Source organism: Hemitrygon akajei, chromosome 4, assembly GCF_048418815.1.
Source record: "Hemitrygon akajei chromosome 4, sHemAka1.3, whole genome shotgun sequence".
Classification (NCBI taxonomy): Eukaryota; Metazoa; Chordata; class Chondrichthyes; order Myliobatiformes; family Dasyatidae; genus Hemitrygon; species Hemitrygon akajei.
This window is the reverse complement of record NC_133127.1, coordinates 29,434,217-29,578,395: the sequence shown is the minus strand read 5'-3', so window position 1 is coordinate 29,578,395 and position 144,179 is coordinate 29,434,217. Positions and strand designations below refer to the sequence as shown.

The 144,179-nt window shown below is 43.1% G+C and overlaps 1 protein-coding gene across 3 annotated transcripts; it reads right to left on the bottom strand.

Annotated features, from left to right (window-relative positions):
- Positions 1 to 33,135: 33,135 nt before the first annotated feature.
- On the bottom strand, positions 33,136 to 135,652 carry LOC140726191 (lactosylceramide alpha-2,3-sialyltransferase-like). 3 transcript variants are annotated; one of them, XM_073042221.1, is made up of 8 exons: positions 135,381 to 135,652; positions 117,908 to 118,014; positions 115,259 to 115,397; positions 108,415 to 108,535; positions 96,891 to 97,234; positions 78,381 to 78,567; positions 64,932 to 65,090; positions 49,181 to 56,807 (listed from the first exon to the last, which is right to left on the bottom strand). In XM_073042221.1, the coding sequence occupies exons 3-8, from the start codon at positions 115,279 to 115,281 to the stop codon at positions 56,553 to 56,555; spliced, it is 1,089 nt and encodes a 362-aa protein (XP_072898322.1). In that variant the 5' UTR covers positions 115,282 to 115,397; positions 117,908 to 118,014; positions 135,381 to 135,652; the 3' UTR covers positions 49,181 to 56,552. The 3 variants fall into 3 exon arrangements, with proteins under 3 accessions (XP_072898323.1, XP_072898322.1, XP_072898321.1); XM_073042222.1 differs by lacking the exons at positions 49,181 to 56,807; positions 115,259 to 115,397 and adding an exon at positions 33,136 to 34,973; XM_073042220.1 differs by lacking the exon at positions 115,259 to 115,397.
- Between the last annotated feature and the right edge of the window lie 8,527 nt (positions 135,653 to 144,179).

The window sequence follows — 144,179 nt, the reverse complement described above, 5'->3', positions numbered from 1 at the left end:
GCTTAAAAAGTTCATGATTGGACATAGGATCAAAGGTTATGGGAAGTTGAGCAGAGGAGGAGAGAAAATGATCAGCTGTGATTGAATGGTGGAGCAGACTCGATGGGCCAAATGGCCTAATTTTGCTCCAAAGTCTTATGGTCCTATGGTCTTATAATGGGCACCATAGTGACATAGTCGTTGGTATGACATTATTACAACTCAGAGCAATCCAGAGTTTGGAGTTCTAGTCTGGCACTGTCTGTAAGGAGTTTGCACATTCTCCCTGTGACCCATGTGGGTTTCCTCTGCATGTTCTGGTGTCCGCCCACAGTCCAGAGACGTACCAGTTCGAAGGTTGATTGGTCATTGTGAATTGTCCCGTCATTAGTGCTATATAGGTTGGTTGCTGGGCAATGAGACTTGTTGGGCTGAAAGGGCCTGTTTCACACTGTATCTCTAAATAAATAAATACAGTGTAACTCTCGGTTTGGCTCGCAGCTTAATATAGGGGATGGTCGCCCCCGGCCCGGCCAAACTCAAGAAATCTCATTTGGGTGGATGCTGCACGGTGTCCCCCGTTATAAATCAGTACCACAAGATAACAAACAATACACAATATGTGATTAAATGATTGAGCTTTATTTGACTGTATGGTTAGTAAAGAAGCAGAATAAAGAAAAGGGCCTATTCTCATGAAACAGCCTAATGTACAAATGTTGGAGCCGTTCGTCCACTATCGACCTCCTCAGATCGTCACTGACCTTCAGACCCTCGCTTCAAGTCCACTCCATCCGGCGGTCTGCCAACTCTCTCCATTCGTGTCTTCTCTCCTCACCTCTCCCTGGCAAAAGACCGTGAATTCCCGCTCCCAGAGACACAAGAGAGAAACAACCTTCTGCTCATTGGCTAACATGCTCCGTTATCTCTAGTCAGAACCCAAACATTGCTGCTACAGAGAAACCATTACCTTAGCAGTGGAACATTACAGAGAAACCGTTACATTAATAGTGAAACCTTACAGCATGTTACAACTGTAAACAAATTAATTAAATAACTGTGACTGGATCAAACCAAACTCTATGTTTGATCAATCCTCCCCTCACCACCCCCCTTTTCTTGTCCTGACTTCCACAGAGTAAAGCCAGTTAACTGCTTTTAAGTAGATCCTCTGGAACCTGATCAATGCTGAGACGTTTTCCTTTACGCTCTCTTGCTTCTCGTTCTCCACTTTTCCATAAAGTGTTCTCCAAAGAACTTCCGCAGCTTCTCTCTGATAGATGACCTCCAGCTTGCTTTTTCCACTCAAAAGTTTAAAGTAGTAAACCTGCGGAACGCTCTGGCACAGACTGCGGTGGAGGCCAAGTCCGGGCATGTATTTAAGGTGGAAGTTGATCGTTTCCTGTTCAGCCAGGACATCAAGGGATATGGCGAGAAGGCAGGTGTATGGGGTTGAGTGGGATCCGGGATCAGCCACGATGGAATGGGGGGACAGAACGGCCTAGTTCTGTTATGTCTTATGGTCTTATGGTTCATTTTATTGTCAAAGCATGAATGTACAATAAAACTCCAATACTTGTCCCTATCTTAAGGTTAGGTTTATTTGTCACATGTAGATTGAAACATCAAAAAATACAGTGAAATGCATTGTGCAATGATGAACACAGTCCGGAGACGGGCTAGGGGCAGCCCACAAGTGTCACCATGCGCCTGGCACCAAAATACCATGCCACCAACTTACCACTGCTGACCTGTACATCTCTGGGATGTGGGAGGAAACTGAAGAATTTGGATGTATGTATACCTGTCTGGACTCACCCCTCTGCTGACAGCTCCTGTGGCTCCTCCCACAGACCCCTGTATAAAGACGGTTGGAGGCACTGCTCCTCCCTCAGTCTCCAAGATGTCGTGGTCCATTTTGCTGCTAATAAAAGCCTATCGTTCGCCTCCTGTCTCGGAGAGTTATTGATGGTGCATCAATTTTATTAGCAGCGATTTTAAAACATGGAGAGCATTTTATGACCCGACAGATTGGATCTCGACCCTCAATCCCAGGAAGCCGGCGACGCTTTCGAGCTCTGGCTAGCATGCTTCGAATCGTACCTGGAGGAGATTCATGTGACCGACCCTGCCACAAAGCGCAGGGTTCTCCTCTCCAGAGTCAGTGCAAAGGTCTACTCCATGATCAGAGACCAAATGGACTAACGGGGTGCGATGGATGCCCTCAAAAGACAATACCGGCGGCCGGTGAACACCGTCTACACAAGACATCACTTAGTGACACGGCGGTAGCGGGCCGGAGAGTCGAGCGCTGAGTTTGTCCGAGCCCTACAGACACTCGTGCGGGCCTGCGACTGCAAGGGACTGACGGCGGAACAGCATGCAGAGCTCCTGGTACGAGACACCTTCGTTACGGGAATCAGGTCAGTGTACGTGCGCCAGCAGCTACTTAAACACGCCGATCTTACTTTACATTCGGCAATCGAGCTGGCTGACACGCTGGATGCCACTCTGCACAACGCTGATGCTGTGCAGGAGCGTGATCTCCTGCCGGCCCCATGGATACTACAGATCCCGCAACCCACCGGCGAGTCGACCACGGCTGCTGCCAGTCACAAGTCTGCACAGTGTTACTTCTGCGGACTCGAAAAGCACCCTGAAAACGCTGCCCAGCCCGAGAAGCTACCTGCTCCAGCTGCGGCAAGAAGGGCCACTTCGCCAAGGCCTGTAAGTCTAAACCACGAGTGGGGTCGAGTCTTGGTCACCGTCATCTTGCCTGCCTGCTACGTGCGAGGCATGGGGGCGGCCATCTTTGTCAGCACCACCTCTCCCCACCTCCGACCCATGGGTGCTTACCGGGCACCAAGACGGTGATGCAACTCTGGCCTCTGTGACCCTTGACCAAAGCACTCCACACCAGCTTGCAAGGTCAATAATGGACATCCTAGTGGAGGGGCACAGGACTCGCTGCCTGTTTGACACGGGCAGCACTGAGAGTTTTATTCACCTGGACATGGTGCAATGCTGCGGACTCGCGACACGGCCGGTAAGCCAGAAGGTCACCATGGCTTCTGGATCGCATTCCACAGACATCCGGGGGGGTTGTGTAACGACATTGGTGATGCAGGGCACAGAATATCGGGACTTTGCATTACTGGTCATGCCTCAACTGTGTGCCCCTGTGCTATTGGGGCTGGACTTCCAGAGCCACCTGAAAAGTGTGACAATGGAGTATGATGGGCCCCTCCCACCACTCACTGTCAGGAATCCCCAGTTTTGTGGGACTTCGTCATATACCCTGCTACTGACCACACACACACACCGACCCGCACATCCCACCCAGCACCATGCCGACAGCTGTGCTACTGACACCACTTGCAGCCTCTCCACCCTCAAGATCCCTCCCCCACCGCTGTTCACCAACCTGACCCCCGACTGTAAACCTGTGGTAACTAAAAGCAGGAGGTACAGCGCGGGGGACAGGGCCTTCATTCAGTCAGAGGTGCAGCGGCTGCTCAGGGAGGGGATCATTGAGCCAAGCACAAGTCCTTGGAGGGCCCAGGTGATCGTTGTTCAGACAGGGCAGAAAAATAGGATGGTCGTGGACTATAGCCAGACCATCAATAGGTTCATGCAGCTTGACGCGTACCCCCTACCCCGCATCGCGGATATGGTCAAGCAGATAGCTCAGTACAAGGTGTACTTCACCATAGACCTGAAATCTGCTTACCACCAACTCCCCATCCACCCGGAGGACCGCCCCTACACCGCCTTCGAGGCAGGCGGCAGGCTCTATCACTTCCTGCGCATCCCCTTCATGTCACGAATGGTGCCTCTGTCTTCCAGAGGGAAATGAACCGGATGGTGGACCAGTGCCAACTGAAGGCCACGTTCCCATATTTGGATAACATCATCATCTGCGGTCACGACTGGCAGGATCACGACACCAACCTCCAACTATTTTCCCAAGCAGCCAAAGCTCTTAACCTTACCTATAACAGGGACAAGTGTGTGTTCAGAACCACCCAACTTGCTATCCTTGGGTATGTCGTGGAGAACGGGGTCATTGGCCCTGACCCTAACCGTATGCGCCCCCTGTTGGAACTCCCTCTTCCCACCACCCTCAGAGCCCTCAGACGGTGCCTGGGCTTCTTTTCCTATTACGCCCAATGGGTCCCCCACTACGCAGACAAGGCCCGCCCCCTGGTCAAGTCCACCACATTTCCCCTCTCAGCTGAGGCCCACACAGCCTTCAGCCGCATTAAAGGGGACATTGTCAAAGCAACGATGCATGCGGTGGACGAGACCATTCCCTTCCAAGTAGAGAGTGACGCCTCCGATTTCGCCCTTGCTGCTACCCTCAATCAGGCAGGCAGGCCAGTAGCATTCTTCTCTCGTACCCTTCAAGGCCCTGAAATTCGGCACTCCGCGGTGGAGAAAGAAGCCCAGGCCATAGTGGAAGCTATTAGGCACTGGAGGCACTATCTTGCTGGCAAAAGGTTCACCTTGCTGACCGACCAGTGCTCAGTTGCGTTCATGTTTAGCAACCAACAGTGGGGCAAAATCAAAAATGATAAAATTTTGAGGTAGAGAATAGAACTCTCCACCTACAACTATGACATCCTGTACCGGCCTGGAAGGCTCAATGAGCCCCCTGATGTCCTATCCCAGGAAGCGTGTGCCAGCGCACAGCTCGACCAGCTATACGCCCTCCATGCAGATCTCTGCCACCCGGGGGTCACCCGACTTTACCACTTCGTGAAAGCCCGGAACCTGCCGTACTCCCTTGAGGAAATCAGGACGATAACCAGGGACTGCCAAGTCTGCACTGAGTGCAAACCGCACTTCTACCGTCCTGAAAAGGCACAACTTATCAGGGCCACCCGCCCCTTTGAGCGACTGAGTGTCGACTTTAAGGGCCCTCTTCCCTCCACCAACCGCAATGTGTACTTTCTCAACATAATCGACGAGTACTTGTGGTTCCCCTTTGCCATCCCCTGCCCCGATACCACTGCCACGTCCGTCATAAAAGCCCTGCGCCAGCTCTTCACTCTGTTCGGATATCCCTGCTATATCCACAGTGATAGAGGGTCCTGGTTTATGAGTGACGAGCTGCGCCAGTACCTGCTGGCTAGGGGTATTGCTACTAGTAGGACCACGAGCTATAATCCCCGGGGAAATGGACGGGTGGAGAGGGAGAATGCCACGGTGTGGAAGGCCACACTCTTAGCCCTCAGGTCAAAGGGGTTGCCGGTCTCTCGCTGGCAGGAGGTCCTCCCCGAGGCACTCCACTCCATCTGCTCCCTGTTATACACGTCCACCAATGCCACCCCTCATGAGCGACTCTTTTCTTTTCCCAGGAAGTCTGCCACTGGGACCACCCTACCGGCTTGGCTGACATCCCCAGGGCCAGTGCTGCTCCGGAAATATGCGAGGAGCAATAAATACTCCCCGCTGGTCGAGAGGGTTCACCCTCTACCTGCGAACCCCCAGTATGCCTACGTGATCTTACCTGATGGGCGGGAGGACACGGTCTCCATCCGCAACCTGGCGCCCGCAGGAGCACCAGACCCCTACCCCGAACACTCCATGGTGATTATGAACCCCGTACCCACTGATGTATATACCCATGAGACACTGTGCACGTCAAGCCCTACACCGACTCCTCACAACACTCTCATACTGGATGCCACGCACACGCATGAGGGATTACTGACGCCTAACGGGCTGGCACCTCAAGTCAGACCGGAGCCAGCACAACCACCGTCACCGGTGCAATCACCACCGGTGCTACGTAGATCACAGCGACAGACTCGACCGCCTGATAGACTTGACCTGTAAATATACTTGTAAGAAACTTCGCCCCGTGGGGACTCTCTTTTAAAACAAAGGGGGGGGGGTGAATGTGGTAAACTATGTGTATACCTGTCTGAACACGCCCCCCCGCTGACTGCTCCTGTGGCTCCTCCCACAGACCCCTATATAAAGGCGATTGGAGGCACTGCTCCTCCCTCAGTCTCCGAGATGTCATGGTCCCTTTTGATGCTAATAAAAGCCTATCGTTCACCTCCCGTCTCCAAGAGTTATTGATGGTGCATCAGAAACCCATGTGGTCTTGGGAAGAATGTAAAACTCCTTACAGAGAGTGGCAGGAATCGAACCCTGGCTGGTGGCCGCTGGTACTGCAAAACGTTATACTAACCACCCCATCTCCGGTCTATGTTTGATCCAGACAGAAAGGCTAAGCTCAGAAACTGGCTGGATCAGATTGTGGTGACAAACGGTTGGTGGATCTGCATTTCCTACGTCAGTGAGCTGCGGAGGTCTGTGCTTTTACACCCTGCAGTGTGGAAATCCAGAGCATGCTGTAAATTCGTCTGACCGCTCAGTCAGAACACCACGGCACAGAAAACAGGCCATTTAGCCCACCTAGTCTGTGCCAAAACTTTATTCTGCTAGTTTCATTGACCTGCACCCAGTCCATAACCCTCCAGACGTCCCTCATCCATGTATCTACGTCAGATGGCAGCTCATTCCACACTCCCATCACTCTCTGAGTGAAGAAGTTCCCCCAATGTTCCCCCAAACCTTTCCCCTTTCACCCATTGAGCCAGGGTGTTCCTTAACTTCATATCCAACCCCTCAGCTTTATGCCAATGTAGCTGGCTGGCAGAACCCCATTCTTTTGAATGGGATAATAGACCTTCACTAATAAACCTGTAGGTACAACTATATTTACATTCATTATTTTCATTTCACTGAATTTTTACAGTTTAGTTAATTATCTGAAGATCAGCAAATTTTATGATATACTTCTCATTTCAGGTATTTAAATAATTATTATTCATTTAAACTATCTGTATTAATTTCAGCAAGTTTTAGATCCCCGGTATACTGCCCTCACTGTGTGTACGTACACAGCTTTGTAGTGAGCTAAACAAACAGCTTCTCGAAAACTCCTCGAGACATAAGCTTTCTTCCTGGGTTTTAATAAGATTGGTTTTCTGGGAAACTGCAGAGAATAAAGTATAGGACGTTTTAAAACCATAGGGTGCCTGAATATACAAATACAGTTTATTATTCCCACAATAGTATTAACCAAGATATTACACGTACACAACTTTTCATAACTATGCAGTGTAAACAACAGTAAACCCTCGGTATAAAGATAAATTTAAACATAATACTTCCCTCAAAATATATCTACTAAATGTTTACCAATATTACCAGAAACTTAAAGCTCACAGGTATTGATCTTTGAAGGGCATATAAAGAGTGGGTGGAGATGTATGTCTTTCCACTGTTTGCTACAAATGGAATTAAAAAATTAACCTGCCTAGGAAATGAGGTGGAAAAACAGCTTACATATAGGAAATGATGCTCATACAAAGAGAACTTTGCCTCTAGAGAGCAGATCACTCGCTGCTTGGCATACGTAGGAATTCACACTTAACTAGTGAAACTAAATGTCATTAAGTCTTTAGTATAAAGGAAGGATAGTCTCTGAGACTTGGTCTTGACAACAGTCTTACTATACTGTCTTTAACCGAAAATGCTGGCATTGATGACATGATAATGTCTAATGAACAGAGGGGTTACATGGTGCTTTTGCAGAATAATGATTAGGTGAATCACCCGTGAAGTGAGTAGTGCCTTCTTAATACATCCTCTAACTTGCAGTAGCCCCTCGGAGTCAAGAAAGTTTACTAAGGGAACTTTGTTTTGGGAGAGATTCCTGATTTGTGATGCACTGCACTTCCTCTGCATAACCCTGTCTTTGAACAACAGGAAGGATTTTAACCTTTGCCCGATTCAGTTGCTGTGCACGGAAAGGTTGCTTACAAATGAGCCGGCTATTGCAAAGGCTGTCCTTGGCGACTCCTGTAAAGGAATGAGCAATACAGGAGAACCAGGCAATTGCCCTGGTAATCAACTTCCAGCTTGAAAAACGCTCAGAGCATGTACTGCCAAGTTGGAGCGATGATAAGTATGTGATGTTGATTGACACTTGAGGACGTACTTCTGCATCTGCCTTGGGGTTGGCTAAGCCAAAAGCTTTCCGTTGTTCCTGCTGAGAATCAGAAAGAAACGCTAGGCCATGAGGAGAGGGTGAGTTGATTAGCTTGGAGCCCTCTTGTGGCATGATCAGCCACGTTGAGATCAAGAGGAACATAGTTCCATTGGCTCATGTGGGTCGATGGCCTGATATGTTGGATCCTATTATAAATTTAGGATCTCCTTGTTTCATTAAATATACAAACTATCACAACATCACTGTTAGTAAAGAACTTGATACCATCGAGTACTGTGTCCAGCTCTTTGATATCATCGCTGCCATCTCAACTACAAGAACAGTGGCGCTAAGTTTACAGCCTTGTTATGATGAGATCTGGTTTAGGAGCAAGTTTTGCCCTGCCTAGGATGACTCTTATATCTCTATTTCCAGCAGTGTCTGTGACCTTCAGGTAGTCAATGGCCACAGTAGCTTTAATTCACACATCACAGAAGATAGCCGGCTGGTGGCGCAGTGACATCAGCACCGGACTTCGGAAGCAAAGGCTCCCAAGTTCGAACCCAGTCAGCCCCCACCCCGGGCAAGCTTTCCATCCGTGCCAGGTTGAGCATCGAGCTAGCCACTCGTCCTCGTAAAAAACAAGGGTCGAGTCAGGAACGTTCATACCATGACCCAGTTAATCCAAAAGGAGACCAATCCTGACACCACGTGCCAGACAAGAATGGCTGACTGTCTGGTGTGACAAACTATGAAATGAAATCACAGAAGATGCAGACTGCTTTCTTTTGATCTGTAGATATGACCATAAGATATAGGAGCAGAAGCATGCCATTCGGCCCATCGAGTCTGCTCCGCCATTCAGTCATGGGCTGATCTAATTCTTCCAGTCATGTCCACCTCCCTGCCTTCTCCCCATACCCTTTGATGCCCTGGATAATCAAGAACCTATCTATCTCTGCCTTAAATGCACCCAGTGACTTGACCTCCACAGATGCTTGTGGCAACAAATTCCACAGATTTACCACCCTCTGACTAAAGTAATTTCTCTGCATCTCTGTTCTAAATGGACATCCTTCAATCCTGAAGTCGTGCTTCTTCTCCTAGTCTCCCCTACCATGGGAAATAACTTTGCCATATCTAATCTGTTCATGCCTTTTAACATTCAGAATGTTTCTATGAGTTCCAGCTCCCCCTCAATCTCCTGAACTCCAGGGAATACAGCCCAAGAGCTGCCAGACGTTCATCATACAGTAACCCTTTCATTCCTGGAATAATTCTCGTGAATCCTCTCTGAACCCTGTCCAATGTCAGTATATCCTTTCTAAAATAAGGAGCCCAAAACTGCACACAATACTCCAAGTGTGGTTTCACAAGTGCCTTATAGAGCCTCAACATCACATCCCTGCTCTTATATTCTATGCCTCTAGAAATGAATGCCAACATTCACCATCTTCATCACCAACACAACCTGGAAGTTAACCTTTAGGGTATCCTGCACAAGGATTCCCAAGTCCCTTTGCATCTCTGCATTTTGAATTCTCTCCCCATCTAAGTAATAGCTTGCCTGTTTATTTCTTCCACCAAAGTGCATGACCATACACTTTCCAACATTATATTTCATTTGCCACTTCTTTGCCTATTCCCCTAAACTATCCAAGTCTCTCTGCAGGCTCTCTGTTTCCTCAACACTACCTGCTCCTCCACCTATCTTTGTATCATCAGCAAATTTAGCCACAAATCCATTAATACTGTAGTCCAAATCATTGACATACATGGTAAAAAGCAACGGTCCCAACACCGACCCTGTGGAACTCCACTGGTAACCGGCAGCCAGCCAGAATAGGATCTCTTTAGTCCCACTCTCCGTTTTCTGCTGATCAGCCAATGCTCCATCCACGTTAGCAACTTCCCTGTAATTCCATGGGCTCTTATCTTGCTAAGCAGCCTCGTGTATGGCACCTTGTCAAAGGCCTTCTGAAAATCCAAGTACACCATTTCTACTGCATTTCCTTTGTCTACCCTGCTTGTAATTTCGTCAAAAAAATTGCAGTAGGTTAGTCAGGCAGGATTCTCCTTTCAGGAAACCATGCTGGCTGTAACCTATCTTGTCATGTGCCTTCAGGTACTCCATAATCTCATCCCTAACAATCAATTCCAACAACTTCCAACCACTGATGTCAGGCTAACAGATCTATAGTTTCTTCTCTGCTGTCTCCCACCCTTCTGAAATAGCAGAGGAACATTTGCAATTTTCTAGTCATCCTGTGCAACGCCAGAATCTATCTTGAAAAATCATTGTTAATGCCTCCGCAATCTCTCCAGCTACTTCCTTCAGATCCCAAGGATGCATTCCATCAGGTCCTGGGATGCATTCCATCAAGTCCAGGAGATTTATCCACCCTCAGATCATTAAGCTTCCCGAATACCTTCTCAGTTGTAATTTTCACTGCACATATTCCACTTCCCTGACACTCTTGAATGTCCGGTATACTGCAGACATCTTCCACTGTGAAGACTGATTCAAAATATGCATTCAGTTCCTCTGCCATCTCTGCATCTCATTACAATATCTCCAGAGTCATTTTCTATTGGTCCTATATCTATCCTCAACTTTCTTTTACTCTTTATATACTTTAAAAAGCTTTTAGTATCTTCTTTAATATTAGTCGCCAGCTCCCTTTCATAATTCATCTTTTCCTTCCTCATGACTTTTTCAGTTTCCTTCTGCAAGTTTTTAAAAGTTTCCCAATCCTCTATCTTCCCACTAGCTTTGGCTTCCTTGTATGCCCTCTCTTTTGCTTTTACTTTGGCTCTGACTTCACTTGTCAGCCATGGTAGTGTCCTTCTTCCCTTTGAAAATTTCTTCTTATTTGGAATATATCTGTCTTGCAGTTCCCTCATTTTTCACAGAAACTCCAGCCATTGCTGCTCTGCCGTCCTTCCTGCTAGTGTCCCTTTCCAGTCAACTTTGGTCAGTTCCCCTCTTATGCTATTGTAACTTCCTTTATTCCACTGAAATACCAACACAGTGGAATTTAGTTTCTCTTTCTCAAATTTCAAAGTGAACTCAATCATATTGTGATCACTGTTCCCTAAGGGTTCCTTATAAGCTCTCTTATCACCTCCAGATCATTGTACAACACCCAATCCAGCACAGCCGATCCCCTAGCAGGCTCAACAACAAACTCTTCTAAAAAGCCATCCCTTAGACATTCTACAAATTCTCTCTCTTGAGGTCCAGTACTGGCCTGGTTTTCCCAATCCACTTTTATGTTAAAATCCCCAGTGATTATCATAATGTTGCCCTTCTGGCATGCTTTTTCTATCTCCTGCTGTAATTTGTAATCCACATCCGGGCTGCTGCTTGGAGGCCTGTATACAACTGCCATTAGGGTCCTTTTACCCTTGCCATTTCTTAACTCAACCCATAGAGGCTCTACACCTTCCGATCCTATGTCACTCCTTTCTAATGATTTAATATTATTTCTTATACTCAGGGCCACACCACCCCCTCTGCCTACTAACCTATCTATCGGATACACCCTATATCCTTGGATGTTCAGCTCCCAATGGCAGCCATCCTTTAGCCAAGTTTCAGAAATGGCCACAACATCATACTTGCCAATCTGTAGCTGAATTTCAAGATCATCCAATATATTTCTTATTCAGCGTGTATTCAAATATAACACTTACAATTTTCCAGATGGTGGAATTGTTGTGGAGGTTCTTGGAATTTTCAAGCCTATGAGATCCTGAAGGGCAGAACACCGCCACTGGCACTGCTACATTTCTCTTCAGGGAGTGGGACATCCCGTCTATATGTATCCGAGGTAGCGCTCTTAACATGAAGCATACCTGGATACTGACTGGAGCACAAATCCAAGGGGATCATACAGGCTGTTGATAGTCTATAGCACATCATGACGTGTAAAGCGACATGGAAACTAAGGATGTTGTTAGCGACGTCCCATCAAAGGCCCATATTGCATTGCACAGGAAGGAGGTCAAGTTCAAGATTGAGAATCTATAGACCTTTGGCCAGACCATCTAGTGGAAAACATTGTGTAACCCAGGCTAATTAAACCCAAAGATGTAATGTTAGAAAGCTCCACCTGTGAAAACAAGGTTTATCGAATTTTAAAAAAGAGAACTTGGGGAAAAAATAGCTATGCGATAAAGGGTTGGGGCTGATGCAGGCATGGACAAGCGACAGAAACGCAGCAATCTATAGAAACTAACAAAAGATATAAACTGCTAAAAGTGGAATTAATAGTAAGTATCTCCACCCGACTTATTGGAAATCCTCAGGGTGAAACACGTAGAGGAGAGACGATGTCGAAAAAAGATTTATTGAAGTTACGGCTATAACGGTCACCAGCTATAGCAAGACAATATTGGTAGAGAAAGATCTCTACTGTGTAACTGGGAATTAGATCCGTTAAATTATACCAAGGGATTTGGTCAGGTTTTATCTTTTTTTGGGTATTGTGAATTGACTTTCCATGAATGATCCACCATTTCATCCAACGAACAAAGAAACAAGATGGTGAGCTACCCAAGTTCGAAGAACCAATGAGGGAACAGAATACTTCATGATGTAGGGGATTTAACATGGTTGGATGTATAATTTATTTTCTCATTCGAAGGATGTGAATTTGATTTTCTGGAAGAACTGATTATTTTTGCAAGAACTTTGATAAGTGACTGAGGTTTACTTTGTTTAAAAGTTTTAATGTTGGAGAATTTATCATGAAAGGAGTTAAGTTGCATATGTATATATTTTTTTGAGATTGGATTTGAATTTGTAGACATGTTGACCTGAAACTGAAACTGAGGTTAACCATAATACTTAAAAAATAGACGTTCTATTAGTTTCCTAACTAAAATTAAAAAGGAAAGGTTAGTCTGTAAACCTTTAAATAGGGAATAACACTAGATCTAAGTTGGAGAAATTGGAGGAATAAAGGTTATTCTAATGAATCGCACTGATTTTAACTAAAAAATATATAGTTTTCATTTGATATCTGACATTTGGAACCTAAACAAAATGTTGGAATTTTGAGTTGCTTTTACTCATGTAAATATTTTGTATATATTGCTTTTTTTAATAAACAAAGCTTGCCTCCAGAAGCCACAAACAAGAGAAAATTTGCAGATGCTGGATATCCAAGCAACACACACAAAATGCTGGAGGGAACTCAGCAGGTCAGGTAGCATCTATGGAAAAAAGTGCAGTCAATGTTTCAGGCCAAGATGTCAACTGTACATTCTTTCATAGATGCTGCCTGGCCTGCTGAGTTCCTCCAGCATTTTGTCTGTGTTGCCTCCAGCAGTGTGTATTTTCTAATCACTGCTTCCTTTCAATACCTAGAGCTCCTGATGGCCCAGTACCATAGAATATGTAATTAGATTGTATGTAATTATGTATGCACTATGTAATTAGATCATTCTCATAAAGAGTGCAGTAACCAGTCACATGAGATCAGACCAGCGCTACACAGGTGCTACATTTGCATGACCTTAGCGCTGCTGGATGCGATCTTAGATCTGAGATTAGACTGCATCAACTTTCTTGTGTTGCTTTCAGCATGCTGACTGTTTCTTCTGCACTAGAAAATGATTTAAAGTCATCATCAATGTTCTATGTACCTCTATGCTTCAGTCCTGAATTCCTTCTCTTTCTCAAAAGCTGTCCTTTTAAAGCCATAGATTGCCACCGCTGGCAAGGGACAGTTAATAGATGCATGAATACTCATGTGGTATTTGAGAATCTCGTTGTCTGGAGGCGGTCGCAAAGCCACAAGAATCTGAGGTAGGAAGCTGTGGAACATTCATTCTATGTCTGCCATCACTGCGACAGACTCATTTATGAAGTGCATGCAGACCCCAAGCAGAATGTTATTGAGGTCTGGACCCTGCAAGACTACTTTGCACAGTGATATGCTTTTGAACTGCACACTTGAATCAAAGACAAAGACAAATCAAAGGCAGGTTTCTGGGGGTGGTAAGCACCAATGATGGGGAAATACCAGTTTCCTTTGCTGGGATCTGGTGGAGAGGCTAGTTCAGTATGACTGTTGCTGAAGAGTATCTCCAAGAACTCCACGTAATTACCACCCATTTCTGGTTTCCTTCTCAATGTGTGACTGAGGGACATGAGTTGACTGAGGGTCTGCTGTCTGATAGGAGTTGTTATGGAGAGTGGAAAGGAAGAGGAGCTCCTCAACTGTTTGACTCATCTACAGTAGAAGGTTTCATCTTAGAATTGTTTTCCGAGTGACAGAAGACCAGTTTGCCTAAATCGGGTTGAGCAGAGGTAAGCATGTCAAGGTACTTGGTTTGCAATCTTTCCTTTCATATACGTAGATTCTACTCGCACAGGGTCTGAAATGGCATGGGCACCTGCTCTCCAGGACATTGTGCTGACAGTGGTCTGTTGAGAACCATCGAGGCAGAGTTCACCCACTATGACACAATCCAGGTCCACTTGTTGGGCGTAAGGTGCATTGTGTCGGCCACTGTGCTGTTCTCGTACCTTATGGGAATGGATGGTGTCTCTGCCAAACCACAGGAGAATCGTCAAGTGGGGGGGGGGGGGGGAGGAATCTTGTCAGGTATGGCCTGAAGATGTGAAGGACTGTGTGCAGCTTTCGAAGTTGGGATTTCATCCCTGTTGTTGGGAGTATGGTTACACTCAGTGAGGGTTGGCAAGGGTAAGCAGATCTCCTCTCATATTGACTCCACGACACATACACTGGCTCTCCTTCCAGCAACTTCTTATGTTCTAGACCATGTTTTAGAGTGTATGGGGAAACAAAACATTGAATACTGAATATGTCAAAGATTGTGTCCAGGCACTTGTGGTGAAGGGGCTTGGCGTGTCCAAACTGGGGCAGCTCACGCACCTCTGGTCCCCACCAGACACTGAGCTCTCACCTGTGGCTCCAAGTAGCTCTTTGCACGTGACAGCGGCCACGCCCCAGCACACCGCTTCGACAAGTGGGCTAAGCCAGAGGAGGGCAGCCGGCAGCTCTCATTCTGCAGTGAGATAGGGACATGCAAAAGCATTTCCGGTGGACTGGGCGATGTGATCCAATGGCCAGAAAGGTGGTTCTGCACGGAGAGCGAAGGACACGACAAGGTACAGAAGGAGTCGTGGTCATCCGCTGCAACAAAGGAAGACACAAGCTGTGACATCTACTTGTACAACTAGACCTGTACTTCCAAGGGCGAGAGAGTGGAACTGCCCCAGTGCAAAGGCTTTTCCACTTTAAAAAACTCTCCTGCACAGGTTTCCTTTCATCGGTGAATATAACCACCACAACATATCAAAGAATTTTGATTTTGCCACGTTGCTTTGATCATCCGTTATCACGTATGCCTTTATTTTTTTTTTGCTCAGGATGTCCTTTAGAGTAGATGCTGTCTAGACATAGTTTAGAGTAGGATTTGCCTTGGAGCCTTTTGTGCACACCTCTGTGCCTGAGGAAGTGTCTGCCTCAGAAGGTTGCTTAGCTGGCACCCCACTCTGCTCTGCTACAGGTGTGCTGGAACCAGTAATAGTTCCAGTCGCTAGCCCTGAATGAAGTGCTGGTCACCGTTGCACTCCGTGCACTGCACGCTAGCTTTACAGACCTTTGCTTGATGTGCTATTGAAGCACGACATTTGAAACCCTTTAGAAAAGATTTTCCAGTCTGAACATGGCTCTCTCTGAATCCTCTGTATTTCGTATGGACAGGACATTTTCTATCGGGTTAATGACAGAGTCTTCTACTTCAGTTTTGCTGGCTGTGATATGGGTTTTGGTTTTCCATGCTTTTGCCGGAGACCTCTCTTTAAATAAGGTGCTGTCAGAAGTTGAGAACATAAAGCTAGGGTCATTTTGCATTTCTGCGTGGCACCGGACAAATTCCACAAAGAATGAAAATACCAGAGAGGGCATGATGTTTCGCTTTTTACCTGAACCCTACAGTTACCCACTGTTCTTGGATATTATTCAATACTTTCTCTGCCATAGGATTTAATCATCTTGCTGTATCCAAGTAACTCAATCCAAGTAGATAATCCTCATATTTTGTGGCTTGCAATTCTGCAGCAGATCTGCAAGCTACTAAACATCTATGATTCTTTGAGTGAGAGCCTAAGTCTACTGAAGAGAGATTCTTCAATTGCCTCTGGAGAGCTGAAGCACTTGTCCAGCCTCTGCCACAGTATTTGTAAACCTGTAGCTTGATTACTAATGTGAATTGCCCTAACCCTTCTTGCATGTTGCAGTGACTCCCCACCAAGCCACTCACACCGGGGGTCTAGCTCTTTGCTAGGTTTGGGAATTAATCCTTCCACAGCATTACAAAAGCTTGACTTCATTACAAGGATCTTCCCCTTAGTAATAATGATCAGGGAGGCACAGAGAGAAATGTAAATGTACCAACAAGTACCTTTATGGTCTCAACAGAAGAACATGTGAATTTAGACAGCCGAACACCCGTATGCACACCTTCTAAGTCTTCCTGGCCCACCATGAACAGTCAAAGAATAGAAAAGGTAATTTTAGTAAAACGGAGACTCTGCTGAAGTTGTGTTCTTCAAAGTACTGTTTCAAATCTCCACATTCACAATGGTGGGTCTCTGGAGTGTCATCCACTGCAAGCACACTCGAATCGTCTGCTTTTATATTCATTCCTTATCAATTCAAATGTCGCATTTCAGTGTTATTGGCTATGGGCCATGTGACTGACCTTTAACATCTTCTTCTTGGCTCTGCTCCAAGCCAGCATCCATTTATTGCCCTCTTCCCTCAACTGACAACTAGTGATTTATGGCTCATTGTTCTCAATCAATAACCTGCTCAAATCACACAAGGCAGATACAGACCCCAACATTCACAAACCTGTATGTTAGAATATATCAAAGAACACCTCACAAAGAACTTCTTATTTGAAAATGATCTTTAGTCCAGCATCGTTGCGTCCACCGTAAATCACTCAAACTCACTAAGTCAGCTGCTGCTCGATACACCTTCGGCTCTGCTGAGGCAAGCTCAGCTTCACACTCCTCCGTGAGTGCACTTAATGTACATGCCTTCTCCATTTGCATCTTAACTTCACATTTAGCATAAGCTGCTCTCTTTCCCGAAACTTCAGGTTTTGCATGGGTTTGTGCTGCAGATCTGCTGTTAGTGGTTTTTGCTTGAGTGTCACGATGATGTGTTTGACACACCACAATCTGACCTGACTCCAGGTCTTGGCAATAGACCTTGTTCTGGTCAGAAGTTTACATTCCTGTCTACGGCATTCAACAAGACTCCAGACTGCGGGCAATGTCTTTGAAGGCAAGCTGAGTCTTCACTCTACTGCCCTCATTGCGTGCATGTACACAGCTATGCAGTGAGCTAAATAACTTCTCGAAAATCACCCGAGACAAAAGCTTTCTTCAGAGTTTTTAAATGAGATTTCTTCTCTGTGAAACTGCAGAGAATAAAGTACATATTAAATTCAATGTAGAATTGTCACATGCATAAATATACTAATACAGTTGATTATTCTCACAACTGGTGTTAACCAAGGTAGTACACATATGCAATATTCCTTAACTACGCAGGGTAAACAACAGTAAACTCATGGCACAAAGATAAGCTTAAACTTCCTTCAAAATATTTCTACTAAATGGTTACCAATATTATCAAAGGACTCACAGATATTGCTCTTTCAAGGGCAAATAAAGAGTGGATGGAGATGTAGCTCATTCCATCATTTGCTTCAAATAGATTAAGAACTAAAGCACCCAGGAAATGATATACACAACAGCTTATGTTCATACAAAATGAACTGTGTTTCTATAGGTCGGAACACCCAGGTCATTAACTCTAAGGTCATCGAGCATTGTGCTCACTCACTCATACTTTAATCACAGAATGGAGGCCTCAAGGTTCCTGACAGATGTATGGCTGAAAATGGTTTGCACCCCTACATGACTAGTGGTGTGGGGAGGGGGTAAGGGCAAGTGCAGGCAGCTCAATAGTAATAGTAATAACTTGATCTCTCAAGTCGAGTATGATGTTCTTCTAAGGCAGAGGTTCCCAATCTGGGGTGTGAGGATCCCTTGGTTAATGGCATTGGTCCATGGCATCAAAAAGGTTGGGAACCCTGTCCTAAGGGGCTCTCTAATGGTGTTCTATACAAGCTGATCCAAGATCTAACAGGTTAATCAAGTTGAACATAGAGCACATCAAGTTAAACCTGTTGGACCATAAGATGTGGGAGCAGAATTAGGCCATTTGGCCAATTGAGTATGTTCCACTATTCTACCATAGCTGATCCACTCTCCCTCTCAGCCCCAATTGCCCGCCTGCTCTCCATATCCCTACATACACTGAATAATCAATAATCTATCAATTTCTGCTTTAAATATACACAATGACTTGGCCTCCACAGCCACCTGTGGCAACAAATTCAGCAAATTCACCACTCTCTGGCTAAAGGAATTCCTCCTCATCCCCATTCTAAAATAACTCCCCCCTATTCTGAAGCTGTGTCCTCAGGTTTTAGACTCTCTTACCACAGGAAACATCCTCTCCACATCCACTCTATCGAAGCCTTTCAACATCTGTTAAGTTTCAATAAGATCACCCCTCATTCTACCTTAATTATGGATTAACAAAAAAGAGAACCAGTCTTCAAGAAAGAAAACCTATACCCAATTTAATTTTCAAATGATAGCTGTGGCTAGTGAAACCAATCATTCTGATTCTGACCTATTTAAACTACATGGGGAAAGACAATAGGTGAACATGCCTGCTGTTACCGTATTGCTAAAGGTGTGGCTCTGCCACTAAATGCACATTTCAGGACAGCTCTGTTTACAAGTTCAAATCTACTGTCATCTGACTGTACCTATGTACAACCAAATGAAACAACACTCTTCCAGACCACAGTGCAACCACAATACATGTACTACACAAAGCAAGTAAAGTAAAATGTTACAACAAATAAGTTAATAAAATATAATTCAAAATTGTATTTGTTTTTGTGCATTGTATTTGTGGAGCACCACAGTAGCATAGCTATTACAGCTCAGAGTGTGGAGTTTGGAGTTCAATTCCCACGTCCTCTGTACACAAGTTCCTGCATTCTTTCCCGTGCGGATGTGGGTTTCCTCCAGGTGCTCCGGTTTCCTCTCAGCTAGTAGGTCATTGTAAATTGTTCTGCGATTCAACACAATATCTCTAAATAAAAGTAAATAAAACTAAAATGCATGTAGTGCATCACACAGGTAAACAGTACAGTGAACAGTAAACAGCTCGCTGTCACAGTGACGAGATCTCAGGGTATTCATTAGTCTCACAGCCTGGGGGAGGAAGTTGTTACCCAGTCTGGCAGTCCTGGTCCTGATACTCCTGTACCACCTTCCTGACAGTTGTAGGTTAAAGAGATTGTGGGATGGGTGGTAGGGACCCTCAACAATGCTTTGGGCCCTTTGTCTGCAACGCTCCCAGTAAATGTCACAAACAGGAAAGGGAACCCCCCCCCCCCCACCCGGTTATCCACTCTGTAGGATCTTACTAAGATCTGACAGTGCCTTGCATCTTCCATAACACTCAATGATGCAGCTATTCAGGACACTATCTATGGTACTACTGTAGTAAGCACCATTTCAAAGCTCCAAGTACAAAGTAATATTTATTATCAGAGTACATACATGTCACCACATACAACCCTGAGATTCTTTTTCTGCAGGCATACTTAGCAAATCGATAGAATGATAACTGTAAATAGGATTTATAAACTGTAAACAGTGAACAAACTATGCACATGCAGATAATAAATAACAAGCATGAAATAACAATATAACAGTGGGATGAGTGTCGCTATCCCCTTCTGTTTAAGAGCCTGAAGGTTGAGGGGTAGTAATTGATCTTGAACCTGGTGGTGCAAGTCCTGAGGCTCCTGTATCTTCTACCTAATGGCAGCAGTGCGAAACGAGCACAGCCTGGGTGGTGAGGATCTTTGATAATGGATGCTGCTTTCCTACGGCAACGTTTCATATTGATGTGCCCAATGGTTGGGAGGGTTTTACCCAAGATGTACTGGGCCGAATCCCCTACCTTTTGTAGGATTTGCCATTGGTGTTCCCAAACCAGGCTGTAATGCAGTCAGTCAGCACACTTTCCACCTCACATCCATAGAAGTTGGCCAAGGGTTTTGATGACATCAAATATTAAGGACCCCCATCATCTAGGGCATGTCCTCTTCTCAGTGTTACCATCAGGAAGGAGGTACAGAAGCCTGAAGGTGCACACTCAGTGATTCAGGAAAAGAACACTACCTCACTTTTTAAAACTGTTTTTGCATCATTTTTAATCTAATCAATATACATATATACTTACCATAATTAATTTACGTATTCATTTATTTTCTTTTTCTCTTATCATGCATTGTGTTGAACTGCTGCTGCTAAGATAACAAATTTCACGACACATAAACCTGACTCTGATTCTGTTCTTCACGTTCTCCTGAGTAAGTAGAGGAGCTGTCGTGCTTACTTTGCAATTATATTTATATGATGTTTATTAATTAACCTTCTGGTTGGTTGTATATCCAAGGAGCCATCCTTAAGCACTGGAACAAAAGTCATCTATTTTGGCACATGGAGTTTGTACTCAAAGAGGACTTTGAATTTTATTTATTTATTATTCAAAGGAGTTCTGTAGTTGGGATGTACCACCACTGTAAAAGCAGAACCCTGTAAATTTACCTGAGAATAGTCCAAATGTTAAAGCTAAGTAAGTGATCATAGTAATCAAATTGAGGTTAATCATTTATTGTTAAATTATAAAACGCTGTGTCAGGAGAGTGAAATCTTTTGGATTCTCCTGGACCTTTTCTCTCCTGGAAGTTTGTTGTGTAAATAAACACTTCTGTATTTCTTATTTACAGCTCCTGTGTGGCTCAGTTGTAGTTCTCACAACAAACCTACGTTACAACTCTGTTTATAAAGCATTTTTAATGCAGCAAAAATATCTCAAGAACTTAACAGCTGCATTGTCAAACAAAAATAAAGATATGGAAAGTCAAGTAAGTGAAGATAAGGGCGTGTATTGGTTTGGGCAAAGACGCGGGTTTTAAGAAATGTCTTAAAGATGGAAAAGATAGATGTGGGACTAAATGATTTAGGCAAGGGCTTCACAGCTTAGGGACTTGGCAGATGAAGTCATGGTTGCAAGTAATGAAGGGATTGAAAAGGGGGATGATCAAGTGGTCAGAATGAGTGGAGTGCAGAGATATTAAAGAATATAACCTTTGAAAAAAGTAAATAGCAAGGCAAGACCCTAAAGGGATTTGAAAATGAGTGTTAGAATTTTAAAACCAAGACATTACTTCACTGAAAGTCAATGTTGATCACTGAGTACAAAGTTGACTATTGTACCAAGACATTGCTCATAGTCAAAACATATCAATAATCTTTATGTTATTCTTACTCTCTGACAGAAATGGATAGGATTTCATCTGTGTGAAAAACTAGGATGAATGAAATTAGGTTGGTTATTAATTTTTGAGGTTTAGCAGTGGCTTTATCCACTGAATAACTAAGCCCAGGAAATCACAAGGTCAACCCACAGCTTTTGCTGAGGTAACCAATCTGAACCAGAACAATAGTTGAGAGAGTTAGAGCAAGAATTTGTCTTGGAATGTCATTAGACCATGAAAGGACCAGATGAGCGTGGAACCTGATACTTTGGGGTTATGGTTACTCTTATGTTGGTCATCCTGTTGCCTGTCACTAGAGAGAATCTGATCTTGCAGTCCCAGTGCAATTATGGAACTACAGTGAGAAGAGGCAAAAATTGGAGGGATAAATCAGCAAAGAATTGATCACGGTTAAAGCCAAACATCTGGTAAAGTGCTACTGTCTGTGTTAGAAAATTGCAACTTTAGCAAATTCACTCATGCCTCGACCAATCAAAACATAATTATCGTTCTTTTAAACAAAGCTGTGGTGAAACTGTCCCCTGATGGGACGTGTATTTTCTTCTGACTGAAAATCCATATTGATGCTGTTTTTAATTGGATTTCACTATTTCATGCACAGTTTTCTGTTTTGAAGATTTTTAATCCAGTTTCTGTACAAAGGCCACACACTCCATCTATTCCCTTGCACCGTCCTCCATCCAAGTAATTGAGCAACCACAACTTTCTACATGAGAGAATTCCAGAACTTCACAATCCTCTAAGTAAAGGTATACATTTTTTAAAATCTCAGAATTAACTGCTGACTGCTTATCCTCTGAACACGGCCCAAAGTTTCTACATCCTCCAATCAGAAACATCCAGCTTTGTCGCAAAGTTTGCAGATGATACAAAGATAGGTGAAGGGGCAGGTAGTTTTGAGGAAGTAGAGAGGACTCGGACAGATTAAGAGAATGGGCAAAGAAATTGGCAGATGCAAAACAGTGTCAGGAAATATATAGTCATGCACTTTGGTAGAAGAAATGAAAGGATTGACTATTTTCTAAATGGAGAGAAAATACAAAAAACTGAGGTGCAAAGGGTCTTGGGAGTCGTTGTGCAGGATTCTCTGAAGGGTAATTTGCAGGCTGAGTCAGTGGTGAGGAAGGCAGATGCAATGTTAGCATTTAAGTAAGGATGTAATGTTGAGACTTTATATAAACACTGGTGAGACCTCACTTGGAGTATTGTGAGGAGGTTTGGGGCCCTTTATCTTAGAAAGGATGTGCCGAAGAAGGTTCAAAGGAGTTTCATGAAAATGATTCCAGGATTGAATGGCTTGTTACCTGAAGGCTTTTAATGGTTCTGGGCCTGTATTCACTAGAATTCAGAAGAATGAGGTGTGACCTCATTGAAACCTATTAAGTGGTGAAAGTCCTTGACAGAGTGGATATGGAAAGGATATGGGAGAGTGTAAGACCAGAGGACACAGCTTCAGAATACAGGAGCATCCTTTTAGAACAGAGATGAAGAGGAATTTCTTTAGCCAGAGAGTGGTGAATCTATGAAATTCTTTGCCACAGACAGCTGTTGAGGCTGAGTCTTTATGTATATTTAATGCGGAGGTTGATAGATTCTTAATTGATCAGGGCATGAAGGGATACGAGGAGAAGGCAGGAGATTGTGGCTGAGAGGAAAATTGGATCGGCCATGATGAAATGGCAGAGCAGACTCAATGGGCCCAATGGCCTAATTCTGTCTCTATATTATAATCTACTCAATCAGACCTTCTCAGAATCCAAGTCATTGGGTATATTTAAAGCAGTGGTTAATATTTTCTTGATTAGTAAAGGAGTCAAAGGTTATGGGGTTGAAAGGGATAATAAATTAGGCATGATGAATGGTGCAGCAGACTAGATGGGCCAAATGGCCTAATACTGCTCTTCTGTCTTCTGGTCCTACACTGATTGCATTGCTCTACAAGTTGAGAATGGTTTTCAAGCCAGAATGGAGATGACAGGTCAATTCCAGCAGCATTGGTGCACATGTTACTATATGTGACCAGGGCTGATCTCAAATATACTTTGAACCTAATTGTACTTCCCTTTAAAGATTATCTTTATTTGTCATATGTACATCGAAACATACAGTGAAATGCGTCTTTTCCGTCAACGACCAACACAGTCTGAGAATGTCCAGGGAGCAGCCCACTAGTGTCGATATGCTTCCTGCACCAACATAGTGTACCCACAAGTTACTAACACTAACCCGTGTGTCTTTGGAGTGCGGGAGGAAACCCACCCAGTCACAGAGAGAATATACAAACTCCCTTCCAGGAGAGGCAGGAACTGAACCACAAAGGGTGATTGCTGGTGCTGTAAAGTATTGTGATAACTATTATGTTACCGTGCCACCTAGTCCTTTAGCCAGCAGCTCAGTGGAGAACTGATGGATTTAGAGCTCTTAGCATTCAGCTCACCCCTTGCTTCCAGGCAAAGCGTGGAAGACAGAGATAAGCTGGAGTCAGGTGTCAGCTTAGTAACAGAACCCCATTCACTCTACTGGGATCACTGAGCCTGAGAAGAGAATAAGAGACAAGAGATAAACGAAGTCCACTTATTTTACTCTTTATTGTTATGCTTTAATTACCTCATAAGACCTTGAAGTGCTTTTCATTGCATGTGTTATTAATAATTTAAAATCTAGTTTTAAATAATGTAAGCTGAGTGGTAGAGTCATGAACAAGAGGACACAGCTACAAGTAATGGGCAATCACTTAGAATTTTAAAATACGTAGAAATGTCTTCTCTCAGAGGGGTTGAAACCAGTATTGGGCAACTATGATCATACTGGCTGGCTGGGCAGACCAGAGCGGCAAGCGACCCATTCCTGTTCTTGTTTTCTTATTTGAGCTGCTTTTAGACGTCTCTGATTATCATTAAAAATATTCAGAGCCTTATGAAAATGGCAGCTTCAGGGATGCAGCCTCAGGGTAGGCCGCCCAAGGCCAGAACTGACACAGCTCTGAGGGAGATACGGGGGGTGGGTAAGGCCAGGCATGACCTAATGTCCAGCAACACACACAAAATGCTGGTGGAACACGAGTCAGGCAGCATCTATGGAGAGAAATAAAGAGTCAACGTTTGGGGCCAGTTCATTAGAACGGCAAAGGAAGGGGGAAGAAGCCAGAATAAGAAGGAGGAGTCTCAGTACAAACTGACAGATGAAATAAAATAAAAATGAAATACAATATTGGAAAATGCACGGTCATGCACTTTGGTAGTAGAAATAAATGTGCAGACTGTTTTCTAAATGGAGAAAAAAATCCAAAAATCTGAAATGCAAAGGGACTTGGAATTCCTTGTTCAGAACACCTTAGGGTTAATTTGCAGATTAAGTCAGTGGTGAGGAAGGCAAATGCCATGTTAGCATTCATTTCAAGAGGTCTAGCGTACAAGAGCAGGGATGTGATGCTGCGGCTTTTTAATGCACTGGTGATGTCTTACCTGGAGTATTGTGAACAGTTTTGGGCTCCTCATCTAAGAAAAGATGTGCTGGCATTGGTGAGGGTTCAGAAGAGGTTCTCAGGAATGATTCCGGGAATGAAAGGGTTATCATACGAGCAATGTTTGATAATGCTGGGTCAGTACTCACTGGAATTTAGAAAGACGAGGGAGGAATCTCATTGAAACCTTTCAAATGTTGAAAGGCCTAGACAGAGTAGATGTGGAAAGGATGTTTCCCACGGTGGGGGAGTCTAGGACAAGAGGGCACAGCCTAAGGGTAGAGGGGCGTCCATTTAAAATAGATGCAGAGAAATTTCTTTAGTCAGAAGGTGGTGAATTTGTGGAATTTGTTACCACAGGTAGCTGTGGAGGCCAGCTCGTTGGATGTATTTAAGGCAGAGCTTGATAAGTTTGTGATTGGACATGGCATCAGAGGTTACAGAGAAAAGGCTGGGGAGTGGGACTGAGAAAGGGAAACAAGGGTCAGCCATGATTGAATGGCAGAGCAGACTTGATGGGCCAAATGCCCTAATTCTGCTCCTATGTTTTAGGTCTTATGACTCTGATTTCCAGATTCTGCATAATCTCCTGTGTTTACGGTCTAATGCCAGAGAGTTTGGGCAGTTGGCCAAATCAAGTTTGATCCATCAAATTTGTATCAGTCATCTATCCTGCACTCAAGGTTTTTTGATGGGGAGCGATAATGCTTCTGTTGGGAGAGATTGCATGAGTTATTCGTGTTGTAACGTATGAGCTCTTAAAATAAACTCTTGGACTAATTTCTGTAATGTGTTGCTTAAATAGATTGCTAAATATTTTCTCTGTTTACAGCATGGACTGTTCATTGTGGGTCCTTGTGTAAATCCTATTCTCTTGTCTACTCACCAGCTGACTGATCAACCTATTGGCCAAGGCAGTGAAATTTTGTGACATTTCATTGGATGATGTTGTTGCTGGAAAAGCCAACATTTCCTGTCCATCATTTATTCTCCAAGGTCAAAAGTCAGGAGACAGTGGGTTGGATTGCAAATCATAAACAGGCCATACAGATCAAGGATGACAATCTTCCTTTCCTGAAGGACATTAGCGAAACATGTGTTTTTACAACAACCCGATAGCTTCATGGTTAATATTTTAGAAACTACGACATTTTTCAAATTCCAGATTTGTTGACTTCCTTGGGTTTAAATTCCCAGGTGTTATGATGGAATTCAAACTCTTGTTCCTTGATTAGTGCTTCAGAACTCCAGATATTAATCGAATCATTTGACCACATCTAATCCTAACCTTCATTGATAGATGGTTCAACACATCTGGCACAATGTAATTCATTGGCTGAGACAGTGAAAACCACAGTGTGATTTAGTTGTCAGCTAACACAGTGCATCTCACTGGCTACCTTCCTCATCTCCAGGCACGTTTCCTCTTTTATCCCTGATCGGTCCTACCCCCACTCAAGTTATTCTCCTGTTCTTCATGCACATGTAAAAGACCCCGGGGTTTCCCTGAATCCTACTCACCAACACTCATCATGTGTTCCTCTAGCCCTTCTAAGTCCCTTCTTAAGATCCTTCCTGGCTACTCTCAAGAGTACTGTCTGACTTTTGCTTCCTAAACCATAAGCATGCTTCTTTCTTTCTCTTGACTACGTGTTCCACACCTCTTGTTATCCAAGGTTCCTTTCCCTGCCTCAGTGAGACAAACATATCCAGAACCTCATGCAAGTGCTCCCTAAGCAACTTCCATATTTCCATTGTACATTGCCCTAGTACATCTGATCCTAATTTATGTTTTCAAGTTTGCGGTTAGCACAACGCTATTACAGCATCAGAGTTTGGAGTTCAATTCCAGAGTCCTCTGTAAAAAAGCTCATTCAATCTTCCCGTGTGTGCAAGGGCTTCCTCTGTGCACTCTATCTTTCCCCCACAAGGCACACCAGTTAATAGGTTAATCCGTCATTGTAATTTGTCCTGTGGTTAGGCTAGGGTTAAATAGGTGGGTTGCTGGGGGCTTTGCAACTTGTTGGGCCGGGAGGGCCTGTATCTCTAAATAACTAAAGCTTCTGCCTAATAACATCATAATTTACTCTTCCCCTATTGAATACTTCCCCATATCCTGCTCCTATCCCTGACCAAGTCTATGCTAAAAACTAAAGAGATGCACCATAGTCGCTGTCTCTGAAATGCTCACTCACTGAGAGATCTGTCAGCTGCTCGGATCCATTGCCTAGGTACCAGATCCAGTATGGCCTCTTCACTAGTCACCTTGTCCACATATTGTGTCAGGAATCCTTCCTGGGCACACCTATCAAATTCTGCCCTATCTAAGCCTTTTGCAGTAAAGATATGCCAATTAATATTTGAGAAGTTGGAGACCCAATGATTACAACTCCTGTTATTTTTCCAAAATCTACTTACCAATCTGCTCCTCAGGGTCCCTGTTTCTATGGGGGTAGGGGGGATTTTTCACTTCCTGTTTCTGTTTCTGATATCCGCCACGCTGAATCAGTAGAGAATCCCTCCACAAAGCCCTTTCTTTTCGTGACTGCGATACTATTATTATCTAGCAGAGCCACTCCCCCAACTCTTTCGCCTCCCTCCCTATGTCCTTTGAAACATCTAAACCACAGAACATCCGGTGGCCCTTCCTGCCTTTGTGATGGCGTCGTAATTCCATGTGCTGATCCATGCACCAAGTTCATCATCACTCTTGTTCCTGATCCTTCTCGCATTGATATAGACACATTTCAACCCATCCAGCTGAACGTATCCACTGCCTATCCAATCTCACAGTCCCTTTATACATTTTATCTACTGTTAACTGTTCAATGTTCTGATCTATCACTCTGGTTCCCATCCCTCTGCTAACCTAGTTTAAACCCTTCCCAACAGCTCTTGCTCTAGGATACTGGACCCCTTGATTTTAGTCTAATCCACTTCTTTTGTATAGGTCATAACTTCCCCGGAAGAGATCCCAACGATCCATAAATCTGAAATTTTTCCCCAGCACCAATTCTTTAGCCACACATTCACCTGCAATATCATCCTATTCTTACCCTCACTGGTGCATCGCACAGGCAGCAACCCAGAGATTCCTACTCTTGAGCTCCTGCTTTATAGCTTTCTACCTAACTCCCTATATCTTCTCTTCAGGACCTCCTCCCTTTTCCTAGCTATGTCATTGGTATTAATATGTATCATGACCTCTGGCTGCTCATCCTCCCCCTTAAGAATGCTGTAGACTAGCTCTGAGACAAGAATGCTGGCAGGAACTGAGTACCTAGAGTTATAAGGAATGGTTGAATGAGTTTGAACTTTATCCCCTTTTGCATAAGAGAACGGTGGAAGACTTTTAATTGTGGAACAGGGTCTTCTAAATTGCCCAGCAACCCACCGATTTAATCCTAGCCTATCACAAGACAATTTGCTGCTGTCTACGAATGCGCAGTGCTCCCCTTCTCTTGCTGTAATGTGAATGCACCAGTTAAAGCATCTCCCACATATGTGCTTTTATTTCATCGGTATATAGTTGTGCACAGACACAATAAATTGGCGACGAGTACAAACCTGAATGCCAGAAAAAATCACAAACTGCACCAACAGTTACAGCACAATTATTGGACGAAACAGCAAGAATTGAACAGTACAGAGAAGGCCGTCATGGACACTAACACAGGCATAAGTACAATGCATAGTAACAGCGAAAGGTGTGCTGAATTTAAAGTGAACATAACATGGCCATTGCTTCTGTCGGGGAAGTTGATGAATTTGATAGTGTTGGGAGTCTTATATCGAGAGGGCTGAACTATATTGTAATGTGAACAACATGGAGAAGCAAAAGAAAGCCACTGAAGTTCTTAGCTTAATTGGTGCAAGGACGCACAGTCTCTTACACACACTAGTAAGCCCTGAAACGCCAGAAAACAAGATGTTGATGAAGTTGATGATTTAGATTTTACAAAAGGAACCAGTCAAAAGGTGAAAGCATTTCTGAATAAATTGCAGAACTGTGCAAACTTTCCCAGTGCTGTGACTTTAGAGATGGACTTTCCGATGCATTAAGGGACAGGCTTGTATGTCAAAGCACTCAACAGAGGCTACAGTCCAAAAGACCTAACCTTAGAACAGGCATTGACCATTTCAATATCATTAGAGACTGCAGCAAAGGATGCAGAACTACAGAAAAGGAGGTTAGAATGTGAAATGCACAAAATGTCCGTGAATGGTGCAAAAACCCAAAGATGTTATTGATCTGGCAAAACCTCCCAAGACACAAATGATTGTTGGTTCAAAGAAAGTCTGCAGAAGGATCACAGACAAGGTCACAAAGACAGAATGTGCAACGGAGACAGAAAGCACAACCGAGTGAAAAGTCTCAAACACAAAACTTAGCAAATGCATAAAGTTACTGAATGTAAAACAGACTCAAACAACATAGAGTCTGATAAAGGTGAACTGCATGTCCAGAACTGCATAGTATAACTGAAGCAGATTACAAAATCATCTGGATCGCAATTGATGGGTCTGGTGTAAAACTGAAAATGGAGCTGAATACAGGGTCAGCATTGTCTGTAATTCCAGAGGCTGACTACAACAGACTGTTTTCTAAGATACCATTAGAGAAGACCTCAGTGATGCTAAAGACTTACACAGGTGAATAAGTGTCTCCAAAAGGCAAAATGAAAGTAAATGTGATGTATGGACATCAAAGACGACAGTAAGAGCTTTAAGTATTTAAAAGTGGAAGGTCAGCACTTCTTGGACATGAATGGTTGAGAAAAATCCAACTAGATTAGCACTCAGTCAAAGCTTTCAGTGTGGCATCAACCAGCGATGGCAGCCCAAATGGTAGCACTAACCAGAGGCTGTCACAGCCGCTTAATGCTAATCAGAAGGTGTTTGAGAAGGGAGTGGATAAACAGATCACATACTTAGCCAAGAGCTGTTCAGGATGCCAGGAAGTTCAAATACACCCCCACATCCTGTGTGGGACTAGCTGTCTTCACCATGACAAAGAGTACATATTAACCTTGCTGGGTCATCCATGGATTCCACGTTCCCGATTCTGTGGATGCTCACTCAAAATGGCCGAATCTTATAACAACAAAATCAACCATCACAGCAAAGACTGTCCCTGCTCTGAGAACCATCTTTGCCAGAAATGGCTTATCAGAACAAATCACGAGTGATAACGGACCATAATACATGTCAGAAGAATTCTAACTGTTCATGAAGAAAAACGACATCAGACATTTCAAGTCAGCTCCTCACCATCTAACAATGAATGGGTTAGCTAAAAGGTTTATCCAAAACTTTAAGAAGTTCGTTAAAGCAATGGGTAAGGAGGACATTTCTCTACAGCAAAAGGTGGACAACTTCCTTTTTGTATATTGGAACTCTGTTCATGTGATGACAAATCAAACACCTGCAAGGCTGCAAAACGGGAATCTGAGATTTCGCATAGCGTTCCTGAAACCAGACTTCCAGAGGGAAGTACAGAATAAACAACTCAGACAGTTACCAAGTGCAGCAGCAAGGAGCTTCGAGATTGAACAGCAAGTCCTAGTGCGTGACCACCGAGAAGCAGGCACTCGGTAGGATGCCTACAAGAACTGGACCACTGACGTACGCAGTAGAGGTTGGAGATGGAGACATCATGTGGACCAGATACTGGATGCTCTACCAAAGAACACACCAACAAGACAGACACGTTACGGTCACTGGACTTACCTCCCAATGATGGTCTCACTGACAACAAAGTGACACCTAGAACGTTGTCCTAGACAAGACACCTGCCAAACCTGATCCAACTCCACAGGTCCAGAGGCACAATCCTGAAAGAAATAGTCTCATCCTAAAGACTGAATCTTTAGGACTGTGAAGTTAGCTATGGACTGGTATTGTGAAGACATGTTTATTTGGAATATGGTTTGTGAAAGAGAAATTGAATGTTTTATACATATACAGTTTTATGTTGCATTAATCTAAAGAGGGAGGAAGTGTAATGCATGGATCTATTCCTTTTAGAACAAGACCCCTCCTGAGCACTACACATTGATCTATTGTCTGCGCATACAGTTGTCTACGTGTTCTCTCCCTCTCTCACCGCAATGAGTACACCAGTTAAAGCCATCTCCCGCATACATGCTTTTATTTAATCGATACGTAGTTGTGCACAGACACATCAGTAACCTCCATACATGGGCTTTTCAACCAGCTCCTTCAACATCACTATTATTATTCCATCCTCCCTGTTCACCCTTATATTACCCAATCCCAGAAAATCTACGCTCAACCTTGACAATTCCTCAGCCTGCCATTTTATAGCAGATCATTAACCTTTGGCCCCTGATCTGTGCTGACTAATGGTTTAGACAATAACACATTTTTTTAAAAATTGGTAGAATCATAAAACTGTTCAATTTTCTGAAGGAAGTGCTGTATTAGCATCTTCTGCAAAGGAATGTGTGTTTTTTTTCCCCTGCTGGATCATAAGTTTGTCTTAAAGCCTTTCTGTAAAGTGAGATGCCTGTGCAAAGGACATACATGATGCACGCAAGGAATTCCTGAAGACAGTGCTTGAAAATGCAGTGACTCATCACAAAAGATTTCGGCTTGTGTATGAAACTTCAGCAATATGACCAAGATTGGGCGGAGGCAAGAAAAAAGCGTATAAGTGAAAAGCTAAGCCAGAACCAGAATAAAAGAGAGAAAAAAGATCATTCCTGTGTCTATTTAGCGATAAGTTAAGAGAACATTATACAGAGCATGGAAGAAATTTCAATTTCAGAAAGAAACGTTGGCTTTCTGGTGACCCAGTTCCACAAAAACACTGATATTCTAGCTCAAAAAGCGCCATCAGTCTCTACTCCTACAACCCTCATTTCCCCATATGAAATTTTGATACTATTTCTTCAGTTTGTCTTGGGTTAAAATGGGAAACCTCATTCTTTACATAATTTGAGAGCCAAAGGAAGTTATAAAAAATGATGAAAATCAATATAATTAATGGAAGTGGACCTAGAGGATAACAACACAGCAGAGCTGTTAACACCCGGGAGTACCAAAGCTTATGGAAGTAGAGATAGGAACATACACACAGTGGCCCCTGTACACGTGCTTGTTAATGCAAACACCTAATCAGCCAATCACGCGGCAGCAACTCAATGCATGAAAACACACAGACTTGGTCAAGAGGTTCAGTTGTTTTTCGGACCCAAACATCAGAATGGGGAGGAAATGTGATCTAAGTGACTTTAATTGTGGAATGATTGTTGGTGCTAGACTTGAATATCTCAGAAACTGCTGATCTCCTGGGATTTTCATGCACAACAATCACCAGCTTACAGAGAATGGTGTGTAAAACAAAAAAAAATCCAGTGCCCTGTTAATCAGAGAGATTAGAGGAAACTGGCCAAACTGGTTCAAGCTGACAGGAAAGCAAAATTAACTGAAATAACCACACATTACAAAAGTGGTGTGCAGAAGAGCATCACTGAACATTGAACATTGAAGTGGATGGGCAACAGCAACTGAAGACCACAGCCATACACTCAGTGGCCAATTTATTAGGTACAGGAGATACCTAATAAAATAATCACTGAGTGTATGTCTTGAAATTTGCTGTTTTGGGACAAGGCATTAAAAATTACTTTGAGCTACAATAAGAAATAAAATAAATAGTGCAGTGGAGGAATGGTCTACCAAAGTGATTTTAAAACTCTCTATTTCTAATTGTTTCCCACCATCCTTACACCATTAATGCCCAAAGTCCTCCAGGTTACCTGCACCTCTCCATCTCTGGCTCCTGACAGATCATTGACCAATGGCAACAATCCCTTTTGCTGTTTCATGTTTAAACTCTGGTGTATTCCTTCAAAAAGTCTCTGAAGCATTCATTAAAGGTTAAATATTTGATCAAGCTTTTTTTTTGGTTCAGTATCAAAATTTTGTTTGCTGATGCTTCTATGTTAAAGAAACAATATGTTGGAGTGAGAATATTACATAAATGTTTCACCACTTCTCTGGATAAAGATGGGCAAGGATGGTGAATGTGGAACAAAATATGAACAAAACAGAAGTACATTACCATTTGGTTGCAAATCGGTTTCCAAAAGTAAGCAGCATTTTCTTTACCTGTTTCACACTGTGAAGGAGGGGAGACTAAAAATTCCCTTCTTTGTCCCCCTCCAAAGGGTGAAAAACTCCAACACACTGTGCACTGTGGTAGTCTCCAAGGCAAATTAAATGGGCAGGACTCATCATTGTGGACACCACCCAGCCTTCAGAATCAGTCAAGTTTAATCTGAATCATCAGCATGTGTCATGAATTTTGTTGCCTTCGGTGGCAGCAGTACAGTGCAATACGTAATAACAGGAGAAAACTGAATTCAGTAGGTATATCTATTAAATAGTTAAACATAGAAATTATAAAGTAATGAGATAGTGTTCATGGGCTCAATCGTTTGGCAGAGGGGAAGAAGCTGTTCCTGAACCGTTGAGTATGTGTCTTCAGGCTTCTGTACCTCCTTCCTGAGGGTAACAATGAGAACAAGGCATGGCCTGGGTGATGGGGGTCCTTAATGACGAAGGCCGCCTTCTGGGAAGTGCTATAAGGCTATTATAACACCTGGTTTTGTCAACCAGGTAGTTAATTTGATCATCCATTGCTGTTTATGCCCCCCCCACCTCAGTTACTGCACTGCCACTGTAAACACCTTAAATCACTTTGTACAATACTGTTCACTTAGTAAATATACCCTGGTATTTATGTATTCATGCACAATTTATTTATATATACGTACTTTAACGTCTACCTTTATTTGTTTATATAATTCTGTATTCTCAGATTCAGTTTATTGTCATTTAAAAACCACAAATGCAATGCAGTTAAAAAATGAGACAACGGTCCTCCAGAATGATATCAACAAAGCACATGACAAAACGGACTACACCAGAAAATCCACATAACGTTTGGCAATCCCCAATCCAGAGTCCAGAGAGGCTGGTGCGTATTAATATCGCGCTACCATCTTAGCGCGTTCCCCGGAAAGGAGCTCCAAATCCACCAGACAAACAAGACCAAAAACTAAAGCTACAAGACCTGCACAAAACCACATAGTTACAACAGTGCAAACAATACCACAATTTGATTTTAAAAAAACAGACCATGGGCACGGTAGAAATAGTCCAAAGATGTTAAAAGACTATAAGTTCGAAAGAAACCACCACACAGTCTCCACAAGTCCTCAGGATACATGTATAAATGTATGTGGCAAATACCGTTGATACCTGATCTTTAATCATTGCATTACAAGGTTTAATTATAAAATAGTAAGGACAGCTACACAGCTATGGCTGTTGTGTAATGGTGGGCATGAGTTCATTCTTGGCTGTGTGTCCATAGTTAAAGTATGTCTAATATCCTTCCTGGTTCCTGAGTGATATTGATGGGAGCCGATACTATCCAGCTGTCAGCCGGTTGTCCCAATGTCTCAGCAAGCCGACGCCTCACTAATTGCTCATTGGCGGTGGTGGAGTGACTTGGGAATCCGCTGCTTCCTGAATAACTTCAGCAGCAGAGAGAAGGGGTGGGTGGGGGTGTTCTGAGAGAAAGGTGGTCTAACTACTCAGGAGCTCGCCTGGAAAAGACGGCTGGGTGGAAATGCCGCGGTGGTGCTCGGGAATTGAAAGTCACAGTGGGTTTTAATTGAAGTTAGCGCACCAGCAAAACCTTGGAGTGAGCGATAATTAAGAACTGTAGGAATGCTATGGCAGTTCGCAATTTAGAAAATTCGTATACATCATTGGTTATCGGGCATACATTTTTATTAGCAAACTTGCGTCTACTTCCCTGTACGTTTTAATTTTATTTCAATGTTAGCGTCACAGTGTCAAAACCCGTGCGACTGTTCTTCAAAGCAGCAAGTTCCCAACACCTCCTTTCCCTTGCCACTGGGTCTCGGAGCCCACCCGGGTTGGTTGCTCGAGAGGTGGTGGGCTGACGAGCTCTTCCCGTGCTGTCCAACTCTGCAGTTCAGAAACAATCATAGTGATGTTAATATCCTTGTACTTTTCAATACTTTCCATCCGTCCTTGCCGCTTTAGTATCCCGCAGCCCGAAATCCTTCGGGTTACCTGCATTCCCGCATCTCCAGCCTCATTCATCAACTTTAACCAACCTTACCAACGGCAACGGCGCCTTTAGCTGCAAATCATAACCACAATAAATTCTGCAGTGTTGAAAATTTAGAGCAACACACTCCAAATGCTGAGAAACTCAGCAGGTCAGGCAACATCTATGGAGGGGAATAAACAGTCGATGTTTCGGGCCGAGACCCTTCGTCGGGACTTAAGGTGCTTCGGATTTAAATTCTCGTGTGTTCTTAAACTTCCTAAAGTATTCATTAAACGTAAAATATTTGATCAAGCGTTTGTGCTTCAGTGGCTCATGTTGAGTCAGGAGTTCGCCTGCCTGACTTAAAGAGGCACCGAGATCCGAAAATCCACAGGCTCCCTCCTCTTAATGCGCTTTGCCTTTCTTTTCGTTTGTGCTCTACACTTCCCGCCTCCTCCAGGGGCCACCAGAGTTATGACGGTAGCAGCTGTCCCGAAGGCAGCAGGTCAAAACAAAACTCCAATGGATTCACGTGACCAGATTCTTCACCGATAGTATCAGGATCATGTGACCGCTGGTCCAAAAAGAAGCTGTGCGACCTCAGGCGATTCCCCCGGTGCAATACACCCCAACAAAGCCCGGTTCGACAGTATTGGTCGCAGGGGTGAAGGGAACACTGATCAAGTGAACGGTGCATTTGGAATCCCGCTGGGAGCGGGTCAAGAACCAGATGACTGTGAATATAACTGGCAAATGAATAATGTATATAAAAAAATAGCAAGTTCTCTTGCTTGTCACATGGTGCGAGCAGAATCATCTGCAGCTTAATGTGAAAAAGACTAAGGAGCTGGTGGTGGACCTGAGGAGGGCTAAGACACCAGTGATCCCTGTTTCCATCCAAGAGGGTCAGTGTGGACATGGTGGAGGATTACAAATACCTGGGGATACAAATTGACAATTAACTGGACTGGTCAAAGAACACTGAGGCTGTCTACAAGAAGGGTCAGAGCTGTCTCTATTTCCTGAGGAGACTGAGATCCTTTAACATCTGCTGGACAATGCTGAAGATGCTCTACGAGTCTGTGGTGACCAGTGGTATCATGTTTGCTGTTGTGTGCTGGGGCAGCAGGCTGAGGGTAGCAGACAGCAACAGAATCAACAAACTCATTCGTAAGGCCACTGATGTTGTGGGGGTGGAACTGGACTCTCTGACAATGGTGTCTGAAAAGAGGATGCTGTCCAAGTTGCATGCCATCTTGGACAATGTCTCCCATCCACTCCATAATGTACTGGTTAGGCACAGGAGTACATTCAGCCAGAGACTCATTCCACCGAGTTGTAACACTGAGCGTCATAGGAAGTCATTCCTGCCTGTGGTCATCAAACTTTACAACTCCTCCCTCGGAGTGTCAGACACCCTGAGCCAATAGGCTGGTCCTGGACTGATTTCCACTTGGCATGATTAACTTATTATTTAATTATTTATGGTTTTATATTGCTATATTTCTACACTATTCTTGGTTGGTGCGGCTGTAACGAAACTCAATTTCCCTCGGGATCAATAAAGTACGTCTGTCTGTCTGTCTCTTCTCCACAAGTAGTCAGTGTGAGGAGTGTATTGCCAGGCATATTAGTGGAGGGATGTTCAATTGGGAGTTACTCAAGTATCTGAAAGTGCATGCAGCCCTGTGGGAAGACATCATGTTTGTACACCAATTAACCTATTAAACCGATAAGTCTTTGGAGGAAACCAGGACACCTAGAGGAAGCCCCCTGCTCACAGGAAGGATGTACACCCCTCTTACAGACAGCGTGTTTGAAAGGACTAGATAGGGTGGAATGTAATGCTCCTGTTCTTCTTCACCTCACTGAAGTACTTTCAAAGAGGAATGTACTTCAACCCAACTGCCCCCTGGTCAGCTCCCATTAGTCTCCAGAAAATCAGAGGCAAATTTGTGAGGTAATTTTTTTTGACAATGTACTAGGTAGTACTTTTTACAGATTTTCAGCAAACCTTTCATAAAGAGTTATAGATTTTAGAGTACCAATTTTAGCCCATCTGTAAAAAGCCTACTGAGATAGGGATGGGGATCTGTGTCAATCCTGTATTACGAAGAATAAAGCTGAACAGGTGAAAGGTGTACCAGTGGGAGAGAATTTGTGTACTGATTATGATTCAGAAATCTATCGTTATTGAAAACGGTAAAATAGGAATAAAAGCTCTAAATTGGTTTGAGGCTAAGAATGGTTGACTGGGAAATGATTTAGCAATCGGGTCTGGATACAGATTTTCAATCACCCTTGACTATAGGAGGATGCCAGTGGAATTGGAGGACTCAAGTAATTTCAGACCATTCTATTTGATGTTGAAGCTGTGTACGTTTAGGAATCAATTCTTAGAGGACAGTGTAAGATCTTCACAATGGAAGTCACTAATTAATCAGGGTCCACCAGCTTACACGTGCTGGCCAGTGGTACAGTAGCATCTGCACCAAACTTCAAGATGAGCGGTCCTGGATTCACTTTCATCTGTGCTGGGTTGAGTGTCGAGCTAACAACTCAGCCTATATAAAAAAAACACAAAAAATATGCTAAAGAAATGACAAGGTTGCCGCCCAATACGACAAGAAGAAAAAACAACTGACTTTCATTCATTGTTTCTTGACAAATATTCCACCTGGCAAACTAATCAAAAAGTAGAAGCCAATGGGATCAAAGAAAGATCCAATATTGGGCCATTGGCCAGAAACAAAGAGGATTAGAATGATAAGTACATTGAAGGCAAGATGATTAACCAGCTCTTAGATGGCACAGTAATTGGCTGTGTTTGACAGAGGATGAAAACCTTAGACTGTAGAAAGATAATGAAAATCTGGTCAGTTGGTGAGAAAAAGTGGTTAATAGAATTTAATCTAAACAAATGCTGAAGAAAATGCATGTGGAGAAGAGTAACAAGTCAAGGGAATGTACAATAACTTGAAAGAGTAATTTGGAGAATAAACAGACCTTAGAAACACAGTATTTGTCTGCTCACCCATCCCATTGTGAATAATTTGGGGCCCAGCTCTGATCCCTGCATTTACATCCCCACTAATTCAACAAGCAATCCATTTATTCCTAGACTCTCTACAGATCACTGAAGGTATCAAGAATGTTTATTAAGGTCATAGAGCAATATAGCACATATATAGGCTCTCTCATCCAACAAGTCCTGGCTATTCACGTTGTCCACCGAGCTAGTCCTTTGTTCCAGAGTGTTTCCTTTAATCAGCATCACTAATTATTAGGTTCAATGATGAGCATGGATGGTGTGGACTGTTTCTGCACTAAATTCTCTATAAATTTTCCCCTTTATCTAGCTAACATCTTAAATAGCTAACTTAAAAATAAACTGCTTCATTGGCTGCAAAGTATTTTACAGCCAATAAAGTGTTTTTGAACTACTGGCAGGGCACTAGGGATAACATTCCTACTCTTTGAAATTACTTTTGGTGTCCTCTGAGAGCAGATGGGGCCTCTCAATACCTCTGTTATACATGTCTCATCTGTTCCTTGTGGTAGTATGATCTGCCAGCCTAAATTAACCTGAAATCACATGCAGGATGGATCAAGTAAAGATAGCAGATTTCCTTCCTTCAAGGAACAAAGTGATTTTTTTTTAAACAATAGCTTCACGCAATTATTATTGAACTTAGCATTTAATTGCAATTTCAAATTCCCAGCTCTCATGTAGCAAGCAAGTTTCAAATACTTGTCTCCAGATCCAGATTTCTGGATACTGATCTAGTAACCTACTGTATAATGCTATCTAACCTTGGATCTAATTTTTTTCTCATAATAGCTGCCAAATAGCTGGTCCTGAATTTTACAACAGTGAAATGCAGCAACTAAGTAGTCGAATAGCCCAAAATATGCAGATCTAAGAATCTTTTGCCTACATTCACCATCGTTACTGTGTAAAAGAGACAAATAATTCAGGAAATTACAATATGCAATTAGAATACAGAAATGCTGCCAGTGATTCCCATCTCCTCCACAATCAACAGAGCTGATGCAATCAATGGATATGAATTCCATCTTTTTACAGATTGTTAAATCCTGTTGAACCAGGTGAAGACTAGTGTTAAGACAGTTTATCTAGAGATACTAACCTATACTTCTTTGGAATGTGGGAGGAAACTGGAGCACCCGGAGGAAATCCATGTGCCACAGGGAGGATGTACAAACTCCTTACAGACTGTGGTAGATTTGGACACAGGTCACTAGTGCTGAGACGGCATTGTGCTAACTACTACACTACGTCAGCTTTCCAAGTCCCAAAAATCTGATTTTGCACAAGTGATGTCACTCTCTCCATTGCATGATAATTTCCATAGATAGTAAAAATGGGTCTGCTATAATTTTAACTACAATTATACTTCAGAATCTGATTTGATTCCTTGTACATGCCTGAAGTCTTATTTCACTTCCAATAGAAAATAAAATCAGAATCTAAGTTTTTTTTTAAGCTTTCAGAGTCTAATGGTCTGCATTCCTTGCCTGTTAGTTTCACGGTTACTGGGCATAAGCTCTTCTAGGTCAACAGTGTTACCCCTTTGTTACTGACCACAAACATTAAGGTGCAGAGACTGATTCAATTTCATATTTAGTAGTTTCACTATTTCTCAAAGCCTTGACATGCACAGAAAAAGAAGCTAATCAACCCTTAATTTACTTAACCTTTTACATTCCTCAGACTTCTAAAGGTAATAAAAAATATTACTAATATTAGAGGTATATCTTATAAAAAATCTCTAAGCTTTACAAGAAAACTTATTTTCAAACATTTATCACATTTTCTAAGACATTTTCCAAAAATAAGTTTCATCTTTGTCACATAATGGATTTTAAATTACACCTTCCATTCAAGTTCAAGATTAATTGTCATTCAACCATACATGAACACCCACGAATACAGCTAAACGAACAGCTTTACTCCAGGGCTAAGGTGCAAAACACAGTAGCAACAGTCACAAACAGCACGAGGTACATATAGCAGATATAAAGTAGCAGGCAAATATATCAGTAAAGTGGTCACACAAAAAAAAAGTCTCAGACCCAGAATTCATAAATGTTGCAGCAGAATGCGGAGGAACAAAATATGGCTTGTCTTCTGCCGAGCAAACACTGGGGAACAGCACCAACTCCAGCCTGGACACTGCACCATACTGTCTCTGGCACTCTGGTGTAGTGCACCAACTCCAACACCTCTCCCCTGGGCAGCTGCAATCAGGCAATGCCATGGCTTGAGGCCTTGTCTGTGCTACAGCCGAGGCTATGCAGCTTCCCTGCCGTCTGCCAATAAACCAGTGAATCAGACTTGCAGCATCGCACATTAACAATGTCCAACAGGGTCTTGTGATCACAAGAAGAGCAATGAAGATGATCACCTGTTGTTAGACTACACACCGTCCTCTCACCCCATCTCCTCTGATGCAGGCAACGGCACAATCTGCTCCAAATCCTGCTCCTTCAGTTTCTCCACCAACCAGTAACTCACTGATGGGGTAGACCTGCAGCACCTTACGCTCTTACTGTACTGCAGGACATTATCTGCATCCCATGCAAGAACCCAGTGGTGTCATTAAACACCCACTAGCACTCAATTATTACTTGACACTTTTCACTGCTTTTTTATATAATATATCCATTTTCAACATTATAACTCAATGTGCCTTGCACAGCAGTAGTGCCAATCTCAATGCTGACTAGCCTCAACATTGTGACCTACCTTTAGAGAGAGCATATTAAGTGTTTGTACAGAAACTTCAATGCAGGAAAGTCCTATAGGGGTAATGCAGTAATGTAGTGGTTAGTATTACAGCACCAGCAACACAGTTTCAATATTGCCGATGCCTGTAAGGAAGAAGATGATTAGCCCTGAACTCGGCAGTGGAGTTATCGGGGCACCATCATGACGGTGTTTCCGTAGCAAGCTATTCTTGTTTTTACGAGGCCGAGTTGCTAGCTCGACACTCAACCCGACTTGGATTCGAACTCAGGAACCTTCATTCCGGAGTCCAGCACTGATATTGCGCCACCAAACAGGACTGATGTCTGTAAGGAGTTTTTACATTTTCCCCCTTGACCCCATGAGTGTCCATCCCATGACCTTGTCACATTTCAAAGACATATTGGTAATTGGTCACATGGATGTAATTGGGCAGCACAGCCTCATTGGAATGGATGGGCCCAATACTGTGCTGGATCTCTAATTGTAAGCTGAAAGGTTGTTTTTTAAAAATATTCCTTAAGTATACTTGCCTCAGAGTGGAACATTTCATCAAATTTGATGTCAACTTCCATGTTACCCTCATCTTCATATGACGCCTCTGATTCTTCATTTCCTTGACATTTTACTCTTCATTTATGGAGATAAGCAAATAATATCGACTAATCACTTACAGTACTCCCAGTCACTGTCAAATATTCTTGGCAGCTGCCACCTGTAATGCCAATCTATCAGTTTAAAATTCCTACTGCATCCTTTTGATGATGCCTCTGAGCATATCAGCACAGAAAATTATGTTGTGGTTTGTCCTCAACCAAGAACAAAAATGTAAAAACTGAATGAGGTAACAGAAGATAAAACTGAGAACAAAAAAAGAATAATGACACAAGTGAAAGGCTTACGTAACATGTGAAAGAATGCCAAGCAAACAGTATGCATTGCAGTGACAACAAAAAGTGCTGGAAACGCTCTGCAAGTCAGGCAGCATTAATATTTCATTAATATTAATATTTCAGGTTTGGAACATTTCATCAGAACTGGGGAAAAAAAGAAAAAGTTGATTTCCAATAGCAGAGCTGGTGGAAGGATAAACAGAACTTCTCTGATAAGCAAAATCAAATGAAGTTGCTCAATACAAAGTACTGTATCTCTCCTCTCCAGTATATATTAGGCCCTCCATTTGGTTGGGTTGACCATGGATGTAGTGTTCTAGCCGTCTAAGTGATATGCAGGCCAATACACAAACCAGGGCAGTACAATATAGAGGGCAAGCTGTTGCCCCTGCAGGAGGCTCCCCCACTCCACCCAGCTGATGAATCCAAAGGAATGGCGGAGACCAATAGCTTGGCACCAGCAATGTTGCAGGAATTGTTAATCAATGTAGGGCTTGAGTTAGGGACTCCAGCTCTACATTTTTCCTCAGAGTTTACTCCCAAAGCCCTGCCCAAGGCAGCAGAAGTTTGAGATCAGTGACTTCCTTCTCCTAGGTGAGCTGCCAACCCCCATCTACCCAAAGCAGGGTTGTAAGGCACCAGTAACCTAACTTTGCCCCTTCTCCTGTCAGTAGAAACAGTTCCACTAGGCTTAGTAGCTAAGCTACACATGAAGGCCAGGAGATCCAGGTGATGGACACAGTCGTCAGAGGCTATTTGAGACACATACCACTGGGAGCATTTAATAGGTAGTGGGAGCTTATCCCTCTGACTATGGCAACCTTACATGCAGTATGTATTAAAGATAAGAAATTGACTTGGGTAGGCAGACAGAAAGAGCAATTTAAATCAGACACCCACAGTCACAAGGACCTCAGAAAAAGGCTTTAGGTTTGATCCCTGTAATGCCATACAAAGGGATCGAGGGCAAAAGGTAAAAGAGCCCTTGGGGGCATGTGATCATAATATGATTGAATTCACCCTGAAATCTGAGGAGAATCTAAATCAGATGTATCAGTATTACAATGGAGTAAAGGGAATTAAAGAGGAGTTGGCCAGAATTGATTGGAAAAGAATATTGGCAGGGATGACAGCAGAACAGCAATGGCTGGAATTTCAGCAAGCAATTTGGAAGGCACAGGATATATACATCCGTAAGAAGAAGTATTCTAAAGGAAAGATGACAACTGTGGCTAACAAGTTAAGTCAAAGCCAACATAATAGCCAAAGAATGGGTGTATAAATTCAGTAAAAGTTAGTGAGAAGAGGATTGGAAAGCTTTTTAAAACCAACAGAAGGCAAATTAGTAAGTCATTAAAAGGTAAAGAGGAAATGCAAAAGTAAGCTAATATTAAAAAGGATACAAAAAAGTTTCTTCAGATACACAAAGTGTAAAAGATACAAGAGTGGATATTGGATCACTGGAAAATGATCCTGAGAGGTAGTAATGGGAGACAATGAAATAGCAGATGAACTGAGTAAGTATTTTGCATCTATCTTCACTGTGGAAGACACTAGCAGTATGGTGGAAGTTCTTGGTGTCAGGGGCATGAAGTGTGTGAAGTTAGAGAAGGTTCTTGGGAAACTGAATTTTCTGAAGGTGGATAAGTCTGGATCAGATGGTATATACCCCAGATTTTTGAAAGAGGAGGCTGAGGAGTTTGTGGAGGCATTAGTAATGAGCTTTCAAAAATTGCTAGATTCTGGAATGGTTCTAGAAGACTGAAAAATTGTAAATGTCACGCCACTCTTCAAGAAGGTTGAGAGGCAGAAAAAACAATAGGCCAGCTAGTCTGACCTCAGCAGTTGGAAAGATGTTGGAGTCGATTATTAAGGATGAGGTCTCAGGGTATTTGGGGGCACTTGATAAAATAAGCTGTAGTTAGCTTGGTTTCCTCAAGGGAAAATCTTGACCAACAAATCTGTTGGAATTCTTTGAAGAAATAACAAGTAGGATAAACAAAGTTGATGTTGTGTACTTGGATTTTGAGAGTTTTGACAAGGTGCTACACATGAGGGTGCTTAACAAGCTACAAGCCCATGGTATTACAGGTAAAGTTCTAGCAAGGATAAAGCAGTGGCTGATTGACAGGTGTCAAAGATTGGGAATAAAGGGAACCTTTTCTGGTTGGCTGCTGATGACTAGTGGTGTTCCACAGGGGTCTATGTTGGGACCAATTATTTTTATGTCAATGATTTGGATGATGGAATTGATGGCTTTATTTCAAAGTTTGCAGATGATATGAAGATAGGTGGAGGGGCAGGTAGTTTTGAGGAGGTAGAGAAGCTACAAAAGGACTTGGGCAGATTAGGAAAATGGGCAAAGGAGTGGCAGATGGAATACAGTGTTGGGAAGTATATGGTCATGCACTTTGATAGAAGGAATGAAAGGGTTGACTATTTTCTAAATTAAGAGAAAATACAAAAAACTGAGGTACAAAGGGAACTTGGGAGTCCTTGTGCAGAATTCACTGAAAGTTAATTTGCAGGTTGAGTTTGTGGCAATGAAGGCAAATGCAATGTTAGCATTCATTTCAAGAGATCTAGAATATAAAAGCAAGGATGTAATGTTGATAGTTTATGAAGCATTAGAGAGGTCTTGTGAGCAGTTTTGGGCCCCTTATCTTAGAAATGATGTGCTGAAACTTGAGAAGGTTCGAAAGAGATTCACCAAAATTATTCCAGGATTGAATGGTTTGTTATATGAAGAATTGATAGCTCTGGGCCAGTGTTCAATAGAATTCAGAAAAATGAGGGGTAACCTCATTGAAACCTATCAAATATCCAGAAATGCAACTTGAAACTGTATTACACGAGGAGGCCATACATCAACTCTATGCAGAAACGCCGGCGAGTTCTCTGGGCCCGAGCTCATCTCAGATGGACTGAAAGACTGTGGAACAGTGTGCTGTGGTCAGATGAGTCCACATTTCAGCTAGTTTTCGGGAAAAAAGGGTGTCGAGTTCTCCGTGCCAAAGATGAAAACGACCATCCTGATTGTTATCAGCGAAAGGTGCAAAAGCCAGCATCTGTGATGGTATGGGGGTGCATCAGTGCCCATGGCATGGGTGAGTTGCATGTATGTGAAGGTACCATTGACTCTGAGGTGTATATTAGGATTTTAGAGAGACAGTTGTTGCCATCAAGGCGATGTCTCTTCCCGGGACGTCCATGCTTATTTCAGCAGGACAATGCCAGACCACATTCTGCATGGGCTACAACAGCATGGCTTTGTAGATACAGAGTGAGTGTGCTTGACTGGCCTGCTGCCAGTCCAGATCTATCTCCTATTGAAAATGTATGGCGCATCATGAAGAGGAGAATCAGACAACGGAGACCATGGACTGTTGAGCAGCTGAAGTCTTATATCAAGCAAGAATGGACAAAATTTCCAATTGCAAATCTACAACAGTTAGTATCCTCAGTTCCAAAACGATTAAAAAGTGTTATTAAAAGGTATTAACACAATGGTAACCATTCCTCTGTTCCAACTTTTGATGAGTGTGTTGCAGCCATCAAATTCTAAATTTGTGTATATTTACAAAATACAATTAAGTTGGTCAGTAAAACTATTGAAAATCTTTTCTTTCTACTTTTGTCAGTTAAATAAAGGTTCCCGTGAATTAACATATCAGATTTTTGTTTTGGAAAATATCCCAACTTTTCTGAAAATGGGGTTTGTAGTTGCAAGAGGGCAATTATTTAAACATGAGGCATTTCTCCTTTGAAAGAGTGACTCTTTAGAATTCTCTACCCAGAGGATTGTGGAGGTCAAAGCATTGGAGGTTGTGTAAAGAGCAGGTAGATAATTTTCTGAACTGGGAAACTGAAGGATATATGGTACTGGCAGGGGTGTTGACACTTGGGGCAAATTGAATGATCAAACTGAATGAGGAAATAGCTCCAAAGGGGCCCGAATCTCTCTGGCTACCCCTGCTTCTATCTGCTTGGTCTTTTGTACAGTTTTTAAAAGTTATCCATAAAAGAAAACTTTGGCCATGTTTGTGCGCAAATCTAAATAAATGCAATTAAAATAAAATATATGGAATTCTGTGCCTTATAGAGAGGTCTAGACCAAAGGCTAGAAAGTTAACTTAAATCAGTATAAAGCACTAAATTTTGTTTCATAAATCAGCATAAAGCATTAATTTTGTTTCAATTTACATTTTAAGCATCAGATTTCAGAAAAGGTAAGTTAGACCATAAGATATAGGAGCAAAATTAGGCCATTTAATCATGGCTGATTTACTCTCCCTCTCAACCCCACTCTCCTGTCTTCTTGCCATAACCTTTGACAACTTTAGTAATAAAAACCTATCAAACTCCACTTTGGATATACCCAAATGACTTGGCCTCAATAGCCGTCCGTAGCAATGAATTTAAAGGTTCACCACCCTCTGGCTAAAGTAGTTCTCTCTCATCTCTAAGATGTCTGGAGAAAGTACATAAAAGGTTTACTTCATTGATTTCAAGGATACTGGGTCTTAGCAGCATGTGTAATCAGTACAGTTTGGGTGATTCACAGAATTAAGAAACCCAGCAGGAAATTTAATGAAAGTCACAAAGTGTTTAGATAAAATATTGTTTAAAATCTTCCCTAACAGAAAAGGATGTTTTTCATGCTTTACCATCAGGCTACATATAACCCTTTAAACCAATTTGTATCTTTCAATGGTCTCTCCTTGTCTGGACCACCAGTTTGCTATTGTGTGGAAATTCTTTTTAATCATTTGGCAACTTGCATTTTAGGCCCTATGATTGTTTTCTGGATGAGCTTTCAAATGGATATATCCAAGTGAAACTTTTTCCCTACGTGCCTCCAGGTTTTGTAAAGATCTTTTCAGCTTCTAGTTTACTTTCAAATTTTTGTACTAATATAGTGGAAGTCAAAGTGTGTTTCATCTCTGCTTGCCTATGCATGTTCAGCATCTTGTCCCAAGAAAGTTCCTAGATGGAAAAGATCCAGGCTTTTGTTGAAGAATTTAGTGTTTAAATGTATTCGGAGATGAAATTGTTCTCAGAAATACTTGCAAAGGCCATGTTATCATACTTGAGTAACAATGCAGAGGGGAATTTTATTATTAATTTAATGAACAAAAGATCACAGATTATCGCAAGTACAGGCTAAGCATTCCTTATCCAAAATCCCTAAACCCCTAAAATTTTTTGAGCACTAATGTGACGTGACAAATGGAAAATTCTACGAGGGGCTGGAAAGGTTCCAAGGTGATGCATAGGTCTCTGTAACCCAGACAGTTCTGAGAAATGAACAAAAGTAATGAAAAATAGAACACTGCACAAAGTGAAACATGAAGCTCTCAGTCGCATATTGAAAGAATAGATTTGTCAGCAGAGTGTCACTTGACAGCATATTGATCCTGAAACAGGCAAAGGCCTATCAGGATAAACTGAAAATTGAGGGTAATCGTGAGTATTCAGTAGGCTGGTTTCAGAAATTTAAGAAAAGACACAGCCTGAAGAGAATTCTGGTCACGAAGCAGCAGAGAAATTCACCGATGAGTTTGCCGCTGATGAAAATCAAACATGCTGAACAGCTGCATCAGTACACGTGTGAGATGAACAAGTGTAAGAAAAAGACTGCTTACGTGCAGTACATAAATACATAGTCAGTTACGAGGGAAATGCCAAACAGCTACTGTCTGCCCACCTGGGTGGCCAAGGTAGTGATAGCTATTTTTTTTTAAATGTAATATGAAACTACGTCCTGTGTATATACAGTTATGCATATGTAATGTAAATGGACTTCATGTTTAGACTTGGATCTCATCAAGGTATCTCATTATATAGAATCAAATATTCCAAAATACAAACATCTGTAACACTTTTGGCCCCGAGCATTTCAGATAAGGGGTGCTGAGCTTGCATTATGCGGGTTTAAAAATATGGCTACAAGAAATTTCAACAGCCCGCTTTTTATTCTGTCTATGAAGTACCTTGTTGCAGATTTCAGTGCCAAGAAAGGAATCTGAAACTGTCCACAAATTAGCAATGCTTTCTTTGAATGAAAGCAGTTTACTGCTATAATCAAAATCCCTTTCTCTCAACACTGCTCCCATCATTACCAAAGCTCAAAAACACATCATAAAGCAGAGGAAAATGTAAGTATACTTGTATTCCTGCTTTGGAAATTATAAATTATGGATGAGATACAAACCCAAAACAAATAATTCTACAAATCACCTGAGGAGTTCAGCTATAGGCACTGACTTTATCAGTTACATTCTCACAATCAATGCACTGGCTTCCGCTGACAGCATGCCAAAGAAATGAAATGCACTCTGTGGTTACCCACTTCTGGTTAAGTTATAAATGTGCGTTATGGAACAACATTAAATAATTGTTTCATCAGTTAGTTCAAGTGAATTTGGCAGGGAACAACTATTTCTCAACAAAGTGGTTCAAACCACCAACGAGAAGTTGGAGGGAGGCTCGTGACCTGCAGCTTCTCCGCCACAGATATATATATTGCTATAGGAGACGGATTATATAGATAGAAGCTGTTGTGATAGGGCAGCACAAAAACATAGTGTTTAACACATTGCTTTACAATGCCTGCAAACACAAATCGGGGCTCATTTCTCATCACTGCCACAAAGGAGTATGCCCATTCTCCCTGTGACTGTTTGTGTTTCCTCTGGGTGCTCCGGTTTTCTCCCACATTCCAAAGATGTGTGATTAGGGCTAGGGAGTTGTGAGCATGCGGTTTTGCATATTCTCCTGGTGACTGTGTGGGTTTCCTCCCACGTGCCCAGCACAATCTTGGCTGATTTGATTTGATGTACATGATGCATTTCTTTGTACATGTGACAAATAAAGTGAATCTCTAATCTCTTCATTATGCACAAACAGGTTGACATATTTCTTTCAATTCGATAGTGAATAAGTTACTAGATGCAAGTTTCTTCATAGTGTATGAGGTTATTAGAAACAGATTTTGTTACTGTCTATTTTGTATATTACATAAATATTTATGTACAGGTCAGCATTATTAATACAAACAAGTCTAAAATACACTTTACACAGTTAAATTAAAAGATAGAGCTTTTTGATTCCATTACTTAAAATTCAGGGCTTGAAAATAATCCGTGTTCAATCTACAAAAAGCAAAATAAATGAAAAGTTACAAACAAAACTGGAAGAATTTGGTAGTATAATCTTATGTCAAAAAATCCTCAAAAAATTTAACTTTACTTCTGTTTGGACATATGCATCCAAGAGATTTCCTCCAGAGTTCAGAATTACTGTTATAATTTAAAAGTATTAAATAAATGCCTCAAACTCTATTGTGGGTTATAGTCCACGGGTAGTTGCTAAGCAGCATATTATTAAAAGGCACAATGTCAGTCTGTACAGTTATTCATAAGCCATTTGTGAACGTAGACAACATTTGTACATATTTTTATCTGCTTTCTTGTTTTTCTTTATTAAAAGTATTTATTTTAGGAACATGCAATGTAAAAACCACAAAGTAATGGACATTCTTATTAAATTATACAAAAGATTTGGACAATCTTAAATTTAATGAGAAATAATTTGTTCTCCATCCAGCTGCAACTTAAACATCAGTGCACTTTGGAATTCTGTGCATCAACAAGTAACAAACAAAGCCCTCAGAAATAAGCAGATAAATAAATACAAATCAGGGCTCAAAATTAATAGATTAAGAATGTAAAGTTCTGATCTAGTTTTGCCTCTTAATTCCCTAGTCTTTCCATTTAATGTCAATAGCAAGTATCCTGTTTCTTTTAAGAATACATTGAAGCTCCATTTTCTAATCCTTCCAATTATAACACATTAAGGAAATCAAATACTTGATCCACTAAGAATTGAAGTATGAACTCTGCTGCTTAATTGCAAAAATAATTCACCACATAACAATTCAATAAAGAGGCAAATACATTAGTTTTTATATTGTTCAGTAAATATAAAAACACAAATTTCCAGTTGATGTTTTAACATTTGAACATACACACTCACTATTCCAGTTTAGTTTGCTAAAACAAATTACTATTATGGCCCATAACTTAGTGAAAAGCAAGTTAAGAGGCAAAGTCATTGTTATACACAATCCTGCTGAGAACAATTGGTACCGTTCTTCAAGTTTTATCAGTTCCCAATTTTTCAAAATTATCTTAGCATTTACCAGAAACCCTTCACTCTGATAGAACCTGCCATTGCAATTAGCCGGGTTCCTGGAGTAATAAATTTAGAAAGCAACAAGTTAGTTGCTTAAGAGTCTCATGAACAACAGTCCAAGCTTCCACAGAGAGTTTACTGAAACAGTCCTTACAGAGGTTCCAAGGTTGCCAAGCCAAGGAGTGGTAGTGGGGATAAGCTCGCACTGTTTAAAAAGTGCTCCTCACGGCATGCGTCTCAAATAGCCTCTGGCAACCAAGTCCAACTCCTGGCCGTCTCGCGTGGTTTAGCCTGCAAGCCCGGCGGAACTGTTTCTACTGACAGGAGAAGGGGTGAAGGCGGGTCCTGGCACCTTAAAACCAGTGCTTCGGGTAGATGGAGCTCGTCAGCCTGGGAGGGCAGTCCATCTAAGAGAAGGAAAACTCTGATTTTAAACCTCCGCTGCCTTGCGGCCATACCCACTCATGGAAAAGGCTTCGGGAGTAAACCCTGAGGATAAATCCGGAGCCGGAGTCCCCAAGGCAGTCCGATGTTACGTTCAACCTTGTTCTGGCAACTCCTGCGACGACGTCGGTGTCAAGCTGTATTGGCCCCTGCCTTTCCCTTGGACAGCATCGGTGGCATGGAGAGGGGAGGCGTGCTGCATGGGCAACTGCCGATCTCTCATAAAACCTTGCCCAGGCCTGCGCCCTGCAGAGGACAATCCAGCGTCGCCTCACCGTGGCGGCAAAACATGGAAAGCAGCAGTCTACCGGTTATAAGCCTGCACTCGATTGGCGTTGAGCAAGGCACCAGGGGTTGCTTTCGACGGAGGGAGAGGCCATCGTGCCTCACTGGACAGCTACCGCCCGCCTCAAGCTGGGCAGCCCCCAACTAATAAGGTGCTGTCCCGCCACAGTCCGCCCGCTTCACTGGGTGCATGGGGCTTAGGGATACCAATATCCTGAATCGCGGTTTGTAAACATTGCACCAAGCAAAACAACAAGGAAACAAGGCAAGAAGCCAGCATTCAGACTCGGATGTTGGAACGTACGGACTATGACAACCGGTCTATCAGACGACCTTTGCGAGATCACTGACACCTGCAAAACAGCAGTGATTAACAACAAACTGCTTCGTCTTCAAGTGGACATCACAGCGCTCCAAGAGACACGGCTTCCAGAATCAGGGACCCTTCGTGAGAGACAGTACACCTTCTTCTGGCAGGGGAAAGGCAAGGACGAGACCAGAGAGCACGGCGTCGGCTTTGCTGTGAAAAACTCGCTGCTGAAGATGGTGGAACCCAGCAAGGATGGATCGGAGCGGATCGGATCTACTTACTGCGGCTGCACACCTCCGATGGGCCTGTCAACCTTATTAGCGCTTACGCCCCAACCCTACATTCCACACAAGACGCAAAAGATGAGTTCTATGCATCAACTTTTAAGGCAAATACAGGCGATCCCGAAACAGGAACAGTTGCTGCTACTTGGCGACTTCAACGCAAGAGTGGGTGCTGATCACGATTCCTGGCCAAGCTGTCTGGGACGGTATGGGATCGGTAATTTGAATGACGACAGACAGTGACTGCTCGAGCTTTGCGTGCTCCACGGCTATGTGTCACCAACACCTACTTCCAGGCCAATGCTCAACACAAAGTTTCCTGGCGACATCCCCGCTCCAAACACTGGCATCAGCTGGACCTGATCCGCACAAGACGCAACCACCTGAAAAATGTGCTCATGACTCGGTCCTCTCAAAGTGCTGACTGTGACATGGATCACTCCCTGGTTTGCTGCAAACTCAGACTCCACTGCGCCAAGCCTCCAGGCAAACAGCGTATCAATGCTATTCCGATCCAAAACTTAACCAAAGCGGATATTCATCAAGTCACTGGAGGACGCCCTCCTTGCAGACCCACCAGGAGGAGCTGTTCAGCAGAGATGGGATTCTCTCAGGGACACCATCCACAGCACTGCATTGAAGACCTTCGGGAGGAAGCGGAGCAAGACACAGGACTGGTTCGAGGCAAGCGCGAATGAGCTCAATGCGACCATCGAGGAGAAGCACGTTGCACTGTTGAAGCACAAACACCAACCCACTCAGGCAACATTGCAAGCGTCGAGGACAGCTAGGAACAACGCACAGAAGACAGCCAGACGCTGTGCAAATGGCTACTGGCTACAACTATGCGAAAGTATCCAGTTATCAGTCGACACAGGCAACATTCGCAGAATGTATGATGGGATCAAGAAAGCCATCGGTCCAACCCAGAGCAAGACAGCTCCACTGAAATCCAGGACAGGCAAGGTCATCAAAGACAAAAGAAAGCAGATGGAGAGATGGGTGGAGCACTACTCCGAACTCTACTCCAGGGAAAGTGATAACTCAGACAACGCGTTAGCCACCGTGGAGGAGCTGGACGTACTGCTGAAGAGCTGAGCAGAGCCATCGACAGATCACCCACTGGAAAGGCACCAGGGTTGGATGGCATCCCACCAGAGGCCATCAAGTGTGCAAAGGGAGTTCTGCTCAACCACCTGCTGGAACTACTCTATCAGTGCTGGGAGGAGGGAACGGTGCCGCAAGACATGAGAGACTGCAACATTGTCACCTTCTATAAAAACAAGGGGGACAGAAGCGATTGTAACAACTACAGAGGAATCTCGCTGCTGAACATCGTTGGGAAGGTCTTCGCCTGCGTGGTCCTGGGCAGACTACAGAAAATCGCCGAAAGGGTATACCCCGAATCTCAGTGCAGTTTCAGGTCGGAACGTTCCACAATCGACATGATCTTCTCTCTTCGACAGCTGCAAGAGAAATGCCGAGAGCAAAGACAACCACTCTACTTCGCTTTCATCGACCTCACAAAGGCATTCGACCTTGTTAGTAGAGACGGCCTGTTTAAAATCCTCGCCAGGATTGGTTGTCCTCCGAGGCTCCTCAAGATAGTCCAGTCGTTTCATGCGGATATGAAAGGCGTTGTTCAATTTGACGGCTCTTCATCAGAGGCTTTCAACATCTGCAGCGGTGTGAAGCAGGGCTGTGTGCTTGCTCCCACCCTATTCGGTATCTTCTTCGCAGTCATGCTGAAACATGCGTTTGGAACTTCAACCGATGGAGTTTACCTTCATACCAGATCGGACGGAAGGCTGTTCAGTCTGTCCCGGCTGAGGGCAAAATCCAAGGTCCGTGAAGTACTCATCAGAGACATGCTGTTTGCAGACGACGCAGCGTTGGCGACACACTCTGAAGAGCAACTGCAGCGACTTATGGACAACCTCTCAAGAGCCTGCCAGGAATTCAGCCTAACCATTAGTCTGAAGAAGACCAACATGATGGGCCAAGGCGTTGAACAACCCCCCGTCATCAACATCACCAATTACGAGCTGGAAGTAATCCACAAATTCACATACCTCGGCTCCACCATCACGGGTCGCCAGGCTGACCAAGAGAGTCTGGGAGAACAGAAAGCTAACTATGAACACCAAATTGCAGTCTACAGGGCATGCGTCCTCAGCACACTGCTCTACGGCAGCGAGACCTAAAGCCTCCACTCCAGGCAGGAGCGACGTCTCAACGCCTTCCACCTTCACAGCCTGAGACGCGTTCTGGGCATCAAATGGACCGACCGAGTCACCAACACCGAAGTCCTTACCCGCGCCCAGTTATCCAGCCTCTTCACCCTCCTCCAACAACACCGCCTCCGCTGGCTGGGACACGTACATCGCATGCCGGACGGGAGGATTCCAAAAGACCCACTGTACGGGGAACTGACTACCGGCAAGAGAGCACGGGGACGTCCTCATCTTCGTTTCAAAGACGTCTGCAAAAGGGACATGAAGTCAATGGACCTGGACGTCAAAAGATGGGAAGACGTCACGAACGATCGCTCACGCTGGAGACGAGAACTACACAGAGGGCTGGAGCGAGGAGAAGAGAAACTGAGGCTTGCCGCCGAGGAAAAGCGCGCTCGCTGAAAAGACAACAACACGGCAACACTGGAGGCTTCAAATGCAATCGCTGCAGCCGAGACTGTCACTCCCCTGTGGGCCTGTACAGCCACAACAGACGCTGCACTACCATCAGCAGCTGAATCAAAACTCTCCAGGCACAGATCCATGGTCTCTCGAGACCGACGGATGCCACACACCTTACAGATCAAAAGTAGTCAGCAATCGCTGAATTCAGAGGGAATAGTCAACATCTTCAATATTCAAATAAGCTTTAAAATCTGGGAACTTGCAATGATTTTCATGGTTTATTCAAAACTGTTATTTTGTATCTTGATTGCTAGATATTTGTAAAATCTATCTGAAGCCGCATTTCATCCTCAGCAACTGAAAGGCATATTCCAGACTAAATTACATAGCCAAATTGTCAGAACATTAAGAATACTGGTCGTCTAAAGTTAAGGAAGTGTATGCTATTATGGGGACCAGACAAAAGAAAAAGGGTTGCACTTTCAAGTGTTGGCTGGTAGCATACGTTTTCCAATGTACAAATATAATAATCTTCCCTATAATAGATTATTTACTTATTTGTTGATCAATGCCATGTTAAACAGTGTTGTAATATGCTGATGAGAAAATTCAAGCAAAATATTTTAGATTTTATTCATTAATGCAAGATTTAAACTGAGTAATCAAGAACTGAAGTGTATTGATTTTTCCATTTCAACCTAACTGTCGCAGAGATATGCAAACCAACATGATTCAGTTTACATTATATATTAGTTACTGGCAGACAATTTTCTCAAGACAGGAAGATGCATGGTATAGGGAGATATAAAGATGGATAACTGAAATAAAGCTTTTGAAACTAAAGTAGCGAAATTTACCAGATTTAAATTGTAAACAGTAGAATATCAGGTGAAACTGTGAATATCGCACTGCTTTTGATTGTATTGGTATCTAGTTGAGGAGATGTGACCTATAAAGCCTTTGCTTATATGACCAAAGCTTTTCTTGAAATATTCATGTCCCTCCAGTGGACAAACCCTACTTGTTTCTGCCCAAATTATGATGATCATTTACTGCATGACAAAATATCTTGGTGCAAAATTTATGGCCATCAGCAAGCAGCTTGTCCACATGCACTGACTACAGTTCCAGCAAGAACATTTCCACTAGGCAGAAATTTGAAGTTGCGATTAACACTGAATCATTATATACCAATTGAAGATTATTTCCTTCATTTGTGCGCAGAAGCAAAAAAGTGAACAATGTTCACCTTATTTGCAGGTTTCAGGATAGACAGGAATACTTAGTGAAAGAGTATTCAAAACTCAAGTATTAGGCACAATCTCAAAAATTGAGAAGAATTTCATTAATTTAACTGTAAACTATAATTGGAAAAAAAATGAAAGGAAGATCTTGTTAAAAAAAAAAATCAGTGCCAAGTCAGTATTGTACAAAATATGCTCTACAAGATGGGATATCACAAAAAACGCTCCATCTAGTCAAAATTGATTCATTATGCATTTAGCATTAATAACTGTTCATATGCATGTCTACACATGTAACCTATACAACACTGATTAGTTTATTTTACTATAGTAGCTACACAAAAATGTTTTAAAATTTATTTAATTAAAATTTAATTGCCCCAGTTTATTTCCTCATGATACAGAATGTATCAAAATGTAAACCCTGTATTTTCTAATCATGGAACACCCACCGACTCTCAAATCTTTGGCAGCTTTTAAACTTTTCATATTATGAAATTGACAGTAATAGTGGTATCAAACATTAAGTTTTACTCTCACTGTTCTTCACACAAACTTAAAACAAGATATAAAATAGACTGCTGATTGCCTATCAGTTTTTCTTATAATACCAGTGAAGACCAGACTCACTCCACAGGATTTATGTAATAAGTTATTTCAAGGGGCAAAATTAGTATTGCTACACATCAATTCAACATAAAAGGGGTATGAAATAAATTTAACTTTAGTTTGTCTAGATCACCACTGCTGTGATCTAAAACAGAAATTCCCATTGGACAACCACAGTTAAAAGATTAAAATAGCTAAGTGGAAATTTTGGATATGAAAGGAATCTGTTTACTTACTGAACAGCTGCGTGTTTCTTTACAAACTGATAAAATCTGATGTAACTGCCAGATTACACCATCAAAATAAAATGGGAATATGCTATTAAGTTTCACACCTACAACATGCAGTAAAACAGAATTTAAATTGTCCTGTACTCACCAAAGTACCGAGCTGCCTTTCTCAAGATCAGATATTAAGTTTAAGACTTAACGATCTTGCTTTGAGAGATATCAAACATCATTACTGCTATTTAAATAACAGGGAAATTACAACCATAATTTATATTAAATTGGACTTAAAGCCTATAAATAACCAGGGACACAATAATGCAATGAATATTATGGACACTCATTACCAACACCTACTGAGTTCAATTTGCAAGTTAGCATGTCAAAAATATTTTTCTCAAAGTTGCACTTCCAGAATCTGATTAATGATGAAACTAAGTATACTTTGAAACTACTTGCCAGGAGCGTCAAAATTGCAAACTCTCTTATTGGTAGCTAAAAGGCCCATGTTAACCAGCCTCAAATAATGTCTTCTCCTGGAAGGCTGTTTCTTCTTGTTAAGACATGTAAACTTTAAGGTTGCGGTTTTTTCAAATGCAAAATTTGCAGTAAATCCCTCCACTGAGATCTGTCACAACACCTTCTTTAATCAAGTTTTCTAGGAACTGCCTCTCTTTATCCACATTGTGCATAGTTTGAGCTTTCATAGCAGTCATCGGGACATTTTCATAATAGTGCAAAGGCATCTCTGGCTGGCTTATGTTGTATCCAAATCCTGCCAAGCTGACTTCGTCACATAAATGAGTCGCCAGAACAACAGCACTGACTCCCAAGGTAGGAATATTCTGAAAGTGCAAACACAGACAATATTAGGTTAATACATAGCACCATCCAGAGACAGAGAAGCAGTTTCACCGACAGGTTACTATCGATGCAATGCTCCTCAGACAGGATGAAGAGGTCAATACTCCCCAATGCCATTAGGCTTTACAATTCTACCGCCAGGACTTAAGGACTTTTTAAAAGCTATTATTAATGCTTTTTGAGATGGTGATTTAGATGCATATCATATTTTTTTTTACTGAGTTAAGTATTGTATGTAATTAGTTTTGCTACAACAAGTGTATGGGACATTGGAAAAAAAGTTGAATTTCCCCATGGGGATGAATAAAGTATCTATCTATCTATCTAATAATGAAACACTTCTGTAGCTCCATGGAAGATTGTATGACCTGACATAGACTGGCATTTGTTAGAAGTAAAAAGAAAAGGAAAAATTAAAACTGATTTGTTAAGTGCATTTAACTATCATGTGATGGAAAAGTATAGTGGTTGTACTCAGATTTATACGGATGGTGCTAAGGAACCTGAAACAGGAGTGACCGGGTTTGGGGTGGCTATACCAGCAAAAGAAATTGGAATCAGCAGAAGAATATCTAATAAGTTAGGGGTGTATACAGTGGAGATGTTGGCAGTGTTGGTTGCGTTACAATGGGTGGAGAAAGCTAGACTAGTCAAAGTGTTGATATGCTCAGATTCATCCTCAGTTCTAGCAAGTTTAAGGTCTTTTCACTCTGGCAAGATGTACTTTATGAAGTCCTTCAGTCAGTCACAAGAGTTGCAGATCAGGGAGGTCAGGTTAAATTTCTATGGGTTCCAGCTCATGTAGGGGTGAAGGGGAATGAGAGGGTGGATGAGTTGGCAAAGAGGGCATTAAAGAAAGGAAGTATAGAAATACACATTGGTATCAGCAAAGCAGATGCTAAGTGTGTAATCTGGGAAAGAATCATCCAAATGTAACAAGAAAGATGGGACAGAGAGGGGAAAGGGAGGTATACCTATCAAATACAAAAGAGTGTTACAGGTACTAGGGTAGGCAGTGGATAGAAAAGAGAGGAAACTGTGTGGACTAGGTTAAGGCTGGGGCACTGTGCACTAAACAAAACATTGAAAATGACAGGGAAACACCAGAAAAGATTTGAGGAATGTCAGGAAGAGGAGTCGGTAGAACATGTAATTCTGAGTTGTAGCAAGAATGGGATATAGGGAGAGGTGATGAGAATTAATCTAAGGGAATTGGGGGGTGCAGGAATTCACATTAAAAGGGTTACTGGGCATGGGTGAGAGAGCACATGTCAGGGCTCTTTTAGCTTTCTTAAGGGATACAGGATTTTTTTTAAAGATAGGATATGATAGATAAGCAGGAATAGGGTACTAGGATGGCCAAAGGAGGAAGGATAGTGTGTGTGTGCGAGAGAGTGCGAGAGAGTGCGAGAGAGTGCGAGAGAGTGCGAGAGAGTGCGAGAGAGAGAGAGAGAGAGAGAGAGAGAGAGAGAGAGAGAGAGAGAGAGAGAGAGAGAGAGAGAGGAGAGAGAGAAAAAACAGGATGAGGAAACTTTTTATTCAAACAAAAGTTAAGTGTGGCGTAACATTCAGACATGATAGAAATCTGAAATCACTGATCTCTGGAATACAGGTGGAAGGAACAAAAGAACTATAGGGAAAGATCAGCTGGTACACTGATAGCCAATTTGAATGGCAATTTTTCCAGATGAGCAAGTTTCTTCAAGAGGCAGAAAAAATCATGAAAAGGACTCATGGCCAATTTTTAAAAATCCTTTAAAAGTTACCAAACAGAAATATAGCACATTTAATCCTTTCACCTTCTGCTTATTGAGTTCATGTTGCTTGCCAGGAATCACACTACAGTGATTAAATAGATACTTCATTGATCCCAAAGGAAGTTGCAGTGTCATAGTAGCATTACAAGTGCACAGATATACAAATATTAGAAGAGAAGAAAGGAAGAAAAATAAGTTACCACAGCCTAACAGGAGGGGGTCATCACTTCCCCAGCTATAGGTTGACTCATTACAGATTCTAATGGCCGAGGGTAAGAATGACCTCATAGCGCTCTTTGGAGCAGTGCTGTTGTCTTAGTCTGTCTCTAGTGCTCCTCTGTTCAACCAAGGGGACTTGCAGAGGGTAAGAAACATTGTCCAGAATTGCCAGGATTTTGCGTAGGGTCCTTTGTTCTACCACAGCTCCGAGTGTGTCCAGTTGGACGGCTATAACAGTGCCAGCCTTTCTAATCAGTTTATTAACCCTGTTGGCATCACTCAGATTGATGCCATTGCCCCAGCACACCACCACATAAGGACTCTACTGGTGACAGCAGACTGCTCAAACACGTGAAGGAGAGGACTGCATACTCCAAAGGACCTCAATCTCCTCATGAAGTAGAGGTGACCCTGGCCCTCTTTGTACACAGCCTCTGTGTTGGTGCTCCACTCAGGTTTGTCATCCAGGTGCAGCCCCAGGTACTTGTAGGTCCTCACCACATCCACATCCTCACCATCAGTGGTAACATGGAGCAATGCTTGCTTAGCCTTCCTAAAGTCCATCACCATCTCCTTTGTCTTACTGATGTTGAGCTGCAGATGATTCAGCTTGCACCATTTGACAAACTCTTCCAGCAGGGCCATGTATTCATCCTCCCGACCTCATACACCCAACTATTGCTGAGTCATCAGAATTTCTGCAGATGACGTGACTCAGTGTTACATCTAAAGTCTGAGGTATACAGGGTGAACAGGAAGGGAGCCAATACAGTCCCCTGTGGGGCCCCAGTGATGGTTATAGCCATGTCTGACACACACAAACTGTGGTCTGCCAGTCAGGTCAAACATTATCCAGGATATAATGGAATTGCTAGTCTGCGTTGAATGGAGCTTTTCCCCCAGCAATGAGGGCTGTACAGTATTGAAGACACTTGAGAAATCAAAAAACATGACCCTCACAGTGCTGCCCTGCTTATCCAAATGGGAGTAGACTCTGTTCAGCAGGTAGATGACAGCATCATCGACTCCAATGTGCTCCTGGTAGACAAACTGCAGGGGATCGAGGGCTGATCTGACCTGGGGTCAGAAGTGAGCCAGGACCAGCCTCTCTAGGGTCTTCATGTGTGAAGTCAAGGCCACTAGACAGTAATCATTCAAGACTTTCGGTAGGCCCTTCCTGGGTACTGGGACCACACATGACATTTTCTACAAAGTCGGGACCCTTTCCAGGCTAAGTCTCAGATTGAAAATGCACTGGAGACTCCACACAACTGCTCAGCACACCCCTTCAGGGCCTTGGGGTTCACACTATTCGGACCCAATGCTTTGCTGCGTCTATATTTCTCCAGTGCCTTTCTCACCAGTGAAGGCGAGTCCATGATGACTGGGGAGTTGGTGGAAGGTGGGAGCTGGGGAGGTGAAGATTGGATTGGTAGCGATTGGAGGTGTGGGTGATGGGTGCAGGGCGAGGAGGGGATCTAGACAGTGGTAGCCCGTGCTGTTCATCCACGTGTTGAACTGGGGTGGGGAGGGGGAGAGGAGGAGGAGGAGGAAGGAGGGGAGGCGTAGCTGCTGAGGGAGCATCAAGTGCCTCGTCACCTGGATGCTGAAGGATGTGTGAACAGGAAAGCAATTCTCAAACCTATTGAAAAATTGGTTTAACTCATTTGCCTATTCACGTTTGCATTCCGAGGCTCTACAGCTAGGCTGATTGAAGCCAGCGATGCTCCTCATGCTTCTCCACACCTCCTGTGCGCTACTCTGACCCAAGCTTGTTCTTCGGCTTTCTCCTGTATTCCTCTTTAGCCACCTTGATCTTCTCCTTTAGCTCCCTCTGAACATGTTTCAATTCCTTCCTGTCTCCCTCTCTTTTTGTGGTTGAGAAGAGCCATTAGATCAGTGGTTTGTTGTTAGAGAAGCCACGAACAGCCCTTGATACTACTACAGTATCCACACAGAAGCTGATGTAGCTAGTGATTAAATCAGTGGACCAGTAATCTGGAGAGATGGCCTATCAATTCTAAGCATCATCAAACAAAGGAATTGAAATTCAGTTAATTAAATAATCTGGAATTGAAGGGGCAATTCTAATAACGGTGGCTGGGAGACTCCCAGACTGACGTAAAACTGTGCTCAACTTTGCATTAGGAAAATAAATTTCCCTTTATCTGGCTTGGCAAAGAAAAAAATGCTTAAGAGCAATTGGGTTTGAGGAATAAATGCCTATTCGCTAATTATTTTTTAAAAAAGGATCAAGACTCACTGGTCTCTACAAGAATAGTTTGTTAGAACCTTGATGAGGGTGGTGAGAATAAACTGGTTTAGAATAGGATTGGGGGGAGGCTGGGAAAGGCTTATTCTCTACATGGACTCAGTAGGCCAAAGGACCTGATTCCATATTGTACAACTGTATCACTACAGGTCATGGTTTGCACTCTCCACATTGAAACTTCCTTGACAAGCACAGAAACCTGAGCACTGAATGATGTCACTAAATGTGCAATATGACACTGGGAATCATGGATCAAAAGAGCCCATTCTAATCACTAAATGTCCCGGAGACTATCTTGGTGCAATCTAATGTGCACAATTTGGGCACAAATACAATTGGGTCCAATTTCTAAGTCTTAACTCCTGTGGAAAAGAACATGTCTAACAAACTGCAGAGTTACTTAAAAAGATAAACATATGAAGGACAGATTTGTACAACATCCTTCATACACAACTTACTTTATGACTGATATAGCACTAAGTGCAATCCATTTTGCATTTCAGACATTTGTTTATGATAGTATTAGTAGATAATAAAAGAGAATATTATCCAGTTCACAGAATAAGAAGCAATCGATCAAGTCTTAACACCATTTCCCCTCCCTTAAATTCTGTTCTTCCAGCTCCCTTTGAAACAATTGAACTTTCTTCCAAAAGGAGGCACATACCAAATGCCATCATAAAAATGATTTTCCTCATGCATCTTTTTGCTAAGTACCTTTATTCCATGTCCCTCAGTTTAACTATTCAATAAGAAACTAATTCTCTCCATTTACCCTATCTATGCCATAACCAGATTACCTCATGACTCCCATTCTCAGGAAAGCTACACCAGCTTATCCATGCATAACCAAAGTCCATCACCCATCAAAACATTTTAGCAAGTCTCTTAAAAATCTCTCCAGCTTTCAAAAAAAACATGAAAACACTAAATTAAAATCAATAAGGAAAATGGAAATATTCAGGAAATTGGGCAAGATGTGAAGAGAAAATTAGAATAAGGAAGTTTCAGGTCAACAGCCTCACATTAAAACTGGGAAAAATTAGAAAGCTGGCATGCTTTAAGCTATAGAGAAAGTGAAGAAGCAAAGGGTATGTCTGTGGCAAGGTGAAAACCCCCCAAAAATAGATGATACAGACTGGTCTATCTTCCAGGGCTAAACAACTTACAAAGTGTTGAAGTCTTCCAAATGGCAGTTAAAATGTCTACGGGTGTTAAGTATAGAGGAACCAAAAAAAAATGCTGAAACTGCAAATTACAGAACACCAGTTGATGCTGGAAATAAAAAAAAAAATCAAAACCCTGGAATCATTCACCCAGCCAGAACTCACAGAAGAGGAAACAGCTGGTGTTCCTGATCAGCAGCTCATTGAGTAGAGATGCCAACCTCGTCCCCTCTCTGTAGATAGTGCCCAATAATTCAAGCATCCCCAGCATTGTGTTCTGCAGCATCACAACTCCAGTTCTGGAGCAAGTTGGGAACGCCAGTTAAATGAATTGTTGGATTTAATGTTGAGCTCTAGTGGATGCAAAGTCTCCAATGAAAGGTGAGATTTTTTTTGAGTTTAGACTGGACATAGTGTAAGACACCCAAGAAAGAGGTCAGACTGGAAGTTAGACAAGGAATTAAAATGACAGGCACCAATAAACTTGGGTCAACTTGTGAATGGATGCTAGTGATCTGCAAAACAACTATCCAATGTGAAGAAATCCAGCAGCAAATGCATATTAGACTAGTATAAATACAAATTAAATAAATACTTCATCTGAAAGGATTGCGTAAAAGCATCAATAGTGGTAAGGATAAAGATATAATTTTAAGTTATAGTTCCTGAAATTGCTGTAAGAATAGAAGTGGTTGTTGGTGGAGATGGAACAAATCACAAAAGGGTCAGGTCTCTTTGGAATCCCAAAAAGATAAGGCAGGAGCAAATAAGTCTGATGATGGCTTCTGATTAATTCTGATGAAAATTCTGGAATATAATCCATCGAATATAGAGCAGGGGTTCCCAATCTTTTTGATTCCATGGATGCCTACTATTACCAAGGGGTCCAGGGTTGGGAATCCCTGATATAAAGGCTGGTGAGGTGCAAGGTGAAGGCAGTGATAAATTCTATCCTTGCCCTGAAAGGCAGGAGGAGACGCAAGAGAAGTAGTAGTGGTGGAAATGGAATAGAGAGTCAAGACACCTGTTAGTCATGGTTAGGGTGTCAAGAAAATGGGAAGATACCCTAGAGGCGTTGACCTCAAAGCACATAGTACAAAACAGGAGAAACTAGCATAATGGGAGAATCCTTACAGATGAGGAGGTTTAGCCAAAATAGGCGAGAGTCTGAAGCTTTTAATAGATATTAGTCACTAACCTATATCTTAGAAACTAAACCATAATCTGATTACTAAAATCAATTAAAAAGGTGATGTGAGGATTGACCCCAGAGAACTTCATTGTGCATTTCCTTCTACTCCAAAGTCAGACAATTTATCACAATGCAGTTCCACTCTTATTTCATGGACTTTAACCTAGAAAATAAGGCTGTTCTTTTTCAAACACCTTCTTGGGTAGCAGGCAATTCCATCTTTATTGTGGAGGGGTGGGAGGGTTCATACAACATGATCTGTTTCACAATTTTCCATGATACAAAGCTGTATAATTTATGCATGAATTAAGAAATCCATGGAAAACTGTAATCCAAACACTACCAGCAAAGCACACTGCTTCTACAGAAAACTAGTAAATGAAATACCCTACAGCATTTGCAGTAAAATCTTAACAGGGGCATTACATAATTCATGCATGCATTTCTTTTCCTACATAAATCCTGTAATAGTGAATTCTATACCTCAAACTTTAGGATAGTGATTGAGTTCCGTAGGGGTATATTTGCATTAAATTAACAGCTGTGATGTGGGGGAGGCATATCACCTGTATACATTAAAACCATTTCCGTTGGTGACAATGTTTTATTATACAGCATTGCTGGTTAGACAGTTTGCCTTTAACAAATCTACACAAGGCTTTCTCGTGATTTTCCACTAAACCAATTTACTTCCACGGTTCTTTCTTGATTGTTTTACCATCAAATTTAATCTAGCTGGTCTGTGTTACCAGGTTTAATTGCTATAATTTTCTTGAACAAGTGAGTAATATTTCCTGTCCTCGGGCACTATCACTGAATCTATAGATATTTAGAAATGCCTCTTCAATAACCTCTCCTATGTCCTACAGCACTTGCCATGAATTTCAACTCTACATTTGAGCTACATTAGTCTAGTTAAGGTTGGCCCCTTCCCCCTCATACAAACTAAATAGGTACCATTTTCTAGGCCAAGTCACCAAAATGATTTGGATGCCAGTGGGTATTTGATTGTAGATTTCAGAATTAAGGAAAAGTAAATACTGAAGAAAATATGTTCCAAAACATTCTATAGCTGAAAAAGTATTCATAAGGTAAACCGAAAGGGTAAGTAAAAACAGAATTTAAAAATGGCCACATTGGAAATTATGCAGTGAGAACATGGCACAACAGAGCAAAATAAAATCTATATTGTCAATTGTTAATTCTATTCATTTTGAATATTTATTAAAGAGCCCAGCTGAAACAAGATTCCCCAAAGAATTGTATGCTTTATTTAACATTCTGTCCATCATTAAGGAAAACAAAGAAAACTAGTGCATCCTACAGTAGGTGCATAAAAATATTTTCAGTGTATTTTGCATGAACAGCTGTTTGCATAAATCATATAAAGACTCATTGTTAGGATGATCCTTTGCTAAACAACCCACAACCAAAAACCCAGCTCAAGAATCACATTTCCCCCAAGTTTAACCATACCTACATTTCTAAGCAACTCATACCTGATCCCATCCAAACAGTTTTGGTCGAGGTTCAGGTAACTGCAGCAGATCAATTGCTGTCTCCTTTATGATCTCTGGGTTTAGTATTCGAAATTGTGTTGGTTTAATTGGTATTTCCTTTGCAACTTCTTTCCAGAACCAGAAATTTTCCCAAAATGACTAGAAGTAAAAGAAAACATTAATGTTGGAAATTACATACGACTTATTGCACAATATTTCAGGATTATTACGCTGAAATAGTTAGTTCACCAATCACTTGGAACAAATTCCATAAAAGCCATTTTTACTTTGTTTATTACTGTGTTATTGGTACTATGTTTGCTCTGGTGGCAATTAACATTCTTCATTAAAATACTCATTGTGAAAATGGCTCCATTTGCGACCACATCCAAAAACAGAATCTGTAGGATGAATACTAGCTTTGAGATAATGCAGGAGTAACATATTATCCTGTCTGAAATTCTGCAGGATTAAAAACTTGAATATGAATTCAAATTCATCCATTGACACTGATATTTCACGAAGTGTACAATATTTCAATATCTTATTGTTGACAGGGAATAATTTGATATTTAGAAATGTGGAAAAAATGCAATACTTGTTTTGCTGCTTTATAAAAGTAGAAATACACTGTGGCCACTTTATTGGGTACAGCGGTCTACCTGCTTGTTAGTGCAAATATCTAATCAGCCAATCAGGTAGCAGCAACTCAATACATAAAAGCACGCAGACATAGTCAAGAGGTTCAGTTGTTGTTCAGATCAAACATCAGAATGCGATCGAAGTGACTTTGACTGTGGAATTTGAGTTTGAGAATAGTTTGAGTATTTCAGAAATAGCTGATCTCCTGGAATTTATGCACAACAGTCTCAGGAGCTGGGGTTCATGGATCTCTCAGGTATGGGTCCATGGCATATAAAACAAAAGATTGGGAACCCCTGCCAGAGCTTACAGAGGATGGTGCAAGAAAGAAAACACTTCTTGTAAGAAGCAGTTCTTTGGGCAAAAACATCTTGTAAATAAGAGAGATCAGAGAATGGCCAGATTGTTCAAGCTTGAAAGGTGACAAACACTCAAATTATCATGCATTACAACAGTGGTGTGCAGAAGAGCACCTCTGAACGTACAACGTATCAAAACTTGAAATGGAATAGCTGCAGCAACAGAAGACCACAAACTTGCACTGAGTGTACATTTATAGTAATTATGTGGCGACCCACCTTCTGTGCAGGCAAACCGGCTCACAAATAGCCAGCACGCAGGGAGAGACTTTGGTAATGCACCTCTGACGTCATTTCCACCCGGAGAGGGTGGGCGCTAGGGATTAAATGCCAGCGCCGTGAAGTTTGAATAAACTAGTCTCAAAACAACTTACCGACTGCATGTCGTCTTTAGCTCTGTATGTAGTACATCGCTACATTGGTGACCCCGATGGTCCAAACGGGATTTGGACCAAAGACCGACTCTTCATCTGTTCATGCAGTTTCGCTAAAACTGCCGACTTTCTGGATGCTGCGACCACGTGTGTGGTTTAGCCAAACAGAAGCCCAGTTCCAGATTCGGCAGATATCCTCTGATTCCACGCGTTACTACCATGTGGTGAGCGCCCTTGACCAGGAGACGGCCGCCCAGGTTGCGGATTTCATACAGTCGCCCCCGGAAGAAGGCAAATATGAAGCATACAAAGCACTGCTCATTGGGACCTTTGGCCTCTCGCGGCGTGAGCGGGGTGCCCACCTGCTTCAGCTGGATGGTTTGGGAGACAGACTGCCGTCAGCATTGATGAACGAGATGCTGTCCCTGGCTGACGGACACAAGCCCTGCCTCATGTTCGAGCAAGTGTTCCTAGAGCAGCTGCCTGAGGACACACATCTGCTGCTGGCTGACGCAGATTTCAGCGACCCCCGGAAGGTGGCGGCCCAGGCAGACGTGCTGGGGAAAGCCAAGAGGGAGAGCGTGGCCTCCGTCGGTCAGATTACCAGGCCACACGCCCAACAGCAGACCAGACCAGGCCCGGCAGGGGGCGCACACAACACAGAGGCAGGAGTGAGGAGGACAGTGAACAGTGGTGTTTCTACCACCAGCGGTGGGGCACAGAAGTCCGCTGTTGTCGCCCGCCCTGCAAGGGCCACCAGGACAGCCTCTTGCACGTCTGGGACAAACAGTCAGGACGCCGCTTCCTGGTCGACACCGGAGCGGAAATCAGCGTCTTGCCCCTGATGGGGTACGACAGGAAGCCAGGACCCACCCTGAGGGCCGCAAATGGCAGCACGATACGGACCTACGGCACCCGCACAGTGCAGCTACAGTTCGGCGCCAGCCGGTTCACGTGGGACTTCACACTGGCCGCGGTGGCCCAACCACTCCTGGGGGTGGACTTCTTGCGAGCTCACAGCCTGCTGGTCGACTTGCAAGGGAAAAGACTAGTACATGCCGAGACTTTCCAGACGTGAAAGTTGCCAGCCCCACACCTGGACTCCATCACGCTGTCGGACAATGAATTCACCAGAATCCTGGCGGACTTTCCATCGATTCTGGCACCGCAGTTCATGGCAGCCATGCCCAGACACGGGGTACAGCACTACATCCCGACCCAGGGACCACCCCTCCACGCCCGCGCACGAAGGCTTCCCCCGGACAAGCTCTGCCTGGCGAAGTAGGAGTTCAAGAGGATGGAGGAATTGGGGATCGTACGGAGGTCCGACAGTCCATGGGCCTCCCCCCTGCATGTGGTGCCCAAAGCAGCCAGGGGTTGGAGACCATGTGGAGACTACCGCAGACTGAACGAGGCCACAACTCCAGACCGCTACCCCATGCCGCACATACAGGACTTTGCAGCAAACCTGCACGGGGCAAGAATATTTTCCAAAGTAGACCTCGTCCGGGGATACCGTCAAATCCTGGTGCACCCTGAAGACATCCCCAAAACAGCACTCATTACCCCGTTCGGCCTGTTCCGAGTTCCTCAGAATGCCACTCGGCCTGAAGAATGCCGCACAGACGTTCCAGCGGCTAATGGATGTGGTGGGACGTGACCTGGACTTTGCGTTCATCTATTTGAACGACATCCTTATAGCCAGCAGTTGTCGCCAGGAGCATCTGTCCCACCTCCGCCAGCTCTACTCCCACCTGAGTGATTTCGGCCTCACGATCAACCCGGCCAAATGCCAGTTCGGTCTCGATACCATTGACTTCCTGGGCCACAGGATTACCAAAGACGAGGCAACACCTCTGCCTGCCAAGGTAGACGCGATCCACCACTTTGCCCGGCCCAACACGGTCAAAGGCCTGCAGGAGTTCGTTGGTATGGTGAACTTCTACCACCGTTTCCTCCCCTCAGCAGCCCGTATCATGCGCCCTTTGTACACCCTGATGTCGGGTAAAGGCAAGGACATTACTTGGGACGAGGAGGCCGCGGCCGCTTTCGTTAAAGCCAAGGAAGCCTTGGCAGATGCTGCGATGCTGGTGCACCCCAGAACGGACGTTCCGACCGCACTCACGGTGGACGCATTCAACACAGCAGTTGGTGGGGTGCTGCAGCAGCTCATCGGGGGCGCTGGCAACCCCTGGCATTCTCCAGCAAGCACCTATGACCACCCGAACTCAAGTACAGTGCTTTCAACCGGGAGCTGTTGGCACTGTATCTGGCAATCCGGCATTTCAGGTATTTCTTGGAAGGCAGGCCATTCACTGCATTCACGGACCACATACCATTGACCTTCGCGTTCACAAAGGTGTCCGATCCCTGGTGGGCTCGCCAGCAGCAACATCTGTCCTACATCTCCGAGTACACGACGGACATCCAGCATGTCTCAGGAAAGGACAACGTCATGGCCGACGCACTTTCCAGATCAGCTGCCCAGGCCCTGTCCCTGGGGGTGGACTATGCAGCACTGGCGAAGGCGCAGCAGGCAGATGACGAGATGCCCAGCTACAGGACCACAGTCTCGGATTTGCAGCTGCAGGACTTTCTCGTAGGCCCAGGTGAGAGGACCCTCCTGTGCAACGTGGCTACCGGCCAACCTCTCCCCATCATCCCGGCAGCCTGGAGGCAGCGAGTTTTCGACTCCATTAACAGTTTCGCGCACCCATCTATCAGGACAACCGTCTGGCTGGTCTCCAGCAAGTTTGCATGGCACGGACTTCGCAAGCAGGTCAGTGAATGGGCCAGAACGTGCGCGCAGTGCCAAACAGCCAAGGTGCAGCAGCACACTAAAGCCCCACCGCAGCAGTTCGAACCCACCCACCGGAGGTTCAACCACATTCCTGTGGATATCGTGGGCCCCCTACCAGTGTCCCGAGGAGCGCGGTACCTCCTAACTATGGTAGACCGGTTCACGAGGTGGCCAGAGGCTGTCCCACTCACCGACACATCTGCCGATTCCTGCGCCCGAGCACTGATTGCAACCTGGGTAGCACACTTTGGGATACCGGCCCACATTACCTCTGACAGAGGTGCCCAGATCACCTCCAGCCTGTTGGGAACGCAGCTACACCACACTACTGCCTACCACCCACAGTCCAACGGACTAGTGGAACACTTCCACCGTCACTTAAAGTCGGCTCTCATGGCCTGCCTGAGAGTACCTAACTGGGTGGACAAGCTTCCCTGGGTCCTGCTTGGAATTTGCACAGCGCCCAAAGAGGATCTGCATGCCTCGTCGGCCGAGTTGGTGTACGGCGCACCCCTGGTCGTCCCCGGGGAGTTCATACCAGCCCCAAGGGGGCAAGAGGAAGAACCCGCAGCAGTCCTGGACAGACTACACGAAAGGCTAGGCAATCTGGCCCCCATGCTGACTTCACTGCACGGATGGACCCCGACCCATGTACCCAAAGACCTGCAGAACTGTAAGTTTGTGTTTGTACGAAGGGGCGGACACCGGGCACCGCTACAGCGGTTGTACGATAGGCCATTCAAGGTGATCAACAACAACGGGTCCACGTACGTTCTGGACATTGGGGGGAAAGAGGAGGTTTTCACGGTGGACCGACTCAAACCAGCCCATGTGGACTTGGCGCAGTCGGTCGAGGTTCAGGCACCGCGGCTCAGAGGCAGACCTCCCAAACAGAGGCTGATCCAGACTGTGGACATTGGGGGGTGTATCGCTGGTTCTTGGGGGGGGGGTTGGGTTATGTGGCGACCCACTTTCTTTGCAGGCGAACCGGCTCACAAATAGCCAGCGCGCGGGGGGAGACTTTGGTAATGCACCTCTGACATCATTTCCACCCAGAGAGAGCGGGCACTAGGGATTAAATGTCAGCACCGCGAAGTTTGAATAAACTAGTCTCGAAACGACTTACCGACTGCGTGTCGTCTCTAGCTCTGTATGTAGTACATCGCTACAATTATTCAAACTGCATTTACACCAGCCTCGGAATAGTTAGCGACAATCAGTTACTGAAATAACCACCTTCAGAATGGCCATAACAGCTGCAGGCATTAACACAGCAGAGAACTGCTTACGAAGTCGATAGAGAGCAGAAAGGTTGTTTACTCCTCCTAGTGGCCAATTTAGAAATGCAGCATTTTTATCGAGGGGAAAACTGAAGACATGACAAGTAAACTTTACAGAGAGGAGGGCTGCCGAAGTCAAAAATAGTAATGGATTGAAAGAATTAACCTCTGGAAAGCCATCTCATAGGTGATGTGGAAATTCTGACCAAACTTGAATCACAAAAGATTGTTCAACAGTTGCGGCAGTGCTTGAAAGCTATCACCTCTCAAGTGAAACCAAAGCTCAAGGTAAACTTATTGTCAAAGTACATACATGTCACTATATACAACTGAGGTTCATTTTCTTGCAGGCAATCACAGTAAATATAAAACAATAGAATGAGTAAAAGATGAGACCCAACAGACGGACAAGAACGAGTGTGTAAAAAAAAAACTGTGCAAATAATCAATAAGTATTGAGAACATGAGATGAAGAGTCCTTGAAAGTGAGTCCATAGGTCGTGGGAACAGTTCAGTGATGGGGAGAGTGAAGTTATCCCGTTTCAAGAGCTTGATAGCTGAGGGGCAATAACTTTTCCTGAACCTGGTGGCACGCGTACTGAGGTTCCTGTACCATACTTCCTGATGGCAGCAGCGAGAAGAGACCAAGGCCTGGATGGCAGAGGCTCTTGATGATGATGGATACTGCTTTCTTACAACACCGCTCCGTTTAGATGAGCTCAGTGGTGGCATAGTGACACAGGTGACTCCCAGATAACCTCAATGCATTTTGTTTATTTTGACTCTCAAAACACAGAGGCACCTTCTTGAATCCCCACAGGCCCCTGATAATAACCTTGTTATTTCACTCATGCTAACATGGGAGCATCCATCGGCAAGGTGAACTCACCAAAAGCATCTGGCTCAGATGGGATACCTGGCCGGGTACTGAAGACTGGCGTTATTCAACTGGCTGGGGTGTTCCCTGATGGCTTTTACGTCTCGCTTCAACAGTCTGAGGTACCCACAGGCTACAAATCCTACCGAGAACGGTAACCTGCCTCAATGACCATCATCCAGTAGCACTTACTGCCACTGTGATGAAGTGCTTTGAGAGGCTCTTACCCAAGGTGCGACTTGGATCACTCCAATCTGCCTCCTGTCACAAAAGGTTAACAGCAGTTATGATTTAATTGGCTTTTTAATTCAACTCTTGAACACCTAGACAGTAAAGATGCATACATCAGGATGCTCTTTGAGTACAGCTCGACATTCAATACTATCATCCTCTCAAAAATAATCAATAAGCTCCAAGACCTAGGCCTCAGTATGCCCTTGTGCAACTGGATCTTCACTTGCAGACCCCAGTCAATTCAGCATGGCAACGACATCTCCTTCACAGTCACCATCAGCACAAGGCTGTGCTTAGCCCCCAGTTCTACTTGCTTTATTCTCATGTCTGTGAGGCTAAGAACAGCTCCAGTGTTGTTGGCTGAATCAAAGGTGGTGATGAATCAGCATTTCGGAGGGAGACTGAAAATCCTGCCACAACAACCAATCACTCAATGTCAGGAAAATCAAGGAGCAGATTATTGACTACCAGAGCAGGAAAGCAGATGTCCATGTGTCAGTCTTCATTGGGGGTCAAGGTGGAGAGAGTCAGCAACTTTAAATCCCTCGCCATTACCTATGATACATTTATTTAGAGGAAAAAAACAGAACTTTAACATTAACTAACAAGGTAGCACTAGGTTACATATACATAAAAGGAAGAGAGTGACAAAAGAAAATGCTGACCCTTTAAAAGCTCATACTGAGAGTATTAATACAAAATAAGGAAATAGAAGAGACCTTAATATGGATCAGTCTTCACAAAGGGCTACAGAAAAGTGAGAAAGTTCAACTCTTACTCTCAGTAGAGAACAGCTAGCAGGCAAACTAGCGAGACCAAAGATGTCTGCTTGTGATGGTCTACATTCCATAAAGTGGCTGCAGAAACATTGCTGCAAGGTTCTGTGTTGTATTACAGCCAAAGTATAGGTCCTTTGGCTTGTGCTGTGTTGACCTTTTAATCTACTCCAAGATCAATCTAACCCTTCCTTCCCGCATAGCTCTCCATTTTTCTTCCATCCATGTGCATTAAGAGTCTCTTAAGTCTCCACAATGTATCTGCCTCTATTACTACCACTAGCTGAGTACATCATGCACTTACCACTCTAAAATAAAACCTTCCTCTGCCATCCCTCCAATCACCATAAATTATCACCACTCACATTACCCATTAATCAGAAAATGAACCTCAGGGTAGCATACAGTGCCTATGAAAAGTATTCACTCCCCCACCCCGCCCAGAAGTTTTCATGTTTTATTGCTTTACAATGTTGAATCACAATGGATTTAATTCGGCTTTTTTTGACACTGATCAACACATTCTTTTGTGTCAAAGTGAAAACAGATCTCTACAAAGAAATCCAGATTAATTATAAATATAAATCAAAATAATTAATTGTGTAAATATTAACCTCCTTTAATATGACACACCAAATCATCACCGGTGCAGCCAAATGGTTTTAGAAGTCACATAATTTGATAACTGGAGATCTGGTTTTGGAGACTGTGCAGTCAAGTTGTTTCAATTGATTGTAGCAAAATTACATCAGTATCTGGAAGGTCCAACTGTTGGTGAGTCAGTATCCTGGCAAAAATACATCATAAAGACAGAAGAACACTCCAAGCAACTCCAAAAAGGTTATTGAAAAGCACAAGTCAGGAGATGAATACAAGAAAACAAGTCACTGAATATCCCAGTTAAGTCAATCATCAAGAAATGGAAAGAATATGGTACAGCTGTGAATCTGCCTAGAGCAGCCTGTCCTCAAAAACTGAGTGACCGTGCAAGAAGAGGACTAGTGAGGGAGGCTGTAAAGAGACCTATGACAACTCTGGATGAGTTACAAGCTTCAGTGCCTGAGAAGGGAATGACTGCGCATACAGAGGCTGTTGCCCGGGTGCTTCACCAGTCACAGCTTTATAGGAGAGTGGCAAAGAGACAGCCACTGTTGAAAAAAAATCACATGAAATCTCAGTTAGAGTTTGCCAGAAAGCATGTGGGAGGACTCTGAAGTCAGCTAGAAGGTGGTTCTATAGTCTGATGAAATCAAAATTGAGCTTTTTGGCCATCAGACTAAACGCTATGCTTGGCATAAGGCAAACTCCGCACATCAAAAACACATTATCCCTACAGTGGAGCATGGTGGTGACTGCATCATGTTGTGAGAATGCTTCACTGCAGCAAGCCCTGGAAGGCTTGTGAAGGGGTAAAACAAATGCAGCAAAATATGGCGAAATCTTGAAGGAAAACCTGATGCACTCTGCAAGAGAACAGTGCCCAGAGAAGACTTGTTTGCCAACAAGACAATGACTCCAAGCATAAAGCCAAAAATACATAGGGATGGCTTAAAAACAACAGTTAATGGCCTGGAGTGGACAAGTCAAAGTCCAGTCCTCAACCCAATTGAGAATTTGTGGCTGGACTTGGAAGGAACTGTTCACTCACGATCCCCATGCATTCTGATGGAACTTGAGCAGTTTTGTAAAGAATAGGGAAACATTGCAGTGTCCAGATGTGCAAACCTGATAAGAGACCTATCCACACAGACACAATTGCTGCTAAAGGTGCACCTACTAAATACTAACTTGAAGGTGGTGAGTAATTATGCATTCAATTATTTTGTGTTTAATAATTGTAATAAACAGACCATTTGTAGAAACATTCTCACTTTGACAAGAAAGAGTGTTTTCTGTTGATCGGAATCAAAAAAGTCAAATTAAATCCACTGTGATTCAATCTTGTAAAACAATAAAACATGAAAGCTTCCAAGGGGGTGAATATTTTTTTCATTGGTACTTTAATCATAAATTTATTTTGAATATTTCCACTCTGAGAAATGGTCACTGCCTGTCCACTCATCAATGCTTCTTAGCATATTATACACCTCTATCAAGTCACCTCTTCATCCTCCTCCACTCTAAAGAGATGCCGTTGCTCGCTCTTCCTGCCCTCGTACAACACACTCATGAACTTCAAAATCTAAGGAATGTTCAGAAAGGTTTCAGCAGATTGGAAACCAGCAAATTCATCATTTTGCAAACTAGCAAGGAGAAAGATGGGAATTCTACACCTATTAGGTGAGCATTGGCTGTCAGGTATGTAAATGCTCAATTATTAAAGGTGAAACAACCAAGCATTTAGAAAACCATAGGTCAATTAGGGACAGCCGAACTAGGTTTCATGATAGTGAAAGAGCATTGTTATTTTATGATCTAATTATCAGAGTGGATGAAATAATGCCAATGGACATAACACATTTATATTTCTAAACAGCATTCAATAAAGCGTCATAACAAGGTAAAATCATGGACTTAAATGCAAGACATTAATAAGTCAATTGGTTAACAAGTAGTAAGGATAAACCAATCATTTACAACTTAGCAAGCTAAATAGATGATTTAATCTTCATAGTAAATTATTTCACATTTGTCCATCTATCATTTCTCTGCTCATGTTTCCAAGTGATTTATATCCTGCTGTATCTATTAACAACCTTTTTCAGTATCCACAGCTCCATCAATTTTTCAGTCTTACAGCTTATCCACTTTTTGTTCAAGTCCCCCTCATGTCACAAACAGAAGTCTCAGTACTGCTCCCTGTGGAATACCTCTAGTCACAGACTTCCAATAAGGATAACTGCCCTCCACCACTACCATCTGTCAAGCCAGTTTTGAATTCAATCTACAAACGAGGAAATCTGCAAATGCTGGAAATTCAAACAACACACACACAAAATGCTGGCGGAACACAGCAGGCCAGGCAGCATCTATAGGGAGAAGCACTGTCGACGTTTCGGGCCGAGACCCTTCGTTGAGACAGTGCTTCTCCCTATAGATGCTGCTTGGCCTGCTGTGTTCCACCAGCATTTTGTGTGTATTGTTTGAATTCAATCTCCCTGTATCACTTCTTTTTGAACAATAAATTTTTAATGGTATGTTAATGATATCTTGGCAGTAGCCATGTTCATATACCAAAATAGTCTTACCAACCAGTCAAGGTTATGTCAGGGCTCCAGCACAAACTTCTCAATCAACAGGAACGAATGAAACGAATTAAATCATTCTTGCAAATCATAAAACAGACACAGCAACCAGTCATGACGTGCCATCTGAAAACAAAATACCACCTAGGAAAGGAAATCCCCTCAGTAATTTTTCCACAGTGCTGAAGTCCCTTACTCACGGTAAAATATCCTGTAAACAAAATCAGGTAAACTTTTGCACCCTAAATCACAGTTCCTGACTGAATATTTTGTTGCATATGCTTTCAGCTGGAACAAAGGCTTCATTAGCTGTTACTTCATCATACAGAAGTTAACCCATTCTTTTTTGTGCAAGGAACAGGGGTTTGTGGAGGAGGGGGTTGATGGTTTTGTTAAGATTTTGTGCACATTTTTGTGCAGTGGGGGTTTGGGCGTTGATTACCGTGTTACCTTTCTTTTTTGTGTGGTGGGTGGGTTTGATGTTTCTCTCAGAATGACTTCCATGGCTTTCTTTGTTTCGAGGCTACCTAGAGAAGCAATTCTCAGAGTTGTATTCAGCATAAGGCTCCAAGGGTAGTCATAGCCAAAGTGTGGTAGCGGGGACGTGCTCCCACTGCTAAACAAATGCTCTTCATGGTGTGCGTCTCAAATACTCTCTGACAACCCACTCCAACTCCTGGCCTTCACATGTGGCATAGTTCTTAAGCCCGGCGGAGCTGTTCTCACTGACAGAAAGGGCAAAGTCAGACCACTGGCACCTTAAAACCAGTTGCTCCAGGCAGATGGGGCTCGTTAACCACCGATGGTAGCTCATCTAGGAGAGGGAAAATTCCGATTTCAGACCTCCACTGCCTTGCGGCTATACCCACTCACAGGAAAGGCTTTGGCAGTAAACCCCGAGGAAAAAAAAAGTAATAAATCGGGAGTTGGAGTTCCGAGGTGGCTGACTGCTGTACCCAGCACCGGCACACAACTTCTGTGATGCTGCTGGCACCAAACTGTATCGATTTTCGTCGTTCCTTTGGACCTGTCATCAACATGGAGAGGTGGTCCCACTGCATGGGCAACAGACAGATCTCCATATGATCTCTGCCTGGGCTTGCGCCCTGGAGAGGCCACTCCCAGTGACCACCAGAGGCACAATACCCATGGTCGACCACGACCGACGGAGGCCACACACATTCGGCATACATACTTTGATAATAAATGAACTTTTGAATTCTCTACTCTTATTACCCTTCAAAGATTTATGGCAGAATAAAAAGTTTGCCTGAGATATTTCAATGACTTGCATCACATTGAAGCTGCACACCACTTCATATTGGTGGAACAATTGCTCTTTCTATTCAAATACACGTTAGGATTCTGTTATCTAGTGCCTTTGGAAAGTCTTAAAATAGTAAATTCTTTTTCCATTCAGGTAAATGTTGCACCTATGCCAAACAAGATCTCTGCCATCTCCACATACAGCTGTCAACAGTACAACTGATTTTCTGAGATGACTGAGTGATATACAGACCCTCTAGTAGTCAGCTTCAGTGCTGCTGTAAACATCTACACGTGCTGATTTTCTTGCCATAGAACAGTATAGCACAGTGTTATACTGAACTAATTACATTAGTAACTAAATGTCCATCTAAACTTATCCCTTCAGCCTACCCAATGTTCACATCTTTCCATTTCCTGCACATTCTTGTGCCTAACAGCACTTCAATGCTTCTATATTTGCCTCAACCACCACAGGCAGAGAATTCCAGGCACCACCACTCTCCACACAAAAATAAACATACCCTATACATCTCCTTTGAACCTACACCCCTCACCTTAAATGCATGACTTCTGGTGTTAGACATTTTAACAATGGGAAAAGGATACTGGACGTCTAACTATCCTTCTCAATCTTATTAACCTTATCTCTCTTCAGCCTCCACCACCCCAGTGGAAAGAACTCTAGTTTGGCATTGGTTGCAACTTGGGGTCCACAGACCCCTTGCTTAATGGGATAAAAAAGCTTGGGAATCCATGGTCTAACCTCTCAAAGTTCATTTATTATCAACCTTGAGATTCGTCTTTTTGCAGGCAACAACAAAACAAAGAAACACGATAGAACCCAAACGAAGGTGGTCAAACAATTTGTGAAAAAAGTACAAATTGTGCAAACAGTAAATAAGTAAACAACACAGGAAACATTAAGCATCGAGCGGCTGAAAGTGAGTTCACAGCCACAGAGCCGGTTCAGCTAAGACTAGCCTTGATCAAATCATGCAAATAGCAAAACAAAAACACATGGAACATGAATTGCAGAGTGCCCAAAAGTGAGTCCACAGCTGCAGAGATAAGTGAAGCCTGTCTGGGAGCCCAGTGGCTGCAGAGCAACTGCTGCTCCCAAACCTGGCAGTGTGGGACCCAATACTCCTGCACCTCCCACCCGACTGCAGTAGTAAGAGAAGGAGGGCCTTGTAGCACATGACCTCAAACCCAAACAAGCATCATCTACGTCCCCTCCTAAGCCCTTGACATCGTTCTATAATGGAGTGACTAAAACTGAATACAATACTACAGATGCGGGTTAACGAGAGTTTTATAAAACTGCAATACAACTTCCTGACTTGTGAACCCAGTTCCTTTGAGGCACAGGTTGATAGTGATAAAGAAGGCAGAAGAAAATCTTGCCTTTTTTTTTTAGGCATTTAGGACTAATAAAGGCAGCAGAACATAGGCCTTCCTTATCACCTTGTCAACCTGTGCAGCCACTTTCAGGGAGCATTGAACCTAGAACTCCAAAGGTCTTGCCAGCACAGTTTCTTACAAAACACCGCCATGTCAGCCTTCAGCCAAAAATAAGTCCCAGCTACCACTACCCACGACATAAAAGAAAAAGCACGCAAGTTTGAAATATTGACATTTTATTGATTCACTTACCACTTGTTCTTTTTTGATCATAGCTTTCAGCCAGCTGAAATCTACTCCCTTATACATTACAGCAACAAACAGCATATACGGATCATACTCCAAAGGAGATTTTGGTGCTCCCTCTGGGTAGCTCATTCGGATAGTTGTCTTATTACCAACATCATGGGCAAATCCTTGGATTGGTGCATTGTTCAGCCTATAGGAAAGAATATTAACTTATTATTAAATAAGCCTATAAAAATAACTTGTATATCAAGTTAAATTCATCTTTGAGGCTCTAACTCTAGTTTCATGGTGAAAATCACATGAGGATAGCATTTTTTTCCCCAAACATTTCAGTTTTAATAGCTTTTTGGAGACAGATCTAATCTAAGAATTACACATGATCAAGAACTAATCAATTCCATCAGTTGTTAAAGTGTCCCAAATATAACTTGACATTTGAACATTCTTATTTGTATCACATACATTCAAGTCAAAAACATTTCAAACGCATGAACATCACTGAGATAAACATCTTGCCCAATAATGGAAGGAAATCCTAAAATCCCCATTAATGCTCGGATAACGACAGCTATCTTTGCTACTTTTTGAGTCCACCACCATCAGTATACCAAAAGGGCAGAGATGACTATTAATAAAAAAAAATCTCAACAGTGGTTGCAAGAACAGGTCAGAGATAAAGTTTCCCTGCAGAGGAAGACTCACTTCCTGACACCCTAAGACTTTCCACCATCTAGGAAACAAGCCAGGAATGTGATGAAGTATTCTCCATGTGCCTCAATGTAGAGCTCTCAAGAATGTCAACATCATCCAAAATAATGCAGCCCATGGGCTTGGCACCTCCTCCTCCTCCTACAACCTTCATTTCTACCGCCACTTATACACAGCTGCAGTAAACATGGTCTACAAAATGTGCCACAGTTGCTCACCTTGTCTACCGACGGCATCTTGCAAACTCAATCTCTATCATCAAGGACCAGGACAGCAGGCATGAATGCATTTTCACCTGCATGTGGTTTCCTCATACCACCTTTTCTTGAAAATATATAGCCAGTCCTTGACAAATCTAAATGCAAGAACTCCCTGCCCCACATCAGTTTAGGACTATCTTTATCAAGACTGCAAATGCAAGGCAACTCACCGTTTCAACTTCAACATTCTCCACTGAAAGGCACACTAATGTCAAAGGTAGTTAGAGTCTCTCCACTGTTAATAGCCATTTTGTATTAATTCACACTTCTCAGCCTACCTTTGTAGATTATCAAGATCTTGCTGCTGGTTAGCTTGGCCTGTCTTATTTCTTTTCAAGTTAGTAACATAGAAAATAGGTGCAGGAGTAGGCCATTCAGCCCTTCGAGCCTGCACCACCATTCAGTATGATCATGGCTGATCATCCAACTCAGAACCCTGTACCTGCTTTCTCTCCATACCCCCTGATCCCTTTAGCCACAAGAACCATATCTAACTCCCTCTTAAATATAGCCAATGAACCAGCCTCAACTGTTTCCTGTGGCAGAGAATTCCACCGATTCACCACTCTGTGTGAAGAAGTTTTTCCTCATCTCGGTCCTAAAAGGCTTCCACTTTATCCTTAAGCTGTGACCCCTCGTTCTGGACTTCCCCAACATCGGAAACAATCTTCCTGCATCTAGCCTGTCCAATCCCTTTAGAATTTTATACGTTTCAATAAGATTCCCCCCTCAATCTTCTAAATTCCAGTGAGTATAAGCCTAGTCGATCCAGTCTTTCTTCATATGAAAGTCCTGCCATCCCAGGAATCAATCTGGTGAACCTTCTTTGTACTCCCTCTATGGCAAGAATGTCTTTCCTCAGATTAGGGGACCAAAACTGCACACAATACTCTAGGTGCGGTCTTACCAAGGCCTTGTACAACTGCAGTAGAACCTCCCTGCTCTTGTACTCAAATCCTTTTGCTATGAATGCCAACATACCATTTGCCTTTTTCACCGCCTGCTGTACCTGCATGCCCACCTTCAATGACCGGTGTACAATGACACCCATGTCTCTTTGCACCTCCTCTTTTCCTAATTGGCCACCGTTCAGATAATAAGCTGTTTTCCTGTTCTTGCAACCAAAGTGGATAACCTCACATTTATCCACATTAAATTGCATCTGCCATGAATTTGCCCACTCACCTAACCTATCCAAGTCACCCTGCATCCTCTTAGCATCCTCCTCACAGCTAACACCGCCGCCCAGCTTCGTGTCATCTGCAAACTTGGAGATGCTGCATTTAATTCCCTCGTCTAAATCATTAACATATATTGTAAACTGGGGTCCCAGCACTGAGCCTTGCGATACCCCACTAGTCACTGCCTGCCATTCTGAAAAGGTCCCGTTTACTCCCACTCTTTGCTTCCTGTCTGCCTAACCAATTCTCTATCCACATCAATACCATACCCCCAATACCATGTGCTTTAAGTTTGCACACTAATCTCCTATGTGGGACCTTGTCAAAAGCCTTTTGAAAATCTAAATATACCACATCCACTGGCTCTCCCCTTAAGATTCGTCAGACATGATTTTCTTTTCACAAACCTATGCTGACTTTGTCCGATGATTTCACCTCTTTCCAAATGTGCTGTTATCACATCTTTGATAACCGACTCTAGCATTTTCCCCACCACTGATGTCAGACTAACTGGTCTATAATTCCCCGGTTTTTCTCTCCCTCCTTTTTTAAAAAGTGAGGTTACATTAGCTACCCTCCAATCCTCAGGAACTAATCCAGAATCTAAGGAGTTTTGAAAAATTATCACTAATGCATCCACTATTTCTTGGGCTACTTCCTTAAGCACTCTGGGATGCAGACCTTCTGGCCCTGGGGATTTATCTGCCTTTAATCCCTTCAATTTACCTAACACCACTTCCCTACTAACATGTATTTCCCTCAATTCCTCCATCTCACTAGACCCTCGGTCCCCTACTATTTCCAGAAGATTATTTATGTCCTCCTTAGTGAAGACAGAACCAAAGTAGTTATTCAATTGGTCTGCCATGTCCTTGTTCCCTATGATCAATTCAACTGTTTCTGACTGTAAGGGACTTACATTTGTCTTGACCAATCTTTTTCTTTTCACATATCTATAAAAGCTTTTACAGTCAGTTTTTATGTTCCCTGTCAGCTTTCTCTCATAATCTTTTTTCCCTTTCCTAATTAAGCCCTTTGCCCTCCTCTGCTGGTCTCTGAATTTCTCCCAGTCCTCAGGTGTGCCGCTTTTTCTTTTGCTAATTTGGATGTTTCTTCTTTGGACTTGATACTATCCCTAATATCCCTCGTCAGTCATGGGTGCACTACCTTCCCTGGTTTATTCTTTTGCCATACTGGGATGAACAATTGTTGTAGTTCATCCATGCGATCTTTAAATGCTTGCCATTGCATATCCACCGTCAACCCTTTAAGTATCATTTGCCAGTCTATCTTAGCTAATTCACATCTCATACCTTCAAAGTTACCCTTCTTTAAGTTCAGAACCTTTGTTTCTGAATTAACTATGTCACTATCCATCTTAATGAAGAATTCCATCATATTATGGTCACTCTTACCCAAGGGGCCTCACACGACAAGATTGCTAACTAACCCTTCCTCATTGCTCAATACCCAATCTAGAATGGCCTGCTCTCTAGTTGGTTCCTCGACATGTTGGTTCAGAAAACCATCCCGCATACTTTCCAAGAAATCCTCTTCCTCAGCACCCTTACCAATTTGGTTCACCCAATCTATCTGTAGATTGAAGTCACCTATTATAACTACTGTTCCTTTATTGCACGCATTTCTAATTTCTTGTTTCATGCCATCCCCAAACCTCACTACTACTGTTAGGTGGCCTGTACACAACTCCCACCAGCGTTTTCTGCCCCTTAGTGTTATGCAGCTCTACCCATATCAATTCCACATCCTCCAGGCTAATGTCCTTCCTTTCTATTGCGTTAATCTCCTCTCTAACCAGCAACGCTACCCCACCTCCTTTTCTTTCCTGTCTATCCCTCCTGAATATTGAATATCCCTGGATGTTGAGCTCCCATCCTTGGTCACCCTGGAGCCATGTCTCTGTGATCCCAACTATATCATATTCATTAATAACTATCTGCACATTCAATTCATCCACCTTGTTACGAATGCTCCTCGCATTGACATACAAAGCCTTCAGACTTGTTTTTACAACACTCTTAGCCCTTATACAATTATGTTGAAAAGTGGCCCTTTTTGCTTTTTGCCCTGGATTTGCCTGCCTGCCACTTTTACTTTTCACCTTACTACTTTTTGCTTCTACCCTCATTATACACCCCTGTCTCTCTGCACTTGTTCCCATCCCCCTGCCACATTAGTTTAAACCCTCCTGAACAGCAGTAGCAAACACTTCCCCTAGGACATTGGTTCCAGTCCAGCCCAGGTGCAGACCGTCCTGTTTATACCGGTCCCACCTCCCCCAGAACTGGTTCCAATGCCCCAGAAATTTGAATCCATCCCCCTTGCACCAAGCCACGTATTCATCTGAAATATCCTCCTATTTCTACTCTGACTAGCACGTGGCACTGGTAGTAATCCAGAGATTATTACCTTTGTGGTCCTACTTTTTAGTTTATCTCCTAACTCCCTAAATTCACCTTGTAGGACCTCATGCCGTTTTTTACCTATATCGTTGGTACCTATGTGCACCACGACCACTGGCTGTTCACCCTCCCATTCCAGAATGTCCTGCAGCCGATCAGAGACATCCTTGACCCTTGCACCAGGGAGGCAACATACCATCTTGGAGTCTCGTTTGTGGCAGCAGAAACGCCTATCTATTCCCCTTACAATCGAATCCCCTATCACTATAGCTCTCCCACTCCTTTTCCTTCCCTCCTGTGCCGCAGAGCCACCCATGGTTCAGTGAACTCGGCTGCTGCTGCCCTCCCCTGATGAGACATCTCCCCCAGCAGTATCCAAAACAGTGTATCTGTTTGGGAGGGAGATGATCTCAGGGGACTCCTGCACTACCTGCCTACTGCTACGCTGTCTAGTGGCCACCCCTTCCCCTTTCTGCCTGTGTAGCCTTTACCTGCGGTGTGGCCAACTCACTGAACGTGCTATTCACGACTTTCTCAGCATCACGGATACTCCAGTATGAATCCAAACGCAGCTCCAGACATGATAGGTGTGGAATTAAACTTCAATAGCAAGATCCCTGTTCTAACCTTACAATGGAAGGAAAGCTAAAAGTAACTGATGATTTGTCAACCTTGGTTTCTGTCCTCATAAGTTTACAACCGCATTTGGTGTACTTAATCTCTAATAATCATATTGTGCTGTTGTGTAAGGTGTAATTCCAAACACTGGATTGTTTTCCCTTGATGCCCTAGGGTCTTAAATGCTTCTACTCTGCCATATTTAGTCAAGTTGTGCTTTGACAGTATCTCCCTTTAGGAATTCAGAATCAGGTTTAATATCACCAGCATATGTTGCAAAATTTGTTAACTTAGCAGCAGCAGTAAAATGCAATACATGATAAATAAATAAAAGTACATACGCATATGTAATGCTCTGGTTAAGATTTTTATGCTATGCTCTAGGTATTTCATTTTAGCTGTTTGGTAAAAGCATGGTGCTCTGCTTTTAGGATGTTTTGATTCCGGCTGAAAGATAAGGGGCTATGATGTTCAATTTTAGCTGACACAACATTCCTATCAGGACGGCAGAGTTGGGAGGAGGTTTGAGAGGGCAGGGCAAAAAGAGACTTGTGACAGACTGTGTGGTTCACATGATTTTTTTGGGAAGGGAAGATGAGTCAGAATGCCATGGGAAGAAGCGGTCCTATCACATAAGTGCTTTGTGTAGATAAACGGCTCCAAAGAGGAAGGGCCAATACTCCCGAGAAAGAGCCCGATGATTGGAGATGGATTTTGATCCAAGTTTGAAATGTGTGCTTTCGCACAGCTCATGGATCCAGCATTTGAGTCAAAAGGACAACTTCAAAATGAGCTCCAACTTTTTGTGCACATTTGGACCAGGTCCTTTGATTTTTTTTTTCTTTTCTTTTCCTACTAACTAGTCCATAAAGCTGAAATTTGTAAATATACTTTCTTTAAAATTTTATGCAGTGTATGATGTGTTATTTCGTGCCGACCAGCAGTTGTGTAAGAGCAGCATTAGCTCAAATAGAGGTTCTTTACATTGGAAAGTCACGATGTTCCTGTTTGGCTGAAGCCTAATCATATTAACCCTTGACATATATTGTTTATAAAAGGTAGCCTTCTCACTATGGAGTCCCATAGCTGTTAGCAGAACCAGCTAATGGACTAGGTTTGTATAAGGGAACAGTGAGGGGGCTGAACATATTTAATTGTTAAATTAAAAATAGTGCAAAAAAATACAGGGAGACAGTGAGGTTATGTTCATGGGTTCAATGTCCACTTAGAAATCAGATGGCAAAGGGGAAAAAAGACATCCTGAATCACTGACTGTGAGCCTTTTGGCTTCTGTACCTCCTTCCTGATGGCAACAATGAGAAGAGGGCATTCCTGGGTGAAGAGAGAACTCATTAGTTGACATTTGGACTGTGCTTTGCTTTAAATTGATGTCCTTGGTAAAACCAACAGCACCAGTGAGCAAGAGCCTCTTGCTAGCAACATTGACAACATCTGCCAACACTTTGCTGAAGAATTTTGTTTAAAAACAGCAAATGCTGGAAATCTGAAAATACCAGAAGCACCCAGCAGTTTAAGCATTAATTATGGAAACAGGGTTATCATTTCAGATCAGTGTTCCCAGCACTGTTTTCAGAGCACACTTGATGTCTGGGCCCTTGTCAGTTGAATAGTAATTATCCTGTTAGATTTGTTCTGGTCTTTGTAGACAGGGCATGTCTAGGCAATCCACTACATTGCTGGTATTTGCCTCTGTGTGTATACTACATTGGAACATCTTCCCCCAAGTCACGACCAGCTTGGAAGGCAAAAAGTTCATTCTACAATCAGGATATTGTCAAGTCCTAGAGACTGCCAAATCCAGTACTCTCACTCATTTCTTGACAGCACTAAGAATCAAATCAACATTATTTTTCCACAATTTTTCCACTGTTATTGATTCTTTAAAGCCTTTCACTGTCACATTACCCGTGATTCTCAAATCATCAAACCATTGTTTATTTCATCTTCTACAATGAAGTCAGATGCATGATTTTTAAGGCAATGCGCAAAACGCTAGAGGAACTCAAGGCCAGACAGCACCTACGGAAATGAACAAACAGTTACCGGGTAATGTTTCAGGCCAAGACTATTCCCCTGGACTGATTCCTTAAATGCCTCAGAGTTTTTCAATTTCCCTCTCAACTACAGAACCCTGCTTTTATTTTCTTTTTTATAGAGTGACATCACATATTGCAATTTTTCTATTTTTTGCTAGCTTGATCTCAGATTTATAATTAGGAAGTATAAAATGAATTTGGCATCTTTGCTCTTTAAATTCTGAATGTTCAGAATTCCCATGTCTTCTCAAGTATAGATGACTTCTTTTTATGTTATTTTATCATTAACCTAATGTCATACTATTTGCTTGACAATCTTATCTTAATAGACTTTTATGCACTGGAAGAAATGCTTCAACTAATAACAACATTCAACTTTAAATATGCATCCATTGTTTTTCTACTGTCAAATGTTTAATTATTATTTTCTACCTTCCTTAACATCATCTCTTGTATTACCTGGTTTCTAAATGAGCTGTATTATGCCTGAACTCGACAAAAAAATTCAGCTTCTCCAGAGGATTCCTTTCCCTGACATTACCAATTCAACTGCCTCATTTTGCAGGCAATTTAAACAGCCCATTCTCCAGTTTCCTAGAAGCTTGTCCCAATTCATTCTCTTCAGCTTCCTTCAAACCAATGGTGGCAATTTTCTTAATGTTATGTTATTCAACTATTATTTCATTAAACTCAGTTTCTTCCTTCCATTCTCAGCTTGTATCTCAAACTGCTACTTTGCTCTAGAGCAGGGCTCCCAATCTTTTGGCCATGGATTCTTGCCATTAGCCAAGGGGTCCTTGGACCCCACTTTGGGAACCCCTGACATTATAGCAATAACCTTTTCCTATGTGGATAAGAACTATCAACACTTTTTTTTAAAATGAAAAAAAAAGGAACAATCTACAATCCTGGCTATCCACTTTGTTAGGGCATTGAGCTTTTGTGGAGTTTTTATTCTAGTGGAATAATTCCCATTTTCCACAGTTCTTCATGAACTTTCAATCCTTCTCCATATATTCAGATACCATAAGATGTAGATGTAGAATCAGGCCATTTTGGCCCATCAACGTCTGCTCCACCATTCCATCACGGCTGATTTACTATCTTTCTCAACCCCATTATTCTGCCTTTTCTCCGTAAACTTTAATGCCCTGACTAATCAAGAACCTAACAAACTCCACTTTAAATATCCTAAATGAATCTGTCTCCACAGCCATCCATGGCAAAGCATTCATCACCCTCACTAAAGAAATTCCTTTTCTGTCGAAATGGGTCTCTCTCTGTTCTGAGGATGTGCCCTGCAGTACACGACTCACCCACTCGAGGAAGCATACTCTCCACATCCACTCTATCAAAGCCTTTCAATATTTGACAGGTTTCAATGGGATTCCACCCCACTCCCCCTAAGTTCTTCTAAACTCCAGTGAGTACACACCCAAAGCCATCAGATGCTCCTTGTATGTTAACCCTTTCATTCCCAGAACCTCCTCTGAACCCTCTGCAATGCCAGTACGTCTTAGATAAGGAGCCCAAATCTGCTCACAATACTTCAAATGTGGTCTGATCAATGCCTTATACAGTCTCAGCATTACCTCCCTTGCTCTTATATTCTAGTCTTCTCAAAAGGAATGCCAACATTGCATTTGCCTTCCTTCCCACTGACTCAACCTGCAAGCTGACCTGGAGGGAATCCTGCACAAGGACTCCCAAGACCCTTTCCACTTCTGGATTTATTTTGAATTGCCTCCTCGTTTAGAAAATAGTCTATGACTTTATTTCTTCTACCAATGAGCATGACCATGCACTTCCTTGAACTATATTACATCTGCCACTCCCTTGCCCATTCTCCCAATGACTCCTTGCTTTCTCAACCCATCTGAAAACTTGGCCGCAATCGCATCAATTCCATCGTCCAAATCATTGACATACAATGTAAAAAAGCAGTCCCAATAACTACTCTAGGAACGCCACTAGTTACTGACAGCCAAACGGAAAAGGCCCCCTTTATTCCCACTCATTGCCTCCTGCCAGTCAACTAGTCTTCCAGCCATGCCAGTATCATCCCGTAATATCAGGACCTCTTATCATAAGCAGCCTCATGTGTAGCATCTTATCAAAAGCCTTCTGAAAATCCAGGTACACAACATCCACCAATTCTCCTTTGTCTATCCAACCTGTTATTTTCTCAAAGAATTCCAACAGATTTGTCAGCTCTGCATCTCAGCCTAAGAGATTCAAATATTCAATTGCGATCCATTGCAGTATCATTCATTTAGGAGCGTTTTCAAGAATAGCATCGAAGACAAGAGGAATAATTATGGTGACTGTCTCTATTTTCTTGAGCAGTTTGCTGGACGTTACCCTCAAGAGCTTGTCAGAAGTTACCAGCGGGCCAGCCCAGAGCAAAGATATCAAAGCCCAAGCTTTACTATTGGAATACTTTGGTGGTGATGAGCACAAAATTGCTATGACCTATATGGAAAAGGCTCTTTCTTGGCCACATATCAAATCAGAAGACTGGAAAACTCTTCACTCTTTTTCTTAGAGGCTGGTGCAATGCCATGGAAGACATGCAGGATGTGTGCGAGTTGGACATGTCTGCTAATATGACGATTGTCATGAGTAAATTGCCTGACAAATTTTGGGGAAAATGGAGATCAGTGTTCTATAAACTGCAAGAAAAAAAAAGGGGCACAGCTGTAAGGTTACCTACACTGACATCGTTGATCTTATTGAAAGGCAAGTAAAGATCGCCACACACTCAAGTGTTTGGGGGGAAAAAAATCAATGCCCCATCAATGACAGTAAGTAAAGGTGTGAACAAAATTGAATCACAAATTCATCCTCAAGCTGAAGGAAGCAGCATTGCCATTGCTGTGGAAAGTGAAGCTAAAACTGAGCCCGGAACTAATAAAAAGGCTGCAGATTTGAAACAAGCCATGACCAAAGCAAACACAGATGCAAATACTGCCCTGGTATCTAATGGTCTTATGGGACTCGTGATCATGATTGTAAGCTTCCCGTAATTCCAGTTCAGGTGAAGCTTAAGAAGAGCAACAAGACAGTGGTTAGTTATGCTTTACAGCACTGTTCTGCATTGTGAGCCACATGAACAAGCTCAACATGACAGGATAAGGAACATGCATTCCCTCATGCACGATGGGTCATGAGGAAGTTTCTTTTCCCAGATTGGAAGTGGCTGGCTTAGATAGCATGAACTACTGTGAACTGCCTAGCATCTATACACAGGAACATATGCCTGTCCACAAAGGGAACATTCCTTGTCAGAGAGATCTTCGGAAATGGTCTAATCTGAAGCGTATTCATTTGCCAGAAATTGAGCTGTTGATAGGGGTGAATATATCCAAGGCCTTGGAGCCATTGCAGGTGATTCACAGTGTTAATGATGGACAGTATGCAATGAGAACAGTGCTGGGCTGGACTGTCAATAGTCCATTGAATGGAGACAGTGGTGGTGGAGGAGACTAGGCTCAGCCAGAGCTAACAGTTAATGGGACTTCAGTTTTGCACTTGAATGAGCTTTTGGCAACAATTCAAAAACATTTTCATGAATGCAGTCAAAAAGGCATTTGTGTAAATATAGAAACATAGACAACTTGCAGCACAATACAGGCCCTTTGGCCCAAAATTGTACCAAAAATGTCCCTATCTTAGAAATTACTAGCCTTACCCAGAGCCTTCTATTTTTCTAAGCTCCATGTACGCCATCCAAGTCTCGATAATGGCCACCAAATCATAGCTCCAAGTACTGATCCACGCTCTAAACTCATACGCTTTGTTCACAATACTCCTTGCATTAAAACAGACGCATCTCAAATTGTCCATCTGAGAGCGTCCCTTATCCATCACCTACCTATCCTCCCTCACACACTGTCTCTAAGCTTTCTCTATTTGTGAGCCAACTGCCCCTTCCCCAAGTCTCTTCAGTTTGGTTCCCACCCCCAACAATTCTTGTTTAAACTCTCCCCAGTAGCCTTAGCAAATCTCCCCATCAGGATATTGATCCTCCTGGGATTCAAGTGCAACCCGTCCTTTTTGTACAGGTCACACCTGCCCCAAAAGAGGTCCCAATGATCCAGCGATCTGAATCCCTACCGCCTGCTCCAATCCCTCAGCCACGCATTTTTCCTCCACCTCATCCTATTCTCACTGTCGCCTGGCACAGGCAGTAATCCCGAGATTACTACTTTTACGGTCCTGCTTCTCAACTTCCTTCCTAACTCCCTGGAGTCATTTTTCAGGACCTCTTCCATTTTCTTACCTATGTCATTGGTACCAATATGTACCACGACCTCTGGCTGTTCTCCCTCCCACTGTAGGATATCTTGGACGCGACCTGAAACATCCCGGACCCTGGCACCTGGGAGGCAAACTACCATCTGAGTTTCTTTCCTGCGTCCACAGAATCACCTGTCTGACACCCTAACTATAGAGTCCCCTATCACTACTGCCTTCCTCTTCCTTTCCCTACCCTTCTGAGCCACAGGGCTGGACTCTGCCAGAGGCACGGCCACTGTTGCTTCCCCCAGGTAGGCCGTCTCCCCCAACAGTACTCAAACAGGAGTACTTATTGTCAAGGGGTACAGCCACAGGGGTACTCTCTAGTACCTGACTCTTCCCTTCCCTCTCCTGAATGTTACCCACTTGTCTGTCTCCCGTGGCCCTGGTGTGACCACCTGCCTATAACTCCTCTCTATCACCTCCTTGCTCTCCCTAACCAGACGAAGGTCATCGAGCTGCATCTCCAGTTCCCAAACGCAGTCCCTTAGAAGCTGCAGCTTGACACACCAGGTGCAGATATGGTCACACAGGACGCCGAGCACAGAACACCGGCCTCACACACATACTACTTCCTTTCCGCAATTAACACAGGTAGACCTACCTCGCCTCGTTACCGCTTAAGCCCATTGAACCAAAGCCCTCTCACTCTGCTACCTATCACTCCGCAACCTGCTGGATACGGTGGTCTTCTTTTTAAACTTTTCCCGCTCTACTGGCTGACGTCACGCGCCTGCGCAGTCTTGCCTCTCTTTTACCCCGAGTAGTAAAACTGCCTTCACTCCAGAAATCCTTAGCCATTCACCTGCAGCCTTCTTGCTCTGAATGTTGAGATGTTGAGATTTCATGTCTCCTGTGTCCTGGTAGCATGCAATTGTAATTATTCTAGTATATCAATTTGGGGCTGGAATGCAGGAGCCATGCATCTGTTCTCTATCTGCATTGTATTCTGTCTCAGGTGTTTATTATGGTAGCTGGTCACGAATGGAGACATGGTAAAAGCAAAGAGAATAAGTTTCATCGTCGTGCTTTGTTTAATGTAGTTTATAATAGCCAAGGACAAACAAATTTCGAATCCTTTGCTGATCGCTCGATAACGCTTAGCTTACACTTGAGTGCACTCGAGTTTCATCACTTCAAGATTGCATGCCTGCTAATTAAAGATTGAATACATATCCTCAGCTTTTGGAGCAACCACTGTTGTATTGAGGGTGAGTCATGTAAGTACAACAAATTCATGGGTCACTGGCAACACACAGGAGCAAGATATATCAGCTAGTTGTGTGGTGTCACAGCAACAATCTTGCACTCAGTGCAAAATATAAAAACATAGAAAACCTACAACACAATACAGGCCCTTTGGCCCAAAGTTGTGCCAAACATGTCCTTACCTTAGAAATTACTAGCCTTACCCATAGCCCTCTATTTTTCTAAGCTCCATGTAGCTATCCAAAAGTCTCTTAAAAGACCTTATCATATCCCCCTCCACCACTGTTGCCGGCAGCCCATTCCACGCAATCACCACTCTCTGCGTAAAAAACTTACCCCTGACATCTCCTCTGTACTGACTCCCCAGCACCTTAAACCTGTATCCTCTTGTGGTAACCATCTCAGCCCTGGGAAAAGCCTCTGACTATCCACAAGATCAATGCCTCTCATCATCTTATACACCTCTATCAGGTTACCTCTCATCCTCCATCGCACCAAGGAGAAAAGGCTGAGTTCACTCAACCTATTCTCTAAGGCATGCTCCCCAATCCAGGCAACATCCTTGTAAATCTCCTCTGCACCTTTTCTAAGGTTTCCACATCCTTCCTGTAGTGAGGCGACCAGAACTGAACACAGTACTCCAAGTGGGTTCTGACCAGGGTCCTATATAGCTGCAACAAAATCAAAGAAGTGATTGTGATTTCAAGTTCCCTGGCTCCCATCGCCTTATTTTCACCATGGATGTCCAATCCTAATACCTCCATCCCCCACCAGGAAGGTCTCAAACTCTGTTTCTTTTTGGGTTCCAGACCCAACCAGTTCCCCTCTACCACCACTCTCCTCCATCTAGTAGAATTGGTCCTTACTCTTAATAATTTCTCCTTCGGCTCCTCCCACTTCCTTCAAACTAAAGGTGTAGGCATGGGCACCTGTATGGGTCCCAGCTACACCTGCCTTTTTGTTGGCTATACGCAACAGTCCATGTTTCAAGCTTATACTGCTTACCGTGCCCCACTTTTCCTTCGCTACATGGACGACTACATTGGCGCTGCTTCCTGCACGCATGCTGAGCTCGTTGACTTCATTAACTTTGCCTCCAACTTCCACCCTGCCCTCAAATTTACCTGGTCCATTTCCGACACCTCCCTCCTCTTCCTTGATCTCTCTGTCTTTATCTCTGCAGACGGCTTATCTACTGATATCTACTATAAGCCCATGGATTCTCACAGATTCCAGGACTATCCCTCTTCCTACCCTGTTACTTGTAAAAAATGCCATCCCCCTCTCTCAATTCCTCTGTCTCCGCCACATCTAGGCTTTTCATGCCAGGACAAAGGAGATGTCTTCCTTTTTTAAAGAAAGGGGCTTCCCTTCCTCCACCATCAACGCTGCCCTCAAACGCATCTCTCCCATTCACACACAGCTGCTCTCACCCCATCCTCCCGCTACCCCACTAGGGATAGGCTTCCTCTTGTCCTCACCTACCACCCCACCAGTCTCCAGGTCCAACGTATAATTCTCCGTAACTTCCACTACCTCCAACGGGATCCCACTACCAAGCACATCTTTCCCTCCCCACTTCTTTCTGCTTTCCACAGGGATCGCTCCCTACGCGACTCCCTTGTCCAGTCGTCCCTCCCATCCCTTCCCACCGATCTCCCTCCTGGCACTTATCCTTGTAAGCGGAACAAGTGCTACACCTGCCCTTACACTTCCTCCCTCACCACCATTCAGGGCCCCAGACAGTCCTTCCAGGTGAGGCGACACTTCACCTGTGAGTCGGCTGGTGTGGTATACTGCATCTGGTGCTCCCAGTGTGGCCTTTTATATATTGGTGAGACCCGACGCAGACTGGGAGACCATTTCGCTGAACACCTACGCTCGGTCCGCCAAAGAAAGCAGGATCTCCCAGCGGCCACACATTTTAATTCCACGTCCCATTCCCATATGTCTATCCACAGCCTCCTCTACTGTCAAAATGAAGCCACACTCAGGTTGGAGGAACAACACCTTATATTCCGTCTGGGTAGCCTCCAACCTGATGACATGAACATTGACTTCTCTAACTTCTGTTAATTTTATTTATATATATATATATATTTAATTTATTTATTGTTTATTATTTTTTCATATAATTTATTTTTTCTCTCTTTCCCTCACAATCACTCCTTGCCTGTTCTCCATCTTCCTCTGGTGTTCCCTTCCCCCTTTCTTTCTTCCAAGGCTTTCTGCCCTATGATACTCCCCCTTCTCCAGCCTTGTATCCCTTTTGCCAATCAACTACAGCAGAGTGTAGGGCTTTGGCAGTAACGGGAAGAGGCAAGAGCGAGACACCAACTCTTTTGTCCCCCTTGGCGAATCGGCCCAGACAGATGGAGGAACAGCAGAGCTCACACAGCTAATGGTACGAGCTAATGGTTTAAAAAGTTTGTATGTTTGGCGAGGTAAGTGGGTGAGTAGACTTATTTTTCCTTGTTTCATTCCTGTAGAATTAGGTAGCATGTCTGCAGGGCTAGTGCTTTGTTTAGGGTGTCAGATGTGGGAATCCTGGGAGACCTCCAGCCTCCCTGACAGCCACATCTGCGCCAGGTGCACCGAGATGCAGCTCCTCAGAGACCGTGTTAGGGATCTGGAGCTGCAGCTTGATGACCTGCTGCTTATTAGGGAAAGTGAAGAGGTGATAGACAGGAGCTACAGGGAGGTAGTCATCCCTAGACTACAGGGGTCAGAAAACTGGGTGACTGTCAGGAGAGGGAAGGGAAATGCCCGGATAGTGGAGAGCACACCTGTGGCTGCCCCCCTCAGCAACAAGTACATGGTTTTGGATGCTACTGAGGGGGATGACCCGACAGGGGACGGCCATGGTGACCAGGTCTCTAGCACTGAACCTGGCACTGTTGTGCAGGAGGGAAGGAGGGAGAAGAGGAATGCGGTAATCATAGTGGATTCCATAGTCAGGGGAACAGACAGGAGATTCTGTGAGCCTGATAGAGATACCCGCATGGTGTGTTACCTCCCAGGTGCCAGGGTACGGGATGTCTCAGATCGGGTCCAGAATATTCTGAAGGGAAAGGGCGAGCAGCCAGCTGTCTTGGTACATGATGGCACCAATGACATAGAGAGGAAAAGGGAGGAGGTCCTGATGAGAGATTTCCAGGAGTTAGGAAGGAAGCTGAGAAGCAGCACCTCCAGGGTAGTAATCTCAGGATTGCTACCTGCGCCACGTGCTAGCGAGGGCAAGAATAGTAGGATCAGGCAGATGAATGTGTGGCTGAGAGACTGATGCAGGGGGCAGGGCTTCAGATTCTTGGATCATTGGAATCTCTTCTGGGGGAAGGTATGACCTGTTCAAAAAGGATGGGTTACACCTGAACACGAAGGGGACCAATATCCTGGCAGGAAGGTTTAATAGAGCTGTTAGGGAGTGTTTAAACTAATTTGGCAGGGGGATGAGAACCAGAATGATAGGAGGGGGAAAACAGAAATAAATCTAAGATAGTGAGCAGTAAAGATGTCAGGAAGGACAGGCAGGTGATGGGGCAAATTTGCAGCTATTGGGATGAGTTGCAGTGCAATCAAAGCAAAAAGTACCAAATACTGGACTTAAGGTGTTATACTTAAATGCACGCAGCATAAGGAATAAGGTGGATGATCTTGTCATACAACTACAGATTGGCAGGTATGATGTTGTGGCCATCAATGAGATGTGGCTAAAGGATGCATGTCTCTGGGAGCTGAACGTCCAAGGATACACGGTGTATCGGAAGGATAGGCAGGTAGGCAGAGGGGGTGGCGTGGCTTTATGGTAAGAAATTATATTAAATCATTAGAAAGAGGTGACATAGGATCAGAAGGTCAGTCAAAGTCAAAGTCCTGTCCCGAGCCTTTGTGGCTCATCAGACCGGTGCTTATGCCTGTTTCTGAGGCGTGAAGTGACTGAGAATACGAGACTCCCCCGGATAGGATGCCAGTCTATCGCGAGGTTGACCCCCAGCGTTTTTTGCCGGGACCTATTTTTCAGCTGGGTAGACTGGAGCATTGTGTGGTTAAGTGCCTTGCTCAAGGACACACACGCTGCCTTGGCTGGGCTCGAACTCTAGAGGAATAGAATATAGGAGCAGGAATATGATGTTGATGCTCTATAAGACCCCACTTGGAGTATTGTGTGCAGTTTTGGGCTCCTTATGTAAGAAAGGATGTGCTGACATTGGACAGGGTTCAGAGAAGATTCCCTAGAATGATTGCAGGAATGAGAGGGTTAACATATGAGGAACGTTTGACCGCTCTTGGACTGTACTCCTTGGAGTTTAGAAGAATGAGGGGGGACCTCATAGAAACATTTCAAATGTTGAAAGGCATGGACAGAGTGGATGTGGCAAAGTTGTTTCCCATGGTGGGGGAGTCTAGTACTAGAGGGCATGACTTTTTAGGATTGAAGGGCACCCATTCAGAACAGAAACGCGAAAAAAAAATTTTTTAGCCAGAGGGTGGTGAATCTGGAATTTGTTGCCATGGGCAGTAGTGGAGGCCAAGTCATTGAGTGTATTTAAGACAGAGATTGATAGGTATCTGAGTAGTTAGGGCATCAAAGGTTATGGTGAGAAGGTGGGGGAATGGGACTAAATGGGAGAATGGATCAGCTCATGATAAAGTGGCAGAGCAGACTCGATGGGCCGAATGGCTGACTTCTGCTCCTTTGTCTTATGGCCTAAAACCTTCTTTTCCTTTTATCCTGACTTTGACTTCCCTTGTCAGCTATGGTTGCTCTATCCTCCCTTTAGAATACTACTTCATTTTGGGGATGTAGATCTCCCCACCTTTCAACCTTTTGCCAATTTACACACGGCGAACTTTACAGCGCAGATACTATTAAATATTAACACTATTAGCTGTGTCTAAACTGCAAACAAAACTTGCATCAAACTTTTCCATGAAAAATCAATAAAATTTAAAAAAACAGAAAATGCTGGACAGAGATCTGGTTAAATTTGTGGTGAGAGAAACAAAGCTTCACACTGGAGACACAAAAGTGATGAGGTGCAAGTCTGGCAGACGAGTACGAAAGTCATCCAGTTTGTTGCTTTGGGTGAAATCCAATGGAGCAGCTGACACAGGTTCAAAATTAAAACTCAACAGTTCTGTCTGATTATCTAAGATTGGAGGATTTCGTGAGTAGAAACAGTGAAAGCCCTGGAGACCAAACAAGCATCACAGAAGTGAGAGACCCCACACTGGAACCAAGGGGATTACATCAGGTTCAAGAGGAATGCCTGACCATTGTTCCCTTTCTATGACTATTCAGGGAGCTTCAAACAAACCTAATAGGTAGACACAGATAATTTTGCACAGGTTGCGTGATTGCTTGTAACAGAAGTAATAAAAGTAATTGTCAGAATAAAAGTAATTCACAAATTATCTTTGTGCCTAACCAATTATTGAGAATAAATATCTGCATCATTGTCTCAGATGGAAAACTCAGTGCTTAATTTCACCCAAAAAGAATTCCCCAACATTATCCATTTCATGAAATGAAAATGTTTCTAGTTAGAATGAGCAGGCTGTGCAGGAATAGAGCAGAGCAGATTCCGTTATCTATCAAATTTCTCTGAATTACACTTCATTACACTAAGAGTTAGTAATTTTACATCTACAGAAGTGCATTGAATGGAAAGCAAAGACATTTTTAAACCTTTAAGTAAATGACTATTGCAGAGAGAAAGTCGAAGTGAGATGGGTACATGCAAGGTCCATTCCATACCTGATAACAACATCAAATTTATCCAAGTAGGGTCCAAGACGTAATCCTCGTAGTATTCCACCGCTTCCTAAAACAATACATCTCTTGCATGGATTTCGTTCCAGTTCTTCCGGTAGCGATACCATGGGCATTAGATCAATGAGGTGATTAAAGGTATTTTGGTGCTTCTTAAATCCAAAGGGAGTGTTGTACTTGAACACAGCATCACGGAGAATGGAACTTCTTTCCAGAAAGGGAAGCAAGTCACGGTCATATTTTTGTGGAAACAGTAGAGCCATCTGCTCCTGAACGAAAGACTGCCGACATTTTTGTTCCAATACCTTTTCAGCATATTTTTGGGCACTCTATTTAAATAAAAACAATTAATATCCATACAGTAACTTTTAATTGACAATAAGCCAGGTTCTCTTATCTGACATTTACTGCTTCAATTACCATTTTAAATATTTTTTAACTATGGTTTTAATTCCTTTCTCCATATTAACACTTCCAAATGAAGAATCTATTCTAACAGTCTTCCTTTTGATGCACTGAACCAGTTATTATCAAAGACATCAGTCATCATAATCAACATCAATGACATTTAATTTTCTCCTGCCTCTTTACACAAAAAAAGGGGGAGTTGAAGGAAGAGTAGGGAGAACAAACAAAAATGACTGCTTTAACTGACTGCTTGATGTCAGTGCAAACTCAGTGGGACAAAGGGACCATTTTCATTCTGTATAAATTTGCCTCAATGCACTTAGACTGCCCAGCTGACATTATAATTGTCACAATTTTAATCTTCTGGAAGCAACAGTTTGAGAATTTTTAGCTGTTTTTTTTAATGAGTCACAGCATGGAATAGCTGCACCACCCAACAATCCCTGACACCCCTCCTTAACCTTATCACAGGACAATTTATATTGACCAATTATCCTACCCAGCAATTGTTTATTTACTGTTAATGGCCTTTTCATCGTTATTCCCATCATTGTAGAGTTATGTTGCTGTTTGTATTCAGAGTAACAGCTAATGCATTATGAGCCTGTGGTGAGAGGGTTAAATTTGGATGCTGCAGATAAATACATGGAGGGTATACCAACGTAAAAACAAATAGGCACTTTATTGTAATAGAATCAATTAGGAAAGGAGATTGCTGGGGGAGGGTGGTGGAGAGCAAAGCATGATAGTAAATAGCCTTGAACCAGGCATTTCCTATATTATCCAAAATAGGAACACTGTTGACAGTGGGAGGAAACCTGTGAACCCAGAGAAAACCTACACATTCCACAGGAAGGACACAGACTGCTTACGGAGGTCACTGGGATTGCACTCCGGACTCCGATGCCCTGAGCTGTAATAGCGTCATGCTAACTGCAACACTACCATGGGGCCAATCACAGAATATCTTTGACTGGAAACTAACACTGTCAACAGTGTGCCTATTTTGGATAATGTAGGAAATGCCTGGTTCAAGGCTATTTACTATCATGCTTTGCTTTCCACCACCTTCCCCCAGCAATCTTTCCTAATTGATCCTATTATAATAAAACGCCTAAATAAAAACACAAAATGCTGGCAGAACTCAGCAGGCCAGACAGCATCAATGGGAGGAGTTTTGAGCCGAAACACTTCATCAGGAGTGAAGTAACATGGGGTGGCCGAGGGGGGATAAGAAGTGGGGGGAGGGATGAAGTAGAGAGCTGGGAAGTGATAGGCTGGAGGGAAATGGGCTAGGGGGAAGGTGGAGAATTAGACAATAGGTGCAGAAGTAGACCATTCTGCCCTTCGAGCCTGCACTGCCATTCTGAGATCATGGCTGATCATCTACTATCAATACCCAGTTCCTGCCTTGTCCCCATATCCCTTGATTCCCCTATCCATACGATACCTATCTAGCTCCTTCTTGAAAGCATCCAGAGAATTGGCCTCCACTGCCTTCCGAGGCAGTGCATTCCAGACCCCCACAACTCTCTGGGAGAAGAAGTTTTTCCTTAACTCTGTCCTAAATGACCTACCCCTTATTCTCAAACCATGCCCTCTGGTACTGGACTCTCCCAGCATCTGGAACATATTTCCTGCCTCTATCTTGTCCAATCCCTTAATAATCTTATATGTTTCAATCAGATCCCCTCTCAATCTCCTTAATTCCAGCGTGTACAAGCCCAGTCTCTCTAACCTCTCTGCGTAAGACAGTCCGGACATCCCAGGAATTAACCTCGTGAATCTACGCTGCACTTCCTCTACAGCCAGGATGTCCTTCCTTAACCCTGTAGACCAAAACTGTACACAATACTCCAGGTGTGGTCTCACCAGGGCTCTGTACAAATGCAAAAGGATTTCCTTGCTCTTGTACTCAATTCTCTTTGTAATAAAGGCCAACATCCCATTAGCCTTCTTCACTGCCTGCTGCACTTGCTCATTCACCTTCAGTGACTGATGAACAAGGACTCCAAGATCTCTTTGTATTTCTCCCTTACCTAACTCTACACCGTTCAGATAATAATCTGCCTTCCTGTTCTTACTCTCAAAGTGGATAACCTCACACTTATTCACATTGAACTTCATCTGCCAAGTATCTGCCCACTCACTCAGCCTATCCAAGTCACCCTGAATTCTCCTAACATCCTCATCACATGTCACACTGCCACCCAGATTAGTATCATCAGCAAACTTGCTGATGTTATTCTCAATGCCTTCATCTAAATCATTGATGTAAATCATAAACAGCTGTGGTCCCAATACAAGCCCTGTGGCACCCCACTAGTCACCACCTGCCATTCCGTGAAATACCCATTCACCGCTACCCTTTGCTTTCTATCTGCCAACCAGTTTTCTATCCATGTCAATATCTTCCCCCCAATGCCATGAGCTCTGATTTTACCCACCAATCTCCTTTGTGGGACCTTATCAAATGCCTTCTGAAAATCGAGGTACACTACCATCCACTGGATCTCCCTTGTCTAACTTCCTGGTTACATCCTCAAAAAACTCCAATAGTTTAGTCAAGCATGATTTGCCCTTGGTAAATCCATGCTGGCTCGGCCCAATCCTATCACTGCTATCGAGATATGCCACTATTTCATCTTTAATAATGGACTCTAGCATCTTCCCCACTACTGATGTTAGGCTGACAGGACAATAGTTCTCTGTTTTCTCCCTCCCTCCTTTCTTAAAAAGTGGGATAACATTAGCCATTCTCCAATCCTCAGGAACTGATCCTGAATCTAAGGAACATTGGAAAATGATTACCAATGCATCCACAATTTCCAGAGCCACCTCCTTTAGTACCCTAGGATGCAGACCATCTGGACCTGGGGATTTATTAGCCTTCAGTCCCATCAGTCTACTCATCACCGTTTCCTTCCTAATGTCAATCTGCTTCAATTCCTGTTACCCTATGTCCTTGGCCCATCCATACATCTGGGAGATTGCTTGTGTCTTCCCTAGTGAAGACAGATCTAAAGTACTTATTAAATTCTTCTGCCATTTCTCTGTTTCCCATAACAATTTCACCCAATTCATTCTTCAAGGGCCCAACATTGTTCTTAACTATCTTCTTTCTCTTCACATACCTAAAAAAGCTTTTGCTATCCCCTCCTTTATATTCCTGGCTAGCTTGCGTCCGTACCTCATTTTTTCTCCCCGTATTGCATTTTTAGTTAAGTTCTGTTGTTCCTTAAAAATTTCCCAATCATCTGTCCTCTCACTCACCTTAGCTCTGTCATATTTCCTTTTTTTTTTTAAAATGCTATGCAATCTCTGACTTCCTTTGTCAACCACTGTGGCCCCTTTCCCCCCTTTGAATCCTTCCTTCTCCGGGGGATGAACTGATTTTGCACCTTGTGCATTATTCCCAAGAATACCTGCCATTGCTGTTCCACTGTCTTTTCTGCTAGGATATCCGTCCATTTAACTTTGGCCAGCTCCTCCCTCATGGCTCCATAGCCTCCTTTGTTCAACTGCAACACTGACACCTCCGATCTGCCCTTATCCTTCTCAAATTGCAGATAAAAACTTATTATATTATGATCATTACCTCTTAATGGCTCCTTTACTTCAAGATTGCTTATCAAATCCTGTTCATTACACAACACTACATCCAGAATAGCCTTGTCCCTGGTCGGCTCTCGTACAAGCTGTTCCAAGAATGCATCCCATAGGCACTCTACAAACTCCCTATCATGGGGTCCAGCACCAACCTGATTCTCCCAGTTCACGTGCATGTTGAAATCCCCCATAACTACTGCGACATTACCTTTGCCACATGCCAATGTTAACTCCCTATTCAACTTGCACCCAATATCCATGCTACTGTTTTTATTGGAAATTATGGGATTATGGGAAATAAAAGAGAAAGAAAGGTAGGGCTGGGGGGAGATTATAGTGAGGGGGGAAAAGAGAGAGAAAGAGAACCAGACTAAAATTATAGATAGTTCAAAATGTTTTGTGAATAGAATTTCAATCTGTTTATGCTGGTACAAGCTAAATTATTGCTTCCTGGCAAAAATTAAATTTGCATGAGTGTCTGTCAGTATTCATTCATCTGCAGATTCACTCGTGTTGCCTGATAATAAAGTGCCTATTTGTTTTTAAACTTTGGAACACCCTCGATGTATTTTTCTGCAGCATGCAAATTTAACCCTCTCACCACAGGCTCATAATGCGTTAGCTATTACTGTGAATACAAACAGCAACATAACTCTACAATGATGGGAACAGCGATGAAAAGGCCATTAACAGTAAATAAACAATTCTAGGATGGATACGATGAGGGTAAACGCAAAAAAAAGTTTGAATTTTCTTCCAAGGGAAAATATGACAATTACTTGTATGAATACTGACAGACACTCATGCAAATTTAATTTTTGCCAGGAAGCAATAATTTAGCTTGTACCAGTATAAACAGATTGAAATTGTATTCACAAAACATTTTGAACTATTACAAAGAAAACAAAGGGACCATCACATAAAATGCCCAACTACATTACCATAATTAATAAAATAAAACAAAACTTTGTCTGAAACCAGGCTTACAAAGCCTTTTACTGTATCTCAGTACATGTGACAATAACAAAACTGTCACCAACTTTGGTGCCAGTACAGTGGCATAGCTAGAAGTGCTGCTGCCCCACAGCTCCAATAACCGAGGTTCAATCCTGCTCTCCAGTGCAGCCTGTGTGGAATTTCTACATTCTTACTGCATCCACTACTCCAGTTCCCACCCAAATACCAAAGACAGGTAGGTTAATTGAGCACTGCAAGTTTATCCTGATGTGTCGGTAGATTCATGGGGGAGTGAAAGGGAGGGCAGGGAGAAAAAGAAAGGGACTGATTTGAATGTCTATTTGATGGTCAGTGTAAACTCCGTGGGATAAAGGGCCTGTTTCCATTCCATATGATTCAAACTCAGTTTGCAGATGACACCAACTGAATAAAATTTCCCCACAATATAACGTGATGCAATGTGGCACTCATCACCAAATCTCATCTTGATTTCTCTTGAACCTCTCGTATACCTCCTCAACGTGCATACTCATCTTATTCTACCTTTAACATGTTGCTATAACTTCCACCATCCTTCAAACCAATCTCATCACCAAGATATACCAAACGTTTTCTTTTTGCTATCCCTGCAAATGCTTTTAATTAAAACCATCTGTCCTGGTGGTATGGTGCAGTTACAGCCTGCAGCATAAATAAGAAACGGTTATTTAAATAGAAAAGTGGGTCTTGTAGTGTGAAAGGGAGAAACAAGTGGAAAATCGCAACAAAACCCGAAGACAAGTGATAAAATACCGACTGACTGTGAGGACACTGACGACGGCGCTAGCAACCAAGCTGAACACGAGGATATGGAGGCTGTTCATGCCAACATCATGGCCGAAATACAGGCGCTTCATTTGGACATGAAAAAAGAACTGGGTGATACCTTGGGCTTACTAAAGGAGGAACTGGTGGATTTCAGAGAAGAAATTAACCAGAAGTTGAATGCTATTGTTGGTGACTTAAAAGAAATAAAGGGCAGAGTTAAGGATATGGAGCGAAGGGTGACAGAAGTGGAGGAAGGGAAGGCCGGGGAGGTTCTTTCCCACGCACTGGAACTTCAAGAGATCATTCAAGCTCGACTAACAAACCTGGAGGCTCGTTCACACAGGAATAACATGCATATCCATGGAATTTCCGAGGGGGTGGAAGGAGACAACATACAGGAATTTCTGGAAAGATTTATTAAAACAGAGTTGTCCCTTCCCAATGTCGCCCTCAGCATACAACGCTGCCATCGATCTTTTGGATCCAAACCACCACAAGGTTCCAACCCAAGGTCTGTGGTCATCTACTTTCAGGAGTATAAAATCAAAGAATTGGTGCTTCGCTCAGCTTGGGGAAAAAAAACGAGAGATCTACTACGACAGGAAAAGAGCATTTTTTGATCAAGACTACCCAACCAAAATAGTTATGAAAAGAAAGGCTTACTCCACCATCAGAAAAAAGCTTAAAGAAAAGGGACTCTGATTCCAGACTCTTTACCCAGCTAAACTTCGAGTGCTTTTTGGCACTGGACAAGTCATCTACAGTAACGCATCAGAGGCGACGGAAGACCTGAAGAACAGGGGATTTTTCCCAAACTGTCCTGGAATCGTGGCCCCCGTGGAAGGCACGGCCACAGTGAAACTGAGGCGGCTTTCCTGGGATACAGCTGGTACAAAATCCTGTCAGGAACAAGAAACTCATCTGAAACGCATCTAGGACAAGCTAAAGGAATTTTGCCACATCAAAGATGCTGCATGAGAGCTCTCAAAAGTATAGTGAGAAAATATCCTTCAGCTAGGTCAATAAGGTCACATATACCCTAACACCAAACTATAATTGACTTTGTATTAAGAACTTAAAAATAGAACATAAACGATTTTTCCTCTGAAAGCTCTTATTACTATAACTGACCGCAAACCTGGGAGCTGATGTTTGATTTTGGGGTTTTTTGTGCACTGTACTGATTTCAATTATTCAGAGGCATCAATCTGCACTAGGAGGGGCCCCTTCGGGTTTAAGGGCTTCCCCCGACTTAGAAGTTTAGTTTAAACTTCAAAGATGGAAGTCAAAGATGTTATGTGTTGTTTATATGTTAACTGTTAGCTTGTTGTACAGACAGAAGTTCATTTATTTAGGTCATTTAGGGATAGCTAACTATTTATATAAACCCTTTTTTACTGGTGTGGAATGCCATATCAAGAATACAGAGTAATCACCTTTAATGCGAATGGGTTACAGAACCCAATCAAAAGGAGTAAGGCTATAGCTAAAATGAAGAGAGAAAAGCAAGGTATGATTTTTTGGTAAGAAACTCACCTTCCAAAGATTGAACATGAGAAGTTATGCAAAATAGAACTTAAAAATTGTTATTACTCTTCTTTTGAGAGGGGAAATACAAGGGGAGTTGAAATATTAATCTCAAATAAAGTAAATTTCTGATTTTCCTCACACAAAGAAGGGCGTTGTTTACTGGTGAAGGGTTTTATTGATCATAAAGTTACTCTACTGAATGTTTACAGACCACCAGGAAATGATAAACAGCTGATTAAGGTGGCTTTTAATATGATAGCTATGGAAACATCTGGTGTGGTAAAATGTGGAGGGGACTGAAATATTTAATTACATCCTTCCCTGGACTCCTCCAATAGAACAAAAAAGATAAACCCGGAAACTTTACATGTCAAGAAACTGCTCAAAGAAATAGGCACGGTAGATATAGAGAGTGTTACATCCAATTGATAAACAGTTCACCTTTTTTTCTCACGCCCACTCTGTACTTGAGAATACATTTTTTTTAATGTTTAATTCCGAGAGAGACAGGATTAGAAAATGCAATATAGGGGTAAGAGGCACCTGACTACGCAGGGGTTTACTTAACATTACATTTAGATAACAAACCCAGATACCTTGTGGAGACTCAATACCAGTCTTTTGAATGATTCCCTAAGTTTAAAATACCTAAAGAAAGAGTTTGAAGATTATATGATATTTAATAATAATGGAATGGTGTCCCTAGCACTCTGTGGGATGCTGCAAAAGCTGTTATTTGGGGTAAACTCAAAGTGGTCAGCTCAGAAGGAAAAGGGAAAAGAGAAACAAATCAAGGATCTGATTGAAAAATTACAATTTTTGGAGAATAAGCATATGGAGTTATATAATGACAGTGATATCTTGAATCAAATTTTGGATACAAAACAAATTCTAAATAATATCTATGAAAGTGAAGTTGAGAAGAGAGTTAAGTTTGTTAAGCAAAATTTTTTTTTATATGAGAATGGTTCCAAATGTATTAAATTACTTGCATGGAGAACACGTAAACAACAGGCTGAGAGATCTATACATAGGGTGAAAGATGCCCAGACTAATAAGATGCTTCATGGATTGGAAGACATTCAAAAATCTTTCAAAACATACTACACAAAGTTATACGCTCAGCCCAAAGCTGCAGTTAGCAGATATATCTATTTTCTTAACGTCCTTCGTTTTACCATTGGTAGGAACTGAGCAAAATAAACTAATGACTCAGGAGATAACAGAAGAAGAAATAGGGGTCTCTCCACAATGTATGTTAAATCAAAATGCAAGAAAGCAGCCAACATAAAATTGACAGAAGATAATTGGTTAAACATATGCAGAACACATTCGACTACTTCAAGCTCAGGTCTGTGGAGGGAATTCACCTGGAAGAATACCTTAAGATTTTTCATAATGCCAAAAATAAAGTAGTTACAAAGTAACAGACCTGAACGAGGTCAATGCTGGAGAATATGTGATAATGTGTTGGCTGATCATTTTCAAATTTTCTGGGAGTGCCCAATGATTTTGCCTTATTGGTTTGATGTGGTAACAGATGAGGTCAATAATCAGCCCAGAGATTAATTTTGACTAATGTTATTTATTTGGGTAATGTACCAAATGGGCTCAAAAACATGAAAGGTATTTGTTACAATACTACTAGCAGCCAGTAAGAAAGTGATTACCAGGAAATAGCTAAGTAAAGAGTCTCTTACAGTCCTGGAATGGATAGAAATAGTTCAAGAAATTTATGTTATGGAACGATTGACTTTCTCTCTGAGACGTGCTACTAAAAATTTGAAAGATACTGTGAAAATTGGACACTTTGAGCTTGAAATGACTTCACTGTACATTCATTTGGTTTGAAGAACTTTGATTTATTTCTTCTTGAGGGAACCTGCAGAATGGTCTTTAAAGTTATGGATCTTAAGGTCCCCTGAAGGACAATTATGGACACGAGTTTGGTTAACTTTGATACAGCAAAGTAATCCATTTTGCTATTCACTTTTTCCTATTATAAGATACGGATTTTACTTCACCTATGATGACCCAGTCTGTCTGCTTTTTTATCCTATTTGTTCTGTCATTGGCAAAACAATAAAAGTTAAAAAAAAATCTATCCTGATTTCACTCCCTTCCTTACCTCTCAAATTCACTTCTATTTATATCATATTCACCGAGAAGTGAGGCATGATGGGTTTAAAAAAAAAACAGGCTGAGAAATTTAAAATGAAAACACTTCTTGAGCAGAAGCAAACTCAGCAAGTTTGAGGGGCAAATGGGACAAAGGGCCTGTACCCATTCTGTAAACAGGACAGTGGAATTTTAGATTACCTTAACTTTAGAGGTAGCGTAACAGAAGATGGCTGCAAGCGCAATTGAAGAGACCAGACCGAAGGTAGCAAGTGCTACCGTGGACAGTAAAAGCTTTACAACACCAGAAATTGGGTGTCAATTCCCACTGCCGTCTATATGTTCTCCCTGTAACCATGTGGGTTTCCTCCGGGTGCTCTTGTTTCCTCCCCCATTCCAAAGTAGTATGCGTCAGTAAGTTGTGGACACGCTGTGTTGGTGCCAGAAGGATGGGGACACTTGCTGCCTGCCTCAAGCACATCCTTGGACTATGCTGGCTGTTGACCTAAACAACACATTTCACTGTATGTTCTAATGTTTGTGTGACAAATAAAGCTAATCTTTAATTGCTGAATGAGGATTGATAGCACATAGCTGAAGGAGACACAGAATTTGGTAATGTTACAAAAGGCATTGATTATACTGTCTGAAACTCAGCCCAGGATCATATATAACAAAGGGGTGCAAACAATCTTATTTAATTTCACACAACTTCTATAGAAGGGAATAAAACATTATTTTTAAAATTTGCAGAAAAACTTACAACAGAACCAAGAGAATGCCATCCCACATTTTAGCTGCTTCGGTAACTTGCTGTCTACCATAATGTCAGAAGTGGGGACTTAATACTAACTGCACTATTCCATTTACAACTCCACAGGAATGGAAATAGCCCATAACTGCATACAGAATGACCAACAATATTTCAGACAATGATTGCTAATTAGCAAATACTATAAAAGGCATCTCCAACAAGACGGATTCTGATCTCCACTTTGGCATTCAATGTTTTCCCCATCACTATATCATCAGTATTCGCGCAGTCAGCACTGACCAGAAGTTTAAATGATCTGCCCACAAAACTGTAGCAACAAAAACAGGTCAAGCACTGAGTATCCTTTCTTGTGTCTCAATTTCTACCACCCCAAAAGATTTCCCCACCACCAACAAGGTTCAAAGCAAGACAGTGATGGAATACTCTTTTAAAGTAAATAAAGCATGTGCAATGCTCAGAAATTCAACAACATAGTCCACTTGACAGATATCCTGTCAAGCAGAACACTCCTTGTACGAAATGAACTGCAGTTACTCACCCAAGCTACTTGAAACCACATCCCAAACTCTAAACCATCAACTAAAAAAGCTATCTGCTATATGGAAACTGCACCACTAGCACTCTCTTTCAAGTCACACAGCTTTCTAAATCATACTTCCTTACATCAAAAGTGACCATTCAACCCACTGAGTTTGTGTCAGCTCATGTTCCTTCCCCCTGTAACATTTTCTCCTCACAGATTTATTGTTGGCTATGAATCTTGGAGCTCTTTACCCAATAATATTGTGGGAACATCTACACCAGAATTACTGTAGTGGTTCAAAATGGAGCTCACCACCATGTTCTCAAAGTTCATTAAGGCTGGGCAATAAATGCTGGCTTTGCACACTACATCCAAATCATTAAGTTTGTAATATTTAAGATCTTATTTTCCACTTTAGTAAGGGATAAGCAAAAATTTAAATGTAGAAAGACAGCAGCAGTGATGGAACTGAAGGACTCGAAGGGCCGGATGGCCTACTCCTGCACCTATTGTCTATTGTCCAATGGCAGTTTTGCATACGTTTTGCATATAACCATCACAGGGCTTAGACTCTTGCATTGTTCATCTCTATTGCAATAACATGTTTTAACAGCACACAGCCACCGGGCAAGATTTATTTAAAATGGCCCAAGGGTTCAACTGTTTTCTGGCAATTTGCTTTTTTTGGGGGGGATAATTTTAAACTGAATACTTTGAAAGATACACATGATCATCAAACATTTGTCAGTAAGTTCCTAAAAAATATATGAACAAAAGCTCACCTTATTTTTTCCACCTTTCACCATGTGCAGGTCCCATATGTCAGTTTTCTCATAATCTCGGTCGAGAAATTTAATCAGAGTCCGAAGGCCAATCAAACAAAACACAATTAACGCTGTCAACCTAAGATAAATCACAACCTATTAAATGTATATCCATGTTAGAAAATACATGCTATAGAAGGATTATTTAAAGAATTAAGTCACAATACATGGCAAAGGTTAAGGAGCAGCACGGTCGTTTAGTGGTTGTTTCAATCTCTCTACAGTGTCAGCGATCACTGATCGGTGTCCAATTCCTGTCACTGTCTGTCTACAAGTACATTCTTCTTGTGACCAGCCAGATGTGAGCTGTCCCAGTACAAAATGCATTGGTCATTGATGCAAAATGACGTATTTCACTGTATGTTTCAATTTAAGCTAATCTTTATCTAATGTTTCATCTATTTTATTAACTTCTATGCACTCCTATGAAAAAAGCCATTCAAATAATATAACTATATTGCCGACAAGAACTTCTCGTACATCGGCTATGAAGGTAAACCAATGAAAACATCCTCTCATACAAACAAATCTGGCCCATCAAAGTAGAAGCAGCCTTAGCTCAGTGGCAACACCAGAGTCTAAAGGGTTAAAGGTTATTTGAATCAGTGGTCTGCTGTATCAAGGGATTGCTGCATAGCAGAGAAACACAAAGCAAAGGTTGAGAATGGGTGCTGCCAGATTTATCCTCCAGCATTTGAGTATCCTACACAACAGGATAAGAGCATTGATCTCTGATTCGGAAATTGAGTTCCATGTATCTTTCCCCCTATCCAGCATCCATTATTGCCCCAGCATCCATTATTAAGGACCTCCAGCACCCAGGGCATGCCCTTTTCTCACTGTTACCATCAGGAAGGAGGTACAGAAGCCTGAAGGCATACACTCAGTGTTTCAGGAACAGCTTCTTCCCCTCTGCCATCTGATTCCTAAATGGACATTGAATCTTTGGGCACTAACTCACTTTTTAAATTAAAAATATTCAATATTTCTGTTTTTTCACGTTTTTTAAATCTATTCAAAATACGTAATTGATTTGTTTACTTATTATTTTTTTCTCTGCTAGATGACTTATTGCATTGAACTGTTGCTGCTAAGTTAGCAAATTTCACGTCACATGCCGGTGATAATAAACCTGATTCTGATTCTTTTGGATGAGATATTAAACTAAGATCCCACCTGAAAAAAAAATTACAATAACACCTAAATTATTGGTTATATTCAATCAACAAACAGATCTGATCAGATATTGTTACGTACCCCGTAACTGGGTGTCTGACCAGCACAGAAAGAAGAATCCGTTGGAGTCTGGTGGTACCAAACTAAAGGTGTTTATTAGTAAACTACACAATACAATATCAAAAATGCAAATATACATATAAAACAAGTTAGCAGTAATAAACCTAAAAGTGTAGGAATAATATTAATCAATAATAAACAAGCTCTATCGATGTCTAGGGGTAAATGAATTGTAATAGGAAAGTATAGAGTTCAGTTCATAAATGCTGAGGTGGTTATGGTTGTTGTATTGAAATCGTTGGAGAGACAGAGAGACAGAGACAGAGACAGAGACAGAGACAGAGACAGAGACAGAGACAGAGACAGAGACAGAGACAGAGACAGAGACAGAGACAGAGAGAGAGAGAGAGAGAGAGAGAGAGAGAGAGGGGTAATAGCTACAGCAGCCAAACCTTCCGTTGCTTTCTTAATCCGTCGTATCGTTGTGGTCATTCAGTTCTGACCCCTCTGTTCTTCAGCTAGACCGTTCTTCTGTGGTGGACTCGTCACTCTGGCATGAGTGGACACACACACAAGTCCCCATCGGCCCTGCTGTAACACTGAGCTTTACTGACCGATCTCCTGGTTCGGTCTCCGAAGCCCCCACCTTTCTGTGGGTTCCCAACACTCAATCAGTGTCCACTGGTGTGTCTGGAGGGTGTCTCTCCAGACCTGTCTTTTATCCCCACTCACGGGGTCTCAGCTATCCATCACTCCTGAATGACCGTGTCCATCAAATCAGGCCACTCCTGCTATCTCCTGAGGAATGTTAACGAGCAAAGTAAAGTCCTTGTAGTGGAAGGTAAATAATCCAGGAAGAGTCATAATACAGTAAATCAACAGTCTCTCTCCCCCTCTTATCTGTAGCAAATGTTCTTGCCTGGGCTTTATCTCTCTCTCTCTCATGAGCAGCATAACAGCAGCAATAGTTCGTAGTTCTCTGGGGTGGGGGGGGGGGGGGTTGGGAATGGTTAACTCTGCACCCCATTGACCATCAGGTCTGCTCATCACTCATAACAATATATATTTGCAGACTGAGGAAGGCTTGTCTGGACAAGTAAATACATACATCAATGTCACCTAATCAACTACAAAGTTCTAACATTTAGCTGGAAAGACTTCAAAATCATGAGATAGAGCCTCGTTAAGTTTTCTCTACCAGCAGTGCACGTCTTCTGTAGCTGTTGCACTTTATTCCGCGTTGTTATTGTTTTGCATTGTACGATCTCAATGTACTATATAATATTTTAATGTGTACGAACTTTTCACTGTACCTCAGTTCATGTGACTATAGTAAACCAAATCCAATTTGGAGATTTAGGTTCAAGTTAAAGAAAGTGAATAATGATTAGGCAAATGAAGCATTTAACATGAAAGATGAAATTGTCCATTTTGGGAGGAAAATCTGATTTTCAAATAAGTTCATCAAAATGGGGAGGCACTGCAGAACCAAGTTGAAGTTTAATTGTCATTCAACCATGCATGAATTCAAATGAAACAGCATTACTTCACGGCCAAGGTGTAAAACACAGTATCAACATTCACACACAACACATATGATATCAGTAAAATACAGCACACAGAAGTCCAGGACCGAGTCAATGAATGTTGCAGCACTGCTGTTAAACACAATACAGGTGTATACTGCTAAACGAACTCTGGGGGGAAGCACTGCCTCCAGTGCAGAGCACCGACTCCCATGCCTCTCTTCTGGGCAGCTGTAAACAGGCAACACCATGACTTGAGGCCTAGTCTTCACTATGACCACGCAGCTCCCCGCAGTCCGCCAATAAAATCAGCGAATTGGACTTGTAACATTCCACATTAATGTCCAACAGAGTCCTGCGATCAAAAGGAAAGTGACTGTGATGATCACTGGCTGTTAGACTGCATGCCACCTTTACATAGCGACTCTTCAGATGCCTCTCTGACGCGGGCAGCAGCATGATCTGCACCAAGTGCAGCTCCATCCGTTTCTCTGCCAACACTGATGAGGTAGACCTGCAGTACTTTTAAGTTCTAATGTCCAGCATGGTCTTGTGATCATAAAAATGTTTAAAAAGGAGAATAACATCTCTGGTTGATCCCTTAGAAATTGCTACGATCGAACGCACCATTATCTTATTAGAAGAGGGCAAGTAACCAGAACAGGATTCACAGAAGACAGTTGTACAGAAACGAGGAATTAAGAAACCTAAGCAGTGATTATTTATTGATTGGTGTGAAGAATAGCAAAGTAAAGCGGTTTTGTTTCAGTAATACAAGGCATTGCTGTGGCCACAACTCGAATATGATGCATATTATTGGTGTCCTTATTGAATGAAGCTTGTTAATGCAATGAAAACAGCAGCTTATTTATTAAAACATGACAAGACCATTTGGCCCCTCAGGCCTATGCTGTCTCCCCATGGAGCAATTCCACCAGTCCCTCTCTTGATCTGCGACTCTTGTACACCTACTCCTGGAACTCTAATATTTATCTGATGCATCTACACAGGGGGTAATTTGCAATAATCAATTAATTTGCAAACCGATGTGAAAGGAGTCAAAGGAAGATTCTGTAAACTCCACAAATGCAGCATACAAAGCCAAGATTGCACCTGTGTGCTTGTAACTATGTGGCAGCAGTACTAACCTCTGACCCAACATGCCGAAAAATTGAAAAGAATACAAGATCACATTAAAAGTTCCTAAAACCTGATGGGGCATGATGTGCAATGTTGTGGAAGAATAGTTGAGGGGCTCAGTCTCCAAATAAGACAAAGTCACTTAGGAATGGTACTGAGACACACCTTCACCCAGGTCATGGAGCCGTGTTCTCTACTCTAGTGGGCTGCAGAAGCACTCAAGAGTTCAAAGTACAGATCAATAGATTGCTGCATATTAAGGGAATCAAGGCATACAGGAAGAGTGCAGGAAAATGGCCATGAAAGTGTTCAGCCATAATACTGATAAATGGTGAAACTGCCTTGAAGGATCAAAACTAATCAATAAGCTTCAAGACTTTGGCCTCAATACCTCTGTGCAACTGGTCCTTGATTTCCTCACTTGCAGACCCCAGTCAGATCTGATTGGCAGCAATATCTCCTTCACAATCTTCAATATCACCACCACAGGCTGTGTGCTTAGCCATCCGCTCTACTCGTTTTCTGCAGCTTAACGTGAAAAAGACTAAGGAGCTGGTGGTGGACCTGAGGAGGGCTAAGGCACCAGTGACCCCTGTTTCCATCCAAGGGGTCAGTGTGGACATGGTGGAGGATTACAAATACCTGGGGATACGAATGGACAATAAACTGGATTGGTCAAAGAACACTGAGGCTGTCTACAAGAAGGGTCAGAGCCGTCTCTATTTCCTGAGAAGACTGAGGTCTTTTAACATCTGCCGGACGATGCTGAAGATGTTCTACGAGTCTGTGGTGGCCAGTGCTATCATCTTTGCTGTTGTGTGCTGGGGCAGCAGGCTGAGGGTAGCAGACACCAACAGAATCAACAAACTCATTCGTAAGGCCAGTGATGTTGTGGGGGTGGAACTGGACTCTCTGACGGTGGTGTCTGAAAAGAGGATGCTGTCCAAGTTGCATGCCATCTTGGACAACGACTCCTATCCACTCCCATAATGTACTGGTTAGACACAGGAGTACATTCAGCCAGAGACTCATTCCACCAAGATGTAACACTGAGCATCATAGGAAGTCATTCCTACCTGTGGCCATCAAACTTTACAACTCCTCCCTCAGAGTGTCAGGCACCCTGAGCCAATAGGCTGGTCCTAGACTTATTTTTCCACTTGGCATGATTAACTTATTATTATTTAATTATCTATGGTTTTATATTGCTATATTTCTTCACTATTCTTGGTGCTGCGGCTGTAACGAAACCCAATTTCCCTCGGGATCAATAAAGTATGTCTGTCTGTCTGTCTTTACCCTTATGACCGTGTGGCTAAGCACAGCTCCAATGCCATATTTAAGTTTCCTGAAGACCACACTGTCACTGGCCAAATCAAAGGTGGTGACGAAGCATTACAAAGGAGGGAGATTGAAGAATCTGGCTGAGTTGGTGCCACAACAACAACAACTGCTCACCCAATGACAGCAAAACTAAGGAACTGATTACTGATAAGAGGAGAAGGAAACTGGAGGGCCAAGAGCCAATCATCATTGTGGGATCAAGAGGTGTACAGGCTCAGCAACTTAAATTCCTCAGTGCTATCATTTCAGAGGACCTGTCCTGGGCCCTGCACACAACTGCAATTATGAAGAATACACTACAGCACCTCTACTTCCTTGGGAGTTTGCAAAGATTCAGTATGTCATCTAAAACTGACAAACTTCAATAGATGTGTGGTGGACAGCATCTTGACTGGTTGCATCACAGCCTGGCATGGAAACACTAATACCTTTGAATGTAAAATCCTACAAAAAGGAGTGGACACTGCCAAGTCCATCATGAGTAAAGCCCTCCCCACCATTGAACGCATCTACAGAGTGCTGTCACAGGACAGCAGCATCCATCATCAGGGACCCCCACCACCATTGTCACGCTCTTCTCAATGCTACCATCAGGAAGGTACAGGAGCATCACACCACCTGGCTCAGGAACAGTTATCGCCCCTCAACCATCAGGCTCTTGAACCGGTGGGAATAATTTCATTCAACTTCATTTCTACAACCTATGGACTCATGTTCGCGAACTCTTTATCTCATGTTTTGACATTCATTGCTTATTTATTGTTATTTCTTTTTTCTTTTGTATTTGCATAGTTTGTCATCTTTAGCACGTTGATCGTTTGTCCACCCTGTTGGGTGTGGTCTTTCATTGATTCTATTATGGTTTTTGCATTTACTGTATGCCCACAAGAACCCAAAACTCAGGGTTGTATCGGGTGACAAAGTTGTACTTTGATAATAAATTTACTTTGAACTTTTAAAGGGTCAAATAGTTTACTCCTGCTCTTTCTTCTTAAATATCTTCTCATGTTCAGAAAGTACCAGGCTAAATTGAGTCGCAAGATACTAGGATTCTATCCCCAAGAGTTTAGAAGATCAGAAGTGGGCTTGAAGAGTCATGATATGATGCTTTGAGGAGAATCCAGAACTAGGAACTACTGTTCTAAGATAAGGAGTCACACATTTACAACAGATTCAAAGGAGTGAGTGGGCATGTACATTGCAGATGAACTACAAAAACTGAAGTTATCCATTCTGGTTGACATAAAACTACAGTGTGTTAAATACTGAGATACTGGCAAGTGTTGATGCCCAAAAAGATTTAAATGTGTTTGTACACAAGTCACTGAAAGACACACCCAATTGCAGTAAATAATAGAGGACAAACAGTATGTTAGAGACACAAGACACTGCAGATGCTGGAGGAACTCAATGGGTCAGGCAGCTTTAATTTTATAGTATGTTCACCTTTAATATGAGAGGATTTGAATATAGGACAGAGGAACTCTTATTGTAATAGTATAGGTCATTGGTGATACCACACTTGGGAGTTTGGTAAAGAATTTTGGTTTCCTTACCCAAGAAAAAACGTTCTTGCCATTGAAGTATGTCAGATAAGATTCAGAAGACTGGCTCCACAGATGGCAGCTTTGCAGTGTGAGGAGACATCGAGTAGTCTGGGGCAGGATTCTTCAGCTTAGAACAGGGCCTACCAACCTAGAGTCAACAGACCCCTCAGTTAATGGTGGGAGTCAATGGCATAAAAGTAAACGATTAGGATCCCATGGTTTAGAAGAAAGGAGATCAAATTGAAACATACAAAATTCTTAAGGGGCTTATCAGGCAAGATACATAGAAGACGATCCCCCCAGCAAAAATCTAGGACGAGAGGACAATTTCAGAATTAAAAGTCAAGTCTGAGATAAGGAGAAATTTATGTTAAAGGGATCAAGGAATTTGGGGATAATAATAGAAAATAGCACTGTGTTGCCCTTAAGGCATTCATTTAGTTTATTATATTTTCGCTTTAGTAATTCGTTTGTAATCATTTTCTAGTTAAAGTTAAGGTTGTTGAAAGTAAATTCGTTGTCTGTGATATATCGTGGCATGCGATGACGTCACACCCGGTTTCGCTGCGTCCTGTGGGAAAATACCAGTTTGGAGAAACAGGAAGGAAGGGGCTTGTGTGTGCAGGATCAGCGCGAGAAAAGTTTTCTTTCTACACATTAGAAACATCATAGAAACAACGCCGTAAGTTAATAAGATAATCGATATGTTGAAGTAAAAATGTTAACGCTGATTCTGTTAAAAGTAATGACGGTTGATAAAGTTTATGTTCTTTGTTATTTAAAGAGTTGCGGATAGTTTGTGTTGAAGTGTATTTAAAGCAGTTGATGGCGTAGGTAGATTCTGACTGTATGTTGTACTTTAATGTAATATAATTTGTTGTAGTTTTATTTTTGCAAGTATTTATGATGGAAATGTGATGCCAAGGAGGAAACAAATACTGTATATATTTTGTATTGTTTTATCAACAGTTTTCACCATACGTTAATGTGGAAGAGTGAATAGTAAACGGTTAATCTTACTGGGATCGCGCCTCATTGACCAGTTTATACTCGGTGTTTAGTTCAGAGTTTTTACACCTGTGCTAGAACACTACAAACACTAAGGTACCAGACCAGTAATAATCTCAGTGAATGGTAGAGCAGACCCAATAGACCAGATGACCTATTCCAGCTCCCATTGCTCATGTTCTTTTTATTCAGAAGCTTAAGATCTTATCAGATAACAGGTTATATACACAAACTAGATGTTGATTCTCATATATGCATCGCCATGCTCAGTTATATGTTTTACCAATAACTCATTGCTCTAAGTACACAGCACATCCTGGAAATAATTTATCCGACTGTCCTAACTCATTTGAAGATTCCAACTCAGAACAATACAGCACAGTGTTTTGGTGCACGATGTTGTGACAGCATTGTAGGCTGAAGGGCCTGTTCTCTGTCCTATGTCTCTTACACCAGCACAATGTTCACCTGTCCTGTACAATCACTGATGTACCAGGAGACAGTGGGATGGGTCCAGATTCCATCCCATAACTGCTGACATTCTCTCTAGTTATCTTCACTTGTTTTTGAAGCAGGTATATTATTGAAAGGAAAACTCCACTCAGTAGAATCCTGGAATTTGGTCTGGTTATGATGACGTTGGTTATTTGCCCAGAGTAGATTTAGAATAAAGACCGTTCCAACATTCAAAGTTGAAAGTAAATGTATCATCAAATTACATATGTACAAAATTAAGGGAGGGAAGTTTAGGGGAGACATCAGGGGTAAGTTCTTTTTTTTTTCTCTACACAGAGGGTTTTGAGTGCCTGGAATGACTTGCCAATGATGGTGGTGGAGGCTAAAACATTAGGGGTATTTAAGAGCCTCTTGGACAGGCACATGGATGAAAGAAAAATGGAGGGTTATGGGGTAGTGTGGGTTTAGTACTTTTTTTTTTAAGGATTATATGGGTCGGCACAACATGGAGGGATGAAGGGCCTGTACTGTGTTGTAATGTTCTATGGTTCTAACCTTTTAACCTACTTCCTTCCCTGCATAGCCCTCCATTTTTCTTTCATATATATATATACACATATCTCAGAGTCTCTGAAATATAACCATATAACAATTACAGCATGGAAATGTCTCTAATGCATCTGCCTCTACCACCAAACCACATATCTACCACATTGTGTGTAAAAAAAACTGACCCAACTCCCTATACTTTCCTCCAATCACCTGACAACCATGCTCTCTCATTGTACAGAGTCTTGTCCATCCTGGGGAAAAAGGAATCAATTGTCCATTCTAATACACCTCTATCCAGTCACCCTTTCCTCCTCCTTCACTCCAAAGAAAAAAAGCCCCAACTCACTTAACCTTTCCTCACAAGGAGATGTTGCTCCTCTCCAGTCCAGGCAGCAACCACCTGGGTCTCCTCTTCACTCCCTCTAAAGTGTCCACATCCTTCCTTTAATGAGGTGACTAGAACTGAACGATATCTCCAAGTAAAATGATGCCATTCAAATTATTTCACAATCATGCACTGTGAAAACAAATTCATGAGCACCAATCCGTACTTAAACATAGGCAATAATTCATAAACATTCTTTTTTTTTTAAAACGCTGAACTCAAAATGACACATAGGATGCTAAATATACACATCTTACTTTAAAGGTCCTCTGAAGATGAATCTAGCTTTTCTCATTTTTCACGTCAGCACCAGTTATGTGCGCTGCGGTTACCAATACTCTGGCGAGATCTCAAGTGAGCACAGCTGCAAAGCAAACAAAAAAACCTTATGAGACATAGAAAAGTGTGTTGTTTTCTCCTTACTGTACCAAAGCTCAAAATCTGGAATGTTGGGAAAGGCAAATGGGGGTATGAAATTCACAGTGAATAATAGTGCCCCGAGGATTGTCGTAGAACAGAGGGAGCTAGGAGTGCAAACTACAAGTAACACATACAAAATGCTGGAAAATTTAACAGGTCGGGCAGCATCTATGGAAGGGAATAAACAGTCGACACTTCAGGGTGAGACCCTTCATCAGGACAAGGAGTGCAAACACAATGTTCCCTGAAAACAGCATGGCAGAAAAAGAGGATCGTGAACTTAGATGCAATAGTACTGCAAAGGCCGGTAGTCTAGAACAATACACACAATCTGGCGGAGGAGCTCAACAGGTCAGGCAGCATCTGTGGATGAGAATAAACAGTCGACGTTTTAAGCCGAGACCCTTCATCAAGAGGATGGTGAAGGCAGTTTTCTTTTTCAGTCAGGGCATTCAGTATAGATGTTGAGATATTGTGTTGCAGTTGTACAAGTCATTGGTGAGGCAGCATATGGAATACTGCGTTCAATTTTAGATCCCGTGATCTAGGAAGGATGCCATTGAACAGTAAAGAATCCAGAGGAGACGTACAAGGATGTTGTCAGTTATAGAGAGAGGGCAAGCAGGTTAGGACTTTCTTTCATTGGAGCACAGCAAATTAAGAAGTGATCTCTCCCCCCACTTCTCATCCCCCCTCGACCATCCCATGTTACTTCACTCCTGATGAAGGGTTTCAGCCCGAAACGTCGTCACTACCTCCTCCCATAGATCCTGTCTGGCCTGCTGAGTTCTGCCAGCATTTTGTGTTTTTATTTATTTCCGGCATCTGCAGATTCACTCGTGAAACCTAAAATAACACTAACATATAGTAAAAGCAGGAATGATATGATAAATACGCACCCTATATAAAGTAGAAATATTGTAGGTACAGTGTAGTTTCACTCATCAAAATCAGGAAGACAGCGAGCCAAAAATCGATTTGAAGAGAAAAAAAAAAAATCGGCACGTACATGCAGGCGCACATACATGCCTACGCATGTACACACATACGTACGCACACACATGCTCGCGTACATGCATGCGCAAACAACTGCCTGCACAAGGCTTCACAGTCATTGTAGTCTTTCTTGGGGTAGACACACGTATAAAGCGGGAGTCTTTTTTTTCATAAAAGCGAAAATCCTCTTTGGCTAGCGAAAACAGGTACTAATGTAGGTCTTTCGTAACAGCGAGTTGTCGTAAAACGAACTTTCAAAAAGCGGGGACACCTGTACAATACTCCAAGTGTGGCCTGACTAGTGTCTTACAAAGGCTCAGCATTATCTCCTTGCTTTTATATTCTATTCCCCTTGAAATAAAATGCCAACACTGCATTCGTCTTCTTTACCACCGACTCAACTTGTGAATTAACCTTTTGGGTTGGGATTCTTGCACAAGGACTCCCAAGTCCCTCTACACCTCTGATTTTTGAATTTTCTCCACATTTAGTAATAGTCTGCATTATTGTTCCTTTTAACAAAATGTATTATCATACATTTCCCAACACTGTATTCCATATGCCACTAACTTGCCCATCCTTCCAATCTGAGTCCTGTTGCAATCACATCGCTTCCTCAGCACTACCTTCCCCTCAACCTATCTTCATATCATCTGTAAACTTTGCCACAAAGCCGTTAATTCCATTATCCAAATCATTGATAAACAATGGGAAAAGTAGCTGTCCCAATACTGACCCCTGAGGAACACAACTAGTCACTGGCAGCCAACCAGAAAAGGCTCCCTTTATTCCCACTTGTTACCTCCTTCATGTCAGCCATTCCTCTATCTGTGCCAGTACCTTTCCTGTAACATCATAGGAACTATCTTGTTAAGCAGCTTCATGTGAGGTACCTTAACAAATACCTTCTGAAAATCTAAGCAAATGACAACCTTTGTCCACCCTGCTTGTTACTTCTTCGAAGAATTCTAACAGATTTTCAGGCAAGAAAATCTTTACAGAAACCATGCTTACCTCGACTTGTCTTATCAATAGTCTTCAAGTACCCCAAAACTTCATCCTTAATAAATACACTCCAACACTTTCTCAACCTGCAGTTTCCTCTTTTGTCTTCCTCCATTGTTAAAGAGTGGAGTGACGTTTGCAGTTTGTCAGTCCTCTGGGATCATGCCAGAATCAAGTGATTCTTGAAAGATCATGACCAATGCATCCATTATCTCTTCAGCAACCTCTTTCAGAATATGGGATGTTGTCCATCTGATCCAAGTGACTTATCACCTTAAGACCTTTCAATGTCACTAGCAGTTTCTCCTTTGTAATAGCAAAGGAGATCTTTAGGAGATCTAGGCCTCATATGGAGCCAGTGATCATTAATGGAGAATGTGTGGAGCTGGTTAAGACCTACAAGTATCTGGGAGTACAGTTAGACGAGAAGCTAGACTGGACTGCCAACACAGATGCCTTGTGCAGGAAGGCACAGAGTCGACTGTACTTCCTTAAAAGGTTGGCGTCATTCAATGTTTGTAGTGAGATGCTGAAGATGTTCTATAGGTCAGTTGTGGAGTGCGCCCTCTTCTTTGTGGTGGCGTGTTGGAGAGGCAGCATTAAGAAGAGGGACGCCTCACGTCTTAATAAGCTGGTAAGGAAGGCGGGCTCTGTCGTGGGCAAAGTACTGGAGAGTATAACATCGGTAGCAGAGCGAAGGGCGCTGAGTAGGCTACGGTCAATTATGGAAAACCCTGAACATCCTCTACACAGCACCATCCAGAGACAGAGAAGCAGTTTCAGCGACAGGTTGCTATCGATGCAATGCTCCTCAGACAGGATGAAGAGATCAATACTCCCCAATGCCATTCGGCATTACAATTCAACCGCCAGGAGTAAGATATGTTAAAGTGCCGGGGTTAGGACTCAATGTATTTAAGTAAACTACTTAAGAACTTTTTAAAAGCTATTATTAATGCTTTTTGAGAGGGTGATTTTAGATGCATATCATATTTTTACTGAGTTAAGTATTGTATGTAATTAGTTTTGCTACAATAAGTGTATGGGACATTGGAAAAAATGTTGAATTTCCCCATGGGGATGAATAAAGTATCTATCTATCAATAGCACTCACTCCTGTTCCCTGACACTCATGGACCTCTGGCACACTGTCCACAGTGAAGACAGATGCAAAGTACCCATTAAGTTCATCTGCCATTTCATTGTCTCCCAATACTACCTAACCAGCATCATTTTCTAGTTGTCCAATATCAACTCTCACCTTCCTTTCATTCTTCAAATAACAGAAAAAGCTTTTAGTATCCTACTTTGTATTATCAGCTAATTTGCCCTCATATTTCACCATTTCCCTTCTTATAGTTGTTTTTAGTTGCCTTTTGTTGGATTTTAAAAGGTTCCCAATCATCCAACTTCCCATTCATTTTTGCCCTTTCCTTGGATTTTATGGAGTCCTTAACTTCCCTTGTCAGCCACAGTAGCCTAATCCTGCCATTTGAGAGCTTCTTCTGTAGGACATATCTATCCTGTGCCTTGTGAAATACTCCCAGAAACTTCATCCACCTCTGTTCTGCCCTCAACCCAGCCAGTATCCCCTCCAATCCACCTGGGCGAGCTCATACAAACTGGGCTATTACACAACACCAATCTAAGATAGCCTTTCCCCTTGTGGGCTCAACCACAAGCTGCTCTAAAAAGTCATCTCATACGCATTCAACAAATTCTCTCCTGCGATCCAACACCAACCTGATTTCCCTAATCCCCTTGCACATTGGAAGTCCCTCATTCCAATTGTCATATTACCTTATTCGATGCTCTTTCCATCTTCCTTTGCAACCTTAACCCTACTATTTGGCTACTATTAAAGGCTACTATTTGGAGGCCTATATATGATTCCCATTAATGGTTTTTTTTTTAAACCCTTGCAATTTCTTAACTCCACCCATGAAGATTTGACATTCTCTGTCACCTTTTTCTGAAGATGAAATTCTCTTACCTATAAAGCCACACTACTGCCTATGGCTTGCGGCATTTCTTCAGTTATATCAGCACTCAACATTAAGAGATAGAACGAAGGAATCTGATAAGACAGATCCTTAATTCTTTAAAGTGGCATCCAGGTAGATAAGGTTGTAAAGAGAGCTTCTAGCACATTGACCTTCATAAATCAAAGTACCGAGTATGAAGCTGGAATATCATATTGAAGTTGTAGAAGACATTTATTAAGACCATATTTGGAGTATTACATGCAGTACTGGCCACCTACCTATAGGAAAGACATCAATAAGATTGAAATAGGACAGAAAATTTACAAGCATTTTGCCAGGACTACAGTTTCTAAGTTATAGGGAATGATTTGATAGGTTTGGACTTTATTCCCTGGAGTGCAAGAGAAGGAGGGGGCATTTGAGATGTAACAGGAAGAAAATTCTTTGTTAGCTGTGGTGATAGCACGTTCAAAGTCCATGATAGTGTGATTGGTGTGTTGTAAGGATCAATTCTCAGCTATTATTAACATGTACCCATTAGGTCAGTTTATTTCAAAGCAGAAGGTGAATTACTGTAGCTATGCAGACAACACAAATGTATTTGTCTAACCATAATCTGCAGATCCTGGAAATCCAAGCAACACACACAAAATGCTGGAGGAACTCAGCAGGCCGAGCAGTATCTATGGAAGACTGCAGTTGACGTTTTGGGCCGAGACCCTTCATCAGGACTGGAGGACAAAAGACGGGTCAGATTAAGTAAGTATGGAGGGAGGGGTAAAGTGAAGAGCTGGAACATTGAGATAAAGGGCTGGAGAAAAGGGAATCTGATGGGAGAGGACAGAAGGCCATGGAACAAAAAAAAAGGGAGGAGCACCAGGAGGTGGTGATGGGCAGATAAGGAGATACGGTGAGAGGGAATGGTGGGGGGGGGGGGGGGTGGGGGGAGAGAGAGACTTTACTGGAAGTTTGAGAAATCAGTGTTTATGCTATCAGGTTGGAGGCTACGCAGATGGAACATGTTGCTCCTCCAGCATGAGTGTGGTCTCATCCTGACAGTAGAGGAGACCATGGATTGACACGTTGGAATGGGAAGTGGAATTAAAATGGATGGTTACTAGGAAACTATTAAGCCAGGTGACCCTGAGGCTCTAAACCCTCCAGTCTGGAATTACAGAAGGGATGGATTTGAATTTTTTTTAAATCAATAAGGAAAAAACAAATTTTGGTTATTGGTGGTAATAAAAGTATGTATCTTAGAGATAAACTTGATAATCTGGCTTTACAAATCAAGCCAAAAGTAAAGAATTTGGGCATTATTATTGACTTAACTAAATTTCAAATCACTTACTAATCATATTACGATTGCATTCTTTCATTTAAGGAACATTTCAAGCAGCAGAAAAATTGAAACATGCTTTTATTTTTAGCCAATTAGACTACTATAATGCAACACGAGTGAATCTGCAGATGCTGGAAATAAAAAAAACACAAAATGCTGACAGAACTCAGCAGGCCAGACAGCATCTATGGGAGGAGGTAATAACAACGTTTCGGGCCAAAACCCTTCATCAGGAGTGAAGTAACGTGGGATGGTCGAGGGGGGATAAGAAGTGGGGGGAGGATAAAGTAGAGAGCTGGGAAGTGATAGGCTGGAGGGAAATGGGCTAAGGGGAAGGTGGAGAATTATGGGAAATAAAAGAGAAAGAAAGGTAGGGCTGGGGGGAGAGATTATAGTGAGGGGGGGGAAGAGAGAGAAAGAGAGCCGGACTAAAATAATAGATAGGGATGGGGGTAAGGGTGGGGGGCAGGGGTATCAATGGAGGTCAGTGAGTTGAATGTTCATGCCAGTAGGTAGGAGGCTACCTAGGCGGGAGATAACGTATTGCTCCATCGACCTGCGTGTGGCCTCATCTTGACGGTAGAGGAGGCCATGGACAGACATGTCGGAGTGCTCCCGATGTGACCATTTATACATTGGGGAGACCCACCGCAGACTGGGAGACCGTTTCACCGAACACCGGCGCTCGGTCCTCCAGCAGTGGCGGGATCTCCGTAGCCACACACTCCAATTCCACAGACCGCTCCCACTCCGACATGTCTGTCCATGGCCTCCTCTACCGTCAAGATGAGGCCACACGCAGGTCGATGGAGCAATACCTTATCTCCCGCCTAGGTAGCCTCCTTCCTACCGGCATGAACATCTAACTCACTGACCTCTGTTGATACCCCTGCCCCCCACCCTTACCCCCATCCCTATCTATTATTTTAGTCTGGTTCTCTTTCTCTAATCTCTCCCCCCAGCCCTACCTTTCTTTCTCTTTTATTTCCCATAATTCTCCACCTTCCCCTTAGCCCATTTCCCTCCAGCCTATCACTTCCCAGCTCTCTACTTTATCCCTCCCCCCACTTCTTATCCCCCCTCGACCATCCCATGTTACTTCACTCCTGATGAAGGGTTTCAGCCTGAAACGTCGTTATTACCTCCTCCCATAGATGCTGTCTGGCCTGCTGAGTTCTGCCAGCATTTTGTGTTTTTTAGACTACTATAATGCATTCTTTTTCAGGTCTGCCCAAGATAGATACATATCTGCTGTAGCCTGTTCAAAACGCAGCAGCAAGAGGCTTTGTTATCATTACACTGGCAGCCTGAGTCCTTTAGGATCAATTTTATAATACTTGTTTGTTAAGGCTCTGAATAATCTAGCTCTTCTGTATATTTGGAGTATCTATCCCCTTACATCCCTAATCATAATCTTAGGTCTACAAAAACTGGTTTGTTTAGTGTTTCTAGAGACAAGGACACAAAAAGTACTGCAGATGCTGGAAATCTAGAGCAATACACAACGTGCTGGACAGTGGTTCACAGGCCACCTGGCCATCTTGCACAGGTCAACTCTACCCCAGAAGAAATCCCAATGATCCCAGAACTGAATCCCTGCCCCCACACCAGCTCTTCAGCCATAAGCTCATCTGGTCTCTCTTTCTATTCCAGGATTCAGTTTTATTATTGCCTAACTTCGTATACTCATTCTGCAGGGTTTTATACCTTGTTCACTTGAAATAATGTGTACAATGATGTCTGGCAGTTTGCCAATCCGCTTGAATTTTCTGCAGCTGCTCAGAGACGTCATTGATCCTGGTACCGAAGATGGATCGACCCGATGCAAAGGCGCAAGTACCAACAAGGACGCAATAAAACCATAAAACAAGTGATAAAATTTTTACTCTTTATTCATAGCATGCTATGGGGGAGGTTACAGACTGATCTCCCAAACAGCCAGTCCGGACACTGCACTCCCCCCGAAGCACAATTCCACACAATTTATAACATTGATCATTACAGGAAATATTATAATTACATAAGTTAATATCGTTTTGGAATAGTTTCAATCACATGCTAAGATACAATGAAATGTAAAATCATCATTGGTTAGTTATAATTATTTTCTGCCAAAGCCAGCATGGATACGTTAGTCCCTCATGCTGACACTTCCCCCTATTCTCGAACATTCTACCCCCCTATGCTATCTTACCCATATTTAGCTATGTTACACCTTGAGATGCTTTGTGTGACCAGACAATTCCTTATTTGAACCTACATCTAACCTATTAGGGAACAATCTCTGGTATGTCACTTGTTGCTGGGCAAGGTTCCCTTTTGGCTGTCCCGCAACTAATGTAAGGTACCTAGAAGGTAATTGATCATTAGCTAATCATTGCCTTTTAATCTATACCCCTATTTACCTATCCCTTTACTCCATCACTGGGACTCCTGTCACTATTGCAACCCCCCCCCCCACCCCGTCTTCAGCCTTTCCTGCTGAGCATCGCAGCTGGCCACATTGCAGAGCAGTTGTCCTACACTGATAGTAAATTGTGCACCCCTATGCCCTGAATATACTTGAGCATACTTGTTGCTGAGAGGAATGGCCACAGCAGAACCAAAAGCCTACTTGCCTGACCTCTCCTAGTAATTACCCGTTATCTGAAGCTTATAGCCAGGGTGTGACCACCTCGGTAAAAATCTCAACTATGAAGCCCTCAGCCTCCTTAATGATCTTGAGTACAGTTCTTTGTCCCAGTTTGTCAGGAGCTGACTTCCAACATCTTGCAGGAGGAGCATTCCACTGTTCTAGCTACCATCCTACCTACACAGAACCAAGGACTAAGGATAATCAAAATACCGTCCTTGCCTGTGCCTTCTCACTGCAGAATTCAGAGGAAATTCAGGATGAGGAGAGAGTGGAGAGTGGGTTTGTCTTCTCAGGAGGAAAAGGAGGCTCGATCCAATTAAGTAAAACAAAACTGAGGGGGGGCAGATAGGCTAGATATTAGGAAGCTGTTCCCCAGTTGCTCAGGGGATAGATTTAAGGTATGGGTCTGTTTCTGCACTCATGTTCATTTCAGACATTGATAGCATTTAATGTCCATTTACAGTTCACTTCAATAAAGTTGCTGTTTTGAATCACTTTTAGTGAAGGAGCTCCATTTGAGTTATTAGGTATCGAGTTCTAGCATTTAAAACTGGCGTGGATTTCTGAGTTTGGGGAATACTCTCTGCAATGTCATCACATATTGAATACGGCTTATTGGGGAGTAAAAAAAACACCCATCCACCTCTATGTGAAATACACTCAATGGCCACTCTATTAGATACACCTGCTTGTTAATGCAGATGTCTCTTGAGCCAATCATATGGCAGCAACTCAACACCTAGAAGCTTGCAGACAAGGTAGTGAGTGAGTGTATAAAAATACAAGAAAATTAAAAATCATAAGCATTATATAGAATAAAATGTATTTCATGCCAAATGATACAAGTGTAATCAACACCAGTCATTTAAGTAATCTGAACTAAAAATTATCCTAATCCAAATATTAAAATTAGGGTTTTAAGTAGTGTTTAAGAATTCCCCAAAACTAGCCTGGTTCAACTCAGTATTCCAGATTCTTGGTGCAGTAAAGCAGAAGGCCTCTAACACTAGTTCTTGTATGCAGTGCGCTGGAAGAACAGTGTGCGGGTTCTCCATGAAAGAGGGTGTCAGCCCGAAACATCGACTGTTTATTCCCATCTGTATATGCTGCATGACCTGCTGAGCTCCTCCAGCACATTGTGTATTGCTCTAGGTTTCCAGCATCTGCAGTACTGTGTCCTTGTCTCTAGGAACACTAAGCAAACCCGTTTTTGTGGATCTAAGATCCACATTAGGGATGTAAGGGGATAGATACTCCAAAATATACAGAAGAGCTAGATTATTCAGAGCCTTATATACAAGTATTATAAAATTGATCCTAAAGGATTCAGGCAGCCAGTGCAATGATAACAAAACCAGTGAAATGTGCTCAGATGTTTTTTTTTTGCTTAACACTCTTGCTGCTGCATTTTGAACAGGCTACAGCAGATATGTATATATCTTGGGCAGACCTGAAAAAGAATACATTACAGTAGTCTAATCGGCTAAAAATAAAAGCATGTATCAATTTTTCAGCTGCACGAGATGTTCCTTAAATGAAAGAATGCAGTCGTAATATGATTAGTAAGTGATTTGAAATTTAGGTAAGTCAATAATAATGCCCAAATTCTTTACTTTTGGCTTGATTTGTAAAGCCAGATTATCAAATTTATCTCTAAAATACATACTTTTATTGCCACCAGTAACCAAAATTTGTTTTTTTTCCTTAATTAGTTTAAGAAAATTCAAATTCACCCATTCTGTAATTCTAGACCGAAGGGTTTAGAGCCTCAGGGTCACCATGGACTTCTGTCCTCTCCCATCAGATTCTCTTTTCTCCAGTCTTTTATCTCAACATTCCAGCTCTTTACTTCACCACTCCCCCCTCCCCCACACTTCTTAATCTGACTCATCTTTTTTTCCTCCAGTCCTGATGAAGGGTCTCGGCCCAAAATGTCAACTGCACTCTTTTCCATAGATGCTGCCGGGCCTGCTGAGTTCCTCCTGCATTTTGTGCATGTTGCTTGGATTTCCAGCATCTGCAGATTCTCTCGTTTGTGATTAGACAAATATATGTGTTGTCTTAATAGCTACAGTAATTAACCTTGTGCTTTGAAATAATCCGACCTAATGGGAACATGTAGAGTATGAACAACAGGCAAGAATTGATCCTTACAACACACCAAACACACTATCATGGACTTTGCACGTACAATCACCACAGCTAACAAAGAATATTTTCTTCCTGTTACATCTCAAATGCCCTCTCCTTCTCTTGCACTCCAGGGAATAAAGTCCAAACCTATCGAATCACTCCCTATAACTTTGAAACTGAAGTCTTGGTAACAAGCTTGTAAATTTTCTCTGTCCCATTTCAATCTTATTGATGTTTTTCCTGTAGGTGGGTGACTAGAAATGCACCTAATACTCCAAATTTGGCCTTAATAAATGTCTTATACAACTGCAATATGATATTCCAACTCCGTACTCAGTACTTTGATGTATGAAGGCCAATGTACCAGACACTCTCTTTACAATCTTATTTACCTGGATTCCCAAAACGTCAACTGTACTCTTTTCCTAGATACTGCCTGCCCTGCTGAGTTCCTCCAGAATTTTGTGCATGTTGCTTGGATTTCCAGCATCTGCAGATTTTCTCGTTTGTGAAAATCCCTTGAGGTACAGTTAAGTCAATCATCAAGAAATGGAAAGAATACGGCACAGCTATAAGTCTGCCTAGAGCAGGCTGTCCGCAAAAAGTGAGTGACCGTGCAAGAAGGGGTCTAGTGAGGGAGGCCACCAAGAGACCCATGACAACTCTGGAGAGGTTACAAGCTACAGTGGCCGAGATGAGAGAGACTGCACATACAACTGTTGCCCGGGTGCTTCACCAGTCACAGCTTCAATGGGAGAGAAAGCCACTGTTGAAAAAAAACCTCCCATGAAATCTCAGCTGGTTTACCAGAAAGCATGATGGCCAAAAAGCTCAATTCAGTTTCATCAGACCATAGAACCTTCCAGCCGACTTGAGTCTCCCAGTTTCCCTGTATTTTGGGGCATTCATTTTACCCTCTACTTTCACGAGCCTTCCAGGGCCTGCTGCAGTGAAGCATTTCCACAACATGATGCAGTCACCATGCTTCACAGTAGGATGATTACCGGTATGTTTTTGACAGCAAAATGAATGTAGCAAAATACAGGAAAATCCTGCAGAAAACCTGATGCAGTCTGCAACAGAACTGTGACTTGGGACAAGATTTGTTTTCCAGCAAGACAATGACCAGGCATAAAGCTAAGGCTGTACAGGAATGGTTTAAACACAATGTTCTGGAGTGGCCGTGTCTGAGTCCAGACAACAATCCAATTGAGAATTTGTGGCTGGACACGAAAAGGGCTGTTCACTCACATCAATCAGACAGAGTTTGAGTAGTTTTGTAAAGAAGAATGGGGATAAATTGTAGTGTCCTAATGTGTAAAGCTAAGAGACCTATCCACACAGACTCAAGACTGTAATTGCTGCCAAAGGTGCATCTAATAAATACTGACTTGAAGGGACGCAATCAAGTTTTTTTCTGTATTATATTTGTAATTAATTGAGATCACTTTGTAGAGATCTGTTTTCACTTTAATACAGAGTCTTGTTCTGTTGATCAGTGCCAAAAAGAACCAAATTAAATCCACTGTGATTCAACATGGTAATACAATAAAACATGAAAACTTCTTGTGGGGGGGGGGGGGGGGGGGGGGTGGGAATACTTTTTATAGGCTCTATGTAATAGATACTATATTGATCCCAAAAGAAATTACAGTGTCATGGTAGCATTACAAGTGCACAGATGTACAAATATTAGAAAAGTAAGGATGATTAAAAAAAGTTACCTCAAATAGTAACTCAAGACAGGAGGGGGTCATCAATTCCCCTGGCTATAGGTCAACTCATTATAGAGCCTAATGACCTCATAGCACTCCTTGGAGCAACACAGTTGTCCATTACTAAAAGTGCTCCTCTGTTCAGCCAAGGTGGCATGCAGAGGGTGAGAAAGATTGTCCAGAACTGCCAGGGTTTTCTATAGGGTCCTCTGTTTTCCCACAACCTCCAGTGTGTCCAGTTTGACTCCTATAACAGAGCCAGCCTTTCTAATCAGTTTATTGAGCCTGTTGGCATCACCTGGTTGATGCCATTGCCCCAGCATTCCACCACATTGATTGTACTGGCGACAACAGACCGGTAGAACATGTGAAGGAGAGGCCTGCATACTCCAAAAGACCTCAGTCTCCTCAGAAAATAGAGGTGACCCTGGCCCTCTTTGTACACGGCCTCTGTGTTGGTGCTCCACTCAAGTCTGTCATCCAGGTGCACCCCCAAGTACTTGTAGGTCCTCACCACATCTACATCCTCACCATCAAATTAGGGGGTTTCCTTGACAATGCAATTAAAACCCCGCTGGTTTCCATGGCTGCGCAAGGCTAGGGAATACACACTCCAGTCCTGTCAAACCCATAAGATAGAGGCGGCTCTGAACCCCGGTTTGGGTGGATGCTGTGTAATTTGCTACCCTGTTGTAACTCAGCGCCAAGAGATAACAGACAGCACATTGCATACGATTAAAGGAATTGTATTTATGAATTTTAACTAAAGGGTCAGTAAAGAAAAGAAAAACCAAAAAGGGCCCATTATAATTAAACAGTCACGAGTGGGCAAGCTGGAGCTCAACTGTTCCAAAAGTAATAATTCACCGATCCTCAATTGACTGTGGCACCTCTCTATTGAATCACAGTCCCCGACCAGGTAGAATCCTACAACCGGTTATCTCCTGCATCTTTCCCTCTTCATCTCCCGCTGATCAAAAGATCCAGCTCACTTTCCAAATCACCCATCATCTCTCACCACAACCCAAACACTGCTCCTACTGAAAGACCATTACGTTAGCAGTGAAACCTCTCCCAGGGTGTTACGCTATGAATCACAAAGCTATCTTGATCAGTTATGGAGACAAATTATGGATTTCAACTTATTATGAAGCGAGTCATTTTTTTATGAGTCAGACCAGGGCAGGACTTGTATAGGTGAATGGCAGAGCACCAACACGTGCACAGAACAGAGGGATCTGGAAGTACAACTGCTGTTTGCTGAAAGCTGCCACGGAAGTGGACAGAGTGGTAAAGAAGGGATTTAGCAGCACACCCGTCATCAGTCTGGGAATCCAGTTCAGGAGAATGGACATTATTTTGCAGTTACAAGTCACTGGTGAGACCACACTTGGAGTAGTGTGACAAGTTTTGGTCACTGTTATAGAAAAGATGCTTCTAGCCAGAGCATGTGCAGGATTGATTTGAGGATGCTGCCTGGACTAGAGGGCCAGACTTATACGGAGAGGGTGAATTGAATTGACTTCATTCCTTACATTCCTCACATACACGAGTACAAATCTTTACATTACATCTCCATCTAAATGTGCAATTTATAGTAGTTTGTAATAAACAGTATGTACAACAGGACAGTGAATATAACATAGAAATATAATTGGATCAGCATGAATTAATCAGTCTGATGGCCTGGTGTATGAAGCTGTCCCGGAGCCTGTTGGTCTTGGCTTTTATGCTGCGGTACTGATCCCCACATGGCAGCAGCTGGAACAGTTTGTGGTTGGGTTGACTCAGGTCTCTAATGATCCTTCAGGCCCTTTTTTCACACCTGTCTTTGGAAATGTCCTGAATAGTGGGAAGTTCACATCTACAGATGCGCTGGGTTGTTCGTACCACTCTCTGCAGTGTCCTGTGATTGAGGGAAGTACAGTTCCCATACCAGGCATTGATACAGCCAGTCAGGATGCTCTCAACTGTGCCCCTGTAGAAAGTCCTTAGGATTTGGGGACTCATGCCAAACTTCTTCAACCATCTGAGGTGAAAGAGGCACTGTTGTACTTTTTTCACCACACAGCCAGTTTGCACAGACCAAGTGAGATCCTCACTGATGTGAATACCGAGAAACTTAAAGCTGTTTACCCTCTCAACCCCAGATCCATTGATGTCAATAAAGGTTAGCCTGTCTCCATTCCTCCTGTAGACCACAACCAGCTCCTTTGTTTTTGGAACATTGAGGGAGAGGTTGTTTTCTTGACACCACTCTGGATCTTTATTCTCTGGAGCACATAAGAATGAGGGGTTATATCACTGAAATTTTTTATAAATCACAAGGTGGATGATCAGTCTCTTCTCCAGGGTTGGGGAGTCCAAAACTAGAGGGATTAGATACAAGATAAGAGAGTGGGAATTTAAGAGACCCAAGAGGGAACTTCTTTACATAGAAATAGTGAGCACCTGAAATGAACTGTCAGAGTTAAAATAGTCAAGGTAGGTACAAGTGCAACACTCAAGAGGTATTCTTGGGTAGATACAAGGGAAGGGCTTCGAGGGTGATGGGCTGAATACGGGCAACTGGGACGAGCAGGGAGGATGCTGTGGTTGGCATTGTACCTGTGTTGCCATCATTAGAGATCCTTCAGCTTGTACACCTGATCCATCTGTTCCTCAATGCTGCACTGAGCCTACCATTCATTGTGTGTGTGTGTGTAATATACACACACACACATATATATATTTATTATATACATAATACAAATCCTCAAGCTTATTGAGAATAAATTTTGCATGTCATTGCATTGCTCAAGTCACTTTCACCACTATTTTCACATCTGCAAAACTACTAATCACACTTCCTACATTCACATCCAAATCCCTAACCTCGATTAAAAATAAGTAAGGGTCCCAGCACTGATCCCTGTATTACACCACTGATCAAAAGATGCTAATCACAAATCAATTCTTCACAAACATCTTGTTCCTCCTACTATGAAAGGAATTTTGTTTCCTATTTGTTAACATCTCTAGGGCCCAACAGATTTTACCTTCCAAACAAGTCTCCCACATGAGATTTTGTCAAACATAAATGAGTCCATATGAACCACACCACTCCCAAAAGACTTGATTCCATCTTCAAAAATTCAATCAAATTACACAGACACAATTGCTGCTTAAGAAAGCCATCCTCGCCACCTTTAATTAATTCCTGTCTTTCTGGATAGAATTAATCCTGTCCTTTGGTTTTGTTCCAATGACTTTTCCATGAATGAAGCAAAATGTTGTTTTTAATAAAAGAATCAAAGAAAATAGATTGACCTGGCCAATACCATCAATTAGATTGTGCATTTCAATTCTCCACAAATGTCACACAACAAAAATTCAGTTTATCTGCCACTTTAAAAATGTCCATTTGAAACCGATGTGAAAATACAGAACAAATTTGATAGCACCACATGCATTTAATTCTATGCTTCCTTGTTAATATCTACAATATGACAATACTGAGGAGCTTGAGCACTTTTGATAATAAAATTTACTTTGATTCTGAACAAAACATTCAATCTGCCATGTCCACAGCATCCATAGGAAGAAGTACAGTCAGAAGAAGGAGAGCCGGCAAGGAGTGATTGTGAGAGGGACAGAGAGAGAAAAAACAACTAAAATAGGGGGGAAATAATTAATAAATAAATCAGGGATGGGGTAAGAAGGGAAGGAGAGACAAAAACGGAAGTTAGAGATATCAATGTTCATGCCATCAGGTTGGAGGCTACCCAAACAGAATATAAGGTGCTGTTCCTCCAACCTGAGTGTAGCTTCATCTTGACAGTAGAGGAGGCCATGGATAGACATTTCAGAATGGGAATGAGTGTGAATTAAAATGTGTGGCCACTGGGAGATCCTGCGTTTTCTGGCGGACCGAGCGTAGGTGTTCAGCGAAACGGTCTCCCAGTCTGCGTCGGTCTCACCAATATACAAAAGGCCACACCGGGAGCACTGGATGCAGTATACCACACCAGCCGACTCACAGGTGAAGTGTCGCCTCACTTCTGGAAGGACTGTCTGGGGCCCTGAATGGTGGTGAGGGAGGAAGTGTAAGGACAGGTGTAACACTTGTTCCGCTTACAAGGATAAGAGCTGGGTGGGAGATCAGTGGGAAGGGATGGGGGGGACAAGTGGACAAGGGAGTCGCGTAGGGAGCGAATCCCTGCGGAAAGCAGAAGGGGGGGGAGAGATGTGCTTGGTGGTGGATCCCGTGGAAGTACCCCTTTCTGCTTGAATTTCCAACATCTGCAGATGTCCTAGTGTTTGCCCACTGGTGGATCTGGACATGGCAGATTGAATGTTTTGTTCAGAGTCAATGTAAATTTTATTATCAAAGTATGCATATCTCCATATATTACCTTGAGATTCATTTCTTACAGGCATTTACAGGAGAATAAAGAAATACAATTAGCCGGAGGTGTAGTGACATCTGAACCAGACTTCGAGGTGAGTTGTCACGGGTTCGAATCAGGTCAGCTCCTTGCATGATTTTCATCCACACCGGGTTGAGCGTCGAGCTAGCAGCTCGGCCTCAAAAAACAGACAAAACTGCTAAAGAAACGGTAAGGTTGCCAGTCAATGCGCTTCACGGCGCAGAAAACAAAGAGAATAGAATGGAATTTATAAACTGGCATGCGAAGATAAAACGGCAATTTTTTTTAAAAAAAAGAGTAGCTAGTCCGAAGCCTTATCGCTTGAGGTCTGAGCTACTGAAACAGATGGAGCATTTAGATAATGTGCCTTACCCCACCCTACAAATTGACTCGATAAGCCTCCTCTCTCTCCCCCCCCCCCCCCCCCCCCCCCCGGTTAAATGCAAAATAGCTCTGGGGCTCCTTCGGAGGTGCCAGATATCTGAATAACATTCCCGCAAAGCTTGGCCAGCGTGCAAATCGAGGACACAGACTGCGGCAATGAACCCCCACCCCCTAATTATTTCCCGCAGCAATAATTCCAACACCAAAAACCGGCGACAATTAAAAAATAATCATCTGCCCACCGATCAATCGCTGAACCGGTTCTCTGACGGTCATTTATTCCCCAAATCCCTCCCATCTTAAATAAAAGCACAATTGAGTCTGGTTATGTTTTCGACACGCACAAAGACGTGCTAACTGGCATCGGCGCCGAATTATCATTAGTCAAGCTGTTTTAAATCGTACGTCAATTAAAAATAGAGTTATTTGACGAGACGCTGAATTTCATACCGGCGTTTTCTCTAACGTGAAATACATCCAAAGCCCAAAAATATTAAGAACAAGGTGTAGTTTTTCGTATTTTCCTTCCCCAACACTGAAACCCTCCGACCCACATTCATTTTCTTCTGCTTTACAAAGGGACGGTTTAAGAACTATGCGGCGAGAAACGACCCAGTGTGAGAACATAAGGGATAGAAATTAAACAATTACCGGGGGAGGGGGTGGGGGGGGGTGGAGAGCCGCCGGCGATTCTACCGTCGCCTACCTTCGCGAATGATTCCGTATGTTCCTCATAATAAGATTCAAAACGTCGTTCTGTGTTAATAACGGCGCAAGGATGCCGTTCTTTTTTCTTTCCCCGGGATTATATAAGTGGCAGCAGAAGCCTCTTACAACCAAATGAATCAATTGATAAACTTTTAAAAAACGAATGAATTAAAGGTAAAAGCAGGACGGCGGGTACGAGCAGTGCACACTGCCAGCTTATCACTCGCGATTCACTGCTGAAGAGGGGAAGGAAGGATAGCGGGCTGAGAAGGAGGGAAGGAAGCAATGGGAGAAGCGAGAATAACTAACCGCAACGCTCACGTTAGATGGGCGGGGCGAGGAATAAAGAGGACAGGTCTTTCGCTAAAATTGCGACTCCACGGTTGATGGACGTTCCAAGTCTCCAATGGACGCCGCCGCCGGTGATAGGGTCAGCATTTTATTTTGATGACGTGCGGGTTGGGTGGTCGGTTGAGATTGTGATGGTGGGCGACCGTTCGCCGGAAAACGATGGCGCTTTGCTTATCGAGGAAGTCGGGTGCAAATTAGAGCCACCTGAGGTACTTTAAATTTCCTTTAACCTGTCCTTCCCCACTATCACGCTAAATTTCTGTAGGGTTTTCTTGACCAGCAACGTGGGCATTTCCCCCTCCCCCCCAACAGATGCTGGGCCACGGTGAGTTTCTCCAGAAGTTTGTTTTGCTTTCCGTTCCGAATTAACGTCCAACTACTGATAAAAAGAAAGCGCATAGTGCGTTGGCCTATTTTTTAATTAATCAGAATCGGGTTCAACAGCCGCGAGGTACTATCACAGCTCTGCAGAACTGGTTACACTGGACGGTTCAGTTCTGGCCGTTTCAAGAGAACGATGTACTCTAGAAGCTTTAGAGATATGCAGGTGGATGCTGCCTGAACTAGTGAGCGTGTCTTTATGGGGACAAGTTGCGCCAACTAGTGTTTTTCTCTTTGGAGCGGAAGGATGCGAAATGAGGTGTACACGATGTTAAGAGAGAAGGAGTAGATAGCCAGAAACTTCGTAGGCTAATAAGAAGGGTATATTTTAATATATTTGGAGGAAAGTGCGGGAGCGTGGCAGAAGTAAACCTTTACCTGGAGCAGTGAGTGTATGAAACTCCCTGCCATACTCCCTCCCTGGTGGTAGAGGCAAATACATTAGGCACATGAATGATTGGAAAATGGAGGCCCTTGTAGGAGGGAAGGGTTATATTGATCTTGGAGTAGGTTAAAAGTTCTGCACAGCATTGTGCTGTAGTGGTCTATGTAATATTCCAAATGTAGTCTACCAAAGTTTTGATAACTGCTTAAGTTTCCCGATTTGTACTCAGTACCACAATCAGTTGATGAAGTATGCTGTATGGCTGCTTTACCATTCCAGGTTGCTGCTTTTGGAAAGCTGTAGATGTACACCCCAAGATTCCTCTCTAGATCAATGGTCCTAGAGAACCAACATTTATTTTGCATGACATTTAAAAATTTGACAAACTTCTATAAAAATGTAAACACAAAATACACTGCAAATGCTTGGTTCTATAAATGTGTATTGCAAAGTATATTGACCGGTTGCATCATGGTCTGGTATGGAAACATCAATGCCCTTGAGTGGAAAAAAGTAGTAGAAATGGCCCAGTCCATCACGGGTAATACCCTCCACACCACTGAGCACAGCTACACAAGAGTACTGTCAAGGGAAAGCAGCATCCATCATCAGGGACCCCACCCTTCTCTCACTGCTGCCATCAGTAAGAAGGTACAGGAGCTTCAGGACTTGTGCCACCAGGTTCAGGAACAATTCCAGGTTATTACCCCTCAACCATCAGTCTCTTGAACCAGTGGAGCAACTTTACTTCACGTGCCCCTTCACTGGACTGCATCCACAGCCCATGGATTCACTTTCAAGGAGACTTCATCTCATGATCTTGATATTCATTGCGTATTTATTGTTATTACCATTTTTTTTGTATTTGTGCTGTTCTTGTTTTTTGAATGCTAGATGTTTGCCCATCCTGTTGGGTGTGTCTTTACTGAGCATACCTGCAAGAAGGGTCAGCTGGTGGTGTAATGGCATCAGCACTGGACTTCAAAGCAGATGGTCCCGAGTTCAAACCCATCGGGTCCCAACCAGGGCAGCAGCAGTAGCTGTGCAGAAGAAAGGCCTGGCAATCTTCTTCTGTATCGTCCATGAAGTCACGAAGAATCGGACTCGACTTAACAACTGAACAACACCCAAAAGAAAATGAATTTCAGGATTGTATATGGTGACATATGTGTACTTCGATAATACATTTACTTTGAATTTTGAACTTTGTATACTTTCCCCTTAAATTTGGTGGCGGTTTGATTCTGCATGTTCAGTTGGCTGTTTTATTTAGAGAAATCTTTCACCTCTTCCTACTGCAACCTGAAGTTCCTCCCTGAAGACTATCATCATCCCAGTGCCAAGAAAAGCAAGGTAATGTGCCTTAATGGAGACACAAGAAATTGCAGAAGTCGGAACCTGGTGCAGCTAGTCATCTGCTGGAAGAACCCAGCAGGTCAGGCAGCAACAGTGGGAGGAAAATAATTATTGACATGAGATTCAGCAGATGCTGGAAATTCAGAGCAACACAAACAAAATACTGGAGGGGCTCAGCATCTGTGGAGGGAAATAATCAATCTTTTAGGCTGAGACCCTTCATCAGAATTAGGAATGTCTTGGCCTGAAACATTGACTGTTTATTCCCCTCCTTAGATGCTATCAACCCAAGGAATTTTCAACGCCTCAAGTCGCAGTTCTTCATCAGGATTGAGAGTAGAGAGGCAATATGGCCAGAAGAGCATTCTACTTGCATCACAGCCTGGTTTGAAGGCTGCAATGCACAGGAACGCAAAAAGGCTGCAGAGATTGTAGACTCAGCCAGCTACATCACCTTAATTTTTTTTTCCTTTGGACTGCAGTGCTACTGCAAAACAGCAAATTTCATGTTGTACAAGTTGGTGATAACAAACTTCATTCTGATTCTGTCAAGAAAGGATTTTGAGGTGATTGGTAGACTGAGGAAGAGGGAAGTTGACCAGGGGATGGAGTCGACAGAAACTGACACGTGAATGATAAATACTGTCAGACGGGGGGGGTGGGGAGGAGAGGAGCGTGAAGATAAATGACAGCTGCTGGAGGGAGATGAGCAGGAACACAAAAGGAAAGCCAATGCGGTTAGTAAAGTAGGTGAGAATTGAGAACCATTAGAGGAGAAGTGAACAGCGATGGGAACCACATGGTGAGAGGTGGTTGCTGAGGTTTGTTTAGCTGCTTTGCACGTTCTTTGGAGCTGCAATGGTATATCCTGTTTTTATAACTTCAGTGTATTTGTGGATCGCTTGATCTGCCTGGACAGCATGCAAACACCGTTTTTCACTGTATCTCGGTACACATGGCAATGATAAGACAGTAGTAAAATGCAACACCTTACATGTTGTCTGGAGTGAGTATCACAGTTATGAAGAGAATCTAGATAGGCAAGACAGCGGATATTCTTCATTAGGAGTCTGCCTTGTTTGGTATTATTGCAAATGAAGATATAACTTTAATACTCCTAACCTACAGGTTTTAGTTTTTATCTCTCTTTTAACAAGAAGAGCAATCTTGCTTAAATGGAAGGAGTCTACCCCTCCTACACATCTTCAATGGCTACGTGATATTATGTCTTATTTAAATTTAGATAAGATCAGCTGCTCAGTCTTAAATTTGAAACAATCTTTTTATGATATTTGGGGACCTTCCCTAAATTACTTTTCCAACTTATTAAGTTTAGCAGTGCACAGACTTTTATGTATATTTTTATCTTCTCTTAAGTGTATATGTTTTTTTTCTAATTATCCATTGTCATCCATCAGCTTTTTTCTTTGGTAGTTCGTAGGGGGTTGACTTTTTATTTTTATATATATATATAAATTTCTTTTATGATGTATGACCTATCTTTAAATTTTTGATTACAGAGTGGTATACCTTTGTGGTATGCTATAACATTTTGATCAATTTTATTACAATATATGAATGTACACAAGTTATGTTGAGATGTATCTATGTGTTGCAGTCTAAATCTTTTTTGTCTTCTGAATAAAAATACTGTAAAAAGAAAGGAGTTTGAAGAGATTTGGTATGTCAACAAAAACACTCAAACTTCTATAGATGTACAGTGGAGAGCATTCTGACAGGCTGCATCACAGTCTGGTATGGAGGGACTACTGCACAGGACTGAAAGAAGCTGCAGAGGGTTGTAAATTTAGCCAGCTCCATCTTGCATACCAGCCTACAAAGTACCCAGGACATCTTCAGAGAGTGGTGTCTCAGAAAGGCAGAGTCCATTATTAAGGACCCCCAGCCCCCAGGTCATGACCTTTTCTCACTGTTACCATCAGGTAGGAGACACACACTCAGCGATTCAGGAACAGCTTTTTCCCGTCTGCCATCCGATTCCTAAATGGACATTGAACCCGTGAACATTACCTCACCTTTTAAATATATTTCTGTTTTTGTACAATTTTTAATCTCTTCAATATGCTTATACTGTAATTGATTTACTTATTATTTTTCATTCGATATATATTGCATTAACTGCTGCTTCTAAGTTAACAAATTTCACGGCACATGCCGGTGATAATAAATTTGATTCTGATTTGTTTTCCTAGGAGACTGATGCATGACTTTATTGAAATCTGTGTTCCGAAGCTATACATTGGGTACACATCAAAATAATTTCCCCAGAGCAGAGATGTCAAAAACCAACAGTTTATGGTACAAACTATTTTAAAGGGGATCTGGGGAAGAAGAATTTTCACCTAAAAGATGGTTTAGATTCTGCAATCCACTGAAAAATTGGTGGAATCTGAGTTTCTCACAAATCTGTAGAAGCACTTGAATTCATAGAAGGTTAAAGATCCAGTACTGAGGCTAGTTAAGACCAGGACATGAGCAGAATTTGGCCATTTGCCCTATCAAGGTTGATTAGTGATTTGTTGATGGTTGATGTATTGTCCATCTCAAACCAATTCTATTACCTTCTCCCTGTAACCTTTGATGCCATTACCACTCAATAACCTATCACCCTCTGCTTTAAACATATACAGTGTCTGTTGGCTTCCACAACTGTCTGTGACAATAAATTCCACAAATTCAGCACCATCTGGCTAAAGAAATTCCTCCTAATCTTTGTTCTAAATTGTTGCCCCTCTATCCTGAGGCTGTGCCCTCTGGTCTTAAACTCCCCCCCCCCCCCCCCAACCATTATAGGAAACATCCTCTCTATGTCCACTCCATCTAGATCAGGGGTTCCAAACCTTTTATTATGCCACGGAGCATAATACCATTAATCAAGGGGTCCATGGACCCCAGTTTGGAACCCCTGATCTAGATCTTTCAATTTTCATAACAAGAACAGTAACTGACAGACATGGTGAGGGAAAAAAACTGTTTCTGTAGTCTACAACTTTAAAATATTGTCTCCTCTCCTATGGCTACTTGATTCCTTTCACACAATGTTCTTTTGTCACTGAAAAAAGTGACATCAGCACAGTAATACTATGATTACCATTATGAAATAGCTGGGTTTTTCTGCAGGAACTAATTACTATCAATAGCTCTATTGTAGCGGCGTGCTACAGGCAGCGCTGAAATAACGACACGGAGTCGATAAACTGCAGCCAAAGAATAAGTTTATTTCAAATTCACAGTCTTGCTTTAAAGCCTGTCTCCCCCACCCGATACCTCGAGAGGCACGTACTGAAACCCCTTGAGGCTATCTTCCTTTGTGCCTGCGCTCTGGCTAATTGTCAGCCAGTTCGAGTGTGCTAGTAATTGGGTCGCCACATAACCCCTCCCCCCAGAACCGGCGGTACACCCCCCAATGTCCACAGTCTGGGCCGGGCCCTGTTTGGGAGGTCGGCCTCTGCACCGCGGTGCCGGAAACTCGACCGGTTGCGCCAAGTCCACATGGGCCGGTTTGAGTCGGTCCACCGTGAAAACCTCCTCTCTCCCCCCAACGTCCAGCACGAACGTGGACCCGTCGTTTCTGATCACCGTAAACGGCCCCTCGTAGGGCCGTTGCAGTGGTGGCCGATGCCCGCCCCGTCGTACAAACACAAACTTACAGTTCTGCAGGTCTTTGGGTACGCAGGTCGGGTGCTGCCCATGCTGCGAAGTGGGTATGGGGGCCAGGGCACCGAGCCTCTCACGTAGTCTGCCCAGGACTGCTGCGGGTTCTTCCTCTCGCCCCCTTGGGGCTGGTATGAACTCCCCGGGAACGACCAGGGGTGCGTCGTACACCAACTCGGCCGACGAAGCGTGCAGATCATCTTTGGGCGCCGTGCGGATGCCGAGTAGGACCCAGGGAAGCTCGTCTGCCCAGTTAGCTCCTCGCAGGCGTGCCATGAGAGCCGACTTCAGTTGACGGTGGAAACGCTCCACCAGTCCGTTTGACTGTGGGTGGTAGGCAGTGGTGTGGTGCAGCAGAGTCCCCACCAGGCTGGCCATCGCTGACCACAGGCTGGAGGTGAACTGGGCACCTCTGTCGGAGGTAATGTGGGCCGGTACACCAAAGCGGGACACCCAGGTGGCGATCAGTGCCCGGGCGCAAGATTCAGAGGTGGTGTCAGTGAGTGGGACCGCCTCTGGCCATCTTGTGAACCGGTCCACGATAGTGAGGAGGTGCTGCGCCCCGCGCGACACTGGCAGGGGGCTCACGATATCCACATGAATGTGGTCGAAACGCCGGTGGGTGGGGTGGAACTGCTGCGGCGGGGCCTTGGTGTGTCGCTGCACCTTGGCCGTCTGGCAGTGCATGCACGTTCTGGCCCAGTCACGGACCTGCTTGCGGAGTCCATGCCAAACGAACCTGCTGGAGACCATCCGGACTACTGTCCGGATGGAGGGGTGCGCCAAGTTATGAATGGAGTCGAAAACACGTCGTCGCCAAGGTGCCGGGACGACGGGACGGGGCTGGCCGGTGGCGATGTCACAGAGTAGGGTCCTCTCACCTGGGCCTACAGGGAGGTCCTGGAGCTGCAAACCGGAGACTGCGGTCCTGTAACTCGGGATCTCCTTTTCTGCCAGCTGTGCCTCAGCCAGTGCCTCAAAGTCTACCCCTTGGGAAAGGGCGTGAATGTTAGGGCGAGAGAGCGCATCCGCCACGACATTGTCCTTACCCGAGACATGCCGTACGTCTGTCGTGTATTCAGAGATGTAGGACAGATGGCGCTGCTGGTGGGACGACCAGGGATCAGACACCTTTGTGAATGTAAAGGTAAGCGGTTTGTGGTCCGTGAATGCGGTGAAGGGCCTACCTTCTAAGAAGTACCTGAAATGCCGGATTGCCAGGTATAGCGCCAACAGCTCCCAGTTGAAAGCACTGTATTTGAGCTCGGGTGGCCGCAGGTGTTTGCTGAAAAACGCCAGGGGTTGCCAGCGGCCTGCGATGAGCTGCTCCAGTACCCCACCGACTGCCATATTAGATGCGTCCACTGTGAGGGCATTAGGGACGTCCATTCTGGGGTGCACTAGCATCATGGCGTTTGCCAAGGCATCCTTCGTTTGAATGAAACCGGCGGCGGACACCTCGTCCCAGGTAATGTCCTTGCCCGGACTGGACAGCAAGGCGAACAGGGGGCGCATGATCCGGGCAGCTGAAGGGAGGAAGCGGTGGTAGAAATTGACCATACCTACGAATTCCTGGAGGCCTTTGATCGTGGTGGGTCGGGGGAAATGGCGAACCGCATCTACCTTAGCGGGCAGAGGGGTTGCCCCGTCTGTGGTAATCCTGTGGCCCAGGAAGTCAATGGTGTCGAGCCCGAACTGGCATTTGGCCAGGTTGATTGTTAGACCGTAGTCACTCAGCCGGGCAAAGAGTTGTCGGAGGTGGGACAGATGCTCCTGACGACTGCTGCTGGCTATGAGGATGTCGTCCAAATAGATGAATGCGAAGTCCAGGTCGCGTCCCACCGCGTCCATCAACCGCTGGAACGTCTGTGCGGCATTCTTCAGGTCGAACGGCATGCGGAGGAACTCAAAAAGACCGAACGGGGTGATGAGAACCGTTTTGGGGACGTCGTCCGGATGCATCGGGATTTGATGGTATCCGCGGATGAGGTCTACCTTGGAGAAGATCCGTGCGCCGTGCAGGTTTGCTGCAAAGTCCTGAATGTGCGGCACAGGGTAGCGGTTCAGTGTTGTAGCATCGTTCAGCCTGCGGTAGTCGCCGCACGGTCTCCAGCCCCCTGTTGCTTTGGGCACCATGTGCAGGGGGGAGGTCCATGGGCTGTCGGACCGCCGAATGATCCCCAATTCCTCCATCCTCTTGAACTCCTCTTTCGCCAGTTGGAGCTTGTCCGGGGGAAGCCGCCGAGCGCGGGCATGGAGGGGTGGTCCCTTGGTCAGGATGTGGTGCTGTACGCCGTGTCGGGGCATGGCTGCCGCGAACTGCGGTGCCAGAACCGATGGGAAATCCGCCAGGACCCTGGTGAAGTCGTTGTCGGACAGCGTGATGGTGCCGAGGTGAGGGGCTGGCAACTGGGCTGCACCCAGGGAGAACATCTGAAAGGTCTCGGCGTGAACCAGTCTCTTCCTGGGCAGGTCGACCAGTAGGTTGTGAGCCCGCAAGAAATCCGCACCCAGAAGCGGTTGGGCTACGTCGGCCAGTGTGAAGTCCCACGTAAACTGGCTGGAGTCGAGCCGTAGCTGCACCGGACGGGTGCCATAAGTCCTTATAGTGCTGCCGTTCGCGGCCCGCAGGGGGGGACCCGGTGCCCT

Bases quoted from the DNA above. Each gene is read 5' to 3' on its own strand.
- LOC140726191 (XM_073042220.1), bottom strand. From the start codon at position 117,945: ATGAGAAAAGCTAGATTCATCTTCAGAGGACCTTTAAA. The intron at 108,536-117,907 runs GTAAGATGTGTA...GATTTATCTTAG, and splicing joins ATCTTCAGAGGACCTTTAAA to GTTGACAGCGTTAATTGTGT. The intron at 78,568-96,890 runs GTATGGAATGGA...TCTTTCCTATAG, and splicing joins AAATTTGATGTTGTTATCAG to GCTGAACAATGCACCAATCC.